The 144,179-nt window shown below is 41.1% G+C and overlaps 3 protein-coding genes across 6 annotated transcripts in view; all 3 read right to left on the reverse strand.

Moving 5' to 3' along the window:
• Positions 1-5,000, reverse strand: part of LOC115107149 (keratocan-like) — a 7,437-nt gene extending 2,437 nt beyond the window's left edge. The window contains exon 1 of one of the 2 annotated variants that reach the window (XM_065008374.1): positions 4,791-5,000. The gene's annotated coding sequence lies outside the window, so the exon portion shown is untranslated. Of the gene's footprint in view, positions 1-1,458; positions 1,583-4,790 lie in introns of those variants that run through there. The other variant, XM_029630585.2, reaches the window with a different exon arrangement.
• Positions 5,001-9,853: 4,853 nt separating this feature from the next.
• Positions 9,854-13,988, reverse strand: LOC115107147 (lumican-like). Of its 3 annotated transcripts, none has more exons than XM_029630583.2 (3): positions 13,539-13,988; positions 11,729-12,604; positions 9,854-11,446 (listed from the first exon to the last, which is right to left on the reverse strand). In XM_029630583.2, exons 2-3 carry the CDS (start codon positions 12,600-12,602, stop codon positions 11,292-11,294), a joined length of 1,029 nt encoding a protein of 342 aa, XP_029486443.1. In that variant the 5' UTR covers positions 12,603-12,604; positions 13,539-13,988; the 3' UTR covers positions 9,854-11,291. The 3 variants fall into 3 exon arrangements, with proteins under 3 accessions (XP_029486443.1, XP_029486442.1, XP_029486441.1); XM_029630582.2 differs by having other exon boundaries at positions 11,729-12,609; positions 13,539-13,986; XM_029630581.1 differs by lacking the exon at positions 13,539-13,988 and adding an exon at positions 12,808-12,847.
• Positions 13,989-36,240: 22,252 nt separating this feature from the next.
• On the reverse strand, positions 36,241-105,883 carry LOC115128033 (decorin-like). Its single transcript, XM_065008375.1, has 8 exons — positions 105,595-105,883; positions 90,183-90,421; positions 82,041-82,153; positions 42,515-42,728; positions 41,423-41,536; positions 40,233-40,326; positions 38,661-38,799; positions 36,241-38,363 (listed from the first exon to the last, which is right to left on the reverse strand). The coding sequence occupies exons 2-8, from the start codon at positions 90,400-90,402 to the stop codon at positions 38,163-38,165; spliced, it is 1,095 nt and encodes a 364-aa protein (XP_064864447.1). The 5' UTR covers positions 90,403-90,421; positions 105,595-105,883; the 3' UTR covers positions 36,241-38,162.
• Positions 105,884-144,179: the final 38,296 nt, after the last annotated feature.

A 144,179-nucleotide genomic window follows, 5' to 3' on the forward strand; every position in this document is an offset into this window, starting at 1 on the left:
TCAACATGGACCGGCTTGAGAACTACAGGTGTTAGCACTTCATTGTGACCTATCCTGGTTTTTTATAGGAGAGTCTCGTTTCCTCTCACCTTATTTTAGATTAAGTGCTTTCAAGTACAGAAGAGCAAATTTTGACATGGTGCATTAAGTGTGCAAGTGTTCATCAAGCTGCCTTAAGTTCATTCACATGCAAACAACGATTCCAGGTGTCTTATTCATTTAGTCCCTTATTGAGAAAACTGCCAGGCCTTCCATCAATGGCTAGCCCAAACTAGCCGTAGCTAGCTTCAAATCTCCTGCATTGACGCAAGGTCATAAGCATTCGAGTTTACATTAAGTTAATGAGCGTTGGCACATCATGTGGTCAGGCCAGCTGTCCACTGGGTCCATGGGAGATTATAAGCTTTCTTAAGGACAGGACGCACTGCCAGGTCAGCTAATGGCCTTACACGAATACTTCTGATTGGATGCTAATCTGTCAAATCGGCACATGCAGGAGGCAATAGAGGTTGGCCTGAGGTTGGGTGCTCCTTTAGGAGTAAAACACAGAGCAAACCAAATCCACCTGACTCTGTTGTGGATGAAGCACAATCTGTTACACCTGACATTGGTAATGAATTAAAGTACCCACCTACACACCTAGCCGTGGAATGCCATATAAACATTTATACATACAGTACACAGATGCATATAAAAGCAGATACATTCTCCACGCAATCATGACAGAGAAAGTGGAATTAACCTACATAGAAGAGGAAAAACATGGAGAAAAGAGGAACTGGGGATGATAGCGAGACAGGAAGCCAAAGTGACAAAGAGATTGACAGAGGCAGACAATAGCTCAGAGGCATCTAAACTCTGCAATAGCACATCCACCCATCCTGTCCCAGAATGCTTGATTCCTCTCAACTTTCATCTGGTGCTGTTTTAAATTCTTGGTGTGTGCTCCACACGTTGGTCTGGAACTCATTTTCAACAGGCCTGGTTATGGCTGGGCCCACTTCAAAGACGTGGCCCGCTCACCTGGTTCTGGGGCTCCTGGCATCTCGTATCTCACTGTACGGGGCCAAAGATCTATGGAACACAATGTGTCTATGCCTCTAAACTTAGAGCCCCAACTGTTGGGTTAAACTTTCCACCTGACCATAATTATAGCTGGTAGTATTTAGTTTGGCCAAGGTCAGGAAAAGTTACTTTCCTGTTAAGCAAACTGCCGTAAAGACCATAACTGGAATCTCTCCAGAGCCTCACTCGTTCAAAGCCTCAAAGCCATTCACAAGCTCTGGCTTTTCAGTACAAGATTACCTACAGTATAGTACAAATGTGCCTCAACTTTCACCTCCCAGAACTGAACTCACATTGTCTTTGTGACCATTAGTTTGCAAGCAAAGTCCCATCTATACCTACTTTTCCTCAAACTGGAAACCTAATTTAATCGTCCACTAGAATTACACGTACCTTTGAGTTCAAGAGATTTTCCAAAGTCTGTCTTTGCGCCCTGTTTCTGCCTTGCTCAAGAAATGTGGTAGCAACTGTAGTCCCAAACTCAGAGAAACACCGCTCACCTCCCCTGTATTTGTACCATCGGTGTCTTCATTCAGTTGGTGGGAACCCTTCATTGACAGTCACACTGTAGTTCCTCTCGGCCAATCAGAGGCCTGTAATCAGAGGTCATAATCCATGCGGTGACTCTTTCCCTGTTAAGCCTGTGGCGGTGTGGTAGCTGAGGCCTTGAGACTTGGCCCACTTCCAAATCAGGCTAATACGGGCCTATACTCACTATGAAACCACCCTAACCCTTCTGTCCACTCCCCGTTCTCCCATAGTTGGCACTTGGCATCATCTCTCTGTTTATGTCCTTCAGGTAAATGTCCTGCTGAGATCTCTAATGTTCTTAGCGCTAATCAGGCAGCGATGTCTGAATTGAACAACTCAACTCTGTTTGAAAGAAACAAATCTTCTTCACCTCTTTGCAGAATGGTGCAATAGCAATCCATGTGTTCCTCAGAATAGTGACTTGGCTATAAAAACCCAGGAGAAATATGGTCACAGTGTCTCCTTGTGTTGGCATGATAAAGGATATGCTGATGGCCCTCTTTTGGGCCAATTCACGACAATAGGATTATCCCACTCACAACGTATGGCTTTGACAATGTCTTTCAGTCCTTGGTGTTCTTTCTGACAGTTCTCTGAATTGGAATTCAGAGAACTCCAAACAAATTATACACTGTGGGAACAAATGGACTTTTGCCAATGATTCAGATTTGTTTAAATCCTTTCTGATGCGGACCCACCCAACAATCTTCCAGCACAATCGGACACAATCAGACTCTGACCTTAAAAGACATCAAACCCAGTACAATTAAGTACAGATCGGTCTGTCCAGACATGAGACTTAATGGGGTGGGGTTAGAATGAAAATAAGGGGATTTAAAGGGTGTAGACTGGGTTGGCAAAGTGTTCTCAAGTTAGCATTGGGTTTGGGCTAGCTGGGATGGGTAGGTCATTTTGTTTAGCTCATTCTCATTTCCTTTGAAGCTGCCATAGGCCCACCTAATACCTTGGGATAATCTCATCTGATTGGCTTGTCCAGGTTGGAGCTAGCCTTGATCCAAGATGTTTCGCGAGAGACCAATAGGGATCGTCTCGTGTCTGGCAAGCTGCTAGCACACAATACAGTACCTCCTCAACACAATGTGAGAGGTAGAAACACTCTAACCCCTTAAGAGAATTTAGCTACCTTAAATCCCCAACACATTTAAACTGACTACACTTCAAAGGTCAAAGCGCAAAACGTGAAGGTAAACAAATGAACAGTGACTGTGCTGGAGTCACGGTGCCCATCTCCTCACAGGTTATTTTACCTCAATGGGAACAGACACCATGTTGCTTTCACTCAAAAATAGAAAAGTCCTAAAAAGACTTAGCTGTTTTCAAAACCTGGAAGTTGCAAATCAGTGATGCATATTGTTTACGTCATGTCCACTTATAATGAAAATATGTGAGTTTCTGGTTTGGCATATACAGCATCTCATCTGACATGCTCTCACATAACGGTCCACAGTTGGTTTGATCTCCATCATCATCACAAAACACTTCGCTGTTGAAAAGACACCCTCAGCATACGCCCACCACTCTATAGTGGTATCAGTCTAGCAGAGCTGGTATATCAATAAAGATGGAGAAAGGTGTGGTCATTGCCAGAGTCAAGTGCTCCACACCTACACATCATCCCCAGCTTCCAATTGGCTCATTCATCCCCCTCCTCTCCGCTGTAACAATTCCCCAGGTCGTTGCTGTACATGAGAATGTGTTCTCAGTCAACTTACATTATAAAATAAGGGTTAAATTTTATTTAAAAAATCATCTGTTTCTCTTTAGAGGCACTTACACATCAGCAGTAACTATATAGTAAAACTGGTCATGAGAAATGTGCATGAAATGGACAAACAATAACAATTAATGAAGTGTTCTGCACTGCAAACCAACCACAGTAACTTGGCAATACTTCAGTCATGTTTTTACCTCGTCTTGATGGAAATCAGATGTCTCTAATCAAATGAAAGATTAGACTGCAGATATGCACCCCAAGGGAATCCATCCATTAGGATTTTCATGAGTATAACTACATTACTATTGATTTAATGGCAAAGTGACAACCAAGTTTTCATGATCTCACTGTTATTAACTTGTGACTCAGGGCTTCTGATTATGTTGCAGAATGGAACAAAGCAGGATGGAAAAACAAATGTTGGCCACTTCCCTGTTTGACAATCTGAAAAGAAACATGTGGAGGAGTGTGATAATGTCAATTTCCTGGAAGAGGTTTCCAGTCAAAGCCAGCTATGTTAATTAGTTAAAGGACTGTGTTTGAACGGGCTTCAGTTGGGTTCAGCTCTACTTGATGACTGCGCTGAAATGAAATGGACTTCTCTCCAGCATTGATCAGAGGACATTCAGCTCAGTTACAGCTGTGTTAAACAAGCCCTGTGTCAACATAAGACTACAAGGCTCTGGAAAGCAGAACTAGGTCTGGCATTGGAATATCAAAACATGATGCAGTTTTTATCTCTACAGATTTTACAATAGTATCTATGGATATTTACAAGAGACTGATTATGGAATAAACTCTTCCACTTGGAAAGAACAGAGGCCCGCACACTGAATATGCTCTCAATTTACCACCTGCTCTTGACCTGACAATGTGCAGTGCTGGATTGAACTGTGGCCAGTAAAAGGTGGTAAATTGGGAGCATATTCATTATGCAGGCCTCTGTTCCTTTCATGTTTCATTCTGTAGCCCAACACCTACGTTTTTAAGGATGTGTGTATGACCACAAACATTTCTATAAACTCTTCCACTTCCACTCTTCCACTTCCACTCTTCTTCATAATCAATCTGTTACAGCATTATTTCTTTCCGCTAACAAACTTCAAAACATACTTTTCAAGGGAGACATTTAACTAAGAAACAATCTGCGAGTACACTTGTGCCAAAATCCTGTTCTAATTCTAATTGAATGGCAACACCCCCTGCAAGACTGCAGCAAACTGCACAAAATCCTGTTCTAATTCTAATTGAATGGCAACACCCCCTGCAAGACTGCAGCAAACTGCACAAAATACAGTTAGATCTCTTGAACACATTGTTAGTTTTTGGAACAGAAACTGGCAGCACAAGATCAAAGGTAAAGACAATGAAAATAATGCCCCCCAAAAGAAAAGATCCGAAAAGGATGACCCATCCACACCCCTTTTAGCCTTTCACCCCTCTTCAGGAAAAACAATACCTGCTTCTCCAAACGGTGTTTGTTGGTAGTGTATGGCCAGGTGATGCTTGGCTCAGGGGTAGTAGTGGTTGTCTGGTCCTCAAGTACTCTTCTCTGGTGCTGGTCCACAGTGCTCTAACAGTCTCAGTTGCTCCCTGCGACCAAGGAGGAGAGAGAGAGAAAACCCTATTAGATTCTGTATTGTTTTTAATATTATTTCCTCAAGGCTGTACCTTTGACATCCACTGGTGGAGCAGAGAGAGGGTGTGTGTGTGAGGGTGAGGGTGGGGGTGGGGGGTAAGAGTAGGGGTAGGGTTAAGGGTGGGGGTGTGTGTGAGGGTGGGTGGGGTGTACGGGTGAGGGTGGGGGTGTGTGTGTGGGTGGGGGTAGGGGTGAGGGTGAGGGTGGGTGTGTGTGAGGGTGGGGTGTAAAGGTGAGGATGGAAGTGAGGGTGGGTGTGTGTGTGTGTGTGCGGGTAAGGGTGGGGGTATGGGTGTGTGCGGGTAAGGGTGGGGATTGTCTTTTCGGTAGTGTTCATTGGCTACTTTTCACCAGCCCAGCATACAGCAAGTTTTTAAAGGACCAAAGATTTTGGTCTGCTTTGTGTTTTAATTGTTGCCATGGAAAAAATATGGTGATACTGGTATTGTCCCGGCCCAAGCTGGAACGTCGGCCTGCACCCCATCATCATCGCCATAGCAATGCACATGACCACTTCATAGGTTATGTTTATTATAGTGACAGTCCAGGACTGAGTGGAGCTTAGGAAATTGTTCAGGCACCTTGATAACCAAGAATGTAAGGCTACTGAGTACTAACACTCACAGGCACTTAGTGACACAAACAGAGCAACATGCACACACACAAAGAACATTGACAGGGTTAACACTGCAGCACTCTACCTCTCTCACTACTGTCCCTTCATCCCTTCAGGCCGTCTGTTTATGTATTCCGTTCTCTCTCTCTCTCTCTCTCTCTCTCTCTCTCTCTCTCTCTCTCTCTCTCTCTCTCTCTCTCTCTCTTTCTCTCTCTTTCTCTCTCTTTCTCTGTTTGTGTGTGATAAACAGGTCAGGCCCATGGGCGGAAAGGAGCAGAGCGGGGACATCTGGATCCTGCTCTCTGTGGAGAGAGAGGGAGAACGAAACGGGGAGATGGAGAATTGAGGGGGCGAGAGAATAGAGGATATGGGAAAGAGAGTAGAGAGAATTGAGGGGGCGAGAGAATAGGGGATATGGGAAAGAGAGTAGAGAGAATTGAGGGGGTGAGAGAATAGAGGATATGGGAAAGAGAGTAGGGAGAATTGAGGGGGTGGGAGAATAGAGGATATGGGAAAGAGAGTAGAGAGAATTGAGGGGGCGAGAGAATAGAGGATATGGGAAAGAGAGTAGAGAGAATTGAGGGGGTGAGAGAATAGAGGATATGGGAAAGAGAGTAGAGAGAATTGAGGGGGTGAGAGAATAGAGGATATGGGAAAGAGAGTAGGGAGAATTGAGGGGTGAGAGAATAGAGGATATGGGAAAGAGAGTAGGGAGAATTGAGGGGGTGAGAGAATAGAGGATATGGGAAAGAGAGTAGGGAGAATTGAGGGGGTGAGAGAATAGAGGATATGGGAAAGAGAGTAGGGAGAATTGAGGGGGTGAGAGAATAGAGGATATGGGAAAGAGAGTAGGGAGAATTGAGGGGGTGAGAGAATAGAGGATATGGGAAAGAGAGTAGGGAGAACGAAACGGGGAGATGGAGAATTGAGGGGGTGAGAGAATAGAGGATATGGGAAAGAGAGTAGAGAGAATTGAGGGGGCGAGAGAATAGAGGATATGGGAAAGAGAGTAGGGAGAAAACTTGCCCCCAAAGTTTTCTGAGCAAAAATGATTTTCATTGTTGGATATAAGAATATAAAAACACCAGGAAATCAGGGATTTTAATTGAGGAAATCTTATTCTCATGCATAGTACAGAGACACACGGATTGTATACAAATGTAAGCAATATTTTAAATGATTTTGTTTTAGTCAAATATTATATCTGTTTGGGCTTCTTGAAATCAATTTGCAGTCTACAAATTTGTAATTATATTCCAGCCACTCGACCATCCGCTCAAGAAAAAAATCGTCCCATGGCTGAATCTAGTTGATGATCACAGGAATTGACTATTCAGACAGAGAAAATAGAGAAAGGAGGGAGGGAGAGAGGGGAGACAAAAACATTTAACAGAGGAGGAAAGAAAGCGCAGAGTGAGAACAGCTGGAGAAGGTGCCTAGGATGGGCCTTTGAGCCGAACGTCCTGGCCAGGCAGCTGATTAAACTTTCATGAAACATTTCCAAATGCAGGGAAGAGGAAGTGCCGGCCATGACTTTATGAAGGGCTTTATAGTCTAGACACGGCAGCAAGAGCTCCAAGCTATTCTCCAACGGAAATGGCGAGGAGGAAGAGGAGGAAATTATATTGGATTTGGAATCAGTAAGAATGATTGTGCAAAAACACAATAAGACGTGAGCAATATTGTAAAGACTAATATGATACATGTCATCTAGGTAATTTAGGGGTTTTAAAAATCCTGCCGCTCATGCTTCAATTGGTACAAATTTCCAGAGGACGTCATTTGAGGTAGGTCTCTTGTTTAGGTCAAAGAATATCCAGGAATATTCTAGAGTGACTAGACATATAGAAGCACCGGCAGAATAGCACTCAGCCTAGAGTGAAAGAAAACCACTGTGTCAAATATAATATAGCCCTCTCAATGATATTATTTGTGCATGAGGAGCAATTGCAAGGTGTGATGGACTATAACAGCGGAATCTTATTACAAGTAACAGGCTGGAAAAACGTCTGGCAACCTGTTCAGTGATACTCGATAAAGACGTTTAGCTAATTAGCTGACCTGGAGCCTGTAGAAAGTATCTGCTCTAATGGGGCATGCACGAGTTAGCCGACACCCCTGATCCCAGCACAGATCCCATCCCAAATACGACTTTACATAGCCAGCATGCTAACAGTTCACTCCTACTACACATTAAAACAGAAATGTCTTCCGTGTAAAACGACACAAGAAAACCAACAGATGCACATTTCCACATGAGGGAGTAAATGTTTTAAAATATCCCTCCCGCAACACTGGCACTTTCGTAATTTCTCAGCCTCGGCATTTGAACTGGAGGAATTGCTTCACCAAATTAGTCCAACGTTCCTCACTCTGGACGGTGTATTTGTCTGTGGACTGTCTGCGCCAGGAATTTGCCATGTCTGGTCTTTGGAAAAGATGAGGAGGAGTGTATGGGACTACAGCTTGGTACAATGTGAGAAACGCATTAGTCCACTGGGTCTGCTCATCCATCAGCTCTTCCCTGAAATCCCCTCTCCCTATCCCAAATGGACTCCCCCAGTCCCACCCATCCTGGACACTTCAGAGAGGTTGTCAACATCTGCAAAACCATCTGCAAAAACAACCCGTGCCTACGTGTAGACCTGTTGGAACATGTAGGCACCGAATTACGTGTTTATGTCATTCTTTTTCTTTTTTCTTTTACCCCGTTTTCTCCTCAATTTCGTGGTATCCAATTGTTGTAGTAGCTACTATCTTGTCTCATCGCTACAACTCCCGTACGGGCTCGGGAGAGACGAAGGTTGAAAGTCATGCATCCTCCGATACACAACCCAACCAAGCCGCACTGCTTCTTAACACAGCTCGCATCCAACCCGGAAGCCAGTCGCACCACTGTGTCGGAGGAAACACTGTGCACCTGGCAACCTTGGTTAGCGCGCACTGCTGGTTGGAAAGCTGGTTGGACAGCTGGTTGTTCATCATTCTGGTGGAAAATCACCACTGGGCCATACTTTAGTTATGATCCTGTGTTGGAGGTGGTGCACACTGCACAAATGACTCTCAAAGCACAAAATGGCCACCAAACAAGCTGCTTGACCTGTTTGGCGTTACTTACTGTTTATTATTGGAACACCAAAAACCTGTTTACCACACATCATTACATCAAGGCTAACCGTGTGGATAGTTACAGCTACCTCAACTGAGCATTTCAGCTCTGGTTCCCAGTCAAACCCTGCAACCCCTGCAGCCCTCCAGGACCATAAGATCTACATACCTACATGCCTGCACTGGCACTACATCCACCCACTCACCCACCCACCCATCCACCCACACATCCACCCTCCCTCCCACCCATCCACCAAACCCACCAAACCCACCCACCCACCCACCCATCCAAGGAGAATATGGAATAGATCAGAATGTTCCACTTGATATTCATGTACAGAGACACAGCATGACACTGGGAGAAGACCCAGTTCCTGCAGGAAGAGAGTTGCCAACCATCGTGGTGCAGGCCCAAACACAACACATTAACCCCTAAAACACAACCCACTCAGGAAAACTTAAAGTAAGAAGCAACATTCATGGGTCAGTGTAGGGCCTGGGAGGTAAGAGACTAGATAGATCCCATTCTTCTTGTGCCACGTGTAGGGCCTGGGGAGTAAGAGACTAGAGAAATCTCTTTCTTCTTGTGTCAGTGTTGGGCCTGGGGAGTAAGAGACTAGAGAAATCTCTTTCTTCTTGTGTCAGTGTTGGGCCTGGGGAGTAAGAGACTAGAGAAATCTCTTTCTTCTTGTGTCAGTGTTGGGCCTGGGGAGTAAGAGACTAGAGAAATCTCTTTCTTCTTGTGTCAGTGTTGGGCCTGGGGAGTAAGAGACTAGAGAAATCTCTTTCTTCTTGTGTCAGTGTTGGGCCTGGGGAGTAAGAGACTAGAGAAATCTCTTTCTTCTTGTGTCAGTGTTGGGCCTGGGGGGTAAGAGACTAGAGACATCTCTTTCTTCTTGTGTCAGTGTTGGGCCTGGGGAGTAAGAGACTAGAGAAATCTCTTTCTTCTTGTGTCAGTGTTGGGCCTGGGGGGTAAGAGACTAGAGACATCTCTTTCTTCTTGTGTCACGTGTTTTGTGTATGTTGTCATACTGCAGACACATTTACTGTCTGTTTCCTCAGGAAACAGTATATGGTAAATGTAGTCATTAAAAAAAATCTTCTGCTGAATTTACGACTGAGTATTATAGGTTTAAAACAAACATTTACCACACATGAGTATTGGAAATGTAGTTTATTCAAATGTATGTTATGTCCTCACAGTAAATTCACCAGCGATTACTGAGTCAAAAGCCATAATGAAAATAAATCTGGATATACTCTGCCCAAACAGCACATGACATTCCACCAACGTTGCCGCAACAGAGCAAGATAAAGTTAGCGTCACAACAAATTGTTGTTATTCTGGTAAAGCTATACAGGCAAAGGCACACATTAAACATGGCAAACAAGGTAACCATGAATGGATAAAAACGTAAAATGCTAGCTTTTATTATCATACAGAGTTACCATGAGATGCATGCAAGCAATGCAAATGTTGTATAAATGTTGGCATAACAACGGTGATCTGCAATGAACGGGCGATTGACTCTTATTTAACTGCATAGTAACTCATAAAAAACAGTCAATTACTTCAGCAGAGCTATTCAGTGTCGAGCCTTTTAATCGTGTCGATAAGGATGGTTAATAACTTTCCCCCCAACATTCATACAGAAAGGTGGGTAATATGCCACAGCTTTTGACATATGACATATGAGTTTTAATTTGGTTCCAAAAGTGTTCCACTGTTCAATATTTCCCCAGTAGACATTACACCAGAGTACACAACACAGCTCTCTTAGATACTTTTATTCCTTACCTGCAGGTCTTTTGCACAGCAATGTGATTCTGGGAGTGTACAGACTAAATACAAGAAACCTTTAAAAAATATCATGACAAACATACAAAAGAGGAATGGGCAATGCATTTATTTGCAAGTGAGATTTATTCCCATATTCCTCAATGTACTTGTCTGAAAACAACATGTGCCACTACTTTTGGAATGTTTGAAGTGTGTGAGCTTCTTTTTCATTAAAAGCACTTCATTCAGGAATCACTATGTTCCTATATTGTCTCTTTTGCACAAGAACAGGCACCTGTTGTTTGAAACAAGTACAGACAAGTACAGTTCAAGTGCTTTTTACGATGCACCATTACATTATATTGTGGCCGATTTGCCGCAAATTTGGGTAAAACTATTAGTACAGGGCCAGCCATTTGCTACGGCCAAAATACCCTATGGTTGTCATGAGAATACCATGATGCACTGCAAAATAAAGGTCTCTCCGGGGTTTCTAACCTTTGTTGGTTTGTTATTTCATAGTCTGTGTTTACAGAAAGGACTACCGATGAGTTGACAGAGGTGACCTCGATTTCGCCGGTAGGGGGAGGATACATATTTAGGGTTGTTGCAAACACTGTTGCTCGGGTTCATTATCCACACTAGCATTCCACTTAGAATAAAGAAACATATTGGCCATATACTCTGAGTAGTATGCTATTGTAGATATTGGAATATAGCCACATTGTGTCTATTGGGGTTTGAAGGATTAGTTTAGGGTAGGTCGTGGTGCCGGGGGCGGGTCACAGAGGGAGTCTTGCGGATGAGGGGAGGGTCCTTAGTCGAAGATGATGTCAGAGGCTTGGCGCAGGCAGTTGGAGGAGTCATGGGGTAGGTCGGCATGTGTGATGTTGTTCCCATCCAGACGCAGGTGCTTCAGTCTGGAGTAGTTCAGAGGGCCAGAGAACTTGCAAATATTCTCCAGGTTGAACTCTGGAAGGGTGGGAAGGGGTTTGGTGAACTGACTCATACATGATTCAACATTTCCTAATGTATGTACACATCCTACACCGATTGCCTGACACTTGCTGGAGGTAGACTTGAGGATGGATATGACTGAATTAGATGTATTTGTAATTGCAATGTCAAAATAGAGAAAGAGAACGGAAAGAGAATGTTGAAAGAGAGAAAAGAGAATAGAGAAAAGAGAGAGAAGAGAAAGAGAGAAGAGAAAAGAGAATGAAAAAAAGAGGAAACACAAAGAAAATCACTCACTGTTGATTTCGTTGGCCTGCAGATAGAGATGCTCCAGCTGTTCGTTGATCTCAGGGATGGACTGCAGCTTGTTGTAGGACAGATCCAGCTCGATCAGGCTCGTCACATTGAACACGCCCGCCGGAATCCCTGCATCCGTCATCTGATTGTAGGCCAACCTCAGGTACGCCAGCTTGGGCAGCTCTTTGAGGTCCCCGGCGGCGATGCTGCTGATGCCATTGTGATCGCCATAGAAGGTCTCCAGCGAACTGGGCATGCCTGAGGGCAGCTTCTTCAGCTTGTTGTTGGTCAAGTCTATGGCCACCAGCTTGTTGAGGCCCTTGAAGACCCCATTAAGAGCTTTAGAGGTCAACTCGTTGTTCTGGAGGTGGACCGAGGTCAGGTTCTGCATGCCGGCCAGACTCCCTGCGGGGAACTTGGACAGCTGGTTGTTCATCATCTTCAGCTCGTCCAAAGACATGGAGGGAGGGATCACAGCTTCCGTCAGTTTGTTGAAGCTGAACAAGATCTTATGAAGTCCAGTCAGCTTGTCGATGGTTCCCTTGGCCACCTTCTCATTGGTGATCTGGTTATGGTCCAGGACCAGCCAACGGAGTTCAGCCGTGACGTTGTCGAAGACCCCAGCCTTGATCTCCTCGATCAGGTTGTTCTGCAGGTACAGGTACTTGATGCCTGAGGGCACAATGGGCACAAACTTAAGGTTGCGGGAGTCACAGTACATGGCAGTGGGGAAGTTGATGGGGCACTCGCATTCCTGGGCACAGTTGGCGGTGGACGGGCCGTACTGGGAGGCCGGCTGGTAGTCGTAGTCATCGTACTGACCCACGGTCAGGCTGACCAGCATGGCAAAGATGGGGACACGGAGGGGAAACATAACTGTACTGGGGAGAAGAAAACAGACAGAGGGAGAAAGGGAGACAAAGAAAAAACGTAAAGTGAAACAGGGAGAAAGTCAGCAAAAGTTTGTCTACCACATCTTGAACATTTCATACATAGTCTTATCTACTATTATCCTGAGTGGTACTTTGATTTTCAAATCTACAGAGAACAAACTCTATTTGAACAGTTAAATACATTACATTTCGATTGCATGATAGACGACATAAACTGGTAAAGAATGGACTTGTTACAGATTCCAAGATAGAAACATTCATCTCAGGCCACTAGGGTTCCCTGAGAGAGAAAAAAACATCGATTGAAAAAGCTCAATTGACCAAAACTATTCATGAATCACCCTAAAGCAGCAATCTGGTAATACCAGTGAACTGCAAAACTCTTTTAAAAAAGAGGCAGATCCCTACTGTAAATACTCAGAACTATCTATGAACCAACAATGCAGGTTTTTCAGTGAACACACACTTTATAATGTCAACAAATAAAGGCAATAAATATCATCACAACATATTGACACTTTTAAGAGGATTTAACTCAATGTGTTGATTTAAAGTATGACATGTCATCACATGATAATACCGTACTGAAAATGCAAACACACAAATGCCTTTGACTAACAATACTGTGCATCAATACAGTGTATTAATTTTATAAATGCATTCATGCCATGGTGCAATATAAGAACAACACATTGTCCAACGCAACATGAAAAGCATCAGATAACGTCGAAGTACAAAAATCTCTCCACTCCTTTCTCTTGTCAAGTGACAACTAGTTAACCCTGTATCACACACAATCCTCCCCCAGAGTTTAGCTGGGACTGGGATAGCTATCAATCCCAGCATGGAAAGACCAAATACCTAGGGACAACCGAGCAGGAACCCTTCAGGAAATGACAAGAGTCCATTCCTCTTACCTTTCTCTCCTCTCTCTCTCTCTCTCCCTCTGCGTGTGGGATGGAAGGTCAGCAGGTAAGAAGACTGTGGTTCCTCAAAAGCCAGATGTCTCTGGAGAGAGGGAGGAGGACGAGGGAGAAAGGGAGAGGGAGGGGGAGATAAAGAGAGTGAGAGAAAGAGAGAGCGAGGGAAAGGGGTGGGAAGGCTTCTGCTTCTTCAGATGACTGTGGTCCCGGATTGACAGAAGGCAGCTGCCCAAACTGAAGTCACACTCTAGTATACAAAGACAATGGCATCGACATGAGTTTTTAAGGCATAGAATCTGAGAATTATGGGCTCTGCCTAACCAGTCACAGGTGCACCAGTGCAGTCTGAGATACGAGGTCCGCCTCGTGTGTGAATGAGGATGCGAAGCCTCACAAAGGACACATGGCATCATATATATCTGTCATTTTTCCTCCCTTTCCACCAAACAACCACCTCCCTTTCTTCCTTTCCCCTACTAACAAAAAAGCGAAGTGGATACAAGTTAAAACAAAAGGTTCCTGGAATGGTAAAGAAGGTGAGTGGAAAAACTCTGTCTGCAGCCAGAGCCAGCTGCCAATTGTTATGCTGCAGCATGAAACCTTAAATAGGGTCTAGGAAAAAGTGACGAGGTCTTAGTGGACCAGAAATTGATTATAAAACAGCCTATGCTGAATCCCAAATTGACCCCTAGCCCCTAACCTAACGTAGCAGGTGTAAGAAGACTCCTGAGTCCCCACATCCGTTTTTCAGGGGAAACGGAAGTTAGGTTGAAAATACCGTAACCCTGAAAACCGTAAACATCCGCTTTCTTCCGAGCCCGTGGAGAGTGCCTAGCCCCTAAACCCTAACCTCATCTGCCTCTTCATGGTAAACACATGGTACCATAATAGAGGAAAGTAAGGTGCGGCAGACGTGAGTCCAATGAATTCCATATGTCCCCAGCAGAGGAGGCTGGTGGGAGAAGGTATGGGAGGACGGGCTCATTGAACCCGTATCAAACACATCAAACATATGGAAACCACATGTTTGACTCTGTTCAATTCATTCCATTCCAGCCATTACGATGAGCCCGTCCTCCTATAGCTCCTCCCGCCAACCTCCTCTGATCCCCACTGTAAATCACTCAAGTGCCGTCAGACCCCCTCCTTCTCCTCCTCCCTCCATTTATCTTCACACACTTCAAAGTGCTCTTCATCTCCTTCCATATCCAACTATCCGTCTGCAGACTGCACTGCATCTACAGTACACGTTTCAAGACAATGGCTGTTCTAGAAGATTTTGTTGAAATTGCTGAAGAAGACTGAAATTATAGTGGTTTCCCAATTTCACCTTTCTTTGTTTATGTTCAACTCTTGCGTCACTGCAGGTCTGTCGTCAGGATTCAATTGGTCACAGTCCCATGTGTGTCTCCACACACGTCTTTCAGTCGCCACTAGTTACCACAGCCACAAAATAGTAAACCCCACCCATTTCTAAAGAATATCTTCCTAAAATGTGATTTTAAACCTAACCTTAACCACACTGATAACCCTATTCCTAACCCTAACCTTAAATTAAGACCAAATAAGTACTTTTTGTTTTCAAATATTTTTACGATATAGCCAATTTTGACTTTGTGGCTGTGGTTACTAGTGGAAACCATAGCTGTGTTTGAATACCCATACTTACATACTGTATACTACATACTTCATGAGTATATACTACACACTATATACTATTAGTTCATTTTAGCATACTATAAACGAACAGTATGCTTTCATTTGAGCGTACTACCTCTTCAACCTGTCTACAAGAAGTTGACGCTGTTGCTATGCAACCTCTTGTTAGCTAGTTAGCATAACAAATGACTAGTTAGACATTTTACAACTTCGAGTGTGTTCTTAAATTCAATGTGGAGTGTCAGAGTGCGTTTGTAAATTCAGAGCGTTTCGCTCTCTGGCAACAATTTATTAAGCTTTTTTTCCCGACGTTTACTTGACACCAGCCATTTTCAAAGGGGTGTTGAGCACTCCTAAATTCATTATTCTGATTTCTGGTACACTCAGACGAGAGTAGATAGCCAGCCCGAATTTACGAAAGCACCCGAATGTCCATTGAGAACGCACAACGACTATACCATTTAGCAAAGCTAAGAATGACTGGAATAATCAAGTCAATAAACGCTGGGTAGTTAGATAGCCTATAGTTAATATACTGGCAAGTTTGACATACCAGTACATACTGCTGTAATGATATGCTATGTGGTACGTAAGAACAGCGTAGCTAACAAATTGTCAGTCAACATAACGTGTAAGGTAACATATTTGAAGTCATTACTTTATTACATTGCTCAAACTTTTCTTAACATTTGTCATAATTAGTTAAAGCAATGAATTTGTATCCACTCTCGTTGTACTTCAGCTGCATATTTTCCGCCATTTTCTTCAAATCTGAAAACGATGTGAAGCCACACCCATTTTCTGAAGAATTGCATTATGGGCCCTAAAGTACGGAAATAGTGTCCTATGCCTGTATACTTCATATTTTGGCGACATCCGGGAACTTTTGGCATACTAACTATATCCATACTATGACCAATAAGCATACTATATACTCAATTCACGTCACAAATAGTACGGTTAGTGTGGTTAGTATGAGTATTCGAACACAGCTCATGCCTTTCTGGCGGCCATCTTATATTGAAAAGACTTCCCGTGTCTATATTGGACTGCAGAGAGGATTTGAGGAGGAGCATGTGTGTACTTCTTTTTGACCGTTTCCAAAGGAACCACCGTGGCCTACAGCTGTGTAGCCTATCGCTACAAAAACCCATGATTCAGTTAACAATGAACATGCTTCTAACTCACATGATGGTTTTCTTGGAAATAAAACCACTGTGGCCTACTGGGAAGCTTATGGTTACAAAAACCTATGATTAATTTGACAATGAACATTCGTCCTACTCACACCTAACCGAATTGCTCAAGATTCTCAACTTGACAAATTGCAGTAGCTTCCAGACCCTTCTGATAAGACTAGCATCCTCGAGAGCTTTGACCATATGTATTGCTTTCAAACCGTTTTAAAAAGCCATGTCCTTGCTTGCTTCTGTGTTCACCTCCATCCTTCTTGTCTTTAGATCATTTTCTTCTTCATGTCCCCCATGGTCGTCCCAAACTTAAGCAACTGTCCCTCGATTTCTCCTCCATCTCACCATCCCATCTAGTTGAAGGCCTAGGTCATGGTTTTAAGTGGAAACATGACCAAATACAAACAGTGTAGTTATTCCCTCCGCAAGGCAACCAAACAAGCAAAGCATCAGTATAGAGGCAAATTGGAGTCGCAATTCAAACACAAGACGTATGTGGCAGGGTCTACAGATAATCACGGATAACAAAAAGAAAACCAGCCCCGTCGCGAACATTGATGTCTTCCATCTATTGCATCTTGCCAATGCCGTTCGGCCATCGCTCATCCATATTTTTATATGTACATATTCTTATCATCCATTTTACATTTGTTTGTATAAGGTAGTCGTGGTGAATTTGTTAGATTACTTGTTAGATATTATTGCACTGTCAGAACTAGAACCACATTTCGCTACACTCGCATTAACATCTGCTAACCATGTGTATGTGATCAATGAAATTGAATTGGATTTGATGATACTGTAGTGGACTTGGGGTGTGCTGACCTTAGAAGCAAGGGAAAGTTACACGGTTAGCTGGAAGGTTAGGATTAAACCAATGGAAAGAGCTAATTACTCATTGAATTCATGCCTGTTGCAGGTCTAAGTAATGCAGAATGTTTATTTTGGAATGAGCATCCATTTTGGCAGCTTTGATTCTAACTTTGACACATTCTATAGTAGACATGAACACCAGTTCAGACATCTGAATCCATGTCCTCCACCCTGCACTGGTGGTGGCCTTTACATATGACTTTTACATGTTGATCTGGTCTTCTAATTAGACGGTCACCTCTACCACCTCCTCTCTGCATCTTGTTACTGCTATTTTAGTAACCGGAGACAGACCCCCTAAAGAGGTGGTGCTGTTTATTCTCACTACCTTATTAGCATGACTAATTAGGGGTCAAGAATGTATTACCTATTAATGATCAGTAAACACAGTCATTAGATATACTGATCTACTTTGGGGCTGACTGGTTAAATGTGTTATGTTTATCCTTATATTGTCTTAGCTGACAACATTCAAAGGGGGCATTCTGGCATTGTACAAGCCAATTTATTGTTTCAATCATCTCTCGAAGGGCAAAACATTGACAAAAGGTGGAAAATATACTGTTATGAATCCTCCAGAAAACAGTGTAATCCCACTGGTTGAATCAACGTTGTTTCCAGGTAATTTCAAAGAAATTACTTTGAACCAACATTGAATTGACATTTTTGCCCAGTGGGATGTTTCTTAGTGCTTTCCATTGTCCAGTCCTGTCCTTGTGGGTTGGTTTACCACCTCATCATCAGTGTTTATGTCTTGAAGATGATGTGTTGACGTTTCAGTCCTGTTATTGCTGCATTTTCCTTTGGCAAGACTCCCACCCCTACCTATTCAATCGCTCAAAAGTTTGGAAAACAGATATTCTTCCCAGTCACCTTACTTCCTCTGTTCGCTTTGATGACGTCAACCCTGATGCTCTCACATCCTCTCCATGTCTCAGAACTGAGCCAATGGTTTGAAAATGATGGGTCTTGGCTCTAAGGACTATTTTCCCCATTTATATTCCAGTAACATTGTTTTTCCTTTTCTGGTGTTAATACTGGCCAAGTTCTAAGTCTCTAATGGATGGCACTGGAACGTTATATCATGAAAAGCTGTTTCGGTACAGAATACAACCTCTGTTTCCAGTCCCATTTTCTTCCCAAACCAGTAACCCACAGTTCTTCCCAATGAACTATTACAATATATGTAAATAAGTCAAACGATGGCTGTTTCATTGATGGAAAAATTGGAAGTATCTTTTTGCTTTCTCAACAACTTCTGAATTGCATCTATGCATTTAGATGAACTGCAAGACTCTGCTCCAACACAATTAAATAGGTATTTATACCATTTGGTATTAACTTCTTTGGGACCAGGGGGCAGTATTGAGTAGCTTGGATAAAAAGGTGCCCAGAGTAAACTGCCTGCTACTCAGGCCCAAAAGTAAGAATATGCATATAATTAGTAGGTTTGGATTAAAACTGTTTGAATGAGGTCTGTGAGTATAACAGAACTCATATGGCAGGCAAGAACCTGAGAAAAAAATCCAACCAGGAAGTGGTAAATCTGAGGTTTGTATTTTTCAAATCATTGCCTATCGAATATACAGTGTCTATGGGGTAATATTGCACTTCCAAAGGCTTCCACTATATGTCAACAGTCTTTAGAACCTTGCTTGAGGCTTCTACTGTGAAGGGGGAGAGAAAGAGAGCTGTTTCAACCAGGTGTCTGGCAGAGTGCCTTGAGCTGATCAAGCGTGCGCCCGTGAGAGGTAGCTGCGTTCCATTGCATTTCTAAAGACAAAGGAATTCTCCGGTTGGAACATTATTGAAGATTTATGTTAAAAACATCCTAAAGATTGATTCTATACATTGTTTGACATGTTTCTACGAACTGTAATAGAACTTTTTTGACACTGTGCTATCTAACCTCCAAACGAGCTTCAATGCCATACAGCACTCCTTCCGTGGCCTCCAACTGCTCTTAAACGCTAGTAAAACCAAATGCATGCTTTTCAACCGTTCGCTGCCTGCACCCGCACGCCTGACCAGCATCACCACCCTGGATGGTTCCGACCTTGAATATGTGGACATCTATAAGTACCTAGGTGTCTGGCTAGACTGTAAACTCTCCTTCCAGACTCATATCAAACATCTCCAATCGAAAATCAAATCAAGAGTCGGCTTTCTATTCCGCAACAAAGCCTCCTTCACTCACGCCGCCAAACTTACCCTAGTAAAACTGACTATCCTACCGATCCTCGACTTCGGCGATGCCATCTACAAAATTGCTTCCAACACTCTACTCAGCAAACTGGATGCAGTTTATCACAGTGCCATCCGTTTTGTCACTAAAGCACCTTATACCACCCACCACTGTGACTTGTATGCTCTAGTCGGCTGGCCCTCGCTACATATTCGTCGCCAGACCCACTGGCTCCAGGTCATCTACAAGTTCATGCTAGGTAAAGCTCCGCCTTATCTCAGTTCACTGGTCACGATGGCAACACCCATCCGTAGCACGCGCTCCAGCAGGTGCATCTCACTGATCATCCCTAAAGCCAACACCTCATTTGGCCGCCTTTCGTTCCAGTTCTCTGCTGCCTGTGACTGGAAAGAATTGCAAAAATCGCTGAAGTTGGAGACTTTTATCTTCCTCACCAACTTCAAACATCTGCTATCTGAGCAGCTAACCGATCGCTGCAGCTGTACATAGTCTATCGGTAAATAGCCCACCCATTTTTACCTACCTCATTCTCCATACTGTTTTTATTTATTTACTTTTCTGCTATTTTGCACACCAATATCTCTACCTGTACATGACCATCTGATCATTTATCACTCCAGTGTTAATCTGCAAAATTGTAATTATTCGCCTACCTCCTCATGCCTTTTGCACACAATGTATATAGACTCCCCTTTTTTCTCTACTGTGTTATTGACGTGTTAATTGTTTACTTCATGTGTAACTCTGTGTTGTCTGTTCACACTGCTATGCTTTATCTTGGCCAGGTCGCAGTTGCAAATGAGAACCTGTTCTCAACTAGCCTACCTGGTTAAATAAAGGTGAAATAAAAAATAAATAAAAAAATAAACATTTTGTAATGAATGTCCTACATTATTATGGATTTGTGTGACCATGAGAACTGTTTTTCACAAGAAACATCATGAAATGTTACTTAGGCATAGTTAGACTTACAGTGCATTTTCCAAGATCTCCAAGATCCATGATTCATACAGGGTTTATGTCACATTTTCTAATTCAATTGGTAAATGCTTAGTAATTGTCATGCCCTGATCTGTTTCACCTGTCTTTGTGGTTGTCTCCACCCCCCTCCAGGTGTCGCCCATCTTCCCCATTATCCCCTGTGTACTTATACCTGTGTTTTGTGTTTGTCTGTTGCCAGTTGGTCTTGTTTGTCAAGCTTACCAGCGGTCGTCCTGTCAGCTCCTGTCTTTTCCCAGCTTCTCTTTCTCTCGTCCTCCTGGTTTTTGACCCTTGCCCGTCCTGACCCTGTACCTGCCTGCCGTCCTGTACCTTTGCCTCTACTCTGGATTGTCGACCCCTGCCTGCCTTGACCTGTCGTTTGCCTGCACCGGTGGTTACAATAAACATTGTTACTTCACACAGTCTGCACTTGTGTCTTACCTTGATTCCTGAGAGTAATGACAAATAACACTGTCGTAAATGACATTAATGTAAAGAAAGAAAGGTTGTGTTTTATGTCACACGATCTGTGAAAACTCCAAGCATTCAACTCATTAAATATGGACAATGTTTTAATTGAACTCATGTATTGTTTTGAATGTAGACTACCTATTCTGCGTGTGTTCATGTGTTTAAAAATGATTTGGCTGAGAGGGTGGGCTACCGGCAGGAGTGTAGGCCTAGTGGAGGGAAAACGCAAGTAAATGCTGTTTACCCACCTAAAAAAATGCATTGAAAGCATGGGGAGAGTTACTTTTTTCCCCACTACCGGCAATCAGAGTTAACCCACCTATGTTTTGGAACACTATATCACTGGCTACCGGTAAGCATAGTCCAGGATCCAGAGGCAGAGGGAGGTGTTCAGCCCCATTGTCCTGAGCTTGGTGATGAGCTTGGAGGGGACTATGGTGTTGAATGCTGAGCTGTAGTCAATGAGCATAATTCTTACATAGGTATTCTTTTGTCCAGGTGGGTGAGGGCAGTGTGAAGTGCAATAAAGATTGTGTCATCTGTGGATCTGCGCGGGCTATGTGCGAATTGGAGTGGGTCCAGGGTGTCTGGGATGATGGTGTTGATGTGAGCCATGACCAGCCTTTCAAAGCATTTCATGGCTATAGATGGTAGTACTACGGGGCGATAGCAATTTAGGCAGGTTACTTTGGCGTTCTTGGGCACGGGGACTATAGTGGTCTGTGGTAGTCTGCTTGAAACAAGTTGGTATTACAGACCGGGTCAAGGATAGATGATTTCTTATTTGTTGTTCTTTTTACTGGATTGTTTACATTTACATTTACATTTAAGTCATTTAGCAGACGCTCTTATCCAGAGCGACTTACAAATTGGTGCATTCACCTTATGACATCCAGTGGAGCAGCCACTTTACAATAGTGCATCTAAATCTTTTAAGGGGGGTGAGAAGGATTACTTTATCCTATCCTAGGTATTCCTTAAAGAGGTGGGGTTTCAGGTGTCTCCGGAAGGTGGTGATTGACTCCGCTGTCCTGGTGTCGTGAGGGAGTTTGTTCCACCATTCCACGAACAGTTTTGACTGGGCTGAGCGGGAACTGTACTTCCTCAGTGGTAGGGAGGCGAGCAGGCCAGAGGTGGATGAACGCAGTGCCCTTGTTTGGGTGTAGGGCCTGATCAGAGCCTGGAGGTACTGAGGTGCCGTTCCCCTCACAGCTCCGTAGGCAAGCACCATGGTCTTGTAGCGGATGCGAGCTTCACCTGGAAGCCAGTGGAGAGAGCGGAGGAGCGGGGTGACGTGAGAGAACTTGGGAAGGTTGAACACCAGACGGGCTGCGGCGTTCTGGATGAGTTGTAGGGGTTTAATGGCACAGGCAGGGAGCCCAGCCAACAGCGAGTTGCAGTAATCCAGACGGGAGATGACAAGTGCCTGGATTAGGACCTGCGCCGCTTCCTGTGTGAGGCAGGGTCGTACTCTGCGGATGTTGTAGAGCATGAACCTACAGGAACGGGCCACCGCCTTGATGTTAGTTGAGAACGACAGGGTGTTGTCCAGGATCACGCCAAGGTTCTTAGCGCTCTGGGAGGAGGACACAGTGGAGTTGTCAACCGTGATGGCGAGATCATGGAACGGGCAGTCCTTCCCCGGGAGGAAGAGCAGCTCCGTCTTGCCGAGGTTCAGCTTGAGGTGGTGATCCGTCATCCACACTGATATGTCTGCCACACATGCAGAGATGCGATTCGCCACCTGGTCATCAGAAGGGGGAAAGGAGAAGATTAATTGTGTGTCGTCTGCATAGCAATGATAGGAGAGACCATGTGAGGTTATGACAGAGCCAAGTGACTTGGTGTATAGCGAGAATAGGAGAGGGCCTAGAACAGAGCCCTGGGGGACACCAGTGGTGAGAGCACGTGGTGAGGAGACGGATTCTCGCCACGCCACCTGGTAGGAGCGACCTGTCAGGTAGGACGCAATCCAAGCGTGGGCCGCGCCGGAGATGCCCAACTCGGAGAGGGTGGAGAGGAGGATCTGATGGTTCACAGTATTGAAGGCAGCCGATAGGTCTAGAAGGATGAGAGCAGAGGAGAGAGAGTTAGCTTTAGCAGTGCGGAGCGCCTCCGTGATACAGAGAAGAGCAGTCTCAGTTGAATGACTAGTCTTGAAACCTGACTGATTTGGATCAAGAAGGTCATTCTGAGAGAGATGGCGGGAGAGCTGGCCAAGGACGGCACGTTCAAGGGTTTTGGAGAGAAAAGAAAGAAGGGATACTGGTCTGTAGTTGTTGACATCGGAGGGATCGGAAGGGACATCGGAAGGGACGTAGCCAGCGGTCAGGGATGAGTTGATGAGCGAGGTGAGGTAAGGGAGAAGGTCTCCGGAAATGGTCTGGAGAAGAGAGGAGGGGATAGGGTCAAGCGGGCAGGTTGTTGGGCGGCCGGCCGTCACAAGACGCGAGATTTCATCTGGAGAGAGAGGGGAGAAAGAGGTCAGAGCACAGGGTAGGGCAGTGTGAGCAGAACCAGCGGTGTCGTTTGACTTAGCAAACGAGGATCGGATGTCGTCGACCTTCTTTTCAAAATGGTTGATGAAGTCATCTGCAGAGAGGGAGGAGGGGGAGGGGGAGGGGGATTCAGGAGGGAGGAGAAGGTGGCAAAGAGCTTCCTAGGGTTAGAGGCAGATGCTTGGAATTTAGAGTGGTAGAAAGTGGCTTTAGCAGCAGCGACAGAAGAGGAAAATGTAGAGAGGAGGGAGTGAAAGGATGCCAGGTCCGCAGGGAGGCGAATTTTCCTCCATTTCCGCTCGGCTGCCCGGAGCCCTGTTCTGTGAGCTCGCAATGAGTCGTCGAGCCACGGAGCGGGAGGGGAGGACCGAGCCGGCCTGGAGGATAGGGGACATAGAGAGTCAAAGGATGCAGAAAGGGAGGAGAGGAGGGTTGAGGAGGCAGAATCAGGAGATAGGTTGGAGAAGGTTTGAGCAGAGGGAAGAGATGATAGGATGGAAGAGGAGAGAGTAGCGGGGAGAGAGAGCGAAGGTTGGGACGGCGCGATACCATCCGAGTAGGGGCAGTGTGGGAAGTGTTGGATGAGAGCGAGAGGGAAAAGGATACAAGGTAGTGGTCGGAGACTTGGAGGGGAGTTGCAATGAGGTTAGTGGAAGAACAGCATCTAGTAAAGATGAGGTCGAGCGTATTGCCTGCCTTGTGAGTAGGGGGAAGGTGAGAGGGAGAGGTCAAAAGAGGAGAGGAGTGGAAAGAAGGAGGCAGAGAGGAATGAGTCAAAGGTAGACGTGGGGAGGTTAAAGTCGCCCAGAACTGTGAGAGGTGAGCCGTCCTCAGGAAAGGAGCTTATCAAGGCATCAAGCTCATTGATGAACTCTCCGAGGGAACCTGGAGGGCGATAAATGATAAGGATGTTAAGCTTGAAAGGGCTGGTAACTGTGACAGCATGGAATTCAAAGGAGGCGATAGACAGATGGGTAAGGGGAGAAAGAGAGAATGACCACTTGGGAGAGATGAGGATCCCGGTGCCACCACCCCGCTGACCAGAAGCTCTCGGGGTGTGCGAGAACACGTGGGCGGACGAAGAGAGAGCAGTAGGAGTAGCAGTGTTATCTGTGGTGATCCATGTTTCCGTCAGTGCCAAGAAGTCGAGGGACTGGAGGGAGGCATAGGCTGAGATGAACTCTGCCTTGTTGGCCGCAGATCGGCAGTTCCAGAGGCTACCGGAGACCTGGAACTCCACGTGGGTCGTGGGCGCTGGGACCACCAGATTAGGGTGGCCGCGGTCACGCGGTGTGGAGCGTTTGTATGGTCTGTGCAGAGAGGAGAGAACAGGGATAGACAGACACATAGTTGACAGGCTACAGAAGAGGCTACGCTAATGCAAAGGAGATTGGAATGACAAGTGGACTACACGTCTCGAATGTTCAGAAAGTTGAGCTTACGTAGCAAGAATCTTATTGACTAAAATGATTAAAAATGATACAGTACTGCTGAAGTAGGCTAGCTGGCAGTGGCTGCGTTGTAGACTTTGTAGGCTAGCTGGCAGTGGCTGCGTTGTTGATTCGGGGGCTAGCTGGCTAGCTAGCAGTGTTGATTACGTTATGTTGCATTAAAAGAACGACAATAGCTGGCTAGGTAACCTAGAAAATCGCTCTAGACTACACAATTATCTACACAATTATCTTTGATACAGAGACGGCTAAGTAGCTAGCTATGTAGACGGTGGGCGTTAGCTAGCTGGCTAGCTGCTGGGCAGATACGTTAGGACGACGAAATACGATAATTACGCAATTATCTTTGATACAAAGACGGCTATGTAGCTAGCTAAGAAGAAATTGCTAAGATTAGACAAGTCAAACCGTTGTACTATAATGAAATGTAATGAAATGTAATGAAAAGTTATACTACCTGCAGACCGAAGTGCAGACCGAAGTGCGGATGCGACTGCTCGCTCCAACCCGGAAGTGTTGGGTTTGTTGGGTTTAGAGCTTGCAAGAAAAGCATTTCACTGTACTTGTGCACGTGACATTAAAACTTGAAAATTTAAAATGTCAGTGAAGACACTTGCAAGCTGGTTAGAGCATGCTCTGAGTATGCATCCTGGTATTCCATCTGGCCCTGTGGCTTTGTGAATGTTAACCTGTTTAAAGGTCTTACTCACATTGGCTATGGAGAGCGAGATCAAACAGTCTTCCGAAACAGCTGGTGCTCTCATGCATGGTTCAGTGTTGCTTGCGAGCATTGAAGACATTTAGCTCTTCTGGTAGGATCGCGTCGCTGGGCATCTCACGGCTGGGTCTCCCTTTTGTAATCCGTGATAGTTTGCAAGCCCTGCCACATCTGTCGAGCGTCCGAGCCGGTGTAGTATGATTCGATTTTAGCCCTGTATTGACGGCTATATATGTTGGGCTCATTCCAGGCAACATGTTTGTCATGTAAAATATCACCGTTCTGATCAAAATACCATAACATTTCAAATAGACAGGAAGGCAAATTATTCAGTGTGTGTTCCAAATACTGCCACTCGCAATTGCATCACATGCAGTTGACTTACTTTAAATTTTCACGATGCCTAGATTGTTTTATGGTATTTTTGCAGAGATCTGTGCTTTTAGTCTCACTCACACACATACTGCAATCTCACTTATACCTAGTGTAGTCTCACTCACACCTACTGTAGTCTCACTCACACCTAGTGTAGTCTCACTCACACCGAGTGTAGTCTCACTCACACCTACTGTAGTCTCACTCACACACATACTGCAGTCTCACTCACACCTAGTATAGTCTCACTCACAACTACTGTAGTCTCACGCACACATATACTGTAGTCTCACTCACACACATACTGTAGTCTCACTCACATCTAGTGTAGTCTCACTCACATTAATACTGTAGTCTCACTCACACCTACTGTAGTCTCACTCACACCTAGTGTAGTCTCACTCACACATACTGTAGTCTCACTCACACCTAGTGTTGTCTCACTCACACCTAGAGTAGTCTCACTCACACATACTGTAGTCTCACTCACACACATACTGTAGTCTCACTCACACATACAGTAGTCTCACTCACACACATACAGTAGTCTCACTCACACCTACTGTAGTCTCACTCACACCTAGTGTAGTCTCACTCACATCTAGTGTAGTCTCACTCACATCTAGTGTAGTCTCACTCACACCTAGTATAGTCTCACTCACACCTACTGTAGTCTCACGCACACCTAGTCTTGTCTCAGTCACACATACTGTGGTCTCACTCACACATACTGTAGTCTCACTCACACATACTGTAGTCTCACTCACACATACAGTAGTCTCACTCACACACATACAGTAGTCTCACTCACACCTACTGTAGTCTCACTCACACCTAGTGTAGTCTCACTCACATCTAGTGTAGTCTCACTCACATCTAGTGTAGTCTCACTCACACCTAGTATAGTCTCACTCACACCTACTGTAGTCTCACGCACACATATACTGTAGTCTCACTCACACACATACTGTAGTCTCACTCACATCTAGTGTAGTCTCACTCACATTAATACTGTAGTCTCACTCACACCTAGTGTAGTCTCACTCACACCTAGTGTAGTCTCACTCACACATACTGTAGTCTCACTCACACCTAGTGTTGTCTCACTCACACATACTGTAGTCTCACTCACACCTACTGTAATTTCACTCACACCTAGAGTAGTCTCACTCACACATACTGTAGTCTCACTCACACATACTGTAGTCTCACTCACACCTAGTGTTGTCTCACTCACACATACTGTAGTCTCACTCACACATACTGTAGTCTCACTCACACCTAGTGTAGTCTCACTCACACATACTGTAGTCTCACTCACACACATACTGTAGTCTCACTCACATACATACTGTAGTCTCACTCACACCTAGTGTAGTCTCACTCACATTAATACTATAGTCTCACTCACATCTTCTGTAGTCTCACTCACACCTAGTGTAGTCTCACTCACAGCTAGTGTAATCTCACTCACACCTAGTGTTGTCTCACTCACACCTAGTGCAGTCTCACTCACACCTAGTGTAGTCTCACTCACATCTAGTGTAGTCTCATTCACACCTAGTGTAGTCTCACTCACACCTAGTGTAGTCTCACTCACACATACTGTAGTCTCACTCACACACATACTGTAGTCTCACTCACATTAATACTGTAGTCTCACTCACACATACTGTAGTCTCACTCACACCTACTGTAGTCTCACTCACACCTTCTGTAGTCTCACTCACACATACTGGGGTCTCACTCACACCTAGTTCAGTCTCACTCACACCTACTGTAGTCTCACTCACACCTAGTGTGGTCTCACTCACACCTAGTGTACTCTCACTCACACATACTGTAGTCTCACTCACACACACACTGTAGTCTCACTCACACATACTGTAGTCTCACTCACACACACACTGTAGTCTCACTCACAGTAATACTATAGTCTCACTCACAGCTAGTGTAGTCTCACTCACACCTAGTGTAGTCTCACTCACACCTAGTGTAGTCTCACTCACACCTAGAGTAGTCTCACTCACACACATACTGTAGTCTCACTCACACCTAGTGTGGTCTCACTCACACCTAGTGTACTCTCACTCACACATACTGTAGTCTCACTCACACACACACTGTAGTCTCACTCACACATACTGTAATCTCACTCACACACACACTGTAGTCTCACTCACATCAATACTATAGTCTCACTCACAGCTAGTGTAGTCTCACTCACACCTAGTGTAGTCTCACTCACACCTAGTGTAGTCTCACTCACACCTAGAGTAGTCTCACTCACACACATACTGTAGTCTCACTCACATACACACTGTAGTCTCACTCACACCTAGTGTAGTCTCACTCACATTAATACAGTAGTCTCACTCACACCTTCTGTAGTCTCACTCACACACATACTGTAGTCTCAATCACACCTAGTGTTGTCTCACTCACACATACTGTAGTCTCACTCACACCTAGTGTGGTCTCACTCACACCTAGTGTACTCTCACTCACACCTAGTGTAGTCTCACTCACACATACTGTAGTCTCACTCACACCTAGTGTTTTCTCACTCACACATACTGTAGTCTCACTCACACACATACTGTAGTCTCACTCACACCTAGTGTAGTCTCACTCACATTAATACTATAGTCTCACTCACACCTTCTGTAGTCTCACTCACACCTAGTGTAGTCTCACTCACAGCTAGTGTAATCTCACTCACACCTAGTGTTGTCTCACTCACACATACTGGGGTCTCACTCACACCTAGTGCAGTCTCACTCACACCTAGTGTAGTCTCACTCACATCTAGTGTAGTCTCATTCACACCTAGTGTAGTCTCACTCACACCTAGAGTAGGCTCACTCACACATACTGTAGTCTCACTCACACACATACTGTAGTTTCACTCACATTAATACTGTAGTCTCACTCACACATACGGTAGTCTCACTCACACCTACTGTAGTCTCACTCACACCTAGTGTCGTCTCACTCACACCTAGTGTACTCTCACTCACACATACTGTAGTCTCACTCACTCACTCACACACACACTGTAGTCTCACTCACACATACTGTAGTCTCACTCACATTAATACTATAGTCTCACACACAGCTAGTGTCGTCTCACTCACCGCTAGTGTAGTCTCACTCACACCTAGTGTAGTCTCACTCACACCTAGTGTAGTCTCACTCACAGCTAGTGTAGTCTCACTCACACCTAGTGTAGTCTCACTCACAGCTAGTGTAGTCTCACTCACACCTAGTGTAGTCTCACTCACACCTAGTGTAGTCTCACTCACAGCTAGTGTAGTCTCACTCACACCTAGTGTAGTCTCACTCACATCTAGTGTAGTCTCACTCACACCTAGTATAGTCTCACTCACACCTACTGTAGTCTCACGCACACATATACTGTAGTCTCACTCACACACATACTGTAGTCTCACTCACATCTAGTGTAGTCTCACTCACATTAATACTGTAGTCTCACTCACCCCTACTGTAGTCTCACTCACACCTAGTGTAGTCTCACTCACACATACTGTAGTCTCACTCACACCTAGTGTTGTCTCACTCACACCTAGAGTAGTCTCACTCACACATACTGTAGTCTCACTCACACACATACTGTAGTCTCACTCACACATACAGTAGTCTCACTCACACACATACAGTAGTCTCACTCACACCTACTGTAGTCTCACTCACACCTAGTGTAGTCTCACTCACATCTAGTGTAGTCTCACTCACATCTAGTGTAGTCTCACTCACACCTAGTATAGTCTCACTCACACCTACTGTAGTCTCACGCACACCTAGTGTTGTCTCAGTCACACATACTGTGGTCTCACTCACACATACTGTAGTCTCACTCACACATTCTGTAGTCTCACTCACACATACAGTAGTCTCACTCACACACATACAGTAGTCTCACTCACACCTACTGTAGTCTCACTCACACCTAGTGTAGTCTCACTCACATCTAGTGTAGTCTCACTCACATCTAGTGTAGTCTCACTCACACCTAGTATAGTCTCACTCACACCTACTGTAGTCTCACGCACACATATACTGTAGTCTCACTCACACACATACTGTAGTCTCACTCACATCTAGTGTAGTCTCACTCACATTAATACTGTAGTCTCACTCACACCTAGTGTAGTCTCACTCACACCTAGTGTAGTCTCACTCACACATACTGTAGTCTCACTCACACCTAGTGTTGTCTCACTCACACATACTGTAGTCTCACTCACACCTACTGTAATTTCACTCACACCTAGAGTAGTCTCACTCACACATACTGTAGTCTCACTCACACATACTGTAGTCTCACTCACACCTAGTGTAGTCTCACTCACACACATACTGTAGTCTCAATCACACCTAGTGTTGTCTCACTCACACATACTGTAGTCTCACTCACACCTAGTGTGGACTCACTCACACCTAGTGTACTCTCACTCACACCTAGTGTAGTCTCACTCACACATACTGTAGTCTCACTCACACCTAGTGTTTTCTCACTCACACATACTGTAGTCTCACTCACACAAATACTGTAGTCTCACTCACATACATACTGTAGTCTCACTCACACCTAGTGTAGTCTCACTCACATTAATACTATAGTCTCACTCACACCTTCTGTAGTCTCACTCACACCTAGTGTAGTCTCACTCACAGCTAGTGTAATCTCACTCACACCTAGTGTTGTCTCACTCACACCTAGTGCAGTCTCACTCACACCTAGTGTAGTCTCACTCACATCTAGTGTAGTCTCATTCACACCTAGTGTAGTCTCACTCACACCTAGAGTAGTCTCACTCACACATACTGTAGTCTCACTCACACACATACTGTAGTCTCACTCACATTAATACTGTAGTCTCACTCACACATACTGTAGTCTCACTCACACCTACTGTAGTCTCACTCACACCTTCTGTAGTCTCACTCACACATACTTGGGTCTCACTCACACCTAGTTCAGTCTCACTCACACCTACTGTAGTCTCACTCACACCTAGTGTGGTCTCACTCACACCTAGTGTACTCTCACTCACACATACTGTAGTCTCACTCACACACACACTGTAGTCTCACTCACACATACTGTAGTCTCACTCACACACACACTGTAGTCTCACTCACATCAATACTATAGTCTCACTCACAGCTAGTGTAGTCTCACTCACACCTAGTGTAGTCTCACTCACACCTAGTGTAGTCTCACTCACACCTAGAGTAGTCTCACTCACACACATACTGTAGTCTCACTCACATACACACTGTAGTCTCACTCACACCTAGTGTAGTCTCACTCACATTAATACAGTAGTCTCACTCACACCTTCTGTAGTCTCATTCACACACATACTGTAGTCTCAATCACACCTAGTGTTGTCTCACTCACACATACTGTAGTCTCACTCACACCTAGTGTGGTCTCACTCACACCTAGTTCAGTCTCACTCACACCTACTGTAGTCTCACTCACACCTAGTGTGGTCTCACTCACACCTAGTGTACTCTCACTCACACATACTGTAGTCTCACTCACACACATACTGTAGTCTCACTCACATACACACTGTAGTCTCACTCACACCTAGTGTAGTCTCACTCACATTAATACTATAGTCTCACTCACACCTTCTGTAGTCTCACTCACACCTAGTGTAGTCTCACTCACAGCTAGTGTAATCTCACTCACACCTAGTGTTGTCTCACTCACACATACTGGGGTCTCACTCACACCTAGTGCAGTCTCACTCACACCTAGTGTAGTCTCACTCACATCTAGTGTAGTCTCATTCACACCTAGTGTAGTCTCACTCACACCTAGACTAGGCTCACTCACACATACTGTAGTCTCACTCACACACATACTGTAGTTTCACTCACATTAATACTGTAGTCTCACTCACACATACGGTAGTCTCACTCACACCTACTGTAGTCTCACTCACACCTAGTGTCGTCTCACTCACACCTAGTGTACTCTCACTCACACATACTGTAGTCTCACTCACTCACTCACTCACACACACACTGTAGTCTCACTCACACATACTGTAGTCTCACTCACATTAATACTATAGTCTCACTCACAGCTAGTGTCGTCTCACTCACCGCTAGTGTAGTCTCACTCACACCTAGTGTAGTCTCACTCACACCTAGTGTAGTCTCACTCACAGCTAGTGTAGTCTCACTCACACCTAGTGTAGTCTCACTCACACCTAGTGTAGTCTCACTCACACCTAGTGTAGTCTCACTCACACCTACTGTAGTCTCACTCACACATACTGTCGTCTCACTCACACATACTGTAGTCTCACTTAGACATACTGTCGTCTCACTCACACATACTGTAGTCTCACTCACACCTACTGTAGTCTCCCTCACACATGCTGTATTCTCACTCACACATACTGTAGTCTCACTCACACTCATTCAGTAGTCTTACTCACACACATACAGTAGTCTCACTCACACCTACAGTAGTCTCACTCACACCTAGTGTAGTCTCACTCACATCTAGTGTAGTCTCATTCACACCTAGTGTAGTCTCACTCACACCTAGAGTAGTCTCACTCACAGCTAGTGTAGTCTCACTCACACCTAGTGTTGTCTCACTCACACCTAGTGTACTCTCACTCACACGTAGCGTAGTCTCACACACACCTACTGTAGTCTCACTTCGACATACTGTCGTCTCACTCACACATACTGTAGTCTCACTCACACCTACTGTAGTCTCACTCACACCTACTGTATTCTCACTCACACATACTGTAGTCTCACTCACATCTACTGTAGTCTCACTCACATCTACTGTAGTCTCACTCACACCTAGTGTAGTCTCACTCACACCTAGTGTAGTCTCACTCACACCTACTGTAGTCTCACTTGCACACATACAGTAGTCTCACTCACACATACTGTAGTCTCACTCACACCTAGTGTAGTCACATTCACACCTACTGTAGTCTCACTCACACATACTGTAATCTCACTCACACCTAGTGTAGTCTCACACACCTGGTGTACTCTCACTCACACATACTGTCATCTTACTCACACACATTCTGTAGTCTCACTCACAGCTACTGTAGTCTCACTTAGACATACTGTAGTCTCACTCACACATACTGTAGTCTCACTCACACCTAGTGTAGTCTCATTCACACCTGCTGTAGTCTCCCTCACACATACTGTGAGTGTGTGTGTGCAGAGGGGATCGACAGAGAGAGCGATGGAGAGAAGCCAATACCCACCACATGGGGGCGACAGAGAGGGGCTGCAGTGTGACTAACAGATGTGTGTGTGCCACTGCCAGAGGCTCCAACACTGATGCATTCCTGTCATGGATCTACTGGTTGGGGCTCCAGCCCTGTCAAATAGCTCTCTGGTAATCCTTATGTTATGGACAGTTATTTAATTGAAGACCTTGTTTGATCATACAGCAAGTCATTCAAATCATAAATCTCTCTAGAAATGATGGACAGTGCAATTTGTGTTCTGGTAGAATAGGCTTATTTGTCACCAACCTTTTCTTCTGTTAGAGAAGAGCATTCTGTAGAGCATTTAGTATTACTGTGTATTACACACTAAATAACAGGCCCCATTGTGACAAGTACATAACACCAGAATACTGTACCATTCCCTCATCTGATATTAGGGTTAGGGGAAGGGTTCAACTAAAATGCAACGTTTGGGAGTAACTGATTACGTAGTCAGTTACATGCCATTTGATTACAAACAAACTGTTATCAGTTACATTACCAGCAAAAATATTCAAATCAATAATAGGATTCCAGATACTTTGAAAGTCAGAGACATGCATTTGATGGATCCTTTTTGTCTTCTTCTAATGCTTCTTAAAGGGGAAAGTAATCCAAAAGAAACTGAAAGTAGTCAGTTTATGTAATCCAAAAGTTACATTACTATTCACAATTTTGGACTGGTAACTAGTAACTAACGGATTACATTTAGAAAGTAACATACCCAATCCTGCTAAAATGCTACAGTTGTCCCCGACGTCACTTGAACATTCAACCTTTTGCTAGACAGTCGCGGTTTAAATCCACCCTTCCTCCCCGACCAACCTCAATACTTTCTGTCTGAAATAACTAGACCATTAGTATATATAATATGTCTTAGAGGTGCTCAGAAATAGACGTGTTGGCTGATAATGTCACAAAAATGATGCACGCACATTGATGTGGTCGGAAGTCGTACTTTGTTATGATTCTGAACGATCAGAAAACAAGCGAAAATGACAAGCTGCCATGTGGGGAATCATAGGTGGCTCGTTTCACGAGGTTTAATCTTGTTCTTGATACCACGTCTTGTTTTGAGGTGTTTTGACTGATTTCATGTCAATGCTAATATGGTTGAAATTCACTAGCTAGCTAACCAACAACTGTAACAACGTATTTAAGAGACAACAAGTGCACATTGTGCAAATTTACTTGTTTTCAATAAACATTTGGAGACTAAATATAGTTGACATGTTGTCAACAATCTAATTTTGACCCAAAGTTGCGCATGCGTTGCTTTTGTTGCTAAACAACCAACTCGCCTATATGTATAGTATGTTTCCTTTGGCTCTGAGGCTGAGCGCACCTGATTTTAATCTAGGTTTGAAAATACGTTGACCAGTTGGGAGAACTCACAGACAGGTTTGGGAAACACTGCTGTATAAATATCTCCCTGTCAATATGCAATATGTGTATTGTCTGGTATCTCAGTGTGTGTAAGTGACCCAAATCTGCAAGGAATCATGGAGGCTTTACAGACCTATCTTACACCATGAATGATATCATTACTATCACAGTAAATATACTATATCGGGTTTCCTACGTTTTTTTTTGAAAGAGTCAAGGGAGCAAACTTGTTTTAAAGTGTCTATCTTTGTTGTTAACACAACCTTCCAATAGTTCATAGGTCCAGGGCATGCTGCATGTTGCGAGGTCCAGGGCATGCTGCATGTTGCGAGGTCCAGGGCATGCTGCATGTTGCGAGGTCCAGGGCATGCTGCATGTTGCGAGGTCCAGGGCATGCTGCATGTTGCGAGGTCCAGGGCATGCTGCATGTTGCGAGGTCCAGGGCATGCTGCATGTTGCGAGGTCCAGGGCATGCTGCATGTTGCGGGAGTATGATTCATGAAAAAGACTGAAGATATCCCCTATAGAGCAGTCATGTTTTTGGGGATAAATCTTTTTTTTACCACAGTTATCTGGGTGTCACTGGCCTCGTATCAAATCTGTCAGCTATTAAACAATATACAGTATTTACAATGTATCTTGATACCCAAGACTATTCAACCACAACCATAGGCAATTTACATTTTACTTGATTAGTTGTCGCATTTAAATATTTAATATAAAATCCATAAATGTAGCTCATATTCACTGAAGCGATGTGATTTTTAACACTACTGTTGCCTTCAGCTTGTTGTTGATATATTATTATTCTGTTATATCTACACCACTCTTACTCTTTACCTTGGATCCTGTTTTTTTCAGATGTCCAGTCCCCTCCCTGGACTTCTCAACAGAGAGCCAGCACAACAATAGTTCTGGCAACTACAGAAAACATTGATATTTCTCATTGATATTTCACCTTATGGATATAGTTGTTGTTTTGCACAAAATCACGTATGCTTACTTGTTATGAGGGCCTTTCAACTTTTAAGAGTCTTCTAAGAGTCTCTCCAGTACTCTGTGTTTGGTGTGTGACTGTAGAATATTACAGTGTGAATACTTTCTCACCTGCTTTCTCCGGTGTCTCACCTGTTCCTCCTCATGACCTTGTTCACCTGGAAACTCTGTCCATCACTGTGAAGTCTACACTCGTTTGACTGTTCCATAGATATTACAGCTAGCGAGAGGGCAAGTAGCGCCCTCCACACACCGACCATAGAGTTGGCAAGTAGCGCCCTCCACACACCGACCATAGAGTGGGCAAGTAGCGCCCTCCACACACCGACCATAGAGTGGGCAAGTAGCGCCCTCCACACACCGACCATAGAGTGGGCAAGTAGCGCCCTCCACACACCGACCATAGCGTGGGCAAGTAGCGCCCTCCACACACCGACCATAGAGTTGGTTAGAGGGCACACTTGCCACAAAACCTATGCTATCACAGAAGCAATAATGTAAAAGATAGGAGGTGGGCCCTCTTTCCAACTCTATGACAATGACACACACAACCAAGGGTTATGACCTCTGATGGCGACACCTCCAGAAAAATGCTGCTTTTTAATTGGTATTTTTATTTGGTTCAGGAAGCCTTAGGCGGAGCCCCTGCTCAGAAAAAAAGAGAGGAACATCTTTATTGTTGATATATTAAGTCTGAACTACTGTAAGTGCTTGTGCTTTTAAGCAATGAGAGTTTTTCTTATACAGCATTTATATACAGCGTCTATACATACAAACATTCACACTAACATGGGCACTGAAGGCATGACAGTCCGCCTGCAAGCCTCCAATTCTCTTCAGACTTAAAAAAAAGAAAAAAAGAAAGGCAAAGAAGAAAAGAAGAGAAACAAAACAGGCATTAACATGGCATTCCAGAAAGCACAACCTTGCTTCAAGTCAAAAGAAGAAAAGCATGCGTATAGATCTTTGGGCATGGCTTCTGTTTCGGAACGTATATATTGTTTATTCTACATCTTTAAGAGCTATTTTCATCTTGGTTGTATGAGCTGATGTTACATGACAGATGGGGGAATGGAATGTGTAGAAGAAGAAATAAATGCTTTACGGAAAATCTGAAATCTTTAAACTGTCGGAACATTTCGTAAAAACAACAAAACTTGACATCAACAGTGAAGCAAGCAGGAGACATGGCAATCGACTACAATGTGACAGAAAGAAAATCTGACATCTTTCAAATAGTACGACATATTGTGAAGGTACACTTTGAACGCTAGCTACTACACAGGTAATATACTCTAGTACATTCTAGTATCCTAGCTGGTGTTAATGATATTAAGACAGGAGTTAACCCTTAGCAGCCCGCTCTGCAGGTCAGCTCACCTTCTGTAATTGTCACAGACTTATGCACGTAAAGGCTTGTTGCACACAACATGTCCACACCGGTCAAATTCAGATTTTTCAGCCAATCTCAACCAGCTGACATGTGTGAGGTATTAAAGGGTTAATCGTGTACATATTGTCAAAGTGGTCATAGATATTTTTTGTTGTTGTTGAAAATATTTAGTTGTCTTTCATAATGTTTCTTTCACACACAAAATAACATTTCAGTCATGCAATCTGAGGGCACACACTTCGAAACCATTGCACAGACTTCTGTTAAAGGGCAGTTCCTCCACTTTTCAACCTCATATTCATTATCTCCAGCACCATATCAGTGTCTACATGTGTGAAAACGAACACGTTGTTTAGTCTATGATCTGTGGGTAAAAAGATAAGAAGAAAGGTCCTAAAAAAATGCTCCTCTGTGACATCACAGGGTAGGAGTAAACACTTTTTTTAAAACAGTGATTTTCCAAACCTGCAAAGAGTTTCTAGCCAGAGGGATGGTATTTTCTTGATGATGTCATTTGGTATATCTTTTTAACTTGATATTTGTTTTCTACAAAACATAGAAATGGGACGTTTTCACATATAGGGACAATGGTATTGTAATGGAGATAATGAAAATGAGGTTGAAAAGTGGGTGACATCCCCTTTAAGTTGAGCTTTTTGACAGATAACTACCATGAGGTAGTGTTACAGTATTTCATGAGTTGACGGTTTATTGTGTATGGAAGACCTGTTACAGGATAATGCCAGTGATTACTGTTGTAGAATATGAAATGTACAAATGACACATGGACTATTATAAATCAACTGTTTGCACACAGAGCTGGTTTGAGTTATTACTAAGCCATCTATGGAAGGTTTGGTACTGAGTTTTGTAACTGTTGTGTCTTTGCTCATGAAAACATGAAGTACTGTAACTGTTAAAACTGTATTGGATGTTCGTTATGGTTTTAAAATGGGGATAAAGGTGCCGATCAGTGTTGTGGGGTAGATGGGGGGCTGCGGTTCACACACACACACACACACACACACACACACACACACACACACACACACACACACACACACACACACACACACACACACACACACACTCTCCCTCTCTCTGGGGGTGGTCTACTTTTTCTCTACTTCTTCCTGTAGTTGCCCAGCTGGATGGCGGAGCGGTCGAACACACAACGGAAGGTGATGGGCTGCACCTCCCAGTAAGGGACGGGGTTGGAGAACAGGCTGATGCCAGAGTACATGGCCTTCTTGGTATTGTAGCCCGGTGGGCAGAAGTCCTGGGTGCCCACCACCCCTATCTTGTTGCTGTGGAGGTAGATCACCTAGGAACATATCAACCACAATGAGTGGTTAGAGGGAGGGATGTCTGGAAATGAACATTGCATATATAAAAAGGTCATGTATGAAGCTAACACAATTCCTTTTGTTGAATGGCAGAAAATCATTTCTGTGTTAATCAACTTATTAATATTTATTTCATCATCATCATCATGAGATTGATCTGTAATGGTTACACCCTCCTGAGAAAACCCTGTGTGAGGTAGAACATTCATGGACGTGAAGCCTCTACCCATTCTCCCAGGTGTGGCGGGACACCGTGTGTGTCCGGTGGAACCCACCTGGATGTACTTGTGGTCAGGCAGGCCTGCAGGCACGGTGGTCAGGGCATTGTTGTCCAGGTGAAGCTCTCTGAGGTGAGGAACCATGGCCAGAGAACCGTTCTCCACCTGGCTGATCTCATTGTAGCTTAGACCCAGCCTAGGAGATAAACCAGCCAATGGGGAGAGACACAGAATGTGTCAGAGCCAATGGGAAAGAGACATGGTGTGTAAAAGAGCCAATGAGACAGAGGTACAGAAGAAGAGAGATAAAAGAGGGCATGAAGCCCTGAGCTGTCCCTACAAGTCCCAACATACAGAATGTATAAAAACAAATGAGAGAAAGAAAACATCCAATGGGAAAGACACAAACTGGTTTTCTGCCAATGAAAACCATGGGCAGAATGTAGACTAGCAAATGAGAAAGAGGTTTTACTTTTGCCAAGGGATCAACTTCGTAGACAAAATGAAATACTCGCTAGCGAACGTGTTGCCGATCCAGAAAATAATATTTTCAGTGAATCCTGTAGCTCTTCCAAAATAAACTGCCTTGTACTGCATGAAAGGATATTTCTGTTGTTTAGTCTACCTACTTTGGCATGAGTCTTTTCCTGTCCTCCAAGTGGTGATCTTATAAACCAAGCTGTTGATTTTCAGAAACATTGCTTTCATATGCATTTTGTCAAAACTCTCAAACACATAATGATAAATCAACACTCCCAATGTCTCAATGAGAGCCAGAGAATGAGAGACAGAGAGAGAGTGACAGAGTGAGAGAGCTCTGACAGGCACAGCCACAAGGAGTGACAGAGAACCAGAGGTTGGGTTGTCTGAGTGAGTCTGTCTGGTTGGTTTAGATCTGGTACTGATGTATACCTCTTTCTCAAGCCCTGGCGTCTTTCCACAAATACAGCAGTGGACTCCAATTGCAGAACGCACTCAGCGTTGAGCAGAGTGGACAACTGAGTGATGACGAAGGAAGAGAGAGAGAGAGAGAGAGAGAGAGAGAGAGAGAGAGAGAGAGTGAGATAGAGAGACAGAGAGAGACACCGAGAGAGAGAGACAGAGAGACAGAGAGAGAGGGAGAGAGAGAGAGAGACAGAGACACAGAGAAACAGAGGACACAGAGAAAGACACAGAGAGACACACAGAGAGAGAGAGACAGTACTAGCAGCAGAGTACAGGGCGGACAGGGAGTTTTGGACATGCTGCCTCAGTCTAACCTCCCCAGTGATTGAGACGATGTGGTACAAAAAACACTAGTGGCATTAATGCCAAGAAGCACCGCATCAATTCAAATACTCCTTATATGACTGAATTGGTGACTACCCAGGATTGTTGCTGAGGTTTGAAATACATACCAGGGTGTGTGTGTGTGTGTGTGTGTGTGTGTGTGTGTGTGTGTGTGTGTGCGGGGCACTGTTGTCTAGAGATGACCCAATATCCCACTACAGGACTACTTATGAAGTGTTGACCCACTCATCCAATACAGTGAAGAAGAATACTGTAAGCATGCTTTGTCCTCGTCAAGAGCATTTATCAACAGTTTAAAAAAAAAAACGTTTTTGAAACATTGAGTAGAAACATCTTTACTTAGCCAGGTTCTTGAGGCCCTTCAGGTTGTCCGCCTGCACCTTGGTGATCTTGTTGCTGTCCAGGTGGAGCTCGGAGAGGGAGGAGGGCAGACCTGGCAACCCACAGGAGAGAGACAGTGACGAGAGGACAAACAACCGGGGAAACCACAGCAGTTATGGTGAGGGGAAGGTAAGTGGTTAAAGTCTACGTGCAGTATGCCAGTAAGACTCTGAATCCATACTAAGTCTAATGCATCTGAAATGGCACCTTAATCCCTAGTGCACTACTTTTGACTAGGTAATAGTGCACTATAGGGGATAGGATGCAAACTCAGATGCAGCCTCTAACACCCAGAGGCCTATCCTTCATCCCTTCTATTCCTATTAAAGCATTAGATTAGAGGATCTCTCTCTGAGTACTATTCGATCTGAACTGGTTGCCAGATTCCCACAATAGACCAGATAACATTCATCTTACACGCCTTTGAATTAATATGCTGTTTTAGTTTTCCTGTCTAGGATCCACACTGTAACCATTGTTCAGTGGAGCCTATGAATCCAAATGTGCATTCTTGCAGTGCAAGATGATTGATGATTTTGGCTGTGGTCGATTGAGTAAGAGATTCTCGCTGTTAACTTGAATTCCTTTGTTTTAGCTGGAGCTATTGAGCTGTGTATTCAAACCAGTCCTGGTTGAACATAGAGATTCAGGCCCTGCACTGTAAAAAATAATCTTATGTTGATTCAACGTACAATTGAAAGGCATTAAGTTGCAATTGTGAGTTTGCTCAACAAAATGTTCACACACCAACTATTGTAGTGAGTTTGCTCAACAAAATGTTCACACACCAACTATTGTTGTGAGTTTGCTCAACAAAATGTTCACACACCAACTATTGTTGCGAGTTTGCTCAACAAACATTTTCACAATCCCATTGCAGCTGGTTGCCTTAGAATTATACAGTATGTTGAATACATCTTTTGTTGTTGTAGTGTGGTCAAAATCCTTACAGCCATCCTTTATTGAAATGACATGTTATTTTCCATATTCTTTAGTTGGATCCTCACAGTGAAATGATCTGACATGGCTGGATAGGTGAAAGCTATGTAATGGATCTCATACCTAGCCTTGTGTTAGATTTCCTATGATCCCTTCAAGGGACTGGAAGGAAGGATGATTTGTGATGGGGTGACCAGAGAGGGCAGTACCTTTGGGGATCTCTGTCAGGTTGGTGTCTGCAATGCGGATGTATGAGACCTTCTTCAGGGCCCCGAATGCCCCAGCCTCAACCCCTGCACTCTTCAGGGGGTTGGAGCCGAGCTCTGGAAAGAGAAGGAGGGAGAGAGAGACAGACAGAGAGACAGAGAGATAATTAAGGGAGATGGAGTATTAAGAGACAGAGGGAGCAGAAATAAAGAGAGGGCGAGAGAGAGATAGACAGAGAGGAAGATAAATAGAGGTAGACAATCAGGGGAGGAGACAGAAAAGAAAACAGAGAAAAAAAAGGCCCATTAACCACATTCCAGTCCTGGTGTGTTACGGGAATCTCAACCTGACTCATGTATAAACATGGTTTGCGGCCAGCGTGGGCTATTGTCCATAAGCCCTGTCTCCCTCATCCTTTAGCCTCGCTGGATTGGCCGATTTGTCACACTGGGGATATAATCTGAGGATCAGTGTGTTTTAGGGCATACCGCTCCTGTCCTTCAGCTATGCTGTAATGAGACACTTTACATTCTGAGAGGGAATGTAACACACACCAGAATAGAGACATTATAAATAAATGTATACATGTGCACACACACACACACACACGCACGCACACACACACACACACACACACACACGCACACACACACACACACACACACACGCACACACTCTGTCACTCTCTCTGCTGCTGGCACCCTCAAATTCCACTCTCCACTCTGCAAGCAATGAACCAACCCTTCCTCTCTGTAGGCGAATGCTGGCACTCTCTAAACACTGACACGTTGTAATTCATGGTTACACAACACTTTGATCATCAGTCTCTGACTGTAATGTTTTAGTGTACTTTTTAGCTGAAAACTTGTTAACTTGCTCCTGTCATATTGCTACTATACAGTCAATTAAGGAAACATGTTCAAGTGACTGTGTGTACGGTATATGTGTGTAAAGGATTAGACTAGTTCTATCGTTTGGAATTTGAGTACAGAACAAGGGATGGGTTGAGTTTACCATGCACCCATGGTGCAAAGCAAGGGCACAAAATATCTGAAAGATTTCTAATAGTATTTGAACCCAGGTCTGGTTCATACCCATGACGATGACCTGGGCCATGCCCTCGAAGGAGGCCTTCTTGATCTTAGTGATCTCGTTCTCGTGGATGCGAAGCTCCTGCAGGCTCTTGGGCATGTTGGCGGGCATTTCCTTGAGGTGGTTCTTGGAGAGGTAGAGGCGCTGCAGCTTGCCCAGGGGAAGGAAGGCCTTGGGGTGGATTGTGGTGATCTGGTTGTTCACCAGGATCAGGGTCTGGGGAGATTGGAGAGAGAACGATCCCTGTTATATTTAAGCTAACGCTAATGTGTATGTTTTGCTAATTATAATTTATATGTTTATGCTAATTTTAATTAGTATGTTTGTGGTAATGCTAATTACTATGTTGATATTTATGCTAATGTACAATTGGGCAACTGCTTTTTCTATTTGAGATTGCTTTTGAGATAGCTTTTTCTATTTGAGATTGCTTTTGAGATTGCTTTTTCTATTTGAGATTGCTTTTTCTATTTAAGATTGCTTTTGAGATTGCTTTTTCTATTTGAGATTGCTTTTGAGATTGCTTTTTCTATTTGAGATTGCTTTTTCTATTTGAGATTGCTTTTGAGATTGCTTTTTCTATTTGAGATTGCTTTTTCTATTTGAGATAGCTTTTTCTATTTGAGATAGCTTTTTCTATTTGAGATTGCTTTTTCTATTTGAGATTGCTTTTGAGATTGCTTTTTCTATTTGAGATTGCTTTTTCTATTTGAGATTGCTTTTGAGATTGCTTTTTCTATTTGAGATTGCTTTTTCTATTTGAGATTGCTTTTGAGATTGCTTTTTCTATTTGAGATTGCTTTTTCTATTTGAGATTGCTTTTTCTATTTGAGATAGCTTTTTCTATTTGAGATAGCTTTTTCTATTTGAGATTGCTTTTGAGATAGCTTTTTCTATTTGAGATTGCTTTTGAGATTGCTTTTTCTATTTGAGATAGCTTTTTCTATTTGAGATTGCTTTTGAGATAGCTTTTTCTATTTGAGATTGCTTTTGAGATTGCTTTTTCTATTTGAGATTGCTTTTGAGATAGCTTTTTCGATTTGAGATTGCTTTTGAGATTGCTTTTTCTATTTGAGATTGCTTTTGAGATTGCTTTTTCTATTTGAGATAGCTTTTTCTATTTGAGATTGCTTTTTCTATTTGAGATAGCTTTTTCTATTTTTTCTATTTGAGATAGCTTTTTCTATTTGAGATTGCTTTTTCTATTTGAGATTGCTTTTTCTATTTGAGATAGCTTTTTCTATTTGAGATTGCTTTTTCTATTTGAGATAGCTTTTTCTATTTGAGATTGCTTTTTCTATTTGAGATAGCTTTTTCTATTTGAGATAGCTTTTTCTATTTGAGATAGCTTTTTCTATTTGAGATAGCTTTTGAGATTGCTTTTTCTATTTGAGATAGCTTTTTCTATTTGAGATTGCTTTTGAGATAGCTTTTTCTATTTGAGATTGCTTTTGAGATTGCTTTTTCTATTTGAGATTGCTTTTGAGATAGCTTTTTCGATTTGAGATTGCTTTTGAGATTGCTTTTTCTATTTGAGATTGCTTTTGAGATTGCTTTTTCTATTTGAGATAGCTTTTTCTATTTGAGATTGCTTTTTCTATTTGAGATAGCTTTTTCTATTTTTTCTATTTGAGATAGCTTTTTCTATTTGAGATAGCTTTTTCTATTTGAGATAGCTCGCTACATTATAATGCAATATATCACATTAGCAATGTGTTACTCTGAAATTTGTTTCGTGACTGGCTACTTTAATGTGGCTACAACTTCCCGTGGGTGTATTTGATCATTGTTTATGTGTGTAAAATGAAGTAATTGAAGGCAGACTTTTCATTATATCATAGTGAGGTTGCAAAAATTGCTTCACAAACAGACTGGACTATTTTAGGCTATTTTGTACTAGTCGACGAGCATCTTAAACACTTGACATCAACAAAATACGATGTTCTAGACCTATTGCAGACTGTTTGATTACATTTCCCAAGTATGGACTGACTCAATTGAACGTATCCAAGGTAACTGAAATGTGAGATTGTTTTTTAACGTCTGTTCAGTAATCCCAACACACCCTTGGACCTAGTCTGAAAGAGCACAGGCGCCAGGGTTGTTGTGATTGGAGGCAATTTCTGAGAAATTTCGCAAGAGAAATTGCTGTGTCTCTAGTGGACCGTTCCTTACTCAAGGCTGCAGACGGGGGTGGAAGAATGGAGAATACAGCAAATTCCCCCTGGAGAGAACAACTAATGTACAGGGGTGGAAATAGTGTGGGCCGTTTCACAGAGGTAGGCTATTTATTACAGGTCAGAAAGCTATACACGTGTAGAGAGGTCACGCGATGGCCCAGAGGAGAATAGTTTCCATGGCACATTGGTACCTGGATTCCTGTGGTTAAAACAAATGTTTACAGTGCTGTTTCCTTTGGTAGACTATTTTTAGGATCTTTGATCCGAGTTAAACATGTTAGTTAAACATGTTAGTGGTTTGGAATGTGATCAGGAAATCAGCATTCCAAAAAAGAGTATACACACACACACACACACACACACACACACACACACACACACACACACACACACACACACACACACACACACACACACACGCACACATACACACGCACACACACACACGCACACACACACACACATTAAGTGTTTAGTAGACATATTGAGTGTTTAGTGGACATATTGAGTATTTAGTGTACATATTGAGTGTTTAGTGGAAATATCAAGTGTTTAGTGGACATATTAAGTGTTTAGTGGACATATTAAGTGTTTAGTGGACATATTGAGTATTTAGTGTACATATTGAGTGTTTAGTGGAAATATTGAGTGTTTAGTGGACATATTAAGTGTTTAGAGGACATGTTGAGTATTTAATGGATATACAGTATTAAGTGTTTAGTGGACATATTGAGTATTTAGTGGATATACAGTATTAAGTGTTTAGTGGACATATTGAGTGTCTAGTGGACATATTAAGTGTTTAGTGGACATATTAAGTGTTTAGTGGACATATTGAGTATTTCGTGGACATATTGAGTATTTTGTGGATATACAGTATTAAGTGTTTAGTGAACATATTGAGTGTTTATTGGATATACAGTATTAAGTGTTTAGTGGACATATTTAGTGTTTAGTGGACATATTGAGTGTTTAGTGGACATATTGAGTGTTTAGTGGACATACAGTATTGAGTTTTTAGTGGACATATTGAGTGTTTAGTGGACATATTGAGTTTTTAGTGGACAAATTGAGTGTTTAGTGGACATATTGAGTTTTTAGTGGACATGTTGAGTGTTTTGTGGACATTCTGAGTGTTTAGTGGATATATTTGAGTGTTTAGTGGACATATTGAGTTTTTAGTGGATATTTTAAGTGTTTAGTGGACATATTGAGTGTTTAGTGGACATATTGAGTGTTTAGTGGACATATTGAGTGTTTAGTGTAAATATTGAGTTTTTAGTGGACATATTGAGTTTTTAGTGGACATGTTGAGTGTTTTGTGGACATTTTGAGTGTTTAGTGGATATATTTGAGTGTTTAGTGGACATATTGAGTGTTTAGTGGACATATTGAGTGTTTGTGGACATATTGAGTGTTCAGTGGGCATACAGCATTAAGTGTTTAGTGGACATATTGAGTGTTTAGTGGACATATTGAGTGTTTAGTGGAGATATTGAGTGTTTAGTGGACATATTGAGTGTTTAGTGGGCATACAGCATTAAGTGTTTAGTGGACATATTGAGTGTTTAGTGGGCATACAGCATTAAGTGTTTAGTGGAAATATTGAGTGTTTAGTGGACATATTGCGTGTTTAGTGGAGATATTGAGTGTTTAGTGGACATATTGAATGTTTAGTGGGCATACAGTATTAAGTGTTTAGTGGACATATTGAGTGTTTAGTGGACATATTGAGTGTTTAGTGGAGATATTGAGTGTTTAGTGGACATATTGAGTGTTTAGGGGGCATACAGTATTAAGTGTTTAGTGGACATATTGAGTGTTTAGTGGACATATTGAGTGTTTAGTGGGCATACAATATTAAGTGTTTAGTGGACATATTGAGTGTTTAGTGGACATATTGAGGGTTTAGTGGACATATTGAGGGTTTAGTGGGCATATTGAGTGTTTAGTGGATATACAGTATTAAGTGTTTAGTGGACATATTTAGTGTTTAGTGGACATATTGAGTGTTTAGTGGACATATTGAGTGTTTAGTGGACATACAGTATTGAGTTTTTAGTGGACATATTGAGTGTTTAGTGGACATATTGAGTTTTTAGTGGACAAATTGAGTGTTTAGTGGACATATTGAGTTTTTAGTGGACATGTTGAGTGTTTTGTGGACATTTTGAGTGTTTAGTGGATATATTTGAGTGTTTAGTGGACATATTGAGTTTTTAGTGGATATTTTAAGTGTTTAGGGGACATATTGAGTGTTTAGTGGACATATTGAGTGTTTAGTGGACATATTGAGTTTTTAGTGGACATATTGAGTTTTTAGTGGACATATTGAGTTTTTAGTGGACATGTTGAGTGTTTAGTGGACATGTTGAGTGTTTAGTGGATATTTTAAGTGTTTAGTGGACATATTGAGTGTTTAGTGGACATATTGAGTGTTTAGTGGGCATACAGCATTAAGTGTTTAGTGGACATATTGAGTGTTTAGTGGACATATTGAGTGTTTAGTGGGCATACAGCATTAAGTGTTTAGTGGACATATTGAGTGTTTAGTGGGCATACAGCATTAAGTGTTTAGTGGAAATATTGAGTGTTTATTGGACATATTGCGTGTTTAGTGGAGATATTGAGTGTTTAGTGGACATATTGAGTGTTTAGTGGGCATACAGTATTAAGTGTTTAGTGGACATATTGAGTGTTTAGTGGACATATTGAGTGTTTAGTGGAGATATTGAGTGTTTAGTGGACATATTGAGTGTTTAGTGGGCATACAATATTAAGTGTTTAGTGGACATATTCAGTGTTTAGTGGACATTGAGTGTTTGTGGACATATTGAGTGTTTAGTGGGCATACAGCATTAAGTGTTTAGTGGACATATTGAGTGTTTAGTGGACATATTGAGTGTTTAGTGGACATATTGAGTGTTTAGTGGACATATTCAGTGTTTAGTGGACATTGAGTGTTTGTGGACATATTGAGTGTTTAGTGGGCATACAGCATTAAGTGTTTAGTGGACATATTGAGTGTTTAGTGAACATATTGAGTGTTTAGTGGATATACAGTATTAAGTGTTTAGTGGACATATTTAGTGTTTAGTGGACATATTGAGTGTTTAGTGGACATATTGAGTGTTTAGTGGACATACAGTATTGAGTTTTTAGTGGACATATTGAGTGTTTAGTGGACATATTGAGTTTTTAGAGGACAAATTGAGTGTTTAGTGGACATATTGAGTTTTTAGTGGACATGTTGAGTGTTTTGTGGACATTTTGAGTGTTTAGTGGATATATTTGAGTGTTTAGTGGACATATTGAGTTTTTAGTGGATATTTTAAGTGTTTAGTGGACATATTGAGTGTTTATTGGACATATTGAGTTTTTAGTGGACATATTGAGTTTTTAGTGGACATGTTGAGTGTTTAATGGACATATTGAGTGTTTAGTGGACATATTGAGTGTTTAGTGGACATATTGAGTGTTTAGTGTAAATATTGAGTTTTTAGTGGACATATTGAGTTTTTAGTGGACATACAGCATTAAGTGTTTAGTGGACATATTGAGTGTTTAGTGGACATATTGAGTGTTTAGTGGAGATATTGAGTGTTTAGTGGACATATTGAGTGTTTAGTGGGCATACAGTATTAAGTGTTTAGTGGACATATTGAGTGTTTAGTGGACATATTGAGTGTTTAGTGGAGATATTGAGTGTTTAGTGGACATATTGAGTGTTTAGTGGGCATACAATATTAAGTGTTTAGTGGACATATTGAGTGTTTAGTGGACATATTGAGGGTTTAGTGGACATATTGAGTGTTTAGTGGACATATTCAGTGTTTAGTGGACATATTGAGTGTTTAGTGGACATATTCAGTGTTTAGTGGACATTGAGTGTTTGTGGACATATTGAGTGTTTAGTGGGCATACAGCATTAAGTGTTTAGTGGACATATTGAGTGTTTAGTGAACATATTGAGTGTTTAGTGGACATATTCAGTGTTTAGTGGACATTGAGTGTTTGTGGACATATTGAGTGTTTAGTGGGCATACAGCATTAAGTGTTTAGTGGACATATTGAGTGTTTAGTGGACATATTGAGTGTTTAGTGGACATATTGAGGGTTTAGTGGACATATTGAGGGTTTAGTGGGCATACAGTATTAAGTGTTTAGTGGACATATTGAGTGTTTAGTGGACATATTGAGTGTTTAGTGGGCATACAGTATTAAGTGTTTAGTGGACATATTGAGTGTTTAGTGAACATATTGAGTGTTTAGTGGACATACAGTATTGAGTTTTTAGTGGACATATTGAGTGTTTAGTGGACATATTGAGTTTTTAGTGGACAAATTGAGTGTTTAGTGGACATATTATGTGTTTAGTGGACATGTTGAGTGTTTAGTGGATATTTTAAGTGTTTAGTGGACATATTGAGTGTTTAGTGGACATATTGAGTTTTTAGTGGACATTTTGAGTGTTTCGTGGACATATTGAGTTTTTAGTGGACATATTGAGTTTTTAGTGGACATGTTGAGTGTTTTGTGGACATTTTGAGTGTTTAGTGGACATATTCAGTGTTTAGTGGACATTGAGTGTTTGTGGACATATTGAGTGTTTAGTGGGCATACAGCATTAAGTGTTTAGTGGACATATTGAGTGTTTAGTGGACATATTGAGTGTTTAGTGGACATATTGAGGGTTTAGTGGACATATTGAGGGTTTAGTGGGCATACACTATTAAGTGTTTAGTGGACATATTGAGTGTTTAGTGGACATATTGAGTGTTTAGTGGGCATACAGTATTAAGTGTTTAGTGGACATATTGAGTGTTTAGTGGACATATTGAGTTTTTAGTGGACAAATTGAGTGTTTAGTGGACATATTATGTGTTTAGTGGACATGTTGAGTGTTTAGTGGATATTTTAAGTGTTTAGTGGACATATTGAGTGTTTAGTGGACATATTGAGTTTTTAGTGGACATTTTGAGTGTTTAGTGGACATATTGAGTTTTTAGTGGACATATTGAGTTTTTAGTGGACATGTTGAGTGTTTTGTGGACATTTTGAGTGTTTAGTGGATATATTTGAGTGTTTAGTGGACATATTGAGTGTTTAGTGGACATATTGAATGTTTGTGGACATATTGAGTGTTTAGTGGGCATACAGCATTAAGTGTTTAGTGGACATATTGAGTGTTTAGTGGACATATTGAGTGTTTAGTGGATATATTGAGTGTTTAGTGGACATATTGAGTGTTTAGTGGGCATACAGCATTAAGTGTTTAGTGGACATATTGAGTGTTTAGTGGGCATACAGCATTAAGTGTTTAGTGGACATATTGAGTGTTTAGTGGACATATTGCGTGTTTAGTGGAGATATTGAGTATTTAGTGGACATATTGAGTGTTTAGTGGGCATACAGTATTAAGTGTTTAGTGGACATATTGAGTGTTTAGTGGACATATTGAGTGTTTAGTGGAGATATTGAGTGTTTAGTGGACATATTGAGTGTTTAGTGGGCATACAATATTAAGTGTTTAGTGGACATATTGAGTGTTTAGTGGACATATTGAGTGTTTAGTGGACATATTGAGGGTTTAGTGGACATATTGAGGGTTTAGTGGGCATACACTATTAAGTGTTTAGTGGACATATTGAGTGTTTAGTGGACATATTGAGTGTTTAGTGGGCATACAGTATTAAGTGTTTAGTGGACATATTGAGTGTTTAGTGGACATATTGAGTTTTTAGTGGACAAATTGAGTGTTTAGTGGACATATTATGTGTTTAGTGGACATGTTGAGTGTTTAGTGGATATTTTAAGTGTTTAGTGGACATATTGAGTGTTTAGTGGACATATTGAGTTTTTAGTGGACATTTTGAGTGTTTAGTGGACATATTGAGTTTTTAGTGGACATATTGAGTTTTTAGTGGACATGTTGAGTGTTTTGTGGACATTTTGAGTGTTTAGTGGATATATTTGAGTGTTTAGTGGACATATTGAGTGTTTAGTGGACATATTGAATGTTTGTGGACATATTGAGTGTTTAGTGGGCATACAGCATTAAGTGTTTAGTGGACATATTGAGTGTTTAGTGGACATATTGAGTGTTTAGTGGATATATTGAGTGTTTAGTGGACATATTGAGTGTTTAGTGGGCATACAGCATTAAGTGTTTAGTGGACATATTGAGTGTTTAGTGGGCATACAGTATTAAGTGTTTAGTGGACATATTGAGTGTTTAGTGGACATATTGAGTGTTTAGTGGAGATATTGAGTGTTTAGTGGACATATTGAGGGTTTAGTGGACATATTGAGGGTTTAGTGGGCATACACTATTAAGTGTTTAGTGGACATATTGAGTGTTTAGTGGACATATTGAGTGTTTAGTGGGCATACAGTATTAAGTGTTTAGTGGACATATTGAGTGTTTAGTGGACATATTGAGTTTTTAGTGGACAAATTGAGTATTTAGTGGACATATTGAGTGTTTAGTGGGCATACAGTATTAAGTGTTTAGTGGACATATTGAGTGTTTAGTGGACATATTGCGTGTTTAGTGGAGATATTGAGTATTTAGTGGACATATTGAGTGTTTAGTGGGCATACAGTATTAAGTGTTTAGTGGACATATTGAGTGTTTAGTGGACATATTGAGTGTTTAGTGGAGATATTGAGTGTTTAGTGGACATATTGAGGGTTTAGTGGACATATTGAGGGTTTAGTGGGCATACACTATTAAGTGTTTAGTGGACATATTGAGTGTTTAGTGGACATATTGAGTGTTTAGTGGGCATACAGTATTAAGTGTTTAGTGGACATATTGAGTGTTTAGTGGACATATTGAGTTTTTAGTGGACAAATTGAGTGTTTAGTGGACATATTATGTGTTTAGTGGACATGTTGAGTGTTTAGTGGATATTTTAAGTGTTTAGTGGACATATTGAGTGTTTAGTGGACATATTGAGTTTTTAGTGGACATTTTGAGTGTTTAGTGGACATATTGAGTTTTAGTGGACATATTGAGTTTTTAGTGGACATGTTGAGTGTTTTGTGGACATTTTGAGTGTTTAGTGGATATATTTGAGTGTTTAGTGGACATATTGAGTGTTTAGTGGACATATTGAATGTTTGTGGACATATTGAGTGTTTAGTGGGCATACAGCATTAAGTGTTTAGTGGACATATTGAGTGTTTAGTGGACATATTGAGTGTTTAGTGGATATATTGAGTGTTTAGTGGACATATTGAGTGTTTAGTGGACATACAGCATTAAGTGTTTAGTGGACATATTGAGTGTTTAGTGGGCATACAGCATTAAGTGTTTAGTGGACATATTGAGTGTTTAGTGGACATATTGCGTGTTTAGTGGAGATATTGAGTATTTAGTGGACATATTGAGTGTTTAGTGGGCATACAGTATTAAGTGTTTAGTGGACATATTGAGTGTTTAGTGGACATATTGAGTGTTTAGTGGAGATATTGAGTGTTTAGTGGACATATTGAGTGTTTAGTGGGCATACAATATTAAGTGTTTAGTGGACATATTGAGTGTTTAGTGGACATATTGAGCGTTTAGTGGACATTGAGTGTTTGTGGACATATTGAGTGTTTAGTGGGCATACAGCATTAAGTGTTTAGTGGACATATTGAGTTTTTAGTGGACAAATTGAGTGTTTAGTGGACATATTATGTGTTTAGTGGACATGTTGAGTGTTTAGTGGATATTTTAAGTGTTTAGTGGACATATTGAGTGTTTAGTGGACATATTGAGTTTTTAGTGGACATTTTGAGTGTTTAGTGGACATATTGAGTGTTTAGTGGACATATTGAGTTTTTAGTGGACATATTGAGTTTTTAGTGGACATGTTGAGTGTTTTGTGGACATTTTGAGTGTTTAGTGGATATATTTGAGTGTTTAGTGGACATATTGAGTGTTTAGTGGACATATTGAGTGTTTAGTGGACATATTGAGTGTTTGTGGACATATTGAGTGTTTAGTGGAGATATTGAGTGTTTAGTGGACATATTGAGTGTTTAGTGGACATATTGAGTGTTTAGTGGGCATACAATATTAAGTGTTTAGTGGACATATTGAGTGTTTACTGGACATATTGAGTGTTTAGTGGACATTGAGTGTTTAGTGGAGATATTGAGTGTTTAGTGGACATATTGAGGGTTTAGTGGGCATACAATATTAAGTGTTTAGTGGACATATTGAGTGTTTAGTGGACATATTGAGTGTTTAGTGGACATTGAGTGTTTGTGGACATATTGAGTGTTTAGTGGGCATACAGCATTAAGTGTTTAGTGGACATATTGAGTGTTTAGTGGACATATTGAGTGTTTAGTGGAGATATTGAGTGTTTAGTGGACATATTGAGTGTTTAGTGGGCATACAGCATTAAGTGTTTAGTGGACATATTGAGTGTTTAGTGGGCATACAGCATTAAGTGTTTAGTGGACATATTGAGTGTTTAGTGGACATATTGAGTGTTTAGTGTTTAGTGGACATATTGAGTGTTTAGTGGACATATTGAGTGTTTAGTGGACATATTGAGTGTTTAGTGGAGATAGTGAGTGTTTAGTGGACATATTGAGTGTTTAGTGGGCATACAGTATTAAGTGTTTAGTGGACATATTGAGTGTTTAGTGGACATATTGAGTGTTTAGTGGAGATATTGAGTGTTTAGGGGACATATTGAGTGTTTAGTGGGCATACAATATTAAGTGTTTAGTGGACATATTGAGTGTTTAGTGGACATATTCAGTGTTTAGTGGACATTGAGTGTTTGTGGACATATTGAGTGTTTAGTGGGCATACAGCATTAAGTGTTTAGTGGACATATTGAGTGTTTAGTGGACATATTGAGTGTTTAGTGGACATATTGAGGGTTTAGTGGACATATTGAGGGTTTAGTGGGCATACAGTATTAAGTGTTTAGTGGACATATTGAGTGTTTAGTGGACATATTGAGTGTTTAGTGGGCATACAGTATTAAGTGTTTAGTGGACATATTGAGTGTTTAGTGGACATATTGAGTGTTTAGTGGAGATATTGAGTGTTTAGTGGACATATTGAGTGTTTAGTGGGCATACAATTTTAAGTGTTTAGTGGACATATTGAGTGTTTAGTGGACATATTGAGCGTTTAGTGGACATTGAGTGTTTGTGGACATATTGAGTGTTTAGTGGGCATACAGCATTAAGTGTTTAGTGGACATATTGAGTTTTTAGTGGACAAATTGAGTGTTTAGTGGACATATTATGTGTTTAGTGGACATGTTGAGTGTTTAGTGGATATTTTAAGTGTTTAGTGGACATATTGAGTGTTTAGTGGACATATTGAGTTTTTAGTGGACATTTTGAGTGTTTAGTGGACATATTGAGTGTTTAGTGGACATATTGAGTTTTTAGTGGACATATTGAGTTTTTAGTGGACATGTTGAGTGTTTTGTGGACATTTTGAGTGTTTAGTGGATATATTTGAGTGTTTAGTGGACATATTGAGTGTTTAGTGGACATATTGAGTGTTTAGTGGACATATTGAGTGTTTGTGGACATATTGAGTATTTAGTGGAGATATTGAGTGTTTAGTGGACATATTGAGTGTTTAGTGGACATATTGAGTGTTTAGTGGGCATACAATATTAAGTGTTTAGTGGACATATTGAGTGTTTAGTGGACATTGAGTGTTTAGTGGAGATATTGAGTGTTTAGTGGACATATTGAGTGTTTAGTGGGCATACAATATTAAGTGTTTAGTGGACATATTGAGTGTTTAGTGGACATATTGAGTGTTTAGTGGACATTGAGTGTTTGTGGACATATTGAGTGTTTAGTGGGCATACAGCATTAAGTGTTTAGTGGACATATTGAGTGTTTAGTGGACATATTGAGTGTTTAGTGGAGATATTGAGTGTTTAGTGGACATATTGAGTGTTTAGTGGGCATACAGCATTAAGTGTTTAGTGGACATATTGAGTGTTTAGTGGGCATACAGCATTAAGTGTTTAGTGGACATATTGAGTGTTTAGTGGACATATTGAGTGTTTAGTGGAGATATTGAGTGTTTAGTGGACATATTGAGTGTTTAGTGGGCATACAGTATTAAGTGTTTAGTGGACATATTGAGTGTTTAGTGGACATATTGAGTGTTTGTGGACATATTGAGTGTTTAGTGGGCATACAGCATTAAGTGTTTAGTGGACATATTGAGTGTTTAGTGGACATATTGAGTGTTTAGTGGAGATAGTGAGTGTTTAGTGGACATATTGAGTGTTTAGTGGGCATACAGTATTAAGTGTTTAGTGGACATATTGAGTGTTTAGTGGACATATTGAGTGTTTAGTGGAGATATTGAGTGTTTAGGGGACATATTGAGTGTTTAGTGGGCATACAGTATTAAGTGTTTAGTGGACATATTGAGTGATTAGTGGACATATTCAGTGTTTAGTGGACATTGAGTGTTTGTGGACATATTGAGTGTTTAGTGGGCATACAGCATTAAGTGTTTAGTGGACATATTGAGTGTTTAGTGGACATATTGAGTGTTTAGTGGACATATTGAGGGTTTAGTGGACATATTGAGGGTTTAGTGGGCATACAGTATTAAGTGTTTAGTGGACATATTGAGTGTTTAGTGGACATATTGAGTGTTTAGTGGGCATACAGTATTAAGTGTTTAGTGGACATATTGAGTGTTTAGTGGACATACAGTATTGAGTTTTTAGTGGACAAATTGAGTGTTTAGTGGACATATTGAGTTTTTAGTGGACAAATTGAGCGTTTAGTGGACATATTATGTGTTTAGTGGACATGTTGAGTGTTTAGTGGATATTTTAAGTGTTTAGTGGACATATTGAGTGTTTAGTGGACATATTGAGTTTTTAGTGGACATTTTGAGTGTTTAGTGGACATTTTGAGTGTTTAGTGGACATATTGAGTGTTTAGTGGGCATACAGCATTAAGTGTTTAGTGGACATATTGAGTGTTTAGTGGGCATACAGCATTAAGTGTTTAGTGGAAATATTGAGTGTTTAGTGGACATATTGCGTGTTTAGTGGATATATTGAGTGTTTAGTGGACATATTGAGTGTTTAGTGGACATATTGAGTGTTTAGTGGAGATATTGAGTGTTTAGTGGACATATTGAGTGTTTAGTGGGCATACAGCATTAAGTGTTTAGTGGAAATATTGAGTGTTTAGAGGACATATTGCGTGTTTAGTGGAGATATTGAGTGTTTAGTGGACATATTGAGTGTTTAGTGGGCATACAGTATTAAGTGTTTAGTGGACATATTGAGTGTTTAGTGGACATATTGAGTGTTTAGTGGAGATAGTGAGTGTTTAGTGGACATATTGAGTGTTTAGTGGGCATACAGTATTAAGTGTTTAGTGGACATATTGAGTGTTTAGGGGACATATTGAGTGTTTAGTGGGCATACCATATTAAGTGTTTAGTGGACATATTGAGTGTTTAGTGGACATATTCAGTGTTTAGTGGACATTGAGTGTTTGTGGACATATTGAGTGTTTAGTGGGCATACAGCATTAAGTGTTTAGTGGACATATTGAGTGTTTAGTGGACATATTGAGTGTTTAGTGGACATATTGAGGGTTTAGTGGACATATTGAGGGTTTAGTGGGCATACAGTATTAAGTGTTTAGTGGACATATTGAGTGTTTAGTGGACATATTGAGTGTTTAGTGGGCATACAGTATTAAGTGTTTAGTGGACATATTGAGTGTTTAGTGGACATACAGTATTGAGTTTTTAGTGGACATATTGAGTGTTTAGTGGACATATTGAGTTTTTAGTGGACAAATTGAGCGTTTAGTGGGCATACAGCATTAAGTGTTTAGTGGACATGTTGAGTGTTTAGTGGATATTTTAAGTGTTTAGTGGACATATTGAGTGTTTAGTGGACATATTGAGTGTTTAGTGGGCATACAGCATTAAGTGTTTAGTGGACATATTGAGTGTTTAGTGGACATATTGAGTGTTTAGTGGAGATATTGAGTGTTTAGTGGACATATTGAGTGTTTAGTGGGCATACAGCATTAAGTGTTTAGTGGACATATTGAGTGTTTAGTGGGCATACAGCATTAAGTGTTTAGTGGAAATATTGAGTGTTTAGTGGACATATTGCGTGTTTAGTGGAGATATTGAGTGTTTAGTGGACATATTGAGTGTTTAGTGGGCATACAGTATTAAGTGTTTAGTGGACATATTGAGTGTTTAGTGGACATATTGAGTGTTTAGTGGAGATATTGAGTGTTTAGTGGGCATACAATATTACGTGTTTAGTGGACATATTGAGTGTTTAGTGGACATATTGAGTGTTTAGTGGACATATTGAGTGTTTAGTGGACATATTGAGGGTTTAGTGGACATATTGAGGGTTTAGTGGGCATACAGTATTAAGTGTTTAGTGGACATATTGAGTGTTTAGTGGACATATTGAGTGTTTAGTGGGCATACAGTATTAAGTGTTTAGTGGACATATTGAGTGTTTAGTGGACATATTGAGTGTTTAGTGGACATACAGTATTGAGTTTTTAGTGGACATATTGAGTGTTTAGTGGACATATTGAGTTTTTAGTGGACAAATTGAGCGTTTAGTGGACATATTATGTGTTTAGTGGACATGTTGAGTGTTTAGTGGATATTTTAAGTGTTTAGTGGACATATTGAGTGTTTAGTGGACATATTGAGTTTTTAGTGGACATTTTGAGTGTTTAGTGGACATATTGAGTGTTTTGTGGACATTTTGAGTGTTTAGTGGATATATTTGAGTGTTTAGTGGACATATTGAGTGTTTAGTGGACATATTGAATGTTTAGTGGACATATTGAGTGTTTAGTGGAGATATTGAGTGTTTAGTGGGCATACAATATTACGTGTTTAGTGGACATATTGAGTGTTTAGTGGACATATTCAGTGTTTAGTGGACATTGAGTGTTTGTGGACATATTGAGTGTTTAGTGGGCATACAGCATTAAGTGTTTAGTGGACATATTGAGTGTTTAGTGGACATATTGAGTGTTTAGTGGACATATTGAGTGTTTAGTGGACATACAGTATTGAGTTTTTAGTGGACATATTGAGTGTTTAGTGGACATATTGAGTTTTTAGTGGACAAATTGAGTGTTTAGTGGACATATTGAGTTTTTAGTGGACATGTTGAGTTTTTAGTGGACATATTGAGTTTTTAGTGGACATATTGAGTTTTTAGTGGACATGTTGAGTGTTTAGTGGACATATTGAGTGTTTAGTGGACATATTGAGTGTTTAGTGGACATATTGAGTGTTTAGTGGACATATTGAGTTTTTAGTGGACATATTGAGTTTTTAGTGGACATGTTGAGTGTTTTGTGGACATTTTGAGTGTTTAGTGGATATATTTGAGTGTTTAGTGGACATATTGAGTGTTTAGTGGACATATTGAGTGTTTGTGGACATATTGAGTGTTTAGTGGGCATACAGCATTAAGTGTTTAGTGGACATATTGAGTGTTTAGTGGACATATTGAGTGTTTAGTGGAGATATTGAGTGTTTAGTGGACATATTGAGTGTTTAGTGGGCATACAGCATTAAGTGTTTAGTGGACATATTGAGTGTTTAGTGGGCATACAGCATTAAGTGTTTAGTGGAAATATTGAGTGTTTAGTGGACATATTGCGTGTTTAGTGGAGATATTGAGTGTTTAGTGGACATATTGAGTGTTTAGTGGGCATACAGTATTAAGTGTTTAGTGGACATACAGTATTGAGTTTTTAGTGGACATATTGAGTGTTTAGTGGACATATTGAGTTTTTAGTGGACAAATTGAGTGTTTAGTGGACATATTGAGTTTTTAGTGGACATGTTGAGTGTTTTGTGGACATTTTGAGTGTTTAGTGGATATATTTGAGTGTTTAGTGGACATATTGAGTTTTTAGTGGATATTTTAAGTGTTTAGTGGACATATTGAGTGTTTAGTGGACATATTGAGTTTTTAGTGGACATATTGAGTTTTTAGTGGACATATTGAGTTTTTAGTGGACATGTTGAGTGTTTAGTGGACATATTGAGTGTTTAGTGGACATATTGAGTGTTTAGTGTAAATATTGAGTTTTTAGTGGACATATTGAGTTTTTAGTGGACATGTTGAGTGTTTTGTGGACATTTTGAGTGTTTAGTGGATATATTTGAGTGTTTAGTGGACATATTGAGTGTTTAGTGGACATATTGAGTGTTTGTGGACATATTGAGTGTTTAGTGGGCATACAGCATTAAGTGTTTAGTGGACATATTGAGTGTTTAGTGGACATATTGAGTGTTTAGTGGAGATATTGAGTGTTTAGTGGACATATTGAGTGTTTAGTGGGCATACAATATTAAGTGTTTAGTGGACATATTGAGTGTTTAGTGGACATATTGAGGGTTTAGTGGGCATATTGAGTGTTTAGTGGATATACAGTATTAAGTGTTTAGTGGACATATTTAGTGTTTAGTGGACATATTGAGTTTTTAGTGGACAAATTGAGTGTTTAGTGGACATATTGAGTTTTTAGTGGACATGTTGAGTGTTTTGTGGACATTTTGAGTGTGTAGTGGATATATTTGAGTGTTTAGTGGACATATTGAGTTTTTAGTGGATATTTTAAGTGTTTAGTGGACATATTGAGTGTTTAGTGGACATATTGAGTTTTTAGTGGACATATTGAGTTTTAGTGGACATGTTGAGTGTTTAGTGGACATGTTGAGTGTTTAGTGGATATTTTAAGTTTTTAGTGGACATATTGAGTGTTTAGTGGACATATTGAGTGTTTAGTGGGCATACAGCATTAAGTGTTTAGTGGACATATTGAGTGTTTAGTGGACATATTGAGTGTTTAGTGGAGATATTGAGTGTTTAGTGGACATATTGAGTGTTTAGTGGGCATACAGCATTAAGTGTTTAGTGGACATATTGAGTGTTTAGTGGACATATTGCGTGTTTAGTGGAGATATTGAGTGTTTAGTGGACATATTGAGTGTTTAGTGGGCATACAGTATTAAGTGTTTAGTGGACATATTGAGTTTTTAGTGGACAAATTGAGCGTTTAGTGGACATATTATGTGTTTAGTGGACATGTTGAGTGTTTAGTGGATATTTTAAGTGTTTAGTGGACATATTGAGTGTTTAGTGGACATATTGAGTTTTTAGTGGACATTTTGAGTGTTTAGTGGACATATTGAGTGTTTTGTGGACATTTTGAGTGTTTAGTGGATATATTTGAGTGTTTAGTGGACATATTGAGTGTTTAGTGGACATATTGAATGTTTAGTGGACATATTGAGTGTTTAGTGGAGATATTGAGTGTTTAGTGGGCATACAATATTACGTGTTTAGTGGACATATTGAGTGTTTAGTGGACATATTCAGTGTTTAGTGGACATTGAGTGTTTGTGGACATATTGAGTGTTTAGTGGGCATACAGCATTAAGTGTTTAGTGGACATATTGAGTGTTTAGTGGACATATTGAGTGTTTAGTGGACATATTGAGTGTTTAGTGGACATACAGTATTGAGTTTTTAGTGGACATATTGAGTGTTTAGTGGACATATTGAGTTTTTAGTGGACAAATTGAGTGTTTAGTGGACATATTGAGTTTTTAGTGGACATGTTGAGTTTTTAGTGGACATATTGAGTTTTTAGTGGACATATTGAGTTTTAGTGGACATGTTGAGTGTTTAGTGGACATATTGAGTGTTTAGTGGACATATTGAGTGTTTAGTGGACATATTGAGTGTTTAGTGGACATATTGAGTTTTTAGTGGACATATTGAGTTTTTAGTGGACATGTTGAGTGTTTTGTGGACATTTTGAGTGTTTAGTGGATATATTTGAGTGTTTAGTGGACATATTGAGTGTTTAGTGGACATATTGAGTGTTTGTGGACATATTGAGTGTTTAGTGGGCATACAGCATTAAGTGTTTAGTGGACATATTGAGTGTTTAGTGGACATATTGAGTGTTTAGTGGAGATATTGAGTGTTTAGTGGACATATTGAGTGTTTAGTGGGCATACAGCATTAAGTGTTTAGTGGACATATTGAGTGTTTAGTGGGCATACAGCATTAAGTGTTTAGTGGAAATATTGAGTGTTTAGTGGACATATTGCGTGTTTAGTGGAGATATTGAGTGTTTAGTGGACATATTGAGTGTTTAGTGGGCATACAGTATTAAGTGTTTAGTGGACATACAGTATTGAGTTTTTAGTGGACATATTGAGTGTTTAGTGGACATATTGAGTTTTTAGTGGACAAATTGAGTGTTTAGTGGACATATTGAGTTTTTAGTGGACATGTTGAGTGTTTTGTGGACATTTTGAGTGTTTAGTGGATATATTTGAGTGTTTAGTGGACATATTGAGTTTTTAGTGGATATTTTAAGTGTTTAGTGGACATATTGAGTGTTTAGTGGACATATTGAGTTTTTAGTGGACATATTGAGTTTTTAGTGGACATATTGAGTTTTTAGTGGACATGTTGAGTGTTTAGTGGACATATTGAGTGTTTAGTGGACATATTGAGTGTTTAGTGTAAATATTGAGTTTTTAGTGGACATATTGAGTTTTTAGTGGACATGTTGAGTGTTTTGTGGACATTTTGAGTGTTTAGTGGATATATTTGAGTGTTTAGTGGACATATTGAGTGTTTAGTGGACATATTGAGTGTTTGTGGACATATTGAGTGTTTAGTGGGCATACAGCATTAAGTGTTTAGTGGACATATTGAGTGTTTAGTGGACATATTGAGTGTTTAGTGGAGATATTGAGTGTTTATTGGACATATTGAGTGTTTAGTGGGCATACAATATTAAGTGTTTAGTGGACATATTGAGTGTTTAGTGGACATATTGAGGGTTTAGTGGGCATATTGAGTGTTTAGTGGATATACAGTATTAAGTGTTTAGTGGACATATTTAGTGTTTAGTGGACATATTGAGTTTTTAGTGGACAAATTGAGTGTTTAGTGGACATATTGAGTTTTTAGTGGACATGTTGAGTGTTTTGTGGACATTTTGAGTGTGTAGTGGATATATTTGAGTGTTTAGTGGACATATTGAGTTTTTAGTGGATATTTTAAGTGTTTAGTGGACATATTGAGTGTTTAGTGGACATATTGAGTTTTTAGTGGACATATTGAGTTTTTAGTGGACATGTTGAGTGTTTAGTGGACATGTTGAGTGTTTAGTGGATATTTTAAGTTTTTAGTGGACATATTGAGTGTTTAGTGGACATATTGAGTGTTTAGTGGGCATACAGCATTAAGTGTTTAGTGGACATATTGAGTGTTTAGTGGACATATTGAGTGTTTAGTGGAGATATTGAGTGTTTAGTGGACATATTGAGTGTTTAGTGGGCATACAGCATTAAGTGTTTAGTGGACATATTGAGTGTTTAGTGGACATATTGCGTGTTTAGTGGAGATATTGAGTGTTTAGTGGACATATTGAGTGTTTAGTGGGCATACAGTATTAAGTGTTTAGTGGACATATTGAGTGTTTAGTGGAGATATTGAGTGTTTAGTGGACATATTGAGTGTTTAGTGGGCATACAGTATTAAGTGTTTAGTGGACATATTGAGTGTTTAGTGGACATATTGAGTGTTTAGTGGAGATATTGAGTGTTTACTGGACATATTGAGTGTTTATTGGGCATACAATATTAAGTGTTTAGTGGACATATTGAGTGTTTAGTGGACATATTCAGTGTTTAGTGGACATTGAGTGTTTGTGGACATATTGAGTGTTTAGTGGGCATACAGCATTAAGTGTTTAGTGGACATATTGAGTGTTTAGTGGACATATTGAGTGTTTAGTGGACATATTGAGTGTTTAGTGGGCATACAATATTAAGTGTTTAGTGGACATATTGAGTGTTTAGTGGACATATTGAGGGTTTAGTGGGCATATTGAGTATTTAGTGGATATACAGTATTAAGTGTTTAGTGGACATATTTAGTGTTTAGTGGACATATTGAGTTTTTAGTGGACAAATTGAGTGTTTAGTGGACATATTGAGTTTTTAGTGGACATGTTGAGTGTTTTGTGGACATTTTGAGTGTGTAGTGGATATATTTGAGTGTTTAGTGGACATATTGAGTTTTTAGTGGATATTTTAAGTGTTTAGTGGACATATTGAGTGTTTAGTGGACATATTGAGTTTTTAGTGGACATATTGAGTTTTTAGTGGACATGTTGAGTGTTTAGTGGACATGTTGAGTGTTTAGTGGGCATACAGCATTAAGTGTTTAGTGGACATATTGAGTGTTTAGTGGACATATTGAGTGTTTAGTGGAGATATTGAGTGTTTAGTGGACATATTGAGTGTTTAGTGGGAATACAGCATTAAGTGTTTAGTGGAAATATTGAGTGTTTAGTGGACATATTGCGTGTTTAGTGGAGATATTGAGTGTTTAGTGGACATATTGAGTGTTTAGTGGGCATACAGTATTAAGTGTTTAGTGGACATATTGAGTGTTTAGTGGAGATATTGAGTGTTTAGTGGACATATTGAGTGTTTAGTGGGCATACAGTATTAAGTGTTTAGTGGACATATTGAGTGTTTAGTGGACATATTGAGTGTTTAGTGGAGATATTGAGTGTTTAGTGGACATATTGAGTGTTTATTGGGCATACAATATTAAGTGTTTAGTGGACATATTGAGTGTTTAGTGGACATATTCAGTGTTTAGTGGACATTGAGTGTTTGTGGACATATTGAGTGTTTAGTGGGCATACAGCATTAAGTGTTTAGTGGACATATTGAGTGTTTAGTGGACATATTGAGTGTTTAGTGGACATATTGAGGGTTTAGTGGACATATTGAGGGTTTAGTGGGCATACAGTATTAAGTGTTTAGTGGACATATTGAGTGTTTAGTGGACATATTGAGTGTTTAGTGGGCATACAGTATTAAGTGTTTAGTGGACATATTGAGTGTTTAGTGGACATATTGAGTGTTTAGTGGACATACAGCATTGAGTTTTTAGTGGACATATTGAGTGTTTAGTGGACATATTGAGTTTTTAGTGGACAAATTGAGTGTTTAGTGGACATATTATGTGTTTAGTGGACATGTTGAGTGTTTAGTGGATATTTTAAGTGTTTAGTGGACATATTGAGTGTTTAGTGGACATATTGAGTTTTTAGTGGACATTTTGAGTGTTTCGTGGACATATTGAGTTTTTAGTGGACATATTGAGTTTTTAGTGGACATGTTGAGTGTTTTGTGGACATTTTGAGTGTTTAGTGGACATATTCAGTGTTTAGTGGACATTGAGTGTTTGTGGACATATTGAGTGTTTAGTGGGCATACAGCATTAAGTGTTTAGTGGACATATTGAGTGTTTAGTGGACATATTGAGTGTTTAGTGGACATATTGAGGGTTTAGTGGACATATTGAGGGTTTAGTGGGCATACAGTATTAAGTGTTTAGTGGACATATTGAGTGTTTAGTGGACATATTGAGTGTTTAGTGGACATACAGTATTGAGTTTTTAGTGGACATATTGAGTGTTTAGTGGACATATTGAGTTTTTAGTGGACAAATTGAGTGTTTAGTGGACATATTATGTGTTTAGTGGACATGTTGAGTGTTTAGTGGATATTTTAAGTGTTTAGTGGACATATTGAGTGTTTAGTGGACATATTGAGTTTTTAGTGGACATTTTGAGTGTTTAGTGGACATATTGAGTTTTTAGTGGACATGTTGAGTGTTTTGTGGACATTTTGAGTGTTTAGTGGATATATTTGAGTGTTTAGTGGACATATTGAGTGTTTAGTGGACATATTGAATGTTTGTGGACATATTGAGTGTTTAGTGGGCATACAGCATTAAGTGTTTAGTGGACATATTGAGTGTTTAGTGGACATATTGAGTGTTTAGTGGATATATTGAGTGTTTAGTGGACATATTGAGTGTTTAGTGGGCATACAGCATTAAGTGTTTAGTGGACATATTGAGTGTTTAGTGGGCATACAGCATTAAGTGTTTAGTGGACATATTGAGTGTTTAGTGGACATATTGCGTGTTTAGTGGAGATATTGAGTATTTAGTGGACATATTGAGTGTTTAGTGGGCATACAGTATTAAGTGTTTAGTGGACATATTGAGTGTTTAGTGGACATATTGAGTGTTTAGTGGAGATATTGAGTGTTTAGTGGACATATTGAGTGTTTAGTGGGCATACAATATTAAGTGTTTAGTGGACATATTGAGTGTTTAGTGGACATATTGAGCGTTTAGTGGACATTGAGTGTTTGTGGACATATTGAGTGTTTAGTGGGCATACAGCATTAAGTGTTTAGTGGACATATTGAGTTTTTAGTGGACAAATTTAGTGTTTAGTGGACATATTATGTGTTTAGTGGACATGTTGAGTGTTTAGTGAATATTTTAAGTGTTTAGTGGACATATTGAGTGTTTAGTGGACATATTGAGTTTTTAGTGGACATTTTGAGTGTTTAGTGGACATATTGAGTGTTTAGTGGACATATTGAGTTTTTAGTGGACATATTGAGTTTTTAGTGGACATGTTGAGTGTTTTGTGGACATTTTGAGTGTTTAGTGGATATATTTGAGTGTTTAGTGGACATATTGAGTGTTTAGTGGACATATTGAGTGTTTAGTGGACATATTGAGTGTTTGTGGACATATTGAGTGTTTAGTGGAGATATTGAGTGTTTAGTGGACATATTGAGTGTTTAGTGGGCATACAGTATTAAGTGTTTAGTGGACATATTGAGTGTTTAGTGGACATATTGAGTGTTTAGTGGACATATTGAGTGTTTAGTGGACATATTGAGTGTTTGTGGACATATTGAGTGTTTAGTGGACATATTGAGTGTTTAGTGGACATATTGAGTGTTTAGTGGACATATTGAGTGTTTGTGGACATATTGAGTGTTTAGTGGAGATATTGAGTGTTTAGTGGACATATTGAGTGTTTAGTGGGCATACAGTATTAAGTGTTTAGTGGACATATTGAGTGTTTAGTGGACATATTGAGTGTTTAGTGGAGATATTGAGTGTTTAGTGGACATATTGAGTGTTTAGTGGGCATACAATATTAAGTGTTTAGTGGACATATTGAGTGTTTAGTGGACATATTGAGTGTTTAGTGGACATTGAGTGTTTGTGGACATATTGAGTGTTTAGTGGGCATACAGCATTAAGTGTTTAGTGGACATATTGAGTGTTTAGTGGACATATTGAGTGTTTAGTGGAGATATTGAGTGTTTAGTGGACATATTGAGTGTTTAGTGGGCATACAGTATTAAGTGTTTAGTGGACATATTGAGTGTTTAGTGGACATATTGAGTGTTTGTGGACATATTGAGTGTTTAGTGGGCATACAGCATTAAGTGTTTAGTGGACATATTGAGTGTTTAGTGGACATATTCAGTGTTTAGTGGAGATATTGAGTGTTTAGTGGGCATACAGCATTAAGTGTTTAGTGGACATATTGAGTGTTTAGTGGGCATTTTGCGTGTTTAGTGGAGATATTGAGTGTTTAGTGGACATATTGAGTGTTTAGTGGGCATACAGTATTAAGTGTTTAGTGGACATATTGAGTGTTTAGTGGACATATTGAGTGTTTAGTGGAGATAGTGAGTGTTTAGTGGACATATTGAGTGTTTAGTGGGCATACAGTATTAAGTGTTTAGTGGACATATTGAGTGTTTAGTGGACATATTGCGTGTTTAGTGGAGATATTGAGTGTTTAGTGGACATATTGAGTGTTTAGTGGGCATACAGTATTAAGTGTTTAGTGGACATATTGAGTGTTTAGTGGACATATTGAGTGTTTAGTGGAGATATTGAGTGTTTAGTGGACATATTGAGTTTTTAGTGGACATATTGAGTTTTTAGTGGACATGTTGAGTGTTTTGTGGACATTTTGAGTGTTTAGTGGATATATTTGAGTGTTTAGTGGACATATTGAGTGTTTAGTGGACATATTGAGTGTTTGTGGACATATTGAGTGTTTAGTGGAGATATTGAGTGTTTAGTGGACATATTGAGTGTTTAGTGGGCATACAGTATTAAGTGTTTAGTGGACATATTGAGTGTTTAGTGGACATATTGAGTGTTTAGTGGAGATATTGAGTGTTTAGTGGACATATTGAGTGTTTAGTGGGCATACAATATTAAGTGTTTAGTGGACATATTGAGTGTTTAGTGGACATATTGAGTGTTTAGTGGACATTGAGTGTTTGTGGACCTATTGAGTGTTTAGTGGGCATACAGCATTAAGTGTTTAGTGGACATATTGAGTGTTTAGTGGACATATTGAGTGTTTAGTGGAGATATTGAGTGTTTAGTGGACATATTGAGTGTTTAGTGGGCATACAGCATTAAGTGTTTAGTGGACATATTGAGTGTTTAGTGGGCATACAGCATTAAGTGTTTAGTGGACATATTGAGTGTTTAGTGGACATATTGAGTGTTTAGTGGACATTGAGTGTTTGTGGACATATTGAGTGTTTAGTGGGCATACAGCATTAAGTGTTTAGTGGACATATTGAGTGTTTAGTGGGCATACAGCATTAAGTGTTTAGTGGACATATTGAGTGTTTAGTGGACATATTGAGTGTTTAGTGGAGATATTGAGTGTTTAGTGGACATATTGAGTGTTTAGTGGGCATACAGTATTAAGTGTTTAGTGGACATATTGAGTGTTTAGTGGACATATTGAGTGTTTGTGGACATATTGAGTGTTTAGTGGGCATACAGCATTAAGTGTTTAGTGGACATATTGAGTGTTTAGTGGACATATTCAGTGTTTAGTGGAGATATTGAGTGTTTAGTGGGCATACAGCATTAAGTGTTTAGTGGACATATTGAGTGTTTAGTGGGCATTTTGCGTGTTTAGTGGAGATATTGAGTGTTTAGTGGACATATTGAGTGTTTAGTGGGCATACAGTATTAAGTGTTTAGTGGACATATTGAGTGTTTAGTGGACATATTGAGTGTTTAGTGGAGATAGTGAGTGTTTAGTGGACATATTGAGTGTTTAGTGGGCATACAGTATTAAGTGTTTAGTGGACATATTGAGTGTTTAGTGGACATATTGCGTGTTTAGTGGAGATATTGAGTGTTTAGTGGACATATTGAGTGTTTAGTGGGCATACAGTATTAAGTGTTTAGTGGACATATTGAGTGTTTAGTGGACATATTGAGTGTTTAGTGGAGATATTGAGTGTTTAGTGGACATATTGAGTTTTTAGTGGACATATTGAGTTTTTAGTGGACATGTTGAGTGTTTTGTGGACATTTTGAGTGTTTAGTGGATATATTTGAGTGTTTAGTGGACATATTGAGTGTTTAGTGGACATATTGAGTGTTTGTGGACATATTGAGTGTTTAGTGGAGATATTGAGTGTTTAGTGGACATATTGAGTGTTTAGTGGGCATACAGTATTAAGTGTTTAGTGGACATATTGAGTGTTTAGTGGACATATTGAGTGTTTAGTGGAGATATTGAGTGTTTAGTGGACATATTGAGTGTTTAGTGGGCATACAATATTAAGTGTTTAGTGGACATATTGAGTGTTTAGTGGACATATTGAGTGTTTAGTGGACATTGAGTGTTTGTGGACCTATTGAGTGTTTAGTGGGCATACAGCATTAAGTGTTTAGTGGACATATTGAGTGTTTAGTGGACATATTGAGTGTTTAGTGGAGATATTGAGTGTTTAGTGGACATATTGAGTGTTTAGTGGGCATACAGCATTAAGTGTTTAGTGGACATATTGAGTGTTTAGTGGGCATACAGCATTAAGTGTTTAGTGGACATATTGAGTGTTTAGTGGACATATTGAGTGTTTAGTGGAGATATTGAGTGTTTAGTGGACATATTGAGTGTTTAGTGGGCATACAGTATTAAGTGTTTAGTGGACATATTGAGTGTTTAGTGGACATATTGAGTGTTTGTGGACATATTGAGTGTTTAGTGGGCATACAGCATTAAGTGTTTAGTGGACATATTGAGTGTTTAGTGGACATATTGAGTGTTTAGTGGAGATATTGAGTGTTTAGTGGGCATACAGCATTAAGTGTTTAGTGGACATATTGAGTGTTTAGTGGGCATACAGCATTAAGTGTTTAGTGGAAATATTGAGTGTTTAGTGGACATTTTGCGTGTTTAGTGGAGATATTGAGTGTTTAGTGGACATATTGAGTGTTTAGTGGGCATACAGTATTAAGTGTTTAGTGGACATATTGAGTGTTTAGTGGACATATTGAGTGTTTAGTGGAGATAGTGAGTGTTTAGTGGACATATTGAGTGTTTAGTGGGCATACAGTATTAAGTGTTTAGTGGACATATTGAGTGTTTAGTGGACATATTGCGTGTTTAGTGGAGATATTGAGTTTTTAGTGGACATATTGAGTGTTTAGTGGGCATACAGTATTAAGTGTTTAGTGGACATATTGAGTGTTTAGTGGACATATTGAGTGTTTAGTGGAGATATTGAGTGTTTAGTGGACATATTGAGTGTTTAGTGGGCATACAGCATTAAGTGTTTAGTGGACATATTGAGTGTTTAGTGGGCATACAGCATTAAGTGTTTAGTGGAAATATTGAGTGTTTAGTGGACATATTGCGTGTTTAGTGGAGATATTGAGTGTTTAGTGGACATATTGAGTGTTTAGTGGAGATATTGAGTGTTTAGTGGACATATTGAGTGTTTAGTGGACATATTGAGTGTTTAGTGGGCATACAGCATTAAGTGTTTAGTGGAAATATTGAGTGTTTAGTGGACATATTGCGTGTTTAGTGGAGATATTGAGTGTTTAGTGGACATATTGAGTGTTTAGTGGGCATACAGTATTAAGTGTTTAGTGGACATATTGAGTGTTTAGTGGACATATTGAGTGTTTAGTGGAGATAGTGAGTGTTTAGTGGACATATTGAGTGTTTAGTGGGCATACAGTATTAAGTGTTTAGTGGACATTTTGAGTGTTTAGGGGACATATTGAGTGTTTAGTGGGCATACAATATTAAGTGTTTAGTGGACATATTGAGTGTTTAGTGGACATATTCAGTGTTTAGTGGACATTGAGTGTTTGTGGACATATTGAGTGTTTAGTGTGCATACAGCATTAAGTGTTTAGTGGACATATTGAGTGTTTAATGGACATATTGAGGGTTTAGTGGACATATTGAGGGTTTAGTGGGCATACAGTATTAAGTGTTTAGTGGGCATATTGAGTGTTTAGTGGACATATTGAGTGTTTAGTGGGCATACAGTATTAAGTGTTTAGTGGACATATTGAGTGTTTAGTGGACATACAGTATTGAGTTTTTAGTGGACATATTGAGTGTTTAGTGGAGATATTGAGTGTTTAGTGGACATATTGAGTGTTTAGTGGGCATACAGCATTAAGTGTTTAGTGGACATATTGAGTGTTTAGTGGGCATACAGCATTAAGTGTTTAGTGGACATATTGAGTGTTTAGTGGACATATTGAGTGTTTAGTGGAGATATTGAGTGTTTAGTGGACATATTGAGTGTTTAGTGGGCATACAGTATTAAGTGTTTAGTGGACATATTGAGTGTTTAGTGGACATATTGAGTGTTTGTGGACATATTGAGTGTTTAGTGGGCATACAGCATTAAGTGTTTAGTGGACATATTGAGTGTTTAGTGGACATATTGAGTGTTTAGTGGAGATATTGAGTGTTTAGTGGGCATACAGCATTAAGTGTTTAGTGGACATATTGAGTGTTTAGTGGGCATTTTGCGTGTTTAGTGGAGATATTGAGTGTTTAGTGGACATATTGAGTGTTTAGTGGGCATACAGTATTAAGTGTTTAGTGGACATATTGAGTGTTTAGTGGACATATTGAGTGTTTAGTGGAGATAGTGAGTGTTTAGTGGACATATTGAGTGTTTAGTGGGCATACAGTATTAAGTGTTTAGTGGACATATTGAGTGTTTAGTGGACATATTGCGTGTTTAGTGGAGATATTGAGTGTTTAGTGGACATATTGAGTGTTTAGTGGGCATACAGTATTAAGTGTTTAGTGGACATATTGAGTGTTTAGTGGACATATTGAGTGTTTAGTGGAGATATTGAGTGTTTAGTGGACATATTGAGTTTTTAGTGGACATATTGAGTTTTTAGTGGACATGTTGAGTGTTTTGTGGACATTTTGAGTGTTTAGTGGATATATTTGAGTGTTTAGTGGACATATTGAGTGTTTAGTGGACATATTGAGTGTTTGTGGACATATTGAGTGTTTAGTGGAGATATTGAGTGTTTAGTGGACATATTGAGTGTTTAGTGGGCATACAGTATTAAGTGTTTAGTGGACATATTGAGTGTTTAGTGGACATATTGAGTGTTTAGTGGAGATATTGAGTGTTTAGTGGACATATTGAGTGTTTAGTGGGCATACAATATTAAGTGTTTAGTGGACATATTGAGTGTTTAGTGGACATATTGAGTGTTTAGTGGACATTGAGTGTTTGTGGACCTATTGAGTGTTTAGTGGGCATACAGCATTAAGTGTTTAGTGGACATATTGAGTGTTTAGTGGACATATTGAGTGTTTAGTGGAGATATTGAGTGTTTAGTGGACATATTGAGTGTTTAGTGGGCATACAGCATTAAGTGTTTAGTGGACATATTGAGTGTTTAGTGGGCATACAGCATTAAGTGTTTAGTGGACATATTGAGTGTTTAGTGGACATATTGAGTGTTTAGTGGAGATATTGAGTGTTTAGTGGACATATTGAGTGTTTAGTGGGCATACAGTATTAAGTGTTTAGTGGACATATTGAGTGTTTAGTGGACATATTGAGTGTTTGTGGACATATTGAGTGTTTAGTGGGCATACAGCATTAAGTGTTTAGTGGACATATTGAGTGTTTAGTGGACATATTGAGTGTTTAGTGGAGATATTGAGTGTTTAGTGGGCATACAGCATTAAGTGTTTAGTGGACATATTGAGTGTTTAGTGGGCATACAGCATTAAGTGTTTAGTGGAAATATTGAGTGTTTAGTGGACATTTTGCGTGTTTAGTGGAGATATTGAGTGTTTAGTGGACATATTGAGTGTTTAGTGGGCATATTGAGTGTTTAGTGGGCATACAGTATTAAGTGTTTAGTGGACATATTGAGTGTTTAGTGGACATATTGCGTGTTTAGTGGAGATATTGAGTGTTTAGTGGACATATTGAGTGTTTAGTGGGCATACAGTATTAAGTGTTTAGTGGACATATTGAGTGTTTAGTGGACATATTGAGTGTTTAGTGGAGATATTGAGTGTTTAGTGGACATATTGAGTGTTTAGTGGGCATACAGCATTAAGTGTTTAGTGGACATATTGAGTGTTTAGTGGGCATACAGCATTAAGTGTTTAGTGGAAATATTGAGTGTTTAGTGGACATATTGCGTGTTTAGTGGAGATATTGAGTGTTTAGTGGACATATTGAGTGTTTAGTGGACATATTGAGTGTTTAGTGGAGATATTGAGTGTTTAGTGGACATATTGAGTGTTTAGTGGACATATTGAGTGTTTAGTGGGCATACAGCATTAAGTGTTTAGTGGAAATATTGAGTGTTTAGTGGACATATTGCGTGTTTAGTGGAGATATTGAGTGTTTAGTGGACATATTGAGTGTTTAGTGGGCATACAGTATTAAGTGTTTAGTGGACATATTGAGTGTTTAGTGGACATATTGAGTGTTTAGTGGAGATAGTGAGTGTTTAGTGGACATATTGAGTGTTTAGTGGGCATACAGTATTAAGTGTTTAGTGGACATATTGAGTGTTTAGTGGACATTGAGTGTTTGTGGACATATTGAGTGTTTAGTGTGCATACAGCATTAAGTGTTTAGTGGACATATTGAGTGTTTAGTGGACATATTGAGGGTTTAGTGGACATATTGAGGGTTTAGTGGGCATACAGTATTAAGTGTTTAGTGGACATATTGAGTGTTTAGTGGACATATTGAGTGTTTAGTGGGCATACAGTATTAAGTGTTTAGTGGACATATTGAGTGTTTAGTGGACATACAGTATTGAGTTTTTAGTGGACATATTGAGTGTTTAGTGGACATATTGAGTTTTTAGTGGACAAATTGAGCGTTTAGTGGACATATTATGTGTTTAGTGGACATGTTGAGTGTTTAGTGGATATTTTAAGTGTTTAGTGGACATATTGAGTGTTTAGTGGACATATTGAGTGTTTAGTGGACATATTGAGTGTTTAGTGGGCATACAGCATTAAGTGTTTAGTGGACATATTGAGTGTTTAGTGGACATATTGAGTGTTTAGTGGAGATATTGAGTGTTTAGTGGACATATTGAGTGTTTAGTGGGCATACAGCATTAAGTGTTTAGTGTACATATTGAGTGTTTAGTGGGCATACAGCATTAAGTGTTTAGTGGAAATATTGAGTGTTTAGTGGACATATTGCGTGTTTAGTGGAGATATTGAGTGTTTAGTGGACATATTGAGTGTTTAGTGGGCATACAGTATTAAGTGTTTAGTGGACATATTGAGTGTTTAGTGGACATATTGAGTGTTTAGTGGAGATATTGAGTGTTTAGTGGACATATTGAATGTTTAGTGGGCATACAATATTACGTGTTTAGTGGACATATTGAGTGTTTAGTGGACATATTTAGTGTTTAGTGGACATTGAGTGTTTGTGGACATATTGAGTGTTTAGTGGGCATACAGCATTAAGTGTTTAGTGGACATATTGAGTGTTTAGTGGACATATTGAGTGTTTAGTGGACATATTGAGGGTTTAGTGGACATATTGAGGGTTTAGTGGGCATACAGTATTAAGTGTTTAGTGGACATATTGAGTGTTTAGTGGACATACAGCATTAAGTGTTTAGTGGAGATATTGAGTGTTTAGTGGACATATTGCGTGTTTAGTGGGCATACAGTATTAAGTGTTTAGTGGACATATTGAGTGTTTAGTGGACATATTGAGTGTTTAGTGGAGATAGTGAGTGTTTAGTGGACATATTGAGTGTTTAGTGGGCATACAGTATTAAGTGTTTAGTGGACATATTGAGTGTTTAGTGGACATATTGAGTGTTTAGTGGAGATATTGAGTGTTTAGGGGACATATTGAGTGTTTAGTGGGCATACAATATTAAGTGTTTAGTGGACATATTGAGTGTTTAGTGGACATATTCAGTGTTTAGTGGACATTGAGTGTTTGTGGACATATTGAGTGTTTAGTGGGCATACAGCATTAAGTGTTTAGTGGACATATTGAGTGTTTAGTGGACATATTGAGTGTTTAGTGGACATATTGAGGGTTTAGTGGACATATTGAGGGTTTAGTGGGCATACAGTATTAAGTGTTTAGTGGACATATTGAGTGTTTAGTGGACATATTGAGTGTTTAGTGGGCATACAGTATTAAGTGTTTAGTGGACATATTGAGTGTTTAGTGGACATATTGAGTGTTTAGTGGACATACAGTATTGAGTTTTTAGTGGACATATTGAGTGTTTAGTGGACATATTGAGTTTTTAGTGGACAAATTGAGCGTTTAGTGGACATATTATGTGTTTAGTGGACATGTTGAGTGTTTAGTGGATATTTTAAGTGTTTAGTGGACATATTGAGTGTTTAGTGGACATATTGAGTTTTTAGTGGATATATTTGAGTGTTTAGTGGACATATTGAGTGTTTAGTGGACATATTGAGTTTTTAGTGGACATATTGAGTTTTTAGTGGACATGTTGAGTGTTTTGTGGACATTTTGAGTGTTTAGTGGATATATTTGAGTGTTTAGTGGACATATTGAGTGTTTAGTGGACATATTGAGTGTTTGTGGACATATTGAGTGTTTAGTGGGCATACAGCATTAAGTGTTTAGTGGACATATTGAGTGTTTAGTGGACATATTGAGTGTTTAGTGGAGATATTGAGTGTTTAGTGGACATATTGAGTGTTTAGTGGACATATTGAGTGTTTAGTGGGCATACAGCATTAAGTGTTTAGTGGACATATTGAGTGTTTAGTGGGCATACAGTATTAAGTGTTTAGTGGACATATTGAGTGTTTAGTGGACATATTGCGTGTTTAGTGGAGATATTGAGTATTTAGTGGACATATTGAGTGTTTAGTGGGCATACAGTATTAAGTGTTTAGTGGACATATTGAGTGTTTAGTGGACATATTATGTGTTTAGTGGACATGTTGAGTGTTTAGTGGATATTTTAAGTGTTTAGTGGACATATTGAGTGTTTAATGGACATATTGAGTGTTTAGTGGAGATATTGAGTGTTTAGTGGACATATTGAGTGTTTAGTGGGCATACAATATTAAGTGTTTAGTGGACATATTGAGTGTTTAGTGGACATATTCAGTGTTTAGTGGACATTGAGTGTTTGTGGACATATTGAGTGTTTAGTGGGCATACAGCATTAAGTGTTTAGTGGACATATTGAGGGTTTACAGCATCAATCACCACCTTCCGGAGACACCTGAAACCCCACCTCTTTAAGGAATACCTAGGATAGGATAAAGTAATCCCTCTCACCCCCCCTCCCCCTGAAAAGATTTAGATGCACTACTGTTCCACTGGAGGTCATAAGGTGAATGCACCAATTTGTAAGTCGCTCTGGATAAGAGCGTCTGCTAAATGACTTAAATGTTAAATGTAAATGTAAATGTTTAGTGGACATATTGAGGGTTTAGTGGGCATATTGAGTGTTTAGTGGATATACAGTATTAAGTGTTTAGTGGACATATTTAGTGTTTAGTGGACATATTGAGTGTTTAGTGGACATATTGAGTGTTTAGTGGACATACAGTATTGAGTTTTTAGTGGACATATTGAGTGTTTTGTGGACATTTTGAGTGTTTAGTGGATATATTTGAGTGTTTAGTGGACATATTGAGTTTTTAGTGGATATTTTAAGTGTTTAGTGGACATATTGAGTGTTTAGTGGACATATTGTTTGTTTAGTGGACATATTGAGTTTTTAGTGGACATGTTGAGTGTTTAGTGGACATGTTGAGTGTTTAGTGGATATTTTAAGTGTTTAGTGGACATATTGAGTGTTTAGTGGACATATTGAGTGTTTAGTGTAAATATTGAGTTTTTAGTGGACATATTGAGTTTTTAGTGGACATGTTGAGTGTTTTGTGGACATTTTGAGTGTTTAGTGGATATATTTGAGTGTTTAGTGGACATATTGAGTGTTTAGTGGACATATTGAGTGTTTGTGGACATATTGAGTGTTTAGTGGGCATACAGCATTAAGTGTTTAGTGGACATATTGAGTGTTTAGTGGACATATTGAGTGTTTAGTGGAGATATTGAGTGTTTAGTGGACATATTGAGTGTTTAGTGGGCATACAGCATTAAGTGTTTAGTGGACATATTGAGTGTTTAGTGGGCATACAGCATTAAGTGTTTAGTGGAAATATTGAGTGTTTAGTGGACATATTGCGTGTTTAGTGGAGATATTGAGTGTTTAGTGGACATATTGAGTGTTTAGTGGGCATACAGTATTAAGTGTTTAGTGGACATATTGAGTGTTTAGTGGACATATTGAGTGTTTAGTGGAGATATTGAGTGTTTAGTGGACATATTGAGTGTTTAGTGGGCATACAGTATTAAGTGTTTAGTGGACATATTGAGTGTTTAGTGGACATATTGAGTGTTTAGTGGAGATATTGAGTGTTTAGTGGACATATTGAGTGTTTAGTGGGCATACAATATTAAGTGTTTAGTGGACATATTCAGTGTTTAGTGGACATATTCAGTGTTTAGTGGACATTGAGTGTTTGTGGACATATTGAGTGTTTAGTGGGCATACAGCATTAAGTGTTTAGTGGACATATTGAGTGTTTAGTGGACATTTTGAGTGTTTAGTGGACATATTGAGGGTTTAGTGGACATATTGAGGGTTTAGTGGGCATACAGTATTAAGTGTTTAGTGGACATATTGAGTGTTTAGTGGACATATTGAGTGTTTAGTGGACATACAGTATTGAGTTTTTAGTGGACATATTGAGTGTTTAGTGGACATATTGAGTTTTTAGTGGACAAATTGAGTGTTTAGTGGACATATTATGTGTTTAGTGGACATGTTGAGTGTTTAGTGGATATTTTAAGTGTTTAGTGGACATATTGAGTGTTTAGTGGAAATATTGAGTTTTAGTGGACATTTTGAGTGTTTAGTGGACATATTGAGTGTTTAGTGGACATATTGAGTTTTTAGTGGACATATTGAGTTTTTAGTGGACATGTTGAGTGTTTTGTGGACATTTTGAGTGTTTAGTGGATATATTTGAGTGTTTAGTGGACATATTGAGTGTTTAGTGGGCATACAGTATTAAGTGTTTAGTGGACATATTGAGTGTTTAGTGGACATATTGAGTGTTTAGTGGAGATATTGAGTGTTTAGTGGACATATTGAGTGTTTAGTGGGCATACAATATTAAGTGTTTAGTGGACATATTGAGTGTTTAGTGGACATATTGAGTGTTTAGTGGACATTGAGTGATTGTGGACATATTGAGTGTTTAGTGGGCATACAGCATTAAGTGTTTAGTGGACATATTGAGTGTTTAGTGGACATATTGAGGGTTTAGTGGACATATTGAGTGTTTAGTGGGCATACAATATTAAGTGTTTAGTGGACATATTGAGTGTTTAGTGGACATATTCAGTGTTTAGTGGACATTGAGTGTTTGTGGACATATTGAGTGTTTAGTGGGCATACAGCATTAAGTGTTTAGTGGACATATTGAGGGTTTACAGCATCAATCACCACCTTCCGGAGACACCTGAAACCCCACCTCTTTAAGGAATACCTAGGATAGGATAAAGTAATCCCTCTCACCCCCCCTCCCCCTGAAAAGATTTAGATGCACTACTGTTCCACTGGAGGTCATAAGGTGAATGCACCAATTTGTAAGTCGCTCTGGATAAGAGCGTCTGCTAAATGACTTAAATGTTAAATGTAAATGTAAATGTTTAGTGGACATATTGAGGGTTTAGTGGGCATATTGAGTGTTTAGTGGATATACAGTATTAAGTGTTTAGTGGACATATTTAGTGTTTAGTGGACATATTGAGTGTTTAGTGGACATATTGAGTGTTTAGTGGACATACAGTATTGAGTTTTTAGTGGACATATTGAGTGTTTTGTGGACATTTTGAGTGTTTAGTGGATATATTTGAGTGTTTAGTGGACATATTGAGTTTTTAGTGGATATTTTAAGTGTTTAGTGGACATATTGAGTGTTTAGTGGACATATTGTTTGTTTAGTGGACATATTGAGTTTTTAGTGGACATGTTGAGTGTTTAGTGGACATGTTGAGTGTTTAGTGGATATTTTAAGTGTTTAGTGGACATATTGAGTGTTTAGTGGACATATTGAGTGTTTAGTGTAAATATTGAGTTTTTAGTGGACATATTGAGTTTTTAGTGGACATGTTGAGTGTTTTGTGGACATTTTGAGTGTTTAGTGGATATATTTGAGTGTTTAGTGGACATATTGAGTGTTTAGTGGACATATTGAGTGTTTGTGGACATATTGAGTGTTTAGTGGGCATACAGCATTAAGTGTTTAGTGGACATATTGAGTGTTTAGTGGACATATTGAGTGTTTAGTGGAGATATTGAGTGTTTAGTGGACATATTGAGTGTTTAGTGGGCATACAGCATTAAGTGTTTAGTGGACATATTGAGTGTTTAGTGGGCATACAGCATTAAGTGTTTAGTGGAAATATTGAGTGTTTAGTGGACATATTGCGTGTTTAGTGGAGATATTGAGTGTTTAGTGGACATATTGAGTGTTTAGTGGGCATACAGTATTAAGTGTTTAGTGGACATATTGAGTGTTTAGTGGACATATTGAGTGTTTAGTGGAGATATTGAGTGTTTAGTGGACATATTGAGTGTTTAGTGGGCATACAGTATTAAGTGTTTAGTGGACATATTGAGTGTTTAGTGGACATATTGAGTGTTTAGTGGAGATATTGAGTGTTTAGTGGACATATTGAGTGTTTAGTGGGCATACAATATTAAGTGTTTAGTGGACATATTCAGTGTTTAGTGGACATATTCAGTGTTTAGTGGACATTGAGTGTTTGTGGACATATTGAGTGTTTAGTGGGCATACAGCATTAAGTGTTTAGTGGACATATTGAGTGTTTAGTGGACATTTTGAGTGTTTAGTGGACATATTGAGGGTTTAGTGGACATATTGAGGGTTTAGTGGGCATACAGTATTAAGTGTTTAGTGGACATATTGAGTGTTTAGTGGACATATTGAGTGTTTAGTGGACATACAGTATTGAGTTTTTAGTGGACATATTGAGTGTTTAGTGGACATATTGAGTTTTTAGTGGACAAATTGAGTGTTTAGTGGACATATTATGTGTTTAGTGGACATGTTGAGTGTTTAGTGGATATTTTAAGTGTTTAGTGGACATATTGAGTGTTTAGTGGAAATATTGAGTTTTTAGTGGACATTTTGAGTGTTTAGTGGACATATTGAGTGTTTAGTGGACATATTGAGTTTTTAGTGGACATATTGAGTTTTTAGTGGACATGTTGAGTGTTTTGTGGACATTTTGAGTGTTTAGTGGATATATTTGAGTGTTTAGTGGACATATTGAGTGTTTAGTGGGCATACAGTATTAAGTGTTTAGTGGACATATTGAGTGTTTAGTGGACATATTGAGTGTTTAGTGGAGATATTGAGTGTTTAGTGGACATATTGAGTGTTTAGTGGGCATACAATATTAAGTGTTTAGTGGACATATTGAGTGTTTAGTGGACATATTGAGTGTTTAGTGGACATTGAGTGATTGTGGACATATTGAGTGTTTAGTGGGCATACAGCATTAAGTGTTTAGTGGACATATTGAGTGTTTAGTGGACATATTGAGGGTTTAGTGGACATATTGAGTGTTTAGTGGGCATACAATATTAAGTGTTTAGTGGACATATTGAGTGTTTAGTGGACATATTCAGTGTTTAGTGGACATTGAGTGTTTGTGGACATATTGAGTGTTTAGTGGGCATACAGCATTAAGTGTTTAGTGGACATATTGAGGGTTTACAGCATCAATCACCACCTTCCGGAGACACCTGAAACCCCACCTCTTTAAGGAATACCTAGGATAGGATAAAGTAATCCCTCTCACCCCCCCTCCCCCTGAAAAGATTTAGATGCACTACTGTTCCACTGGAGGTCATAAGGTGAATGCACCAATTTGTAAGTCGCTCTGGATAAGAGCGTCTGCTAAATGACTTAAATGTTAAATGTAAATGTAAATGTTTAGTGGACATATTGAGGGTTTAGTGGGCATATTGAGTGTTTAGTGGATATACAGTATTAAGTGTTTAGTGGACATATTTAGTGTTTAGTGGACATATTGAGTGTTTAGTGGACATATTGAGTGTTTAGTGGACATACAGTATTGAGTTTTTAGTGGACATATTGAGTGTTTTGTGGACATTTTGAGTGTTTAGTGGATATATTTGAGTGTTTAGTGGACATATTGAGTTTTAGTGGATATTTTAAGTGTTTAGTGGACATATTGAGTGTTTAGTGGACATATTGTTTGTTTAGTGGACATATTGAGTTTTTAGTGGACATGTTGAGTGTTTAGTGGACATGTTGAGTGTTTAGTGGATATTTTAAGTGTTTAGTGGACATATTGAGTGTTTAGTGGACATATTGAGTGTTTAGTGTAAATATTGAGTTTTTAGTGGACATATTGAGTTTTTAGTGGACATGTTGAGTGTTTTGTGGACATTTTGAGTGTTTAGTGGATATATTTGAGTGTTTAGTGGACATATTGAGTGTTTAGTGGACATATTGAGTGTTTGTGGACATATTGAGTGTTTAGTGGGCATACAGCATTAAGTGTTTAGTGGACATATTGAGTGTTTAGTGGACATATTGAGTGTTTAGTGGAGATATTGAGTGTTTAGTGGACATATTGAGTGTTTAGTGGGCATACAGCATTAAGTGTTTAGTGGACATATTGAGTGTTTAGTGGGCATACAGCATTAAGTGTTTAGTGGAAATATTGAGTGTTTAGTGGACATATTGCGTGTTTAGTGGAGATATTGAGTGTTTAGTGGACATATTGAGTGTTTAGTGGGCATACAGTATTAAGTGTTTAGTGGACATATTGAGTGTTTAGTGGACATATTGAGTGTTTAGTGGAGATATTGAGTGTTTAGTGGACATATTGAGTGTTTAGTGGGCATACAGTATTAAGTGTTTAGTGGACATATTGAGTGTTTAGTGGACATATTGAGTGTTTAGTGGAGATATTGAGTGTTTAGTGGACATATTGAGTGTTTAGTGGGCATACAATATTAAGTGTTTAGTGGACATATTCAGTGTTTAGTGGACATATTCAGTGTTTAGTGGACATTGAGTGTTTGTGGACATATTGAGTGTTTAGTGGGCATACAGCATTAAGTGTTTAGTGGACATATTGAGTGTTTAGTGGACATTTTGAGTGTTTAGTGGACATATTGAGGGTTTAGTGGACATATTGAGGGTTTAGTGGGCATACAGTATTAAGTGTTTAGTGGACATATTGAGTGTTTAGTGGACATATTGAGTGTTTAGTGGACATACAGTATTGAGTTTTAGTGGACATATTGAGTGTTTAGTGGACATATTGAGTTTTTAGTGGACAAATTGAGTGTTTAGTGGACATATTATGTGTTTAGTGGACATGTTGAGTGTTTAGTGGATATTTTAAGTGTTTAGTGGACATATTGAGTGTTTAGTGGAAATATTGAGTTTTTAGTGGACATTTTGAGTGTTTAGTGGACATATTGAGTGTTTAGTGGACATATTGAGTTTTTAGTGGACATATTGAGTTTTTAGTGGACATGTTGAGTGTTTTGTGGACATTTTGAGTGTTTAGTGGATATATTTGAGTGTTTAGTGGACATATTGAGTGTTTAGTGGGCATACAGTATTAAGTGTTTAGTGGACATATTGAGTGTTTTGTGGACATTTTGAGTGTTTAGTGGATATATTTGAGTGTTTAGTGGACATATTGAGTGTTTAGTGGGCATACAATATTAAGTGTTTAGTGGACATATTGAGTGTTTAGTGGACATATTGAGTGTTTAGTGGACATTGAGTGATTGTGGACATATTGAGTGTTTAGTGGGCATACAGCATTAAGTGTTTAGTGGACATATTGAGTGTTTAGTGGACATATTGAGGGTTTAGTGGACATATTGAGGGTTTAGTGGGCATACAGTATTAAGTGTTTAGTGGACATATTGAGTGTTTAGTGGAGGGGACATATTGAGTGGTAAACTCTTACTTGGAGTCCCTTCAGAGTCTTGAAGTCATTCTCCTTGATCTCAGTGATCTTGTTGTTCTGCAGGTCCAGCAGGGTGCTGTCTGCAGGGATCTCATCTGGAACACTCTTCAGCCCTGCAGAAGAAGAGGAAGGAGAGTAGAGATACTCACAGACCGAGACAAAACAGGAAGGAGGGGAGAGATACTTCTAGGCCAGTCCGTTGAAGCTAGTTTCATAGCTCCATGTGATTTTACCCTGCCATAAGCATTTGTGTGCATGATGAGGCACGACAAGGAGTGTGTGTGTGTGTGTGTGTGTGTGTGTGTGTGTGTGTGTGTGTGTGTGTGTGTGTGTGTGTATGTGTGTGTGTATGTGTGTGAGAGATAGTGTGCACGCTTGGCCGTGTGTTTGGTATGTTTGTCCAGGTGACAGGAGACTTCCTGAGCTGTGCTGCAGCTGTGCCCCTTAGCTGATGGGAAATTAAGTTCGCAGTAAAGTGTGGTGGAGAGATTATGACCTCTTGACGTGCTAGTCGGAACAAGGAAACTAGGACATTTCAGACTTGCTAACTGGTTGTAGTTATACACGTGCCGCGTTCAACCAGTTAGCAAGTCAGAAATGTCAAAATGTTTAGCATGTCAACAGTGAATAGCCCCAAAGAACCAACGTATGATGTGTTTCATGGTAATAGTCCAGACATGAGTGATACCAGATACCCCATGAGTTAGCATTGAAACAATCTATGGCACACAGTGTGGAAATGGGACTCAAAATGAATTTCCGTCAATTTCAAGTGTCCACATACCTGGACACTGACCTCATTGCATGCAGTTTGGGTTGGTGAGTGCATTGCATTATTTGGCACTGAGACAGTAAATGTCACCTGTCTATATGACTGGTAAACCAGAACCATATGTTCTGAGGGAGAACACTGAGGGAATTATGAGATGGGGTGATGTATACACTATGTAGATGTATTGGGTAAATTATGTATTTTTGTGTAATATGATTCTGTTCTATTCTGTTCTATTCTAACTGTTCTATTATATTCTGTTCTGTTCTGTTATATTCTATTCCATTCTATTCTATTGTGTTCTATTCTATTCTATTCTGTTTTATTATATTATTTTCTATTCTATTGTGTTCTATTCCATTCTATTATATTCTGTTGTGTTCTATTCCATTCCATTCTATTCTATTATTGCATATTCTACTCTATTCTATTCTGTTCTATTCTATTCTATTCTATTGGTATTGTTTTAAATAGAGGGCGAACACAGAGAGATACCACAAGTCATCAACACAATGTCTAAGGGTCAAGGTTCACATGGCTGGTTTCCATTCTAGAGGCGGCGGTTGTCTCTGGAATAAACTGTTTAGTTATTCAGGGCTTAAATGCTGTGTCTTTTAAACTCCACATATGCAGACACACTTTGGCTTAAAAGCTTTGAGCACGCCCCACTTACACAAACATTCTCTTCAGCTCAGATGGCTTTTCTATCAGTTTCTCCTACCCTGCCCAAGCCCCACAATTCTCTACACAGCTGTCTGTAGGCTCTCACTGTGCGGCATATCACCACTGTGCTCCCTCTCTCCATCTCCCACTTAATATCTTCTCTCACTCCTCATGTCCTTCTCTCATATCCCTTCACCCTTCCATCACGTCTCTTTCTCATCTACTCGCTCCCCTTTTCCATCCATCACCTTCTCTCTCTCTCTCCTCTCATTACATCTCCATCTCCTCCCTCCACCTCAATCCATTTTTGTTATTCTCTCTCTCTCTCTCTCTCTCTCTCTCTCTCTCTCTCTCTCTCTCTCTAGCAGTGTGAGGTGAACCACATGGCGTTCTGTCAGTCAGAGGACCCTGGGACGAAACCCCTCTCTCTGCAACTGGATCCTGGACTTCCTGACGGGCCGCCCCCAGGTGATAAGGGTAGGTAACAACACATACGCCACGCTGATCTTCAACACAGGGACCCCTCAGGGGTGCGTGCTCAGCCCCCTTCTGTACTCCCTGTTCACTCATGACTGCATGGCCAGGCACGACTCCAACACCATCATTAAATTAGCCAATTATACAACAGTGTTGTAGGCCTTATCACCGACAACAATGAGACAGCGTATAGGGAGGAGGTCAGAGACCTGGCCGTGTGGTGCCAGCACAACAACCTCTCCCTCAATGTGATCAAGACAAAGGAGATGATTGTGGACTACAGGAAAAAGAGGACCGAGCACACTCCCATTCTCATCGATGGGGCTGCAGTGAAGCAGGTTGATAGGTTCCTTGGTGTCCACATCACCAACAAACTAACATGGTCCAAACACACCATGACAGTCGTGAAGCGGGCACGGCAAAGCCTCTTCCCCCTCAGGAGACTGAAAAGATTTGGCATGGGTCCTCAGATCCTCAAAAGGTTCTACAGCTGCACCATCGAGAGCTTCCTGACTGGTTGCATCACTGCCTGGTATGGCAACTGCTCGGCCTCCGACCGCAAGGCACTACAGAGGGTAGTGCGAACGGCCCAGTACATCACTGGGGCCAAGCTTCCTGCCATCCAGGACCACTATACCAGGCAGTGTCAGAGGAAGGCCCTAAAAATTGTCAAAGACTCCAGCCACCCTAGTCATAGACTATTCTCTCTGCTACCACATGGCAAGCGGTACTGGAGGGCCAAGTCTAGGTCCAAGAGGATTCTAAACAGCTTCTACCCCCAAGCCATAAGACTCCTGAACATCTAGTCAAAGGGCTACCCAGACTATTCACATTGCCCCCCCCCCCTCCCTACCCTCCCGTCTCCACACCACTGCCACTCTCTGTTGTCATCTATGCATAGTCACTTTAATTAACTCTACGTACATGTACATACTACCTCAACTAACTGGTGCCCCCGCACATTGACTCTGTACCGGCACTCCCTGTATATTGTTATTTTACTGCTCTTCTTTATCTCTTATTCTTATCCGTATTTCTTTAAACTGCACTGTCGGTTAGGTGCTCGATAGTAAGCATTTCACTGTAAGGTTGTATTCGGCACATGTGACTCATACAATTTGATTTGATTTGATTGGAATGGAATCTTCCCCAAAAATATATTAAGTAAATTAGTTTGTTCAAACTTGGGAGCATTTCCATAGCAATGTCACGGGTAAAATGGCTGGTCAGATCGTCTCAGTGCTCTGCAGATTATTCAATTAAGAAAGTCGGCTTGGCTGATACATACAGTAAGTAAGTGAGAGAAACCAGAGGTTGAGATAGTACGCTCTGTTCTTGTTGAGATACTGGCACGGTAACATGACCTCTTGACAAGTGGCAGACTAGAAAAATAGGAGCTGAATGCCAACATAGTCCCGTTATTGTAGCAATTTCAAAGCCAAATGAATGTGATATCAAGCATATGATTTCCCTGGCCTCTCGCCCTCATGCTTTCAGCACATCCAAGAATTAATTGCAACGTTTATACAATTTCCAGCCCTGCAATCCTTTATTTGGGGGGTGTACTGTAACTTTCTCTCCTTGTGAGGGGAAGGTCTGTTCAGTCATTATGGGTCTGATTGTCCCTTAGTTGAGCGTGAGTTTTCCATTATGTTGTCCATTCACAGCAGCACAGTGTAGCTACGTCTGTCAGCAACACTAGTAATCACTCAGTTCATTGGGAAAAAGAAGGGCTTCTGTCATCCACAGCACCTGTTGACACATAGGGACCCATTAAATCAAACTCTCCTAGATAGGATAGTTCAAGGTAACTGGGAACATTATATCCCTGTCGGATGAAGGTCTTTGCCGACTGTAACATCAGCCTGTTTTTAATCTAAACCTTAATGAAACTGAGCATTTTTTTATGAAGAGCCTTGTGTTCATTAAACCTAATTTCCTAACTGTTTTGATAGTACACCACCAGGGTTGGGGAGTAGCGGATTACATGTAATCCATTATGTTACCAGCAAAAATATAGTAATTAGATTACAGATACTTTTGAAAAACTAGATGATTACTTTAAGGATTACTTTTGAATTCAGAAAGGATATTTGAAAAAAAAACATCTTTGACATTTCTCTGTTTTCTCAATGACATTTAAATCAGCATTGAAAAAAGGATAAAGTTTAAGTTTGTTCCACCTGAGTGAGTCAGAGACCGCTATGACGACACACCAAATGTGTTTGATGGATCGTGGGAAAAGAGCAGGAAAAGGTTTTGTGGGCAACAAGATATGTCTTCCAATGGTGCGACTGCTGTCGGCATCCAAAGATTATCCAACTTGAATAAACGTTTGGAGGTAAGGATGACAGCAGTGGTTTAGTCTATGGTGATACAGATATCACTTATTATTGATATCTACATAGTGCATAGATGTGAATCACACTGCTGCTCTCTCATTCAGCTATTTGCTCCTTACGGATTGAGGTTGTTGTGGATGGCTGTTCACAAATTTAAATGTGTATTTGAACCTAATAATGTTTGAATTCAAGAAGTTTAAGCTGCATATCAATCATTGTTTTTGAAACCAGTGGACAGCCAGTGAAAAAATGTGTTCTTGCAACAGCTTCATTGTGTGGATCCAAGACTATGGAATAAATGTGGGTGCATTTATTGCTCAATCTAATTCATGCTGAAATTTTTAAATAAATCCATAGGCCTAATCGACATGCTCAAACTTGCACACGTTTGATATACTTAAAGGGGCAGTCTGTAGTTGCTACATCCATTTTTGGACTTATAAATTATATATACAGGTATGTCCATTGATTTTTTAAGAATATAACTTGTAAATGCCTCATGAGCTTAGTTCAACTGTCACACTCCATCAGAACCAAGAATATAAGCTTGTTTAACTCCAATGTTTGTAAACATTATACCATGGATAAAACATTTTTAAAAATATTAATCTGAGAGTGGTTATATCACTCCAGGCCCATCCCTCAGCTTTGAACCAAAACAGAGGCGGGGAAGCCGTTTTGTTATTGTTTCATCAGTTGATTTACCCTTTAAACAGCTGCATATTATCAAGATATCAAAGTGTCACCAACAATAAGGTAAGTAATAGGCCTACAGCAAATGCAGCATGTGACATTCATTTTTCACACGTAAATAGCACTTTTCAGTAGTGCTCAAAGCATGATATTCCATGAGTGCAGCATTTATTTTTCAACTCGAATCTATGAGCCCAATTAGTCCTCCATAACAACAAAATCATAAACAACAGAGTAGGGCTGGCTAATAAGTCCTTAGTTTTGGGGTTATGCTCAGGTAAAACTATTTGGCTAATCTATACTTCCATATTTCCATGTCCTATTCTTAACGATCAAGGGGTATAACATTTATTGGAATGACTGGAATTCTGATAGACTTTGGTTTTTAATATAAAGATATAATTTAATCATATTATTATTTTTTGTAGGAGAAAGCAATGGGTTAGAAGAAGCCAACATAACCAACCCATAAAGTAAAAATTAAGATCCATCTATGGCCCGTTATGTAAACTTTAACACTGATTTATCCTGCAATAGATGATGTTCAATTGGTAACATACATTTTTACATTCTTCTAATGCCTCTTAAGGGGAAAGTAATCTAAAAGTAACATAATGTAATCAGATTACGTTACTGAGTTTGGGTAATTCAAAAGTTACGTTACTGATTACAATTTTGGAGAAGTAATTAGTAATTGTAATGGATTACATTTAGAAAGTAACCTGCCCAACCCTGTACACCACAATGCCTGTCGAGTAATTGCCAAAAGTATTTTTTAAATAAATGTACTGTAACTACGTCTGGTGAACGTCTAGACTACTAGCCTCTGCCCTACTTCCCGCTTCATCTCTGCACATACACATTTGATAACTGTAGCACGCACCGCCAGCTGGACACCTGCAGAAAAAAGGCCTTGTGCTAACTTTTCCTTTATCATCCAGTTTTCTAACTGTAAAAGGGGGTGACATTGGATGGAAAGCAAACCAATCCAATTCAGCCCCCTCCCCTCCCAGGCCTGTGTGTGTGCCAGCAGGTCTGGGGAACAGATGCAGTCTCCAGGCCAGAGGGGCCGGTGCCAGAGATGACGATCCAACTCTGGGGCTCCTGGGAGACGTTCAGCGCTAACAGGACCCAGTGAGGTAATGGAACCAGCCCTTTCCTGATCATCAGTCTCTCCATCTGTCTGTCGCAGTTGTTCTGTCTGTCTGTCTGGCAGCGTGGGTCAGTCTGTGTCTTTCTCTGTCCCTCTTTCTCCTTCTCTTTCACAGGTCTCTGTCTCTTTCTGTCTGTCTTTCTCTTCCTCCACTGGAACTCACAGTTTCCTTGATTTCCCTCCTCTCTTTCTCTGTCCCTCTCCCTCCTTCTCTTTCACAGGTCTCTGTCTCTTTCTCTGTCTCTTTCTTTCTTCTCTCTCTCCTCTCTGTGTATACATCTCAGTCCATCTGTATCTCTCACTCTGTCTTTGTCTGTCTCTTTCTTTCTTCTCTCTCTCCTCTCTGTGCATACATCCCAGTCCATCTGTATCTCTCACTATGTCTTTGTCTGTCTCTTTCTTTCTTCTCTCTCTCCTCTCTGTGTATACATCCCAGTCCATCTGTATCTCTCACTATGTCTTTGTCTGTCTCTTTCTTTCTTCTCTCTCTCCTCTCTGTGTATACATCTCAGTCCATCTGTATCTCTCACTCTGTCTTTGTCTGTCTCTTTCTTTCTTCTCTCTCTCCTCTCTGTGTATACATCTCAGTCCATCTGTATCTCTCACTCTGTCTTTGTCTGTCTCTTTCTTTCTTCTCTCTCTCCTCTCTGTGTATACATCTCAGTCCATCTGTATCTCTCACTCTGTCTTTCTCTGTCTCTTTCTTTCTTCTCTCTCTCCTCTCTGTGTATACATCTCAGTCCATCTGTATCTCTCACTCTGTCTTTGTCTGTCTCTTTCTTTCTTCTCTCTCTCCTCTCTGTGTATACATCTCAGTCCATCTGTATCTCTCACTCTGTCTTTGTCTGTCTCCAGTATTCCTCCCCTGCTCCTCCCTTTTAAAACAAGAGTAAAGCCCCAAAACCAACCAAACTCATAGAGAAGAAAAGTTATACAAGCTACATGAGCTACAGCCCAACAACTGGGTGAGTGACTTCCCTTGGCAGAGCAGTAGTCCTAGAGATGAGTCAGGCCAAAGCATAAGGGCGAATGAAGCAAATAAACAGGATCATCTAACAAACAATTAAGAGGATCAAGTAAATGATTTGAACTGCGTGGAAACAGAGCGCCAGGCTAATTCTGGAAACAGAGCGCCAGGCTAATTCTGGAAACAGAGCGCCAGGCTAATTCTGGAAACAGAGCGCCAGGCTAATTCTGGAAACAGAGCGCCAGGCTAATTCTGGAAACAGAGCGCCAGGCTAATTCTGAAACAGAGCGTCAGGCTAATTCTGGAAACAGAGCGCCAGGCTAATTCTGGAAACAGAGCGCCAGGCTAATTCTGGAAACAGAGCGCCAGGCTAATTCTGGAAACAGAGCGCCAGGCTAATTCTGGAAACAGAGCGCCAGGCTAATTCTGGAAACAGAGCGCCAGGCTAATTCTGGAAACAGAGCGCCAGGCTAATTCTGGAAACAGAGCGCCAGGCTAATTCTGGAAACAGAGCGCCAGGCTAATTCGTGGCAGAGTTCGTTTGCCTCCGGTGGGGATGGAGAAAGGAGCGATCTGACGGAGAAAAAAACAAGCTTTAGAACATTGGGCTTGTTAAACCGAGGTGAGTTCGAGACTTTCCCAAGCCCCGCTAACCTTTTATATTCCGCGTCTGCAAAAACAATTAGGAAAATTAGACAAAGGCCAAAGTCACAGCAAAACTATGTCATCGTCGCAGAAGAACGTGAAATTCACTGCATCTGAGAGCGTTTAAAGTGGTCAGGCTGGGGCGATATTCTTTTAGGCCAATTAACGAGCTGATGATGAGTAGATCAAACGCCAGACACTCTTTGAACATTTCTCTGAGGTCCCCAGATGGAGGGAACACCTCTTTGGGAACCAGGAAGATGTATCTTGTAAACTAAGGGACTGCCTCAGTTAGACGAGAGAGGGAGAGAAGAGCTGATGAAACAGGTTGTCTGTATTACAAATTGACCTCAGCTCATGAAAGCACATTGAATCACAGAAGTACATACTGTCATGATATTAAATATAATTTATTGGGAGAGTGTCTCACCTAAGTCGGAGCACTGCACCACGCGCAGGTGGCACTGGCAGCGGAAGGGGCACTTGGGTCCTTCGGGCATGGTGGGGATGTCCACGCTGGGCTCGATGGGCACCTCTGGCAAGCCAGAGCCCGCCTCATCCTCCATCATGAAGTCCAGGAAGCCAGACTGGCGGAAGGGAAGTGACCAGCACGCTGTGACCAGGAGCAGGGAGAGACAGGCTGACCTCATGGTGCCTTTGTCCGGGAGCCTAGGGGGGAGGGACAAGGTCATGGCTTAGAGGTTAGAACTACTGTAGAGGGGTGCATGGGTATTGGTGGGTGGTAAAGGATGGGGGCAGAGGTGAGAGGTTAAGGTGTTCTACTTTTAGCAATAAAGAAGCTTTTTTATTGTATTCCATTGTCCTCCAAGCGTTGCTGACTCTCCTCTCTCCTTCAGTTTGCTCATCAACTCAAGCACCTGGGTTCCAAAGCGAGGATAGAAAGAGGCCAACCTTTCATTCAAGTAAAGGGTTGTGAGGTGATGTGTGGGGGTGACAGGGTGAGAGGGCAAAGGAGAAAGGGTAAAGGTCAGAGGTAGGAGGCTATAGGCTAGAAGGCCAAGCACCTGGATTTGCTTTGGTTTGTAACAGGTCAGCAGGGGGAGAATGGCCTATTTACCTAAGAAAGGTTAAAGAGGAGAGGTCAGGGCAAAGCCAAGAACATTGCGAAATGTATCAATCTGTAAAATGGGGGACCACCAAGTGTATGTGCACTTCACAGGGCAGAAACAGTAAGTATGCATACATATTAACAATATATGGTAACGATTTGTGAAAAACATCTTGTCAAACCAATGACTGATATCTGTATAATTGTAGAGGAAAGTCATTTGTACTTTTACTGTTTTCCTTGTTTATCTCTCTCCATTTCAAGGCCCTCTAAGATTATAGGTAACCTGCCGTATGCTGCGAGAAGTCTTCCAGTCTTCTTCTCTGACCAACAAGTCATGACCGCAATGGTCATCCATTCCAGTTCATTTTTGACCCACTCAAGCCTTCTGGCCAGTCCATTCACACAAAACACACTCTGTCCAGTCAAACTGACCCTGTACTCCAAGCCCAGACAAACACAGCCCGATTACTGTACTGTACTTTCAGTTCTCTCCAACTGGTTCAGGGTCAGTGTTATTATTCAGCTCATGATGTTTGTGGTTACACACCGCCCCTTCAATTACTTTGGGACCAAAGAGAGAGGCGGGTCTGCTGGACCTTTGCATGACAGACAGATTGCTGGGTAGGTGACTGTGTGTGTGTGTGTGTGTGTGTGTGTGTGTGTGTGTGTGTGTGTGTGTGTGTGTGTGTGTGTGTTCTTAGGGGTGGCGTCAGGTCAATGGGAACAGGACTGCCTTACGGCGGCTCTCTGAACATCCAGGGTAATTATAGGTCTAACCCACACTACAGTCATCACACAGGCAGACAGAGCTACATTACAGCACTCAATGGGAACAGGATCAGGCCTTACGGCGGCTCTCTGAATATCCAGGGTAATTATAGGTCTAACCCACACTACAGTCATCACACAGGCAGACAGAGCTACATTACAGCACTCAATGGGAACAGGATCAGGCCTTACGGCGGCTCTCTGAACATCCAGGGTAATTATAGGTCTAACCCACACTACAGCCATCACACAGACAGACAGAGCTACATTACAGCACTCAATGGGAACAGGATCAGGCCTTACGGCGGCTCTCTGAACATCCAGGGTAATTATAGGTCTAACCCACACTACAGCCATCACACAGACAGACAGAGCTACATTACAGCACTCAATGGGAACAGAGTTCTCCGAGAATACTGTATCACCGTTGGGATCAATTTAATTAAAAAAAATGTATGAACAAATGTATGGGTTGATGGATTGAAATGGAATGGATTCCAACCGTGTGGCATTTGCCTCTGCTCATCGTAATATGGGTGGACGAAGAAAACAAGGATTCAATTGGATTTTACTTGTAATGCTGTGACTTTGACTTCTATTTTCCATGGAGGACTGAGCCGTAGCCTATGGAAACATGTTATTAAGTAGCCTTGCACGAACCTTGGCTTATTCGAGCTGGAACGACTCATAGGGCAGGAGCCCTTCTCCTGTTTCTGTAACATGAGGCAGCTTGATGTACAAGTACACTCCCTGGACAGGATGCTAGTCTATCACAGGGCCTTACCTCCAATCTATCTCCTTAAGGCTGAGTGTCAAGCGAGACAAATCATGTCCCGTATTTAGTCTTTGTTATGACTCAGCCAGGGATTGAACTCACAACCTTCCAATCTCAGGGTGGACACACTAACCACAAGGCCACTGAGTTGGAAACATGTGCCATGTGTAAATGTGTTCGAACTCTGAGATAAAACAGATCCAATCTTAGCTTAACAGTATGGAGGACCACACGTGTTGGTCCAATCTTTTTGAACAGGGCAAATCTTGGCTCTAGGTTTAACTTATCTATAAGTCAATATGTAGGGGAATCCATAATGAATACCCTGTTAGTTAAACCTTCATTGGTCTGAGAGCAGGAAACCAAATAGAGATAGCAGGAAGGAATGCTGTACTAATTTGCACAAGGGTCATTCCACAAAAATAGGGCATTTTAAAAGCCTGTTCTATTAAATTAAAATTCAATAAATCCGATTTTTTATATGGATAAAGACTTGCTGAAGTGCAAAAATTCTGCATTTTGACATGTCGACCCTGTTACCCATAGATAGACAGGCTAGAAATGTTACAACAATTGATTTGGTTTTATGATTGCCACTCCCTGTTGCACACGACACACTTCCATTCCCCCTGTCACAAGGGGATTTATGGCTGATTTAAGATTAAATCACATGTTTGTTTGTTTTTAAGTTACACTTCTCAAAAGGCACTGAATTGGTGGAACGACCCGTATAGTCCCTGACCACTAAGCATTGATCCTGATCTCCTCAGTGTTTGGACATTAGCCACTGCTGGAGGTACACGCAGGCAGGCACACACACGTACACACGCACACACAGAGGAATTCATATTAAAAGCAGCCTCTTGTGTGTCCTCCCATTTCTAGGTGATAATAAACATTCCTGAGGCGTATTAAAACAAAGCAGAGCAGGAGGGAAGAGATACCAATCTCCTTGAAGAGGGAGATCTGTCAGTCATGTTTTTATTAAACACTATAAGAACGCTAATGAACTCCTATACTGGCACATTACTAACAACTATATAATACTACCTGCTGATTGGTTGGTAATATGCTAACCCAACAACGCCACATCCAATGTGGTGCTAGTAATGATCAAAACTGGCATGCATGTCTAGGTTAGCTTATTTCATGTGTACAGGCATAGTACGATAAGGATTTGACACAATTGTGAGAAAAATGTGAATAAGGAAACGTTTGAAGCTTGCAAACCATGCAAACCATGCAAACCATGCAAACTATGCCAATCAAGATCTTGATTCCAGTCCATTTAATAGTAAGGTGCAGTAGCCTAACTGCAGTGAATGCATTTCCTTTCTCTAACTAATCTGTATTCTAGAGAGGCTGAGCAATGCCACTAGACCCAACAATGCAGAAGGGAGTTCGTCACAGTTTGGTTGAACCTGTGCAGGCAGACACATTCCATTAGACGTCCCACTGAGCCCCAGGCATTGGCTCTTTCATCAGTAGTTTCCTGAAAGATATCCAGGAGAGAGGAGGGGAGAGGAGAGAGGGTGGAGGTACAGCTTCACAAGCATAAAGAACTGATCTGGCGAGGCCCCCATGGTGCATCTGGAGCATCCATTGGTTAGATCACAGACGGCCCTAAAAAACATGCTTCGAAGTGCAAGTCCGTGTGTGAACCTAGAGGGCTGTGTCCACGGCACGCCACGACACGACAGAGCCAATCCTCTGCTAAACCACTTTGAAGAAACCTGCCCCCATCAGCCCTTTGACTGGTCCTCAATCTCCCAACTGCTTGGCAATGTCTATTGGGCCAGCAAGGCCTTCTCTCTCTCTCTCTCTCTCTCTCTCTCTCTCTCTCTCTCTAATTGATGTTTTGTTTAGGTGGATCTTTTGAATGAGTTCTCAGTGTACTTCCAACGACTAATTCCAAAGGGCTTTACACTGTTTGTTGACAGCTGTATATGAAAGGCTTTGAGAGGGCTGAGGTGTGTGAGTGAAGACCTTACATGGGTTCAGTCAGTGTCTAGGTATCTAGACCACACAGCGTAGTAGTTGACCCTGCTGTAGGGTAACGTCTCCGGGAAGCAGTTGTCGGGGATCTAAGGTATCTAGACCACACAGCGTTGTAGTTGACCCTGCTGTAGGGTAACGTCTCCGGGAAGCAGTTGTCGGGGATCTAAGGTATCTAGACCACACAGCGTTGTAGTTGACCCTGCTGTAGGGTAACGTCTCCGGGAAGCAGTTGTCGGGGATCTAAGGTATCTAGACCACACAGCGTTGTAGTTGACCCTGCTGTAGGGTAACGTCTCCGGGAAGCAGTTGTCGGGGGATCTAAGGTATCTAGACCACACAGCGTTGTAGTTGACCCTGCTGTAGGGTAACGTCTCCGGGAAGCAGTTGTCGGGGATCTAAGGTATCTAGACCACACAGCGTTGTAGTTGACCCTGCTGTAGGGTAACGTCTCCGGGAAGCAGTTGTCGGGGATCTAAGGTATCTAGACCACACAGCGTTGTAGTTGACCCTGCTGTAGGGTAACGTCTCCGGGAAGCAGTTGTCAGGGATCTAAGGACCATTGGATATAGTTGGTTAAATAGCTAACAAAATAGCTACCCGAACTGTCTGCGTTGACCCTTTTTACAATGACTTTTTTGTCTCTGCTACTGTTCAGTATCTGTCACTTTATTCCTAGTTGTATGTACATATCTACGTGAATTACCTCGTACCCCTGCACATCCACTTGGTAATGGTACCTCGTACCCCTGCACATCCACTTGGTAATGGTACCTCGTACCCCTGCACATCCACTTGGTAATGGTACCTCGTACCCCTGCACATCCACTTGGTAATGGTACCTCGTACCGCTGCACATCCACTTGGTAATGGTACCTCACTTCCCTGCACATGCACTTGGTAATGGTACCTCGTACCCCTGCACATCCACTTGGTAATGGTACCTCGTACCCCTGCACATCCACTTGGTAATGGTACCTCGTACCCCTGCACATCCACTTGGTAATGGTACCTCGTACCCCTGCACATCCACTTGGTAATGGTACCTCGTACCCCTGCACATCCACTTGGTAATGGTACCTCGTACCCCTGCACATCCACTTGGTAATGGTACCTCGTACCCCTGCACATCCACTTGGTAATGGTACCTCATCCGCTGCACATCCACTTGGTAATGGTACGTGCCCCTGCACATCCACTTGGTAATGGTACCTCGTACCCCTGCACATCCACTTGGTAATGGTACCTCGTACCCCTGCACATCCACTTGGTAATGGTACCTCGTACCCCTGCACATCCACTTGGTAATGGTACCTCGTACCCCTGCACATCCACTTGGTAATGGTACCTCGTGTATGTAGCCAAGTTATCCTTACTCATTGTGTATTTATTATTACTTTTATTAATACATTTAATTACTTTTCAATCATTTCTCAATTTTCTCTCCATCTGCATTGTTGGGAAGGGCCCGCATGTAAGCATTTCACTGTTAGTCTACACCTGTTGTTTATGAAGCATGTGATTAATCAAATTTGATTTGATTTGATATGATCGTGGTTATTTTACTAGTGTATACTGCAGAGTAAAACATGTATTTGACATCGATACGAATTATTGTTCTGGACATTGTTTGATGGCTTAGGGAACTTGAATGGGCGGTATAGTGTGGTACATTACAGTGTGGTTTACCACTCAAGTTGAGTTAGTCTCATTGATGTACTGGGCAATGCCCACCAATATGCTTTTGCACATTGGCATGTTTGTTGAACTCTCTCACCATTCGTGCCGTTCCGCTGATGCCCCCCCAAATCACGTCAGAGCCATCTTTTTGTCTGCCTGTTACAGTAGCAAAGGCAACAGGGCCAGATAATGTTCATATGCACTCAAGTGGACCTAACCTAGCAATTATTTGTATTTTAATGAGGTGACAATTAGTGTACGTTAGTCAACTTGTGTCATCTGGTCAACATCACCGTGATTACTAGAACCAGATTGATTAGAGATATTGACAACAAACACGTAAATAGCAACACAATGACGTCTGACGGGGTCCGTATTTGGATCGTACAGAAGGAGGGCTGTAACTAGCTGTAGTGCTAGCTGTGAGCGATGTCTTTAATGTTGCGGATGCGTAATGTGAGATGTTATTTAGTTCCTGGATCAGTAGGGAACACGGTGCAATGAGGGCCTAGAGAGTTTTAACAGTTCTGAGATCAGTGGTTATTTTCCAGCCTTCAAAGTTTGTGTCCTCGATAAAATGTGTAAAAGGAGGTGTGTCTTCATACTGTGTGTGTGTGTATGTGTCTTCATACTATGTGTGTGTCTTCATACTATGTGTGAATGTGTGTGTGTGTGTGTGTGTGTGTGTGTGTGTGTGTGTGTGTGTGTGTGTGTGTATGTGTGCGTCTGACTACCTGTGTTCAATAATCGAAAGGTGGAAAGGTAGGAGCAGTCAAAAGACACCCTCTCCCTTTCATCCTCCTCCTCATCCTCTCATTCTCTGTAAGGCCTAAGGGCTGTGTTTTGTCAGAGCAAGTCTGATCTTTCTCTCTGAGCGGAGGGGTGGGGGTTGACACTTCCTTTCGTTGCAGCAGCCTTGTCAACCCCCCTCCCTCTCATCTTCCCTCCCTCGCCACTTTCTGTAAAAATCTGGACACACTTCTGACAAGTCTCAGGCAGGAAGCAGATTACAGTAGAGACACTATGTAACATATCAGTCTCATTATTCCCTCCTCCTCATCTCTCTCTCTCTCTCTCCCTTTCAATTCAAATTTTTTTCAATTCAAGGGCTTTATTGGCATGGGAAACATGTGTTAACATTGCCAAAGCAAGTGAGGTAGACAACATACAAAGTGAATATATAAAGTGAAAAACAACAAAAATTAACAGTAAACATGACACATATGACATTACAAATGTCATATTATATATATATATACAATGTACAAATAGTTAAAGGACACAAGATAAAATGAATAAGCATAAATATGGGTTGTATTTACAATGGTGTTTGTTCTTCACTGGTTGCCCTTTTCTCGTGGCAACAGGTCACAAATCTTGCTGCTGTGATGGCACACTGTGGAATTTCACCCAAAAGATATGGGAGTTTTTCAAAATTGGATTTGTTTTCGAATTCTTTGTGGATCTGTGTAATCTGGGGGAAATATGTCTCTCTAATATGGTCATACATTGGGCAGGAGGTTAGGAAGTGCAGCTCAGTTTCCACCTCATTTTGTGGGCAGTGAGCACATAGCCTGTCTTCTCTTGAGAGCCATGTCTGCCTACGGCGGCCTTTCTCAATAACAAGGCTATGCTCACTGAGTCTGTACATAGTCAAAGCTTTCCTTAATTTTGGGTCAGTCACAGTGATCAGGTATTCTGCCGCTGTGTACTCTCTGTGTAGGGCCAAATAGCATTCTAGTTTGCTCTGTTTTTTTGTTAATTCTTTCCAATGTGTTAAGTAATTATCTTTTTGTTTTCTCATGATTTGGTTGGGTCTAATTGTGCTGTTGTCCTGGGGCTCTGTAGGATGTGTTTGTGTTTGTGAACAGAGCCCCAGGACCAGCTTGCTTAGGGGACTCTTCTCCAGGTTCATCTCTCTGTAGGTGATGGCTTTGTTATGGAAGGTTTGTGAATCGCTTCCTTTTAGGTGGTTGTAGAATTTAACGGCTCTTTTCTGGATTTTGATAATTAGTGGGTATCGGCCTAATTCTGCTCTGCATGCATTATTTGGTGTTTTACGTTGTACACGGAGGATATTTTTGCAGAATTCTGCGTGCAGAGTCTCAATTTGGTGTTTGTCCCATTTTGTGAAGTCTTGGTTGGTGAGCGGACCCCAGACCTCACAACCATAAAGGGCAATGGGCTCTATGACTGATTCAAGTATTTTTAGCCAAATCCTAATTGGTATGTTGAAATTTATGTTTATTTTGATGGCATAGAATGCCCTTCTTGCCTTGTCTCTCAGATCGTTCACAGCTTTGTGGAAGTTACCTGTGGCGCTGATGTTTAGGCCAAGGTATGTATAGTTTTTGTGTGCTCTAGGGCAACAGTGTCTAGATGGAATTTGTATTTGTGGTCCTGGTGACTGGACCTTTTTGGAACACCATTATTTTGGTCTTACTGAGATTTACTGTCAGGGCCCAGGTCTGACAGAATCTGTGCATAAGATCTAGGTGCTGCTGTAGGCCCTCCTTGGTTGGTGACAGAAGCACCAGATCATCAGCAAACAGCAGACATTTGACTTCGGATTCTAGCAGGGGGAGGCCGGGTGCTGCAGACTTTTCTAGTGCCCGTGCCAATTCGTTGATATATATGTTGAAGAGGGTGGGGCTTAAGCTGCATCCCTGTCTAACCCCACGACCCTGTGTGAAGAAATGTGTGTGTTTTTTGCCAATTTTAACCGCACACTTGTTGTTTGTGTACATGGATTTTATAATGTCGTATGTTTTACCCCCAACACCACTTTCCATCAGTTTGTATAGCAGACCCTCATGCCAGATTGAGTCGAAGGCTTTTTTGAAATCAACAAAGCATGAGAAGACTTTGCCTTTGTTTTGGTTTGTTTGGTTGTCAATTAGGGTGTGCAGTGTGAATACATGGTCTGTTGTACGGTAATTTGGTAAAAAGCCAATTTGACATTTGCTCAGTACATTGTTTTCATTGAGGAAATGTACGAGTCTGCTGTTAATAATAATGCAGAGGATTTTCCCAAGGTTACTGTTTACACATATTCCACGGTAGTTATTGGGGTCAAATTTGTCTCCACTTTTGTGGATTGGGGTGATCAGTCCTTGGTTCCAAATATTGGGGAAGATGCCAGAGCTAAGTATGATGTTAAAGAGTTTTAGTATAGCCAATTGGAATTTGTTGTCTGTATATTTGATCATTTCATTGAGGATACCATCGACACCATAGGCCTTTTTGGGTTGAAGGGTTTTTATTTTGTCCTGTAACTCATTCAATGTAATTGGAGAATCCAGTGGGTTCTGGTAGTCTTTAATAGTTGATTCTAAGATCTGTATTTGATCATGTATATGTTTTTGCTCTTTGTTCTTTGTTATAGAACCAAAAGATTGGAGAAGTGGTTTACCCATACATCTCCATTTTGGATAGATAATTCTTCGTGTTGTTGTTTGTTTAGTGTTTTCCAATTTTCCCAGAAGTGGTTAGAGTCTATGGATTCTTCAATTGCATTGAGCTGATTTCTGACATGCTGTTCCTTCTTTTTCCGTAGTGTATTTCTGTATTGTTTTAGTGATTCACCATAGTGAAGGCGTAGACTCAGGTTTTCCGGGTCTCTATGTTTTTGGTTGGACAGGTTTCTCAATTTCTTTCTTAGATTTTTGCATTCTTCATCAAACCATTTGTCATTATTGTTAATTTTCTTCGGTTTTCTATTTGAGATTTTTAGATTTGATAGGGAAGCTGAGAGGTCAAATATACTGTTAAGATTTTCTACTGCCAGGTTTACACCTTCACTATTACAGTGGAACGTTTTACCCAGGAAATTGTCTAAAAGGGATTGAATTTGTTGTTGCCTAATTGTTTTTTGGTAGGTTTCCTTTCTCTCTCTCTCTCTCTCTCTCGCTCTCTCTCTCTCTCTCTCTCTCTCTCTCTCTTGGACACCATTCAGCTGTATTCCATCCATGCCACATGTACAGTATGTAGGTCATCAACCCATACTCATACCTTTCCAAACTTGTGCAGCATTTGCAAGAGGATGACAGAGACGGGTTATTGTGTTTACAGTAACGAATCCATGGGGTCTGTCAGTAACGAATCCATGGGATGTGTTTACAAGGCTACAAGATGTCTGAAACATGTGTGCCCCCTTTAAACCCATCAACAACTCAACTCCTCCCCATCCAGACGCAGATACCCAGACAGTTCTAACCATTTCCAGTCCATTTCCAACCAAGACCCAGTTTGTCTGTCTACGTGATTCATCCGCCTTTCCATATTGAAATCCTACTAACAGGTCTCCATTTGTCATTGTTTTTCCCCAAAGACATTTCCAAAGACATTTTTCCCTAAAGACATTTCCAAGTTCAAAAGAGTTTATCTATATGGGGAGAAAACCAGAGATCCATCCATGTCAAGTGATGGGTAGATTGGGCACACAGATAATATACCAGCGCTTTGTCAACAGGAAATGCCTGCACCACTAACCCCTTCAGTGGTCACAATAGTTCCCTAACAGGGTGATTTCCCCACGTCAAACCCAGAAACTCTCCCTGGATCCGTTACAAGACCAACGTCTGCGAGCATTGCATTTGTTTGGGATTTGGGGGAACTCCAAAGATATTCAGAACTTGGGTCATGAAAACACATATATCGTTGACAGACCGAAGAAAGCCCTAAAGCGTCTGTGCTGTTTTGAACCTTTCATTGTGAAGTATTGTATGGCTGACATTTATATATCCATGCTTGTATTATCTACAGCCTGTATTATATACAGCTTGTATTATCTACAGCTTGTATTATCTACAGCCTGTATTATCTACAGCTTGTATTATCTACAGCTTGTATTATCTACAGCTTGTATTATCTACAGCCTGTATTATCTACAGCTTGTATTATCTACAGCTTGTATTATCTACAGCCTGTATTATCTACAGCTTGTATTATCTACAGCTTGTATTATATACATCTTGTATTATCTACAGCTTGTATTATCTACAGCCTGTATTATCTACAGCTTGTATTATCTACAGCTTGTATTATCTACAGCCTGTATTATCTACAGCTTGTATTATCTACAGCTTGTATTATCTACAGCCTGTATTATCTACAGCTTGTATTATCTACAGCTTGTATTATATACAGCTTGTATTATCTACAGCTTGTATTATCTACAGCTTGTATTATATACAGCTTGTATTATCTACAGCTTGTATTATCTACAGCTTGTATTATCTACAGCTTGTATTATATACAGCTTGTATTATCTACAGCTTGTATTATCTACAGCCTGTATTATCTACAGCTTGTATTATCTACAGCTTGTATTATCTACAGCTTGTATTATCTACAGCCTCTATTATCTACAGCCTGTATTATCTACAGCTTGTATTATATACAGCTTGTATTATCTACAGCTTGTATTATCTACAGCTTGTATTATATACAGCTTGTATTATATACAGCTTGTATTATCTACAGCTTGTATTATCTACAGCTTGTATTATCTACAGCTTGTATTATATACAGCTTGTATTATCTACAGCTTGTATTATATACAGCCTGTATTATCTACAGCCTGTATTATATACAGCTTGTATTATCTACAGCTTGTATTATATACAGCCTGTATTATCTACAGCTTGTATTATCTACAGCTTGTATTATATACAGATTGTATTATATACAGCTTGTATTATCTACAGCTTGTATTATATACAGCTTGTATTATATACAGCCTGTATTATCTACAGCTTGTATTATCTACAGCTTGTATTATCTACAGCTTGTATTATATACAGATTGTATTATATACAGATTGTATTATCTACAGCTTGTTTTAGCTACAGCTTGTATTATCTACAGCTTGTATTATCTACAGCCTGTATTATATACAGCCTGTATTATCTACAGCCTGTATTATATACCGCCTGTATTATCTACAGCCTGTATTATCTACAGCTTGTATTATATACAGCCTGTCTTATCTACAGCTTGTATTATATACAGCCTGTATTATCTACAGCCTGTATTATCTACAGCCTGTATTATTTGCAGCCTGTATTATCTACAGCCTGTATTATCTACAGCCTGTATCATCTACAGCCTGTATTATCTACAGCCTGTATTGAACAGAAGTGAACATCTACTCCTTTTCTCTCTCTTTCCCCTCTCCCTTCATCTCCCATAGATTAAGACATTTCTTCTTTGACCCTTTGGCAGTACCATTTGCTTTTTGGAAAGAGCACTACTGGAGAATGGAACTTTATATTATTCCAATGAGGGGAAAAAATCATTTGTGGCTAACGTCCATCTTTCAGTTTATTGTTCTCTCTCGGCCTGGACAGTTACAGTGAGTCCAGACGGGAAAATGTGGCCCTGGGCCTCGCCTCTAAAGACCCATGTCTTACTTTTCTAATACAGAGCTAACCAAACTATACTGTACAAATTAGTCCAAACAAACGAGATTTAAACATCAATGACTCCATCAACATGCCACAACATGTTTATCCTCCAAGTCATATTCCCTTCCTCTCCACTCTGTTCTCCAACTCAAAATCCCTTTCTCTCCACTCTGTTCTCCAACTCATAATCCCTTCCTCTCCACTCTGTTCTCCAACTCATAATCCCTTCCTCTCCACTCTGTTCTCCAACTCATATTCCCTTCCTCTCCACTCTGTTCTCCAACTCATAATCCCTTCCTCTCCACTCTGTTCTCCAACTCATATTCCCTTTCTCTCCACTCTGTTCTCCAACTCATAATCCCTTCCTCTCCACTCTGTTCTCCATCTCATAATCCCTTCCTCTCCACTCTGTTCTCCATCTCATAATCCCTTCCTCTCCACTCTGTTCTCCATCTCATAATCCCTTCCTCTCCACTCTGTTCTCCAACTCATAATCCCTTCCTCTCCACTCTGTTCTCCAACTCATAATCCCTTCCTCTCCACTCTGTTCTCCAACTCATAATCCCTTCCTCTCCACTCTGTTCTCCATCTCATAATCCCTTCCTCTCCACTCTGTTCTCCAACTCATAATCCCTTCCTCTCCACTCTGTTCTCCAACTCATAATCCCTTCCTCTCCACTCTGTTCTCCACCTCATAATCCCTTCCTCTCCACTCTGTACTCCAACTCTTAATCCCTTCCTCTCCACTCTGTTCTCCATCTCGTAATCCCTTCCTCTCCACTCTGTTCTCCATCTCATAATCCCTTTCTCTCCACTCTGTTCTCCAACTCATAATCCCTTCCTCTCCACTCTGTTCTCCATCTCATAATCCCTTCCTCTCCACTCTGTTCTCCATCTCATAATCCCTTCCTCTCCACTCTGTTCTCCATCTCATAATCCCTTCCTCTCCACTCTGTTCTCCAACTCATAATCCCTTCCTCTCCACTCTGTTCTCCAACTCATAATCCCTTCCTCTCCACTCTGTTCTCCATCTCATAATCCCTTCCTCTCCACTCTGTTCTCCAACTCATAATCCCTTCCTCTCCACTCTGTTCTCCAACTCATAATCCCTTCCTCTCCACTCTGTTCTCCACCTCATAATCCCTTCCTCTCCACTCTGTACTCCAACTCTTAATCCCTTCCTCTCCACTCTGTTCTCCATCTCATAATCCCTTCCTCTCCACTCTATTCTCCAACTCATAATCCCTTCATCTCCACTCTGTTCTCCAACTCATAATCCCTTCCTCTCCACTCTGTTCTCCAACTCATAATCCCTTCCTCTCCACTCTCTCATAATCCCTTCCTCTCCACTCTGTACTCCAACTCATAATCCCTTCCTCTCCACTCTGTTCTCCAACTCATAATCCCTTCCTCTCCACTCTGTTCTCCATCTCATAATCCCTTCCTCTCCACTCTGTACTCCAACTCATAATCCCTTCCTTTCCACTCTGTTCTCCAACTCACAATCCCTTCCTCTCCACTCTGTTCTCCAACTCTAGTTCAGCCGTGTAAAAAAAACTCCCTCTGTGTTGGAGGATGTTGGCTATTAGCTGGGAGTTTTGCGGTGTCTTGCAGGGTAGCCATCAGAGTAGATTTCTCTGTGATAGAGGAAGCTGTACTGTTAGTAGATTAATAAGGCTTTGGGTTGCCAGGTACTGCTTTTTCTTTGCCTCTTTCTTTGACTTCAAAGCAGGTCCTCCCTTTAATTTTGGTTGCCCCGGGCGATTTTGGTCTGCAGCGCTTCCATCAAAGCAGAGTGGTCACGAGGTGGGCCGAAACGGTGCCTTAACGTTGATGTGAAACAGAACAGCAGTATAACAAGTCAAATAAACCATTTCAGATCGATTTGTTTTAGTCTAAAATGCCCTGGATGGGTTCATTCTGGCTTGAACTGCTGCGAGTGAACTGTCATGGCTTGAGGCAATACAAAGAAATCCTTGTTGTTGTTGTGTTTTTATTTCGCTTGTAGGATCTCCAAGTGCCAGAGGGAGAGTACAAAAGAGAGAAAGCAATGCATTAAAGTGCTACAACTGAAGAAAAGGACACTGGTAAACTTAATGGGTTTTCCACCAGGGCCAGTTACTGACAAGAGAGGAGAGAAAACTCTCCAGGGACTTCACATCAAAGAAACCTCTTCTCTTTCTCTCTATTCCTCTGCCCACAACACCTCTGAATGCATGTAAAGCCATAAACGAACACACTGGGCAGTTTGATGTAAGGGAAAACCACATGTACAACCACAAGCCAACTAACTGACGAAACAGCTCACTTGCTCAAGTGCCTTGAGGGGTAAAAACCTAAAATCCGCTAGCCAAGGATAAACCAATAAAGTCAAGGAAAGATAACATGGTATCCTCTGTTGGATAAATAGGGTAGGGTTTTCTCATACATTGGCATGGGAGTGAAGTGCTAGCATCAACAGTAGCACCACACCCCCTCCCTATAGCTGGTGCTGTCTTCATCATTCTGTAGACTATCACATGGTCTGGTATGGGAATGATTAGCTATGGTCTCTCCTCCCTAAGCCAGTCCTGTTGTGAGACTAAGACCTGGCCACGCCAGAGGGAGCGTGCACACACACACACATGTACACACACACACACACACACACACACATGCACACACATACAGACACACACACACACACACACACTAACCCTACGCCCACGCAAAACAAATTTGCAATATCATGCACAAACGCATCACTTTCATGATATGCCTGGCATGACTCATGTCGTACATTCTAATTGAATGTATGTGCAAAGCATTGAAATGAACAACCGTTCATGACCAGTTCAACCACAAAACCACTGAACACAGAGTCTGGCGACAGAGTTAAGGAATGAAGGAACATCAAAAGAGCATCCACATCACAGAACCTACCAAGCCATTAGAAAACCTCAAACCACAAGCACAGCATCACCATTTTACTAACCAAGTCTGCACGTTTGGGACCCCCGAAACACAATAACCCCAATTCCAAATCCCTTTTAACAACTTCCCTCACAATCCCCCTCTCTTCCCACACTCCCCAGGCCTATAATCCAGTCTTTCCGAAGTTTCCCCCAAAGATCCATCCCCTCTATCTATCAGTGTGTTATCCTACCTGTGCTCTTTAGAAGCGTGGGAGAGAGAGCTAGAGAGTTAGAGTGCGCCGAGGTCAGATGGTCTTCCTTCCAAATATCCAGTTGGGGCTATAGGCTGAATCACTGTGAGCCTTCTGCACTGTGCTGCAAGGGGCCGAGCGATAATTGCACTGAGAGCGCGCGCAGCCAAGACCAAGCAGGTGTGCTCTGTCACGGCCGAAGGGGAGGAGGAAGGGGCTGAGAGAGGAAGAGAGAGAGGGAGGGAGCTCCTGTTAAATTGAGACACTTGGTGGAGAGATCTTCCCCCAGCAAAAGAGAGAGAGAGAGAGAGAGAGAGAGAGAGAGAGAGAGAGAGAGAGAGAGAGCGTTCCAAAAACAGCTGGAAATAGAGGGAGAGAAAAGAGAGGAAAATTAAAAAATGAACAGCCACAGAGCGATGGAGACAAGAAGAGGAGAGTGGAGGGAAGAAAGGAGGGAGAGAAATGCAGGGAGAGAGAGAGGCAGAGTTAAGGCAATAAGCAGTGACTAGGCTGGCAGGCTCCCATTCAGTACCATCTGGTAATGATAGGTCCTCCAAAGCTCAGTTCAAAAACGCCAGCTACTCTCTGCCTTTCTCTCACTAACGTTCTTTCTTCCATTTTTCTCCCTCTCCTTCTCTCTTTACTTTGGTAAAATTCAAAATAATTTAACACAGCCAACTACCTCTCTCCCACACAAACATTCAGTCCACCCTCCCCTTCACCCCCAATCTCTTGATTGGGTCGGTTTACTTATTTACACTTAACCAAAAGGGACAAGGGGACCGTTCCAAATAGGAGGAAGAGGAGGGGGATCTTAGTTCTTAGTTCTCCCCATCCCCTGGTTTACCCTCCATGTGTCACATCTACTTTAGGTCTATAATTTCCCCCTCCGGCTGGGCTCAGGGTTGGTCTGTCTGACGAACATGTCACCCTAACCACCCTGGTGTGTGTGTTATTCTAGTCCAAAGGCTAATGTGAAGGATGTAATACTCTTTAAATAGTTCAGATTACTGCCCCAGACCTGTGAGGTGCAGTCAGAGCACTTTAGAGCTCTGTGTCGCTTGAGCTCTGCATAGTTACACTTGGGTTTCACGTACAACAAAGACTGCAAGACAGAGGGAGAGCTTTCAAGAATACTTTCTACAGTACAGAGATGAGTACACAGAGAAATATGACTAAGACATAATGAATGCATGTGAAGACGTGCAGGTTGTTGTAAACAGCCTACAGCTGTCCTGAATGCGTTATGGGTGTGATAGATAAGGCACTACAAATTCATAATGCTGTATACAACTTTATTTTATAGAACGTTTTCACAAGCATCATTACAGAAATGATGGACATGGATCAGTTAAAGCTAATTGGAGGAAACATTGCTTCCACCCATCCAGTCCTTTCATTGGTCGCTGTGTGGCGGCGAAAAGCTAGAAGGATGCATTGAAGGAGGCATACTGTACATTTAACAAGGACTTATAAATGAATGACATGTACCTATTGATTCTTGAGGAACATCACTTAGAAATGCCTCATGACCTTATTTCAACTGGCGTACCTCATCAGAACCCAAAACATAAGCTTGTTTAACTCAAATGTTTGTAAACAAAGTAAATGTAAACAAACACTAATTTTCCTTAATGTATATAGACCAACGATGACCAGAGTCAATGAATTCTACTAGCTCCGTAAAGCATACATGAATGGTGACGTATCCAGACTCCCACTCTGAGAAGGACACTGTATCAACAGCCATGAATTATCTCAACAACGTTGAGTTATTTCAACAACACATGCTGCAGAGATCTCAGAGTTTGGGCATATGGTCGTTGATGAATGATTGTAGAGGGTAGAAACAGAGAGCAGATCTGATGAATGATAGAACAAGGAACATCTACAAAGGACTGCTGTGCCCTTCCTGCATTCAGCCTCCACACAATGTATGCTAGTATCAGATGCTCTCTCTCTCTCTCTCTCTCTCTCTCTCTCTCTCTCTCTCTCTCTCTCCCCTCAGCCTATCATGCACGGCTCAGATCAAAGGGATCTGGTAAAATGGCTGAACTTTAGCTAGTAAGACTTTGTCTCTAATGGGAAGTACTTCTCTCTCTCTCTCTCTCTCTCTCTCTCTCTCTCTCTCTCTCTCTCTCTCTCACTCAGCCTATCATGCACAGCTCAGATCAAAGGGATCTGGTAAAATGGCTGAACTTTAGCTAGTAAGACTTTGTCTCTAATGGGAAGTACAGCATTCCAGCCGCATCCCATCTCAGTTATCCTTCTCCAAGCTAAGGAAAGAAGGACCACCCACATAGACATTGGTCATGACCAAGGTATCAGTACGACTGTCTTAAATCACTCAGAAACCAACCCAACAAACTGAAACCTAAAAACACCCATTCTCAAAATACAAAAGCAGTTAACATTGAAAAGGTATTTTTACTTGTTGAGTTAAACGACTTGTTAAATGTTTGTCATTGTACTGTCTTTGATTCAGATTCTGGTCGAGTTTCTTACTTTTTTGTAGGGTCAGGAAAGGTTCAACTGAAATACAGGGACAGTTTTTCAAAAGTGATCTTTCTGGATTTCGCCTATCGGATAGGATTAAATGCATAGAAATAGAATCAATAGAACAGAGGAATCATTGACTTGAATGGGGACTCCAGTTCTATTAATTCTTTCTCTATGCATGTAATCATATCTATGGGGAGGAGGGGACAAGGGAGTCAGACAGAGAAAAAGAAGGGTGGGTCATGGTCTTTGGCACTGTGTGGAGGTCTTGGATGAAGCCTCGGGGTAGAGGCCACGAATACAAACAATGAGATCATACCTTGTGTGAAAAAGGGCGTGGAGGGGAGAGGAATGGAGGGGAGGGGGAGGGGGGGGGGTGATGGAGGGGAAGAGAGTGAGTGGAAAGGAAAGGGGAGTGGGGATGGAAAGGAAAGGTGGATGGGAAAGAGGAGTGGTGGATGGTGAGAGAGGGAGGAGGGGCAGAGAGATATGGGGAGAGGAAAGAAGAGGAGAGAACTGTAAACATGTCATTATTTTTGACCTTCAGTGAAACAGCTCAGTTCACATGTCCTCCAGACGGTCTGAAAGACAAGCCTTTAAAAATGACTGAGTGGGTCAAGGAAGGTTCTATACCTGTAATCACTAATATAGGTGTTGTACTGGGATCATCAGGGGTTGTCACAAATGTCTCTGTTTTTTGTCAACCTACAGCTTCTCACTATCAAACCCCAGGGATAACGTTTGGTTGGACAGTAGAGACCCCTAATCCTCTGAGGCGTCAACTTCAATGTTCCATTATCTACTTTTTTTGTATGTGTTTGTGTGTGACCAGGCAGGTAAGGTTTTTCCCGAGGTCGGCTAGTCCTCGCTCCACAGCACACAGATAGGCCTAAACATAGCCCTAAATGATTTAGAAATTGCACTCTGTGCTAAACGAACACAGTCTCCACCTCTCTTTCCATTACTCAGCATTCTCCCTCCATCTCTCACATTTCTCCCTCCCCCTTCCTTTTATATTTCTGTCTCTCAATCTCTCCTTCGTTACCCCTGCCCTTACTTGCTCCCTCCCTCCCTCCCTCCCTCCCTCCCTCCCTCCCTCATCTCTCCCCCGCTTCTTCCCTCCTTGTCCCTGTCCCACCCTCTTCCCTTATAAAATCACATTGTTTCCACGCCAGCATGCCATGACACTGCGAGGCTGTTGCCTCCGTCAAGCCCAGACTCCCTTCAGCCTCAACCCTCATCTCAGTCCACTTTATTAGAACAGAGCAGGCCTGGAAACTGACTCACTGCAACATGGTTACCCTCTCTGGGTCAAATCATTTACCACAACAGAAATATGACAAGATATTATTTTAATGGTATCTATTAAAGATGATTGGGATGTCTCTTGAGAGGCTACTGTCTGATGGTGGGAAACAACCTTAGGCAAGAAGGAGTTCAAAATTGAGGCTGGACGGGGTATCAAAACAGGGTAGGAGGATTGGCTTTGTGAAGACTACCTGTTGAAACAGGTTCATATACCTTTTTCTCTGTAACAATTGTTTTAATTAATCGCTTTGATCTTTAAGTGAATCATTTAAATTAATACTTGTCAATGACACCCACCATCACTCTAAACCTGACAGTAGTCTGGATCTTTGTGAATACATCTACTTTAGCCCATCAGTAAGCGTGACAGTTCCAAGATTGGTGGTTGCATACATTAGTCCTGGATGGCATGCTTCCTGAGTCTGGCGTGTCTTCAAATCAAGTTATGAATAATTCGTTATTAATTCAGGTGTGTGAGGACATGTGTGAAGCATACCAACCCAGCCTCTTTTGGGCGTCAATTATGTCATTTAGACCCAGTTAGCTTGATATCCTGACACCTGCGTGCCCTGAAGGACCTGCTGTGAAACCATATCACACCTCAAAAATCACTAAATGGGTGTGATGTAACTGTGATAAGGGATAAACATCACACAGGAAGTAAGAGATGTCCTCTTTCAGCAGAACTTTATAGGGTGTTTGGGGTATGATGAATGTGGATGCTGTGTTTCTCAGATGGTATGGTTACAGCACTGACAGCGCAACGATGATTAACTGACATCACGATAATCCGTTGCATGTCTTTACAGAACAAGGGCCCTTCCGGGGATTGGCTGAGGCAATAAATCTTGGTGAGATCATTGTGTCCCTATGAAGGTGGTTTAGTGACCTCTGACATTTCGTGGTCAACTACGTAACAGGCTCTCAGTAGCTAATGGGAGTGACATGACGTTTCATTCAGAGTGAATAAAAGAAACGCCTGATGTGGCCAGGTTTACACTGCCAGTAAAGAGTGGTGGTCTTTGAATGACTGCATCTGGGTGACACATTTACATTTGACACTTTAGTCATTCAGCAAAAGCTCTTATGCAGAGCGACTTACAATAGTGAGTGGATACATTTTCATACTTTTTTTTTATACAAAGACAATTTATTTCTAATGGACTCCACAGAGCAAGGGCTTCAAACTGGTTTCCAGTTTCTCTACTAGTCTCATCATTTCAAGGTGACTGGGAGCTTTTGGTTGAAAAACTCAACAGTGGATTGATTTAGGTCTTTATACATCCTTGTTCATGTGAATAATCGCTATAGATACCAACAATCATCCTGTATTAGAATGGGGTGTTTACAGTACACATGCTACAGTACTAATTGACTAACAATGGGACCCAAGCAGAGTTTTCAGAATTGCAACAGAAGCTCCTTTCATAAATCCCATCTTGGACTTGTTAAGCATTATAACAGGAGTAGAGCAGAGGAGCTCTGTCAGACTCATCTCTAGACCCAGAGAAAGTCTACTGTGACGGGCTGAACAGACTTCAGAAACTCACCAGGGAAGAGAGGGACAAAAGACAGACTCTGCAAGCCAATGGCAGGAGCTGTAACAGCAATGGCAGTCCATCAAATAAGCAGAACAATCAAGTTCCGAGCCAAAAGTACTGTGGGAAGTGACCTTTTTTGGGCCAATCGGAGTGGCGCTATGCGGCACAGCATTCGTATGCTAATTACCCCGGAGGAATCCCGTTCCATTGGGTTCGTAACTAGAGTAAACACCCTGAGTCGTGTACACGCACACACACAAGCATAAGCACACACACACACACTGTCCCTGTCAGTGCACTAACTGCTGGCATCGATGGCTACTTTTCACGGACGAGGAGGCGAGAGTGCCGAATTCACAGTCTGATAAACCATTATGGTGAAATAAAACGCACCAGCTATGTCATTAGTGGCCAAGTGAAAACTGTTCACTGGAATGTCTGGGTTTTGAAGGCCATGCCGTTCTCATTAAAACACATTAATTGTCCTGGATGTTCATACACACATAACGGCAGGCCCGGGAACTTGACCCAGAGAAAGTTTCATCGATGAATATCCCTGTAAAATGGATAGTGTTGTTATCTTGGTGAGAGTTGAATTGTATTGACAACTAAGTAATAATAGAGAATGGAAGACATGCTGACGTCGTCTACAGTACGTCTTGAATAAACATAATTTAAATACTCTTGTATGTTCACATACATGAATATAGAATGATGGGCTTGACCACAAAAAGGTTTCCATAATAAGTATCACTGTGAAATGGAGGCCACTGTTACCTTGACTTACTAGCCACTTAACTTCTCAAGTATAGATTCACAATCTGTATTCATACGCAAGGAAAGCGTTTGTCAGTTGTGCATTAGGTTTTTACACAAAGGGCCTTTCAGAGAGACCAGCCTGGCATTCTGCCTCTCCTCTCTCAATCTCTGGCCCCACACAGCGTTGAAACACGCAGGCATGGAAACACTCGCTTGGAGCAAGTGCTGTTGTGGTATTAACTTGTCCATTCAATGTACGACGGAACTTCTCCTCGCCATGGCAACAGGCGTTCGAAGTGAACGAGGGGGGGGGGACACTACTTCTCGATTGGCCAAGCTTTCCTCACACCCTCTAATAACGAGGAGAAAAACGAGGAGGATAACACAGCTGCTTAGCTAGAGAGGTGCTAGCTGAGGCATTGTTTGTGAGGGAATGAATTTGGGGGAGTATTACTTTAAATGCACCTCTCCTTGAGCCAGCTTACAAATAGCTCATCATCCCTCAATTAAAGGTGTTACATAGGATTTATTAGAATTGTTGCATTGTAATTTCAGAAAATGTCAATAATATATCTGGCGCTAACAGTGCAATGATAGTGTTTCACAGTATTACTTACCCACCAGTGTTGTGATTGGCTGTGATATTCGCCTGTTGATTTCTCCCTCCAAAGCAGCATCTGTTGTCAAACTGGGAAAGCCGTTCTGACTTTGTGGCTGTGTTATCTAGTGGACTGTTCGGTCAATTTGAATAGTGTAGGGAATAATTGTAACATCTAAATCACTGTGAAATATCTTTTCAATAACAAAAAATATAGTTTTTTCAGCTGTTTGAAGCTGGTGGACCATCAACTTCAAACAGCACTTTTGGTAGACCAGAGTGGGCAGAAAGATATTTCACAGTGATTCAGATGGTACAACGATTCCCTACACAGTTCAGTGATTCTTTTCACACAAAAACTGAAATTGAGCGAATAATGTAGAATTTTAGCAACCAGGAAATTAATGATTTCCACTAAATAACACAACCACAAAGTCGGAAAAGTTTTCTCAGTTTGACAACAGATGCCGCTGCGGCGGGAGAAATCAGTAGGCGAATATCACAGCCAATCACAACACGGGCAGGTAAGTGATAATGTGAAACACTATCCTCCTACTATTAGCTCCAGATGTATTATGGACGTTGTCTGAAATTACAATGCTAAAATTCAACAAGAAAATATCCCGTGAGTAGCACCTTAAAGTTGAAGGTTCTTAACTTGACCATAAAGATTTTCATTGCAAAATCCACAAAAGCTCCTCTCCTCGAGGTAGCTTATAATGCCTCATCATGTCAGGACTCCTGACTTCAACATGAACTGTCTTGACTACACAAACTATTTGTACACTTCTATTCATACATTTATATGACATCTGCTGTGTTTCAATGGTAGGAGTTTGTGATGGAGGGACAAAACACCCATTAAAACTCACAATGGATCTGATTAAAGCACTTGCTCAAAGAAACACCTCAGAAGAAAGCAATAAATCAATTCCCAGATCTCTCAGCTCCGCACAAACCTCTTGGGACATACTACTGGCCACTTCCGACCACTGTAAACAAGTTCATTTTCTAATCAGCCCTTCTTTTACAGGCAATCTGTAAAAAACAATCATGGGTATTAATATGGAGTTGGTCCCCCCTTTGCTGCTATAACATCATCAACTCTTCTGGGAAGGCTTTCCACTCGATGTTGGAACATTGCTACGAGGACTTGCTTCCATTCAGCCACTAGAGCATTGGTGAGGTTGCACACGGATGTTGGGTGATTAGGCCTGGCTCGCAGTCTGCGTTACAATTCATCCCAAAGGTGTTCGATTGGGTTTGTGCAGGCCAGTCAAGTTCTTCCACACCGATCTCATCAAACCATTTCTGGATGGACCTTGCTTTGTGCACAGGGGCATGGGCCTTCCCCTAACTGTTGCCTCAAAGTTGGAAGTACAGAATCGTCTAGAATGTCATTGTATGCCGTAGCATTAAGATTTCCCTTCACTGGAACTATAAGAGCCTAGGCCAAACCATGAAAAACAGCCCCACAACATTATTTCTCCTACACCAAACTTTCAAGTTGGCACTATGCATTCGGGCAGGTAGCGTTCTCCTGGCATCTGCCAAACCCAGATTTGTCCTTCGGACTGCCAGAGGGTGAAGCGTAATTCATCACTCCAGAGAAGGTTTTTCCACTGCTCGGTAGTGAGTGTTGCAACTGAGGAGCTCTGTGAGCTTGTGACCTACCACTTTGTGGCTGAGCAGTTGTTGCTCCTAGACGTTTCCACTTCATAATAACAGCACTTGCAGTTGACCGGGGCAGTTCTAGCAGGGCAGAAATTTTGACAAACTGACTTGTTGGCATCCTATGACGGTGCCACATTGAAAGTCATTGAGCTCTTCAGTAAGGCCGTTCTACTGCCAATGTTTGTCTATGGAGATTGCAGGAAATTTGCTTTAAAACTGAATTTTTTTTCTCTCATCCATCCGCCCCATGACATAATGTGTTGAATTGCAGGAAAATAGCTTTAAAACTGTCAAATGTTCTCTCTGCCCCATGGCAAAATGTGTAGAATTGCTGGAAATTTGCTATAAAACATCAACATTTTGTCTTTGCGGCCAATAGGAAGGCCTCTAAAAGTGTTAATCGGAGATGGCACTGTTGGCCATTCCCTCTACCAATAACCCCCCCACCCCCACGCTAACTTTCTATGAGAACCACTGCTAAGCTCCCAGTCTTGCAGATATTACACAGGCCTTATACCTCTCTAAATGCAGTGGAATAACATATGTAATAACAGATTAATAAGCCAGTAAGTACAGTAAGCTTTATTGGATATCTTGTTGCTTTATGCTTGGAAAGCAGCATTAACGCTTGTTAGTACTGTAACTGTGTTTAAGTGTGACTGATACAATGTTGTTCCATAATTCTATGGACACTTCACTTCGAAATATGCTACACTATAAGGCAAATAAAAATGTGCTTTCTCCTCATCTTAAGTAGTCATTACTCTGTAACACTCCTTTAATATAGTATGAGTACAAATGTGTTGGGTGCACAATCTGCTCTCAAGTCAAGTCTGTTTTTGATTTGCTAGGTCGAAACAGAGCCAGTAGCCAGACAGCAGTCTCTCTGCCAAAGAGGCAGACTCAACACTCCCAGAACCATTTGGAATTATAAAATTAGTTTATAGTATCGCCAGAACTTCAGAGTGCCAAACTCTGTAACAAAAAGAGCTTTCAGACATATCGATATTTTCCTTGTGTCTCACAATGAGATGTCATGGTTACCAAAATGAAGTCTTAAGTTCAAACAATGGGCGAGTTACACAAATAAATATGACTTGTATCAATGTTTGCTCAACCTATAGCCTACAGCATGTGATCATGACCTCACACTATAGATCTACAGAAGAACACAGTTATGCCTGTTATACAGTTACAGTAGTCATTACTGGTCCTCATCACATTTATCCAATAATAGGCCAAAACCAGATAGGAGACTGGAATGAATAGAAGACCTCGCCTCCCAGACCGTGCTCGACAGTAACAAGCATCACTGTGGTCGACGGTCCAACAACAAGACATTAATCAGTGGCCTATTTCCTCTTCAGGAGGGACAGGAAGAGGAATGCGGGGTGTTTTGAGGGATTCACAACATCTGGGTTGGAGGTAGTAGGAGAGGTGTAACCATGGGAGGACGGATTCGGTGAACCAGAGAGACAAGAGAGTGCTTTGGCGCTGTACAGCGAAGCGTCCTGCGGGCTTTTGGGAACTCGGGCCACGTGTGATAAATATTGGTTTGTGCTCCTACTACAGAACATCGGTTGGCCATGTTTTATGCATTCCTCCTGGCTAGTCATCCAGAGGCCATTGCTCTGCATGAACCGCACACTTTTACGTTTACATTGAATCACGTTCAAGGAATGCCTGCGTATTTATTAACGCGCGTTGTATTCTATCTAATCATGTTCTTTGAAAGAGAATCCAAATTTTAAGTCAATCGTTTTGCTTTTCCACTTATTGCATTTTGCATTTTACGATGATTTCTAACATACATTTTGTCTTAAACCTGGCTAATACATTTTGTATCATGAAGACAACAGAGACATATTCCACAGTTATACTTATTTGTTACGTCTACATTAATTCTGCCTATTGAACCAGTGATTTCCCCAATGTCAGCAGAAACCAGACTCGGAACAGACGGTATTATTCATATGTGAGTTGCATTAATCCCTTATGAAGCCGTACGTGCTGTGAGATGCTGTGACCCATAGTCAGCACTTTCTGGGGGGGGGGGGGGGGGGGTGGAATCTGCCTGGGCTGCTCTAATCATGACCAGGCTTGAAGAGCTGGCCAGGAGGAAGGCTGTGAGCCATGTCAGTCAAAATGTGCTTAAATGGAATGCAATGTACAAGCTAGCCCACAACCCTATGCACTGAGCTAAAGGAGCATCTGTTTTAAATCTGTTCATTGATGATATCAGGTACCGAGCCTTTATCATCAATCTGGTATCTGATATTTAATGCTCGTAGATAAGGGGTCCAATATGGTACAACACTGGCTTGGTGTCACAAGCATTTCGCTACACCCACATTAACATCTGCTAAATATGTGTATGCGACCAACACATTTGATTTGATTTGAGATGTAGGCTTGGTTGGGGATTGGATGACCATTTCCAGAGGCTGATAAATACAACATGCTACTTCAGACTGGGTTAGGGGGAAAGGGTTTGGCAAATGCATTCCCAGGTGTGTCTTCAGAACTAGTGTTCCTACCTTTAGCTACGAGAAAGAGGCAGGAGGGGGTGGGGTGAAGTATCAGGGGTGTGGATAGAGAAGGGTTCTTTGGACCAGTCTTTAAACACCCAGCCATCAGAACACACTGGATGGGTAAATAAACAAACAGGTTATGCAGTGGATTCAATAGTGGTGATTTAAATCATGTAGTGGTAAATAAAGTGGACATAATGGACAAGGAGCTGAAACTACTGGAGTCACTGTTAATTCCATATCATGGCCATTGAGTTTATTCCCGTCAGAGGATTTCCAAGAGAGCCTGTCTGTAATATTGTTTAGCAGGGCTCTAAGTTAGCCTTCAACAAGTGGTAAGCCAGGTATTTCCTCAATGGTGGTCGGTCCTATGTAAGAAGCAAAGGGTCACTTGCCACATCATCATGAAGGGATTATATTAACAGCAGACAATATATATATTTATATATATATATATATATATATATATATACATACACTACCGTTCAAAGGTTTGGGGTCACTTAGAAATGTCCTTGTTTTTGAAAGAAAACCACATTTTTTGTCCATTAAAATAACATCAAATTGATCAGAAATACAGTATAGACATTGTTAATGTTGTAACCTGGAAACGGCAGATTTTTTATGGAATATTTTATGGAAACTCGTCAGTCTATTCTTGTTCTGAGAAATGACAGTTATCCATGCAAGAAATTGCCAACAAACTGAAGATCTCGTACAACGCTGTGTACTACTCCCTTCACAGAACAGAGCAAACTGGCTCTAACCAGAATAGAAATAGGAGTGGGAGGCCCTGGTGCACAACTGAGCAAGAGGCCAAGTACATTAGAGTGTCTAGTTTGAGAAACAGACGCCTCATAAGTCCTCAACTAGCAGCGTCATTAAATAGTACCCACAAAACACCAGTTTCAACGTCAACAGTGAAGAGGTGACTCCGGGATGATGGCCTTCTAGGCAGAGTTGCAAATAAAAAGCCATATCTTAGACTGGCCCCAAAAAATAAAAGATTAAGATGGGCAATAGAACACTGACACTGGACAGAAGAAGATTGGAAAAAAGTGTTATGGACAGACGAATCTAAGTTTGAGGTGTTCGGATCACAAAGAAGAACATTCGTGAGATGCAGAAAAAAATGTATAGATGCTGGAGGAGTGCTTGACTCCATCTGTCAAGCATGGTGGAGGCAATGTGATGGTCTGGGGGTGCTTTGGTGGTGGTAAAGTGGGAGATTTGTACAGGGTAAAAGGAATCTTGAAGAAGGAAGGCTACCACTCCATTTTTCAATGCCATGCCATACCCTGTGGACGGCGCGTAATTGGAGCCAATTTCATCCTACAACAGGACAATGACCCAAAGCACAGCTCCAAACTATGCAGTAACTATTTAGGGAAGAAGCAGTCAGCTGGTATCCTGTCTATAATGGAGTGGCCAGCACAGTCAGCGGATAGCTACCCTATTGAGCTGTTGTGGGAGCAGCTTGACCGTATGGTACGTAAAAAGTGCCCATCAAGCTAATCCAACTTGTGGGAGGTGCTTCAGGAAGCATGGGGTGAAATCTCTTCAGATTATCTCAACAAATTGACAACTAGAAGCCAAAGGTCTGAAAGGCTGTAATTGCTGCAAATGGAGGATTCTTAGACGAAAGCAAAGATTGAAGGACACAATTATTATTTCAATTAATAATCATTATTTATAACCTTGTCAACATCTTGACTATATTTCCAATTAATTTTGCAACTCATTTCATATACAGTATGTTTTCATGGAAAACAAGGACATTTCTAGGACGTTCACCTACTCTGCGTCTCACAAAGTCACAAGTTTGGACTCCAAAATTTCCATCGGTCTAATGTCCATTGCTCATGTTTCTTGGCCCAAGCAAGTCTATTCTTCTGATTGGTATCCTTTAGTTGTGGTTTCTTTGAAGCAATTCGACCATGAAGGCCTGATTCAAGCAGTCTCCTCTAAACAGTTGATGTTGAGATGTGTCTGTTACTTGATGTGAAGCATTTATTTGGGCTGGCAAATCTGAGGTGCAGTTAACTCTAATGAACTTATCCTTTGCAGCAGAGGTAACTCTGGCTCTTACTTTCCTGTGGTGCTTTCATCATAGCGCTTGATGGTTTTTGCGACGGCACTTGAAGAAACTTTCAAAGTTCATGTCTTAAAGCAATGATGGACTGTCGTTTCTCTTTGCTTATTTGAGCTGTTCTTGACATAATATGGTATTTTACCAAATAGGGCTACATTCTGTATCCCACCCCTTCCTTGTCACAACACAACTGTTTGGCTCAAATGCATTAAGACGGAAAGAAACCCAGAAATGAACTTTTAACAAGGCAAACCTGATAATTGAAATGCGTTCCAGGTGACTACCACATGAAGCTCGTTGAGAGAATGCCAAGAGTGTGCAAAGCTGTCATCAAGGAAAAGGGTGGTTACAAATATAAAATATATTTTGATTTGTTTAACACTTTTTTGGTTACTACATGATTCCATATGTGTTATTTTATCATTTTGATGTCTTCACTATTATTCTACAATGTAGAAAATAGTAAAAAATAAAGTGTCCAAACCTTTGGCTGGTACTGTATATAGTTTGAGTGGATTTTTCCTTTAAGTGTTAACGAAAACTCCCAGGTCTCTCCCAGGAGGGATGGGGTAACTACAAAATAACCCAGTCTCTACTCACCTTGGCTCCCTAATCAACCACAGCTGTGCTTTGTTAGTTCCACCAATAAGACCAGGTGCTCTACTCCCAACACAAAATGGCAGCCCACCATCCTCCATGGAGAATCCCTCACAGGAAGTGGGGGGAGCAGTCAGGGAGGGTGAAAATGGGACAATAACACAAGGGATTGATAATGGTGCTGTAGGTTTGAGGTCAGTTACCAAACTAAGGTATTTGTTTCTCCCAGTCACAATATCTCTCATTGAACTCATCGGAGTCTCTTTGTCATTGTGCTTTTATGCAACTTCATGATATTCTCACCAAAGAGAGTTGATGAAGTATGGGAAAAAAAGGGATACAAAGACAACCAATATATTCTGAGGATTTGGATTGTACTATCCTCCAAACTAAACAGTGGTGAAATGTATTTCAGCATAATGATTCCACAAATATGACAGAGAATAACATTACTTGGAGAGCGCTACTAAATTCCTGACAGTGCCAGAAGTCTTCAGGAAGAATATAAATTCTACAAATCACCACGGAAAGGCTCATGTTACAATTTCAGTCAACCGTGTTAAAAAAAGCATACACATATTTATTTAACAACAGTGAGTACAGATTCATATTAATGGAAATAAGAGGGAAAGAGAATAGTTATTTGGTGGAAAAAACAGGAAGACAGTTAAAGTGTGATGTCTTTAGCAGGCCATCCAGGCTCTCGGGTGGTTTTTGGTACGTCTGGGGAGGAATGTGTGTGAAAGACGTTAATGGTGGAGAGCCCCACCATGCCATCAGCTATAGTCCTGGAGAGGAGTTTGCCCTGGCAAGGTGACTCATCACTAACAAGAGGTGGTGTGTGTGTGTGTGTGTGTGTGTGTGTGTGTGTGTGTGTGTGTGTGTGTGTGTGTGTGTGTGTGTGTGTGTGTGTGTGTGTGTGTGTGTGTGTGTGTGTGTGTGTGTGTGTTTGGAGACATTGAGTGCTTCACATGGAATCGGTTGATATGTTTCTGAATGAGGTGAGAATAACAGAAGCATACTAGAGGAAGACTCCTTTGCCCCGTAATGGCAGTGATTCATAGTGAGACAGCACTGTTTCTTTACAGGAAAGACTAACCTAAATAACAAGAGAAACAGATGTCCCCCCTACAAACACATGTCTATTACAGAACAGTTGAGTATTGTAAATGTATCCACACAAGCACAACACACACACACACACACACACACGTCTCAGGCCCACCCCCACCACCACACACATGCCAAAAATCCCAATCTCACTCTCCCTCAAGATACACAACCCAGATGAGGAAATGCATTAGGCAACGTCTGAGGAATGCACCAACCCAGAGGAGAGATAAACTCTGGCTGGTCATTTGAGGGACAGAGGGGGGGAGACAACAGCAGTAAGAAACGCTATGGGACTTTGGTCTTAGTTCTATCTTGTAATTTATCATAGCGCAGAGATCGCACATAAATAATCCTAGCTTGTTAGAGAGGCGAGGACAATGTGTACACAGGAAGTAACGAGTGCCAGAGCAACTGTTGTTAATACAACAGCACATCCTCTCCATTCACAACGTTTTCTAATTGTTTGGAGAAGGATCTCTGTGTAATGAAGCCTAGTATGACAGGAATCAGACTGGAGTTGAGTCTAAAGCATTTATTCTACATGTTTGACATTCAAAGTAATCCATTTTTGTAGTAAATATCCCTAGTCCTATATACATTTTTGTCCAGGCTCCATCGCAGACGATCTCTGTCTCCATGGTGATAGAGTTTCCTGTTCACTGAGGTCCTTGGCTTCGGCTGTCTTCCGTTTGTGCCACGTATCTGCATTCCGGTCTGCTTATTGCTACCAGAACACTGTGGCGCTATCGATTTTATCACTGACTTGGCTGGATTCTTGCCTCTTAGGTCTGAAATCCCAGCTATCCTTGGAGAAAAATCATGCACTTCAGCAAACATCTTGCACCGTTAGGGTATGATGTGCAAACCCAACCTGATTGTGCTTTTTTCAAAGATATGTCTTATCATTCAGTTGGAGTTCAAGTTATCTTTATTGTCCCAAATGTGAAATATGTTGTGCAGTCAGGGTTCATCAATAAAAACAACATTAAAAACTTTGGCAACCATAATACAGATATACACATAAGATAAATAATAATAAATGAGATCGGTTTACATGCCAACCACGTGGCTTTAGTTTAGTTTAGTTTAGTTTATTTTATTTTTACAGGGACAGTGCACATTAATCAACGTTTCAGTAAAAGTGCCGGTTTTAGCCAGCCGGCTAATACAATTTGCTACAATACAATTTGCTACAATTCTCTACGAAACTGTACTACTCAGCTGTTGCAATGATATCCATCTATGCTATTGTAAGTAGCTTTCATTTATCTTTTTTTTTATTGCTTAGGGAGAGTCACATGTTGGTTGTTTAGGGAGAGTCACATGTTGGTTGTTTAGGGAGATTCATATGTTGGTTGTTTAGGGAGATTCATATGTTGGTTGTTTAGGGAGATTCATATGTTGGTTGTTTAGGGAGATTCACATGTTGGTTGTTTAGGGAGATTCATATGTTGGTTGTTTAGGGAGATTCACATGTTGGTTGTTTAGGGAGATTCACATGTTGGTTGTTTAGGGAGATTCACATGTTGGTTGTTTAGGGAGATTCACATGTTGGTTGTTTAGGGAGATTCACATGTTGGTTGTTTAGGGAGATTCACATGTTGGTTGTTTAGGGAGATTCATATGTTGGTTGTTTAGGGAGATTCACATGTTGGTTGTTTAGGGAGATTCATATGTTGGTTGTTTAGGGAGATTCACATGTTGGTTGTTTAGGGAGATTCACATGTTGGTTGTTTAGGGAGATTCACATGTTGGTTGTTTAGGGAGATTCACATGTTGGTTGTTTAGTTAGAATCATTTTTTGGTTGTTTAGAGAATATATTTGTTGGGTTATTTAGTTAGAATCATATTTGGGTTGTTTAGGGAGAACCATATTTGGGTTGTTTAGGGAGAACCATATTTGGGTTGTTTAGGGAGAACCATATTTGGGTTGTTTAGGGAGAACCATATTTGGGTTGTTTAGGGAGAATCATATTTGGGTTGTTTAGGGAGAACCATATTTGGGTTGTTTAGGGAGAACCATATTTGGGTTGTTTAGGGAGAACCATATTTGGGTTGTTTAGGGAGAACCATATTTGGGTTGTTTAGGGAGAACCATATTTGGGTTGTTTAGGGAGAACCATATTTGGGTTGTTTATGGAGAACCATATTTGGGTTGTTTAGGGAGAACCATATTTGGGTTGTTTAGGGAGAACCATATTTGGGTTGTATAGGGAGAACCATATTTGGGTTGTTTAGGTAGAATCATTTTGGGGTTGTTTAGGGAGAACCATATTTGGGTTGTTTAGGGAGAACCATTTTTGTGTTTAGGGAGAACCATTTTAAGGTTGTTTAGGGAGAATCACCGGTCTATCTCTTTACTCTGTACTCTCTGACTGGATCCCATTGTCTCTTCAACAGTTTTTCTTAACACTTCTCCTTGATGACTAGTGATCTGCAATTGCATGTGGGATAAAAACAACCCTGTCAGATTGAAGGGCATTGAGTGAAGGAGTCAAGTAAATCATGTAGGATTATTATTACATAGCCTCTGTCTCTTGTTGAGGCTTGTCAATTTGATGAGTTGAAGGGACGAGGGGAAGCTGCTGATCATTCCGTCGGTAATGTAGCAGGCGTAAAAAAGACGCCCAAGTAGAGTCGCCACATCCATTTTTAAGGGGAAACGGAAGTTAGGTTGAAAATACTTTATCCCTGAAAACTGGAAACACACGTTTTCTTCCAACCCCGCGGACAATGTTCCATCAGGGCCGAGATAACCTGCTCATCATTAGCTTGTCTTAGCATAGCTCAGGTGTCAGTGGCTGTAATGAATAGAAGGTCAGCCATCTTTCTTCACCTTTCATTGAGACAAGCCCAGTCTTGAGCTCCAATGGGTGCCCTGACTGAGCCCAGAGTGGCTGGTAATTCGTACAGCCAGACAAAACACTTCCCTTTGTGTATGTTAGGGCCAGTCGCCAGACAGACAGCGATGGGGACTGTTTTTGTCTTCTTCCTCTGAGAGTTTTATGAGTCTCCTGTTCTGTCCACATCCATCATTGTGACTGCCAATGGGATTACTCCAACTTCCCTTTTTAGCCCCTAGACTTTGTATGTTTCTTTAGAGAGTTAGTGTGGTACAGTACGGTGCAGTTATGACGTTTGTAACAGAACGTTGTGTGACTGACCAGTACGGTGCAGTTATGACGTTTGTAACAGAACGTTGTGTGACTGACCAGTACGGTGCAGTTATGACGTTTGTAACAGAACGTTGTGTGACTGACCAGTACGGTGCAGTTATGACGTTTGTAACAGAACGTTGTGTGACTGACCAGTACGGTGCAGTTATGACGTTTGTAACAGAACGTTGTGTGACTGACCAGTACGGTGCAGTTATGACGTTTGTAACAGAACGTTGTGTGACTGACCAGTACGGTGCAGTTATGACGTTTGTAACAGAACGTTGTGTGACTGACAGGACAGTGCAAATCAAATCAAATCAAATCAAATCAAATGTATTTATATAGCCCTTCGTACATCAGCTGATATCTCAAAGTGCTGTACAGAAACCCAGCCTAAAACCCCAAACAGCAAGCAATGCAGGTGTAAAAGCACGGTGGCTAGGAAAAACTCCCTAGAAAGGCCAAAACCTAGGAAGAAACCTAGAGAGGAACCAGGCTATGTGGGGTGGCCAGTCCTCTTCTGGCTGTGCCGGGTAGAGATTATAACAGAACATGGCCAAGATGTTCAAATGTTCATAAATGACCAGCATGGTCGAATAATAATAAGGCAGAACAGTTGAAACTGGAGCAGCAGCACAGTCAGGTGGACTGGGGACAGCAAGGAGTCATCATGTCAGGTAGTCCTGGGGCACGGTCCTAGGGCTCAGGTCCTCCGAGAGAGAGAAAGAAAGAGAGAATTAGAGAGAGCATATGTGGGGTGGCCAGTCCTCTTCTGGCTGTGCCGGGTGGAGATTATAACAGAACATGGCCAAGATGTTCAAATGTTCATAAATGACCAGCATGGTCGAATAATAGTAAGGCAGAACAGTTGAAACTGGAGCAGCAGCATGGCCAGGTGGACTGGGGACAGCAAGGAGTCATCATGTCAGGTAGTCCTGGGACATGGTCCTAGGGCCCAGGCCAGTTGAAACTGGAGCAGCAGCATGGCCAGGTGGACTGGGGACAGCAAGGAGTCATCATGTCAGGTGCAGTTATGACGTTTGTAACAGAACGTTGTGTGACTGACCAGTACGGTGCAGTTATGACGTTTGTAACAGAACGTTGTGTGACTGACCAGTACGGTGCAGTTATGACGTTTGTAACAGAACGTTGTGTGACTGACCAGTACGGGAACAGGAACCAAATCAAAACACACTCGAGGGAATTCCGGTTAGTTGTCGTTCCTCCCCGTCTTTGCCAAATCGCAGATTAAACAAAGAGTAGAAACGTTCACTCTGCACGCTTCATCCCATCCCGTTTCACAGAGAGTATAAGATAATGTTTGTGTGTTTTGATATAAACCCAAGGATTTTCCATTTCCCATTTTATTATCTAATATATCAAGCTCATTTTTTATGCCTGTTTAATTCCTCAATGACATCAGCCATAACTATTGTAGCATATCGGATCTCCCCCAGTGCTTGGAGTACAGCCATGTGGTAGGAACTCCAGAAGGCAACGGGGAAAAGACCTGGGATGGAGATGGGATTAGAACCACCGTGCAGAGTGGCTGTAGGAACACTTTGAGCAGGACCACAATCAGTACAGCGGTCGAAAGAGAGAACACTTCTCGGCTTGTGAACACCTGTGACGTGCAGAGGTGCATGTTGGGAAAACTAGACCACAGGGAGAAAAACCATCTAACAACAACTTGAAAATCTAACACACTGTTCCCTTTTGCATACTGAAGAGACAGAGAAACATTTATTAATGGTAGGAGAGAGGGAGCGAGAGAGGGAGTGAGCGAAAGAAAGAAAGAGAGAGAGAGAGTTTGTGTTGAGCCAGAGAGTAGGCGTTGTTCACATCTGTTCAATCTTTATAATGGATCTGTGGTTAATGGCAACCCTGGAACTATTCAAAAATGGTTTATGAACCATTCACTGGCTTTCTTGTTCAACAGTCCAAAAAGGCAAAAACGTTTTAGGGCTCTCTGCGGTTTTTCCAATGAAATCTAAGTCTTGGTGAAAATAAGTGAATTATTTTCAGTGATTAACTGTGAAGAATAGCATTGGTCACAGGGAGACCAAAGCTGTGTCCGAATACTCATACTAACTGCACTAACCGTACTATTTGTGATGTGAATTGAGTATATAGTATGTTTATTGACCATAGTATGGATATAGTTAGTATGCCAAAAGTTCCCGGATGACGTACAAAATTCGCCAAAATATGAAGTATACATGCAGTGGACACTGTTTCCGTCCTTTTAGGGCCCACAATGCAATTCTTCAGAAAATGGGTGTAGCTTCATAAAATGTCGGAAAATATGCAGCCGAAGTCTGACGAGAGTGGATACAAATTCATTGCTTTAACTAACTATGACAAATATTAAAAAAAAAGAAAGATAAATGTAATAAAGTAATGCCTTTTCAAATAAGCTAAGTTACACATTATGTTGACTGACAATTTGTTAGCACACGCTACACCTAATGAACCACATAGCATTTCAGCAGTATGTACCAGTATGTTAGCTAGTTGCTTAGCGTTGGCTACTAATACATTGAACTTGAACTTACATTGAACTACCCAACATTTATTGACTTGATTAATTACATAATTCTTAGCTAAGTGTTGTAGTCTTGTATTTCAATATCTACTCTGATTTCAGAGCACTCCTGTACAGAATAACTGAAGTTAAGGATGCTCAACACCCGTTGAATATGGCCGCTGTCAGTAAACGTCTGCAAAAAAAGCGTAATTAATTTGTTGCCAGCAGCACAGTTACAATCACCAACGCTCTGGATAACATGAAAACAGCCTAACCAGCTCTGCTAGGGGGAGTAAAATGGTCACAGTGAGGTGTTCTCCAATTTGTGTCTGGAAGTAACTAGCCAATGTTAGCCAGTTAGCTTGGGTGCTTGACTGCTGTTGAACGCTTGGATCAACCCTACTCCTCGCCAGAGCGTCCAGTGTGCGCTATGAACGATCCGAGAGTGAAATGCCCTGAATTTGCGAAAGGACAATCTGACAACACTCTGGATTTACAAACTCCCAGAGCACACCCTGGCACTCCAGATTGAATTTACGAAAACACCGAAATCGTAAAATGTTTAGCTAGTCATTTGTTATGCTAGCAAGAGGTTGGATAGCGACAGCATCAACTTCCGGTAGACAGGCGAAGCTCTAGTAAGCTCAACTGAAATGATACCATTCGTTTACAGTATAATAAAACAAACTAATAGTATATAGTATGTAGTATACAGTATGTTAGTATGGGTATTCAAACACAGCTAAAGTATTTCTCAAAGCACAGATATCAACCCGAAACTGTATGACACTCCTAACCCAAAGCTCTGTTGTCCTGCCCACCCGTCTCTCCCTGATAGATACTTGTCTTCACAAGAGAGACTGGCGGGCCTGGGGAACCAGTCAGTTTCTTTGGGAGCCGTCTCAGTTTACCCAAGAGTCGCCTCTAATTCTTTCCACATATTTCACATTTTTATATACAGGATCCTGTGAAGTTGTGAGAAGGTCCTCTATGAACAAAGAGAGGGTGGGAAAGATGACCAGACATAACTGGACAGACGGACGGTCAGTGTGTTTCCATCACCTCATCACCTCTGTTGTGGCCATCAAAATTCCAATATTACTGACAGAAACTGACCAACACCTCATAGACTGACCACTAGGCATTGTGGTTGAATCAACATTGTATTGTTGAATCAATGAAATTACGTTCAACCAACATGGAATAGATGTTGAATTGACGTCAGACATTTGCCGTACAGGTGAAAACTTCAACTGTTTGACCACGTCAAACTCATCGGTGTGGAAGACAAAAAGATCTTTGGCATAACATTCAGATGGTTGTGTTGCATGAGTATACCTACTAGCAAGGTTGTGAACTATTGTGGCTCCTCATCCAATTCACTTCCATAGGGATGTTACACTGAAGCTTTACAGCCTCACACTAGCAAAGGGTAGGTCCCCTCACAACAGTAGACCAGTTAGAACTTGTTAGCGGTAGTGCTAACTCCTCTGAAGTTAGCCTCAGCTCAGGGACTGTACAGTTTTAAAGGCCCTTGACCACAGAGGGAACTGGAGAGCTAATGAGCAGTAATAGAGGCCAGGGCTTGCATAGCGCTGACTCAGAGAACATCTTGGTTTCATTGGAGCTCAAAGAACACAGGAAGGGAACAGTGAGCGGTTACACAGAGAGACACGCACGGAGGAGGAGGGGAGGGGAGGACAGGACAGTAAAAGAAAAGAGAGCGAGAGATTTAAAGAGGAGGGAGATGCAACAGAACAGAAAAGAGAGACTAAAAGACCCACAAAAAGGAAGTAAGACCAGCAAGTAAGTAAGATCAGCAAGTAAGACTGATGGATTGGAGTGAACAAGGAGAGAGGGCTTACATCTTCAACCTTCTCCTGATCTAAGTCAGAGTTTCCAGAGCAAAGAGAACAAGCAAGCAGAGGCCCAGAGGCTGAAACAGCAAACAGGAGACCTAGCCAACACACACCACAGCAGGGCTACACCATTGAAGAGAGGCCAGTAAGCCTTAGCACAGGATTAGGCTGTGTCCTACATTCAATCAATGTCCCTGGAGTTAGACTATAAACCATTCTGCTTGAGCTGGGAGAATGTACTGTACATTTGGATATTTAGTTGATGAAATCATGATAACTGAGCGGGGGGGAAATCAAATGAACTTATCTCAGGGGAAGAGTCTGTAAGATATTTTGACTGGATGGTGTCCAAGAACACACTCCAACTCCCACACACTCACCCATGTGAGGCCTACTGCAGGGGAGACTTAGAGAGAACTCAGCTGGAGCTCAGGCCTGGTGTGCTGTGGACCTCTGGACTACAGTGAAGGTCAATGATTCAGTGGCTCATAAGCAAATATCTACAGGCACAAAAGACAAGTTGTCCAGGTTTTGGCCTCCATGTTCCGGCGCACAACAGGGATGAGATGGCTAAAATCACATTTCAGAGCTGAAAGATTCCTTGATTCCCCTCATTCCTGTAAGATATTAGTCAAGGTTTTCTGCTTAGCCAGCTTTTAAAGTCATAACCTGTAATTGCATTGTATCTCAGTTCATGAGCGAAGCGGCTCACCAATTTAATGGTAGTCTTCTAACTAGCCGTTTGACTGTTAGCCTTGAATGCTAATATTAAGTGATTTACAGTAATGCTACAGTAGATAGGTGAGAGGTGGAAGGTGAGAAACATGTTCACTCATTGCTGTGGTGACAGTGAGATACTTATCTAAACAGCATGGCTCCCTGCCCTCTAAAACTTCTCTCCAGCTTGGCAGAGAATCTAAGCAAGAAGCTTTTAAAATATTTTTGTTACTATGCCTCACACATCTGACATCTGCTGTGGGTCTTCTTTTTTGGTGACTAAGAAGATCTCTTTTCATCTATCGAAGACAGACATGTCATTGCACAACTTAAGTGAACTTAAGTGAATGTGCTGATATATACAGTACCAGTCAAAAGTACCAGTCAAAAGTTTGGACACACCTACTCATTCAAGGGTTTTTCTTAATTTGAACTATTTTCTACATTGTATAATAATAGTGAAGACATCAAAACTATGAAATAACAAATATGGAATCATGAAGTAACCAAAAAAGTGTTAAACAAATCAAAATATATTTTAGATTTATCAAAGTAGCCACCCATTGCCTTGATAACAGCTCTGTACACTCTTGGCATTCTCAAAATCAAATCAAATCGAATTGTATTTGTCACATACACATGGTTAGCAGATGCTAATGCAAGTGTAGCGAAATGCTTGTGCTTCTAGTTCCGGCCGTGCAGTAATATCTAACAAGAAATCGGACAATTTCACAACAACTACCTTATACACACAAGTGTAAAGGAATGAATAAGAATATGTACATATAAATATATGGATGAGCGATGGCCGAACGACATAGGCAAGATGCAGTAGATGGTATAGAGTACATTGTTATACATATGAGATGAGTAATGTAGGGTATGTAATCATTATATAAAGTGGCATTGTTTAAAGTGACTAGTGATACATTTATTACATCCAATTTTTAATAATTAAAGTAGCTAGAGATTTGAGTCAGTATGTTGGCAGCAGCAACTCAATGCAGCCACTCAGGCAATGGCTTGGGTGGTTGTTGTCCTTGATGATCTTTTTGGCCTTCTTGTGACATCGGGTGGTGTAGGTGTCCTGGAGGGCAGTTTGCCCCCGGTGATGCGTTGTGCAGACCTCACTACTCTCTGGAAAGCCTTACGGTTGTGGGCGGAGCAGTTGCCGAACCAGGCGGGGATACAGCCCGACAGCATGCTCTCGATTGTGCATCTGTAAAAGTTTGTGAGTGTTTTTGGTGACAAGCCAAATTTCTTCAGCCTCCTGAGATTGAAGAGGCACTGTTGCGCCTTCTTCACCATGCAGTCTGTGTGGGTGGACCATTTCAGTTTGTCCGTGATGTGTACGCAGAGAAACTTAAAACTTTCCACCTTCTCGACTACTGTCCCGTAGATGTGGATAGGGGGTTGCTCCCTCTGCTGTTTCCTGAAGTCCACGGTCACCTCCTTTGTTTTGTTGACATTGAGTGTGAGGTTATTTTCCTGACACCACACTCTGAGGGCCCTCTCCCCCTCCCTGTAAGCCGTCTCGTTGTTGTTGGAAATCAAGCCTACCACTGCAGTGTCGTCTGCAAACTTGATGATTGAGTTGGAGGCGTGCATGGCCACGCAGTCATGGGTGAACAGGGAGTACAGGAGAGGGCTGAGAACACACCCTTGTGGGGCCCCAGTGTGGAGGATCAGCAGGGTGGAGATGTTGTTTCCTACCCTCACCACCTGGGGGCGGCCCGTCAGAAAGTCCAGGACCCAATTGCACAGGGCGGGGTAGAGACCCAGGGTCTCAAGCTTAATGACGAGTTTGGAGGTTACTATGGTGTTAAATGCTGAGCTGTAATCGATGAACAGCATTCTTACATAGGTATTCCTCTTGTCTAGATGGGTTAGGGAACTGTGCAGTGGGATGGCGATTGCATCGTCTGTGGACCTAATGGGGCGGTATGCAAATTGGAGTGGGTCTAGGGTGTCAGGTAGCGTGTAGGTGATATGATCCTTGACTAGTCTCTCAAAGCACTTCATGTCAATGGAAGTGAGTGCTACGGGCGATAGTCATTTAGCTCAGTTACCTTAGCTTTCTTGGGAACAGGAGCAATGGTGGCCCTCTTGAAGCATGTGGGAACAGCAGACTAGGATAGGGATTGATTTAATATGTCCGTAAACACATGCTCTGAGGATGCGGCAAGGGATGCCGTCTGGGCAGGCAGCCTTGCGAGGGTTAACACGTTTAAATGTTTTCCTCACGTTGGCTGCAGTGAAGGAGAGCCCACAGGTTTGGTAGCGGGCCGTGTCAGTGGCACTGTATTGTCCTCAAAGCGAGCAAAGAAATAGTTTAGTTTGTCTGGGAGCAAGACATTGGTGTCTGCGACGGGGACGGTTTTCTTTTTGTGATCTGTGATTGACTGTAGAACCTGCCACATACGTCTCGTGTCTGAGCCGTTGAATTGCAACTCTACTTTGTCTCTATAAGAGCATTGAACAAACCTGAGCAGAAGCCTTTCCTGTTTTAGTTTCTGTCTATAGGCTGGGAGCAACAAAATGGAGTTGTGGTCAGATTTGCTGAAAGGAGGGTGAGAGAGGGCTTTGTATGCGTATCAGACGTTAGAGTAATAATGATACAAAATTGTGCCAGCCCGGGTCGCGCATTCCATATGCTGATACAATTTAGGGAGCCTTGTTTTCAGATTAGCTACAATAAATGCAGCCTCAGGATATGTGGTTTCCAGGTTACATAGAGTCCAATGAAGTTATTTCAGGGCCGCAGAGGTGTGTGCTTGGGGGAGGGGGTATACACGGCTGTGATTATAATAGAAGAGAATTCTCTTGGTAGATAATGCGGTCGGCATTTGATTGTAAGAAATTCTAGGTCAGGTGAACAAAAGGACTTAAGTTCCTGTATGTTGTTATGACCACACCACGAATTGTTAATCATAAAGCATACACCCCCGCCCTTCTTCTTACCAGAGAGATGTTTGTTTCTGTCGGCGCGATCCGTGAAGAATCTGGGTGGCTGTACAGACTCTGATAACGTATCCTGAGTGAGCCATGTTTCCGTGAAACAGAGAATGTTACAAACTCTGATGTCTCTCTAGAAGGCTACCCTTGCTCGAATTTCGTCTACCTTGTTGTCAAGAGACTGGACATTGGCGAGTAGTATACTCGGGAGTGGTGTGCCCGTCTACGGAGCCTGACCAGAAGACCGCTCCATCTGCCACTTCTGCAGCGCAGTTGTTTTGGGTCACCCACTGGGATCCGATCCATTGTTCTGGGTGGTGGTCCAAACAAAAGATCTGCTTCGGGAAAGTCATATTCCTGGTCGTAATGTTGGTAAGTTGATGTTGCTCTTATATCCAATAGTTCTTCCCAGCTGTATGTAATAAGACTTAAGATTTCCTGGGGTAACAGTGTAAGAAATAATACATCAAAAAACAAAATACTACATAGTTTGTCGGCGCAATCTCTCAACCAGCTTCATCTCTCAACCAGCTTGAAGGAGTACCAACTTGTTGGCTGCTTTTCCTTCACACTGCGGTCCAACTCATCCCAAACCATCTCAATTGGGTTGAGGTCAGGTGATTGTGGAGGCCAGGTCATCTGATGCAGCACTCCATCAGTCTCCTTCTTGGTCAAATAGCCCTTACACAGCCTGGAGGTGTGTTTTGAATCATTGTCCTGTTGAAAAACAAATGATAGTCCCACTAACCACAAAATATTTGGGATGGCGTATTGCTGCAGAATGCTGTGGTAGCCATGCTGGTTAAGTGTGCCTTGAATTCTAAATAAATCACAGACAGAGTCACCAGCAAAGCACCCCCACACATCACACCTCCTCCTCCATGCTTCACGGTGGGTACCACATATGCGAAGTACATCTGTTCACCTACTCTGTGTCTCACAAAGACACAACGATTGGAACCAAAAATCTCAAATTTGGACAGATTTCCATCGGTCTAATGTCCATTGCTCGGCTTTCTTGGTCCAAGCAAGTCTCTTCTTCTTATGGTTGTACTTTAGTAGTGGTTTCTTTGCAGCGATTTGACCATGAAGGCCTGATTCACACAGTCTACTCTGAATAGTTAATAATGAGATATGTCTGTTACTTGAACTCTGTGAAGCATTTATTTGGGTTACAATCTGAGGTGCAGTTAATTGGCCATTTCTGAGGCTGGAAACTCTAATGAACTTATCCTCTGCAGCAGAGGTAACTCTGGGTCTTTCTTTCCTGTTGGCGGTTCCTCATGAGAGCCAGTTTCATCGTAACGCTTGATGGTTTTTGCAACTGCACTTGAAGAAACTTTCAATATTCCTGATTGACTGACCTTCATATCTTAAAGTAATGATGGACTGTCATTTCTCTTTGCTCATTTTAGCTGTTCTTGCCATAATATGGACTTGGTCTTTTACCAAATAGGGCTATCGTCTGTATACCAACCCTACCTTGTCACAACACAACTGATTGGCTCAAACGCATTAAGAAGGAAATAAATTAATTAATTGAAATGGATTCCAGGTGACTACTTCATGAAGCTGGTTGAGAGAATGCCAGGAGTGTGCAATGCTGTCATCAAGGCAAAGGGTGGCTACTTTGAAGAATCTCTGTAACGCCGTTCTTCGTTTGTAGAAAGAGAGTCGGACCGAAATGCAGCGTGTAGGTTACTCATGACTTTAATGAAAGAATACGTACATGAAAATAACTCAATATCATACAAAGCAAAACAACAAACGGAACGTGAAACTAATTACAGCCTATCTGGTGACTATAACACAGAGACAGGACAAACACCCACAAAATACGACGCGAACTCAGGCTACCTAAATACGGTTCCCAATCAGAGACAACGATAAGCAGCTGACTCCAATTGAGAATCGCCTCAGGCAGCCAAGCCTAACTAGACACACCCCTAATCAACACAATCCCAATTACTACAAACCCCAATACGAAACACAACATATAAACCCATGTCACACCCTGGCTTACCCAAACATATACCAAAACACAAAATATAATGACCAAGGCGTGACAATCTCAAATATAAAATATATTTTGATTTGGTAACTACATGATTCTATGTGTAGTTTCATTGTTTTGATGTCTTAATTCTACAATGTAGAAAATTCGTACAACCCTGGAATGAGTAGATTTGTCCAAACTTTTGACTGGACCTGTATATTCGATGATAAATCATACCAGGGGAGTACAAGTATGTCATTAGACTATCACCATAGATGGTAAAAGAGTGCATTGGCATAACCAATAGTAGAGCAATGCCATTCTGTCTGTCCACTGTACTAATGTAATAGAGAAACCCTGATACTTTGGTGGATGGGGGTATTGATGTAATCGTGTTGTTCCTGCTCTGCATCAGCATTCTAAATGAGAGATTCTCCATTAGAGACCAGAGGACACACCCCACACTGGACAGCTTGTTTACACACACATCATAAACTGGCCTAGCTCCTCACTCCGTGCACTCACACACACACACACACACACACACACACACACACACACACACACACACACACACACACACACACACACACACACACACACACACACACACACACACACACGTGACATGCCTTCCTCTTTCTCTTCAAAGCAACACACCCACCTTCTTAATCCCTCCATCCTCCTCAGTGTTTAGCACCACTCACATTAAGGATTAAACACCTTTAATTTACCCCCCTTCATCACTATAGCTACTTATCCCATAGTAATGTTTATGGGAATCAAATTATAGAGACAAAGCAGGAAGTGGATGCTGTGCCCCGTTTTGGCACAACATCAAGACCCGGGTCCTATTCACTAGACACCCAAAGGAGGGACTACATGAGAAGCGTTGTCCAATGAGTTTTTTGTTTTTGTTTTGCACTGCAAAACCTTTCTCTGGGTTCACCTGTGAGGTAAACAGAGAGTTTAATGTCATTCTTATGTATAATAAGAATGATTGCAATGACGGAAGGGAATGTCTTAGAGGCCTCAATGTAACTCAGTAAAATATCATTATTGCTCTTAATGACTCAATTGGCTCGTCGATCCGAGTTTCTGTTCATTGACATTCAAAGCAGACACCAGTAAAAGTGGGAGCAGGGATGACTGCCTAGTGCTTAGGTAACGTCTGCTCTGAGTGGAAAACCCCATGTTCTAGACCAGTACTCCCCATCCCCTGGAGACACGCACGAGTGACCAGCGTTTTAATTATCCATCTTTCTCTACCTCTCCCTCTCTCTTCGTCCTTCCGGACCCAAACAGACACGCGCTGGTTCGTATCCGAGAGACCCGTTCAGATCCGAGAGTAGAAAGCGAGAAAGAACCTCAGGACAGCCGCTGCCAGCTCCATTAATGAACTAGTGATATTCACCGAAGGATCCAGTTACTTCCGTGTGACTAAAAACTGCCTGTAATAAATGACAAAAAAACGATGCTGTGTTTTGATGTGTAGCATATTCAAAACCTTAGAGCCTATTGTTTTATCGTTTTTTTTTACTTTCCTAAAACAATAATTGTCCATGTCACGGTTGAGCTGTCAAAGATTTGAACGCTAAATGCATCAGGTCATTGCATGCATATAGGCATCCACTGTATGATATGAATATTTAAACCATTTACATAAAGGAAGAGAATCTTAGGCCTAGACCTAAGACAGACCGAGAGAAAGATAGAGACATACCGGCTCCATGTTCCCACACCAACATGCATTCTTTATCCTTGTCAGATAGGTACGCAGCAGGAAGCTAATTCGTACATTTTAGATCAGAATATTTATTATTTTATAAGCATTAAATTGTTAGATTAAAGGATTTAAACTCTGGTGGGCCTAAAACATTCTTTCTCACCTAAAGTTCAACTGTGGGAGAGAGTTGGAGTGCCAGAGCCCACTGTCTTCATAGGCCTGCAGTAATTTAACCTATTAATAGGCATACCATACCAAACCAAAGGTTTCTTAACTTTATTAGGGTAATAACAAAAGTCAGTCAAGTTATTGTTTGAAGGGAAAATATGAACAGGATATTATATTGCGGCATTAAATTACAATTTGCATCTCTTTGGCTTTTCCATTTCATGGTTTGAGTGTGAGTAGGCCTATATAGGCCCTACCAGTAACAACATTACAACACAACATTACAGTTGGAACTTAATTTGGCCAAAGAAAATGACTCAAAAGAGTTGTTGCATATTTAAACTGAACTGCTTTAAACCTTCACAAAAGTTTAAGTTTTGAAAAGGCTTATATTGCAGCAATTACCAACAAAGGCTACCGTAGGCCTAGCCAACAAATGACAGCAATAGGCTAATGATATTTATTTTACAACATTTTTTTACTGATCTTAAACTAAATATGGAGCACACAATGTAAAAAGACAGTTCAAACTTAGTTTAGCCAATGAAAATGTCTCAACAAAATAAAACAAAACACTTTTTGCATATTTAAAGAATTGGTTTAGATTCTTAAATAGGCCTACAATAACAGTAATGACATACAACAATAACGATAAAACTAATAATAAATATGAAAATAAATAAATACAATTTGAAAATTGCATCAAACCTGAATAGTGTCCATTTGTCCACCCGCAGAGGACATTCCCCTTGTCGGCTTCACTATACACTTTCTCCTCTAACTCTCGTTTTACTTCAAGGAAAAAGGCCTCCATTCACTTGCTCTCGTGCTCTCTCCTCAGCAGCAGCAGCAAGCAGCTTTAGCTGGACATAAGCTATACATTTTATTGAGTTGTAATTGGCTGACACAGATAACAAGCTTGCGGTTCTCATCCCCTCACACATTAAATTAATAGAGGACCGGTCCTATTGGGTCCAGTCGGTAAATCACTTTTAATTGCACATACCCAAGACCCATGACAATGATATCAGTCCCACCCAGACCCGTGACAAAAGTCACAATTTAGGATCCTGCTTGGGTCCCGGGTTGGATCTAAAAAATTTCAGGTCTGTTGGTGTCAATCTCGTCGAAAGGATTGGACCAAGGCGCAGCATGCGTAGAGTTCCACATATTTTAACAAATCGGAAATCGCCAAACAAAACAAACAAGCACAAGCAAAACGTGACGTTCTGGACTGCTCACAGGCAGCTACACAAACACAAGATCCCACAAAGCACAAAAGGGAAATGGCTGCCTAAATATGATCCCGAATCAGAGACAACGATAAACAGCTGCCTCTGATTGGGAACCATAACAGGCCAACATCGACATATAAACGCCTAGATGACTTACCCTAAATCACACCCGACCTAACCAACATAGAGAATAAAAGCTCTTTATGGTCAGGGCGTGACAGTTGGACCCGTGAAGACCTCTAATACACAGTTTATGTTAAAGGAAACAACATGCAAAGCTACATAAGACCACTTACCCTAATTGGCAACATTTACATTACATTTACATTTAAGTCATTTAGCAGACGCTCTTATCCAGAGCGACTTACAAATTGGTGCTTTCACCTTATGACATCCAGTGGAACAGGCAACAGTAGTGTTCCGCTAGGTTGAAGATACCCAGGTTAGGATAAGAGGATTCTAATATCCCATAACTCTTTGGATGAATGCGGAATAATTCTAAACAATGGGACCTGCGCCGGAGTGAAAATTACTGGAAGTGAATATTAGCATTCCAGAAAGTTCGCCATCAAAGTTAAAAATAAAACAACCGTAGGGAATTTCCGCTTACTACTCGGAAAACGCCGGTTTTACTGTCATTCTGTTCATTTAAAGGTTTTTCAAATGATGATGTTGTCATAGTAACATATGTCCTTTAATCTAAATATCTTCATAAATAGGACCCTGAGGTTTTCCTGGTCGGGATACATAACTGCTGCAATTTATTTATTTTTGTTTTGGAATCTTTTGTGAGGTAAAATTAAGCAATAAATTAATAATGCATGGAAAGTTAATGCTACTCTCCGTTATTAGTAGTCAACTTCAATAGGTTTTTCTGTCCATAGATTATACTGCACCTTATAACATGTCTGAAAAGTGAGATAGAATGCCTGTAAAGTCTGTCTGAGGTTTCAACTTGTTTTCAGTCAAATAAAGGTGGCCACCTGATGGCTTAATGAGGTTTCAGGCCCTTTTTCACTAGTGAGGACACAGAGGCAGGAATTTACAAGAAGTCAAACAAGAGAATTGACCTATGACCTCTTTGACCTCTTTCCTCAGACTGCATCGAAGAAACAGAATGTGTAAAATATACAACAACATTCCGAATTGTGAAATCAACATTCTCTGCAAATCTCCTACTGACGTCAATGCATGATTTACATGCCCAAGTTAAGCTGAGATCCTTTCCCATCCTTATTGAAAGCAAACATTCCCCTTAAATGTAGCGGTTTGGTGATTGCCATTCTAGGCCCGTCTATTTCTATGCCCTTAGACCAGGGGTGTCAAACTCATTCCACGTAGGGCCTAATGTCTGCGGGTTTTAGACAACCAGGTGAGGGGAGTTCCTTACTAATCAGTCACCATCATTTATCAATCAAGTACAAGGGAGGAGCCAAAACCCGCAGATACTCTGCCCCCCCCCCCCCCCCCCGTGGAAGTAGTTTGACACGTGCCTTAGACACTGTGTTGAGAGATAAGCCTAGTGTTTGTTTGTGGGGATTCAGTAGACTCTCTCACTCTCTCTCTCTGTTATTGCTGGCTTTTCTTTGACAACGCCAACCACATGTAGACAAGCCCACACACCCATGTGGTAATTAAGGCAGCAATGTGGACTCTTCTTCTATGACTGGCAGGTATTGTTATTGCAGTTTACCCCGTCGATGGTGTAGCCACCACGACATTACCTCGGCTTTAATGATTAAAGACTATTAACCTAAAGTAGCAGGAGTTCCCACTTACAAGTTAGATTGAAAATACCGTATCCCTGAAACTGGATGATAGCGTTTTCTGGCGACTCCACACAGGCTAAAGACCATAGGCAGAGACCATAGGCTAAAGACCATAGACAGAGACCACAGGCTAAAGACCATAGACAGAGACCATAGGATAAAGACCATAGAGAGAGACCATAGAAAAAAGACCATAGACAGAGACCATAGGATAAAGACCATAGACAGAGACCATAGAAAAAAGACGATAGACAGAGAACATAGGATAAAGACCATAGAGAGAGACCATAGAAAAAAGACCATAGACAGAGACCATAGGATAAAGACCATAGACAGAGACCATAGAGAGAGACCATAGAAAAAAGACCATAGACAGAGACCATAGGATAAAGACCATAGAGAGAGACCATAGGATAAAGACCATAGAGAGAGACCATAGAAAAAAGACCATAGAGAGAGACCATTGAAAAAAGACCATAGAGAGAGACCATAGAAAAAAGACCATAGACAGAGACCATAGGATAAAGACCATAGACAGAGAACATAGGATAAAGACCATAGACAGAGACCATAGGATAAAGACCACAGAGAGAGACCATAGAAAAAAGACCATAGACAGAGACCATAGGATAAAGACCATAGACAGAGACCATAGACAGAGACCATAGGATAAAGACCGTAGACAGAGACCATAGGTTAAAGACCATAAACAGAGACCATAGGATAAAGACCATAGGCAGAGACCATAGACAGAGACCATAGGATAAAGACCATAGACAGAGACCATAGACAGAGACCATAGGATAAAGACCATAGACAGAGACCATAGACAGAGACCATAGGATAAAGACCATAGACAGAGACCATAGGATAAAGACCATAGACAGAGACCATAGACAGAGACCATAGGATAAAGACCATAGACAGAGACCATAGGATAAAGACCATAGACAGAGACAATAGGATAAAGACCATAGACAGAGACAATAGGATAAAGACCATAGACAGAGACCATAGGATAAAGACCATAGACAGAGACCATAGGATAAAGACCATAGACAGAGACCATAGGATTAAGACCATAGAGAGAGACCATAGGATAAAGACCATAGAGAGAGAGAGACCATCGGATAAAGACCATAGACAGAGACCATAGGATAAAGACCATAGAGAGAGACCATAGGATAAAGACCATAGAGAGAGACCATAGAAAAAAGACCATAGACAGAGACCATAGGCTAAAGACCATAGACAGAGACCATAGGATAAAGACCATAGAGAGAGACCATAGAAAAAAGACCATAGACAGAGACCATAGGATAAAGACCATAGACAGAGACCATAGGATAAAGACCATAGACAGAGACCATAGGATAAAGACCATAGACAGAGACCATAGGATAAAGACCACAGAGAGAGACCATAGAAAAAAGACCATAGACAGAGACCATAGGATAAAGACCATAGACAGAGACCATAGGATAAAGACCATAGACAGAGACCATAGGATAAAGACCATAGACAGAGACCATAGACAGAGACCATAGGATAAAGACCATAGACAGAGACCATAGGATAAAGACCATAGACAGAGACCATAGGATAAAGACCATAGACAGAGACCATAGACAGAGACCATAGGATAAAGACCATAGACAGAGACTATAGACGGAGACCATAGGATAAAGACCATAGACAGAGACCATAAACAGAGACCATAGGATAAAGACCATAGACAGAGACCATAGACAGAGATCACTGGATAAATATCATAGACAGAGACCATAGGCTAAAGACCATAGATAGAGACCATAGGATAAAGACCATAGACAGAGACCATAGCATAAAGACCATAGAGAGAGACCATAGGAAAAATACCATAAACAGAGACCATAGTATAAAGACCATAGACAGAGACCATAGGATAAAGACCATAGAGAGAGACCATAGACAGAGACCATAGGATAAAGACCATAGACAGAGACCATAGACAGAGACCATAGGATAAAGACCATAGACAGAGACCATAGACAGAGACCATAGGAAAAAGACCATAGATAGAGACCCCAGGATAAAGACCATAGACAGAGACCATAGGCTAAAGACCATAGACAGAGACCATAGGAAAAAGATCGTAGGCAGAGACCATAGGATAAAGACCATAGACAGAGAACATAGGATAAAGACCATAGACAAAGACCATAGACAGAGACCATAGGATAAAGACCATAGACAGAGACCATAGGCTAAAGACCATAGACAGAGACCATAGGATAAAGACCATAGACAGAGACCATAGGATAAAGACCATAGAGAGAGACCATAGGATCAAGACCATAGAGAGAGACAATAGGATAAAGACCATAGACAGAGACAATAGGATAAAGACCATAGAGAGAGACCATAGGATAAAGACCATAGAGAGAGACCATAGACAGAGACCATAGGATAAAGACCATAGAGAGAGAGAGACCATCGGATAAAGACCATAGACAGAGACCATAGGATAAAGACCATAGAGAGAGAGAGACCATAGGATAAAGACCATAGACAGGGACAATAGGATAAAGACCATAGAGAGAGACCATAGGATAAAGACCATAGACAGAGACCATAGACAGAGACCATAGGATAAAGACCATAGACAGAGACCATAGACAGAGACCATAGGATAAAGACCATAGACAGAGACCATAGACAGAGACCATTGGATAAAGATCATAGACAGAGACCATAGGATAAAGACCATAGAGAGAGACCATAGGAACAATACCATAGACAGAGACCATAGGATAAAGACCATAGACAAAGACCATAGGATGAAGACCATAGAGAGAGACCATAGACAGAGACCATAGGATAAAGACCATAGACAGAGACCATAGACAGAGACCATAGGATAAAGACCATAGACAGAGACCATAGACAGAGACCATTGGATAAAGACCATAGACAGAGACCATAGACAGATACCATAGGATAAAGACCATAGACAGAGACCATAGGATAAAGACCATAGACAGAGACCATAGACAGAGACCATAGGATAAAGACCATAGACAGAGACCATAGACAGATACCATAGGATAAAGGCCATAGACAGAGACCATAGACAGAGACCATTGGATAAAGATCATAGACAGAGACCATAGGATAAAGACCATAGAGAGAGACCATAGACAGAGACCATAGGAAAAAGACCATAGACAGAGACCATAGACAGAGACCATAGGATAAAGACCATAGACAGAGAACATAGACAGAGACCATAGGAAAAAGACCATAGACAGAGACCCTAGGATAAAGACCATAGACAGAGACCATAGGCTAAAGACCATAGACAGAGACCATAGGAAAAAGACCGTAGACAGAGACCATAGGATAAAGACCATAGACAGAGAACATAGGATAAAGACCATAGACAAAGACCATAGACAGAGACCATAGGATAAAGACCATAGACAGAGAACATAGGATAAAGACCATAGACAAAGACCATAGACAGACACCATAGGATAAAGACCATAGACAGAGACCATAGGATAAAGACCATAGAGAGAGACCATAGGATAAAGACCATAGAGAGAGACCATAGAAAAAAGACCATAGAGAGAGACCATAGAAAAAAGACCATAGACAGAGACCATAGGATAAAGACCATAGACAGAGAACATAGGATAAAGACCATAGACAGAGACCATAGGATAAAGACCATAGACAGAGACCATAGACAGAGACCATAGGATAAAGACCGTAGACAGAGACCATAGGTTAAAGACCATAAACAGAGACCATAGGATAAAGACCATAGGCAGAGACCATAGACAGAGACCATAGGATAAAGACCATAGACAGAGACCATAGGATAAAGACCATAGAGAGAGACCATAGGATAAAGACCATAGAGAGAGACCATAGAAAAAAGACCATAGACAGAGACAATAGGCTAAAGACCATAGACAGAGACCATAGGATAAAGACCATAGAGAGAGACCATAGAAAAAAGACCATAGACAGAGACCATAGGATAAAGACCATAGACAGAGACCATAGGATAAAGACCATAGACAGAGACCATAGGATAAAGACCATAGACAGAGACCATAGGATAAAGACCACAGAGAGAGACCATAGAAAAAAGACCATAGACAGAGACCATAGGATAAAGACCATAGACAGAGACCATAGGATAAAGACCATAGAGAGAGACAATAGGATAAAGACCATAGAGAGAGACCATAGAAAAAAGACCATAGACAGAGACCATAGGCTAAAGACCATAGACAGAGACCATAGGATAAAGACCATAGAGAGAGACCATAGAAAAAGACCATAGACAGAGACCATAGGATAAAGACCATAGACAGAGACCATAGGATAAAGACCATAGACAGAGACCATAGGATAAAGACCATAGACAGAGACCATAGGATAAAGACCACAGAGAGAGACCATAGAAAAAGACCATAGACAGAGACCATAGGATAAAGACCATAGACAGAGACCATAGGATAAAGACCATAGACAGAGACCATAGACAGAGACCATAGGATAAAGACCGTAGACAGAGACCATAGGATAAAGACCATAGACAGAGACCATAGACAGAGACCATAGGATAAAGACCATAGACAGAGACCATAGGATAAAGACCATAGACAGAGACCATAGGATAAAGACCATAGACAGAGACCATAGACAGAGACCATAGGATAAAGACCATAGACAGAGACTATAGACGGAGACCATAGGATAAAGACCATAGACAGAGACCATAAACAGAGACCATAGGATAAAGACCATAGACAGAGACCATAGACAGAGACCATTGGATAAAGATCATAGACAGAGACCATAGGCTAAAGACCATAGACAGAGACCATAGGATAAAGACCATAGACAGAGACCATAGCATAAAGACCATAGAGAGAGACCATAGGAAAAATACCATAAACAGAGACCATAGTATAAAGACCATAGACAGAGACCATAGGATAAAGACCATAGAGAGAGACCATAGACAGAGACCATAGGATAAAGACCATAGACAGAGACCATAGGATAAAGACCATAGACAGAGACCATAGGAAAAAGACCATAGATAGAGACCCCAGGATAAAGACCATAGACAGAGACCATAGGAAAAAGATCGTAGACAGAGACCATAGGATAAAGACCATAAACAGAGAACATATGATAAAGACCATAGACAAAGACCATAGACAGAGACCATAGGATAAAGACCATAGACAGAGACCATAGGCTAAAGACCATAGACAGAGACCATAGGATAAAGACCATAGACAGAGACCATAGGATAAAGACCATAGAGAGAGACCATAGGATCAAGACCATAGAGAGAGACAATAGGATAAAGACCATAGACAGAGACAATAGGATAAAGACCATAGAGAGAGACCATAGACAGAGACCATAGGATAAAGACCATAGAGAGAGAGATAGACCATCGGATAAAGACCATAGACAGAGACCATAGGATAAAGACCATAGACAGAGACCATAGGATAAAGACCACAGAGAGAGACCATAGAAAAAAGACCATAGACAGAGACCATAGGATAAAGACCATAGACAGAGACCATAGGATAAAGACCATAGAGAGAGACAATAGGATAAAGACCATAGAGAGAGACCATAGAAAAAAGACCATAGACAGAGACCATAGGCTAAAGACCATAGACAGAGACCATAGGATAAAGACCATAGAGAGAGACCATAGAAAAAAGACCATAGACAGAGACC

This window comes from Oncorhynchus nerka, linkage group LG23 (genome assembly GCF_034236695.1).
Source record: "Oncorhynchus nerka isolate Pitt River linkage group LG23, Oner_Uvic_2.0, whole genome shotgun sequence".
NCBI lineage: Eukaryota > Metazoa > Chordata > Actinopteri > Salmoniformes > Salmonidae > Oncorhynchus > Oncorhynchus nerka.

Coding starts and splice junctions, on each gene's coding strand:
- LOC115107147 (XM_029630581.1), bottom strand. CDS start 12,832: ATGTCGTCTATCATGCAATCGAAAT. Junction 12,605..12,807: donor GTCTATCATGCAATCGAAAT/GTAATGTATTTA, acceptor TCCCCAGTACAG/TTATGTTTCCCCTCCGTGTC. Junction 11,447..11,728: donor GCAGGCCAACGAAATCAACA/GTGAGTGATTTT, acceptor CCACCCTTCCAG/AGTTCAACCTGGAGAATATT.
- LOC115128033 (XM_065008375.1), bottom strand. CDS start 90,402: ATGAGGTCAGCCTGTCTCTCCCTGCTCCTGGTCACAGCGTGCTGGTCA. Junction 82,154..90,182: donor GGTGCAGTGCTCCGACTTAG/GTGAGACACTCT, acceptor CTTCTTCTGCAG/GGCTGAAGAGTGTTCCAGAT. Junction 40,327..41,422: donor CCTGACAGAGATCCCCAAAG/GTACTGCCCTCT, acceptor GTGGGTTGCCAG/GTCTGCCCTCCTCCCTCTCC.